General features: G+C 33.6%; 10 protein-coding genes, 1 long non-coding RNA gene and 1 pseudogene across 19 annotated transcripts in view; 6 read left to right on the top strand and 6 right to left on the bottom strand.

The window, feature by feature from the left end:
- Window positions 1-3,131: 3,131 nt before the first annotated feature.
- On the bottom strand, window positions 3,132-4,694 carry LOC122317168. Its single transcript, XR_006244383.1, has 3 exons — window positions 4,637-4,694; window positions 3,952-4,016; window positions 3,132-3,466 (listed from the first exon to the last, which is right to left on the bottom strand). It is a non-coding gene; the product is annotated as an uncharacterized LOC122317168 (long non-coding RNA).
- Window positions 4,695-11,406: 6,712 nt separating this feature from the next.
- On the top strand, window positions 11,407-19,683 carry LOC122316759. Of its 2 annotated transcripts, none has more exons than XM_043133530.1 (10): window positions 11,407-12,036; window positions 13,818-13,885; window positions 15,416-15,486; window positions 15,679-15,957; window positions 16,497-16,660; window positions 16,759-16,814; window positions 16,932-16,984; window positions 17,086-17,206; window positions 18,238-18,309; window positions 19,371-19,683. In XM_043133530.1, exons 1-9 carry the CDS (start codon window positions 11,684-11,686, stop codon window positions 18,261-18,263), a joined length of 1,191 nt encoding a protein of 396 aa, XP_042989464.1. In that variant the 5' UTR covers window positions 11,407-11,683; the 3' UTR covers window positions 18,264-18,309; window positions 19,371-19,683. The 2 variants fall into 2 exon arrangements, with proteins under 2 accessions (XP_042989464.1, XP_042989462.1); XM_043133528.1 differs by having other exon boundaries at window positions 11,410-12,036; window positions 18,212-18,309.
- A 3,617-nt stretch (window positions 19,684-23,300) lies between these two features.
- Window positions 23,301-26,900, bottom strand: LOC122317405 (CBL-interacting serine/threonine-protein kinase 21). Of its 2 annotated transcripts, XM_043134489.1 has the most exons (15): window positions 26,410-26,899; window positions 26,263-26,325; window positions 26,078-26,149; window positions 25,863-25,970; window positions 25,690-25,761; window positions 25,517-25,570; window positions 25,107-25,232; window positions 24,925-25,014; window positions 24,704-24,829; window positions 24,526-24,633; window positions 24,316-24,435; window positions 24,147-24,212; window positions 24,001-24,075; window positions 23,813-23,922; window positions 23,301-23,725 (listed from the first exon to the last, which is right to left on the bottom strand). In XM_043134489.1, exons 1-15 carry the CDS (start codon window positions 26,572-26,574, stop codon window positions 23,665-23,667), a joined length of 1,416 nt encoding a protein of 471 aa, XP_042990423.1. In that variant the 5' UTR covers window positions 26,575-26,899; the 3' UTR covers window positions 23,301-23,664. The 2 variants fall into 2 exon arrangements, with proteins under 2 accessions (XP_042990423.1, XP_042990424.1); XM_043134490.1 differs by lacking the exon at window positions 25,517-25,570 and having other exon boundaries at window positions 26,410-26,900.
- A 14,637-nt stretch (window positions 26,901-41,537) lies between these two features.
- Window positions 41,538-47,531, top strand: LOC122315293 (xylose isomerase-like). Of its 3 annotated transcripts, none has more exons than XM_043131123.1 (21): window positions 41,538-41,770; window positions 42,247-42,329; window positions 42,433-42,537; window positions 42,798-42,872; window positions 42,952-43,081; window positions 43,173-43,264; window positions 43,501-43,551; window positions 44,245-44,321; window positions 44,433-44,487; window positions 44,641-44,742; window positions 44,937-44,988; window positions 45,229-45,274; window positions 45,354-45,409; window positions 45,665-45,716; window positions 45,839-45,918; window positions 46,042-46,112; window positions 46,208-46,248; window positions 46,417-46,516; window positions 46,644-46,715; window positions 46,790-46,867; window positions 47,288-47,531. In XM_043131123.1, the coding sequence occupies exons 2-21, from the start codon at window positions 42,270-42,272 to the stop codon at window positions 47,321-47,323; spliced, it is 1,431 nt and encodes a 476-aa protein (XP_042987057.1). In that variant the 5' UTR covers window positions 41,538-41,770; window positions 42,247-42,269; the 3' UTR covers window positions 47,324-47,531. The 3 variants fall into 3 exon arrangements, with proteins under 3 accessions (XP_042987057.1, XP_042987060.1, XP_042987059.1); XM_043131126.1 differs by lacking the exon at window positions 41,538-41,770 and adding an exon at window positions 41,840-42,078; XM_043131125.1 differs by lacking the exon at window positions 41,538-41,770 and adding an exon at window positions 41,840-42,158.
- A 610-nt stretch (window positions 47,532-48,141) lies between these two features.
- LOC122315294 (uncharacterized protein At4g14100-like) lies at window positions 48,142-49,293 on the top strand. Its single transcript, XM_043131127.1, has 2 exons — window positions 48,142-48,772; window positions 48,968-49,293. Exons 1-2 carry the CDS (start codon window positions 48,310-48,312, stop codon window positions 49,087-49,089), a joined length of 585 nt encoding a protein of 194 aa, XP_042987061.1. The 5' UTR covers window positions 48,142-48,309; the 3' UTR covers window positions 49,090-49,293.
- An 819-nt stretch (window positions 49,294-50,112) lies between these two features.
- Window positions 50,113-56,415, top strand: LOC122315295 (ADP-ribosylation factor 1-like). The gene is made up of 8 exons (XM_043131128.1): window positions 50,113-50,522; window positions 50,632-50,670; window positions 50,763-50,825; window positions 51,986-52,004; window positions 53,160-53,271; window positions 53,737-53,784; window positions 54,116-54,246; window positions 56,055-56,415. The coding sequence occupies exons 1-8, from the start codon at window positions 50,420-50,422 to the stop codon at window positions 56,086-56,088; spliced, it is 549 nt and encodes a 182-aa protein (XP_042987062.1). The 5' UTR covers window positions 50,113-50,419; the 3' UTR covers window positions 56,089-56,415.
- A 7,322-nt stretch (window positions 56,416-63,737) lies between these two features.
- Window positions 63,738-69,910, top strand: LOC122315011 (probable 1-deoxy-D-xylulose-5-phosphate synthase 2, chloroplastic). Its single transcript, XM_043130686.1, has 10 exons — window positions 63,738-63,986; window positions 64,115-64,294; window positions 64,437-64,601; window positions 64,740-64,890; window positions 67,428-67,699; window positions 67,943-68,216; window positions 68,308-68,615; window positions 68,756-69,037; window positions 69,162-69,446; window positions 69,546-69,910. The coding sequence occupies exons 1-10, from the start codon at window positions 63,753-63,755 to the stop codon at window positions 69,699-69,701; spliced, it is 2,307 nt and encodes a 768-aa protein (XP_042986620.1). The 5' UTR covers window positions 63,738-63,752; the 3' UTR covers window positions 69,702-69,910.
- A 14,322-nt stretch (window positions 69,911-84,232) lies between these two features.
- On the top strand, window positions 84,233-86,110 carry LOC122316964 (zinc finger protein CONSTANS-LIKE 5-like). The gene is made up of 2 exons (XM_043133837.1): window positions 84,233-85,148; window positions 85,274-86,110. Exons 1-2 carry the CDS (start codon window positions 84,396-84,398, stop codon window positions 85,643-85,645), a joined length of 1,125 nt encoding a protein of 374 aa, XP_042989771.1. The 5' UTR covers window positions 84,233-84,395; the 3' UTR covers window positions 85,646-86,110.
- Window positions 86,111-92,375: 6,265 nt separating this feature from the next.
- On the bottom strand, window positions 92,376-93,878 carry LOC122317224 (annotated as a pseudogene).
- Window positions 93,879-103,114: 9,236 nt separating this feature from the next.
- Window positions 103,115-103,951, bottom strand: LOC122314811 (protein GLUTAMINE DUMPER 3-like). The gene has a single exon (XM_043130419.1). It carries the CDS (start codon window positions 103,846-103,848, stop codon window positions 103,360-103,362), a length of 489 nt encoding a protein of 162 aa, XP_042986353.1. The 5' UTR covers window positions 103,849-103,951; the 3' UTR covers window positions 103,115-103,359.
- Window positions 103,952-112,440: 8,489 nt separating this feature from the next.
- On the bottom strand, window positions 112,441-115,996 carry LOC122317526 (small nuclear ribonucleoprotein E-like). Of its 3 annotated transcripts, none has more exons than XM_043134653.1 (6): window positions 115,786-115,996; window positions 115,635-115,673; window positions 115,423-115,485; window positions 112,830-112,908; window positions 112,703-112,748; window positions 112,441-112,624 (listed from the first exon to the last, which is right to left on the bottom strand). In XM_043134653.1, the coding sequence occupies exons 1-6, from the start codon at window positions 115,825-115,827 to the stop codon at window positions 112,615-112,617; spliced, it is 279 nt and encodes a 92-aa protein (XP_042990587.1). In that variant the 5' UTR covers window positions 115,828-115,996; the 3' UTR covers window positions 112,441-112,614. The 3 variants fall into 3 exon arrangements, with proteins under 3 accessions (XP_042990587.1, XP_042990588.1, XP_042990589.1); XM_043134654.1 differs by having other exon boundaries at window positions 115,635-115,661; window positions 115,786-115,991; XM_043134655.1 differs by lacking the exon at window positions 115,635-115,673.
- A 3,704-nt stretch (window positions 115,997-119,700) lies between these two features.
- The window catches only part of LOC122315573 (conserved oligomeric Golgi complex subunit 3-like), an 11,550-nt gene continuing 9,339 nt past the window's right edge, over window positions 119,701-121,911 (bottom strand). For 2 of the 3 annotated variants that reach the window (XM_043131560.1, XM_043131561.1), the window contains exons 20-24: window positions 121,767-121,883; window positions 121,232-121,324; window positions 120,544-120,669; window positions 120,195-120,295; window positions 119,701-120,080 (exon numbers count right to left, since the gene is read on the bottom strand). In XM_043131560.1, the coding sequence (XP_042987494.1) occupies window positions 119,948-120,080; window positions 120,195-120,295; window positions 120,544-120,669; window positions 121,232-121,324; window positions 121,767-121,883 (570 nt within the window). In that variant the 3' untranslated portion in view covers window positions 119,701-119,947. Of the gene's footprint in view, window positions 120,081-120,194; window positions 120,296-120,543; window positions 120,670-121,231; window positions 121,327-121,766; window positions 121,884-121,911 lie in introns of those variants that run through there. The other variant, XM_043131562.1, reaches the window with a different exon arrangement.

The following is a 121,911-nucleotide window of genomic DNA, read 5'->3' as shown; positions in this document are numbered from 1 at the left end:
AAACATTCACCCAACAATCACATATATAAACATATCAACATTTCTTCTACTTAACTTTTATATTTCGAATTGTTTTCTCCCTCAACTTTCTCGAAGCGACAAAGACCATACAAAATTGACAAAGAAACATCTGATAAAGGAAACCGAAACAAGCTAAGTTGATCTTCCCATCCATCACCAACAGCACAAAAACATAACACACGGTTCTTCAAGACTTTCTTTTCTATCATAATTTTTGCCCCAATTAAACAATATTCAGAAGAAAATTCATACAAAAAACACACAAGGCTGAGCTGGGTTTCTCATACCTCAAAAGCCAAACCAAAACAACAACGAAGCCCATAACTTTCCTTTCTTTTTTTCTTTCATCGAACAAAAAACAAAACCTAATCTATAAACTTCATAGAAAACAAAACCAAACCAACTAAATAGGGAACATACCTTGAGTTTCTAGCAACTTCTTTACTTGATAATGAGGAACTAGAGCGACAGTATCTAACGCAATCGGCATAAAATGGACTTTCCCAGTCGAAATGAAGGGGACACTTGCGGGTTCCAATATCAAATGTGACAAAGAGAAGGGAATGAAGACAAAGAAGGGAGTTTCGAGAGAAAGAAAGAAAAGAAAAAGAAATATAGGATTTTCGATATGAAGACAACGAAAAATCAAGGAAAAGAGAGAGCAGTAGGTAGTGGAAAAATGATAAAATATTATTTGTTCCTTGTACAGTCCCTCGCTAGATTGAAGAGCTGCTAAGAAATACTGTAGCAGTTATGTCAAATTTCTCAACTTTAGCTAGGTTGTTGCAAATGATTTCTCTCAGATTTGTTTTTATTTTAGACTTGCATTGGCTCGCCATTGCCAATGCTCTTAGTAGCTTTTATGTAAAATATTTACCTTTGGTCACTTCTAATGTAGACACTTATGAAGCATTACTAGTCAAATTTTAGATTGCAAATGGCATTTATCTAAGTCAATACCATGCTCTAACTATAAAATATGTTGGTGTCCTGTGACGCCATAAGTTATAAGATAATAATAACCTTACACCTTATCGACAATCAATTTACAACCTAGATAATGATTTTGTTAATTAAAAAAAAAAAGAATAAAAATAAGTGACATGAATAGCAACTTATAATTTTGTAAGATATTTTTTATTGCCTTAGTTGTAAATTGGTTGCAAACCAGTTGGATCCCCATCGTCCATTGTTCAAAAGTGATTTTATAATTTTATGTATTGTATCAAATCATTTTAATTATTCTGTTTATTTGTATGAGATTTCTTAGTAGATATTTATCTTTTATAAATATAAGTAATTATTTTATCAATAATACTACGTTAGTTAATTTTTGTAAAAATGTTGAGATCACGGCTGGATAAAAAAAAATATAAATTTTTATTGAGAGTGATAGATAATTTAAATAATTTATTTTTTAATTGTTTGAGAAAACAACAGCCACCCCGTGGTGGCCGAAATCACCGAACCAACGATGAGATCCAGGCAAAATAATAAAAATAAAGCCCACGACCCACACCAGAAGCACCATGCGTACCCAAGGCCCAGGATTACCTGAGAAGGATGCCTTGGTTCTAACCCGAAGAAGTCCATGAATCATTTAAACATAAACAAACATTTTTCAAACATCATTTAAACATAAACAAACATTTTTTAATTTCAAATTATTATTTTTTATCTAATCATTATTTAATCATTACAACTTTGTTAAACTTCTAAACAAAATACAAAAAATAATTAAGTTTTTTCAAATCTCAAAACAAAATTATATCGTTAGAATATTTTTACTTTATAATATTTTTATTTAATTTTCTCTCTCTCATTTCCCAAAACCTTATAAAATATCTTAATTCAAATCATTTTATTATTATTCACAAATTTTCTATGATCCTATCTCATTTCATCTGTATAATCAAACAATGGGTAAATCTTTATTTGTCTCTCATATGCGAAACTTTGGTCTTAACATTTTAGATTTTTTTGGTTGTGTTATTTTCAATAAGGGTGCTGCTACTAGTACAATTGCAATTTTTTTCTTTTTCTTTTAAATATTTATTAAACATCTTTAAATATTTAAAAAAATATATCACTTTATTAATAGTCATTTTCTTAATTATTAAAAAATAAATGAAAAATAAAACAAAATACATGAATAGTAATTTTGAGAATGCATACTCGTGGGGTCAAGTATCACTTTCCTTTGGATAAATCAATGATAGAAATCAAAAAGGTAATTTCGTGTAACAGATACCTTTGTATGGCGAATATATGGTTCTTTGTGGTTACAAAAAGTCATTCTTCCTGTTGTAACATCAAAATCAAACCTTGAGAGTTTATTGTTCGGATCACAACCGCCAATTACCATCTCTTCCTGTCTACAACTTGTTCTCGATAAGTCATTTTATTAATAAGTCAATGTAAAAAATACATTATTAATATCATTAATAATTTAATATAGTACATTGTATTTATAATATTCAAATTTATAATTTTTTTACAAATAAAATATTGCCACATCAGCATCGTATGGTGTGTATAATCTACACCATAATTTTTCATACAGAGACTATGAGAAATTATATGTTTGAATATAAAAATGGTTTCAACTCATCTCATCTTATTAATAAAATTTTCTCAAATTTTTATATAAAATATAATAAACAATTTAATTCTTTCAAATCTTAAAATAATAATAATATTAAAAAATAATATTTTTATTCAACTTTTAACTTTTATATAAACTCATCTCACCTCATTTCAATATCAATTCTCACCTCTGTCTTTTAGCCTGCTATTGCACTAGAATATTGGGCTCATTTACAAAATTTACATTGGACTCAAGCCCGCTAACAATTGATTCAGTTGATTTTATTTCAATTCTAGCTTTAATTCTTCCTCTCCCAGCATGTATCCTAATCCATTTTAACAAACACGCCCGATTATCTTTTTCTTTCTTTTGGTAATCGTGAAAAATATGCTAAAGGGGCAAAACCGCAAAAGGGTCTCGGCTATCTTTCAAAATGAAAAGGTCCCCTAAATAGCAAGGCCACAAAAATTATAAATTCGCACATTTTTTAAAAATATATAAAATAAGATAAATGTTATAAATTTATGACAATAACAATCATAAAATTTCAATCCTTGTATTGATGAGTGAAAAAAAAAACCTACAATTTTATCAAAAGGAAAATGCTGCTTGATGGTCGGGCTATTTAACTGAGAATAGCAGCCCTTCAATCACAACCTGCCATGTCAATAATTCTACTTAAAGTACAATGAACCTCATCACATTAGATCTTCATGAATTGGAGACACATTCGTCCTCACCATTGTCTCTCGCCGTCGTCCTCGCTGTTGTCCATCGCCATCATCCTCACCGTTTGTCATCCTCATCATCGTCACCGTTGTTGGTCATGTGCAAAACAATCGGTTTGTAACAACCACCCTGTGATACGATCACTTTAACAACTTAAACAAAACCAGAAATCCAAACTGATTGGCCCGTCGCGTTTCTATCACCCATCTCTCTATCGTTTTTTTTCCTACTAAATCATAGCATTGCTGAATTCATCTACTAGTTCAGAGCCTAGTCTTCTGCAAGCAATTACATACTCTCAATTTCTCTTACTAAGCGGGGTAATTTTGAACAAAAGACATCCATATATAAATTTTAACCCTTTTTTTTGTGTGTTTACTGCAAATTCATATCCTTGGGTGCGCTAAGAGTACTCTGGGTACAACAAGTCTATCAACTACCAAGCAATACTGGGCTATTCTTCTTTGTGGATGGAGAACTACGACGGAAAGGGGGAGAGAAATGAAGAACATTAGCAAGTTCTTTTAAAAATAATCTCAAGTTTTTAATGGCATATAAAATAAACTGTGGAAATTACATATATCTGCTGGAATTGGAGTTTAGAAAAATCATACCTTCATATTTGAGTAGGATAGAAAGGTGGGAACTCATGAGTGTTGAGGACATCATCACTAGCAAGCTGACAATATTTATGCCATCAGAGTAAATCAAGTTTTTGGACTTCAACATGACACACAACACATTTGTGCTCATAATTGCGTTTAGAGGGGGGGGGGGGGCGCGACGCTGTGAGCTCCTGCAAAGGGGAGGGGGACAATTTTGCATAGGGGAAAGGGAGGGGTGGGTGGGTTCTGTTTCGCGCAGGGTAAGGGGAGGGGGCTGTCTAGTTGATGATTTCATGTAATGTGGTTCACACTAACTGGGATGAGAAGCCTATGTGTCTAAAGACTAATGATAGTGTGACGCCCCCAAATTCCGTTTGGGATCGGACGGACATTTGAAGCGTCGAGACATGTAACACAAGGTTACCTGCCCCCGTTCATGACATATAAGATGCAATAATCCTAACATGCATCTAACATTATGCAATATTCGCAGCGGATAATTTTTTTTTCTTTAGCAATACTATGCACCAAACTGAAAATATCCCAATACTTAAAACATACTTCATACATAAAGATCCATTGAATAACTAAGATCACAGCACTATTCCAAAATAGTTATAATCCAAAAGTACTGGAGATGCAACTCCATCGTACAAGTAGTAATTTAACTACTATATTAACATTAACGACGCACCGTCGTTCAGTCGATTGTGTCTAGTTGGTCAGCTCCTGATCCTCCTTCAGGTCCTGTAACAAGATCTACCATTCGGGGGAATGGTAGTTGGGACTACCATAGTGAGATTTGATTACAAATCTCAGCAAGTTAACAAAAAACTTCCATACAGACTAATGATGCATGTATGACAGTAAAAGCATAAATGCATAATCAAATTCATAAGTAATTAAAGCATAACTTAGCGTACAACATAGCATAATTGATATAGCTTAAATTGAATCATGAACTGAACTTGACTTGACATGAACTTGATCTGAAACTTGACTGAGCATGAACTTGCTCTGAAACTTGAATTAACATGAAAAATACATACTCCACAGTTGTTGTGGCCCCATGTATTCTACGTATAAATACATACTCCACAGTTGTTGTGGCCCCATGTATTCTACACAAACTTGACTTAACATTAAAAATACATACTCCACAGTTGTTGTGGCCCCATGTATTCTATGTGTAAATACATACTCCACAGTTGTTGTGGCTCCATGTATTCTACACATCACTATGTAGTTAAATACATACTCCACAGTTGTTGTGGCCCCATGTATTCTACATAAACTTGACTGAACATGAAAAATACATACTCCACAGTTGTTGTGGTCCCATGTATTCTATATGTAAATACATACTCCACAGTTGTTGTGGTCCCATGTATTCTATATGTAAATACATACTCCACAGTTGTTGTGACCCCATGTATTCTACATAAACTGAATGTGCTCAAGATGAAACGTGACTGGAATATGAAATGACTGAACCCCTGACGTAACATAACGTGACTTGAACATAATTTGAAATACATAACCAACTTGAGATAGTAACATTTTGTAACATGGCATAACATATAACAGACAACATATTTAACATGACATATTTGTAATGTATAGTAATACATGACAGAATATATTGTGTAACAGATAAAAATTGATGACAGAATAAATTCTGTATAATAGACAATTACATGATAACTTGACATGGCATGACATATATGATAACATACATACATACACTCTAATTCTTTTACTTAGCACACATACACAGTAGACTGCTAGTAAGTTAAAAGCTAACTTACCTCGATCTCCGCGTTTCTTATAAAACTTCAAGTGCGATCACGAGGAACTGTAATTAGTGATTCTAAAAGTTAGAACTAAATCACTAATAATTTGAAATATGGAAAATACTAACTTAAAGAGTAAAATTTTCATTTTACTCTCTACATGTGGGAAAATGACCGTTTTACCCATAATTTAAGGATTTTGCATACTAACTTCAAAAGTTTCCAAAATTTACATTCCTCATGTAAATTTTGTTCTAAACTTAAATATCAATTCAGAAAAATTTAAAACAAAACACAACTATAGAAAACACACTATGGCCGAAACATCCATAGGCCATTTCCCTTGATTTTTTGTTGCAATTCCTTCCAACTTCAAAACTCATGCTTAAACCAAAATTTTGCAACAAACATCTTCCAATTCTAAGTTCAAAACCATACTTAAAACATCCATTTAGAAAAAGCTAATAATTAACACCAAACTTTTTTGTAAAAAGATCCAAGCACATGAATCACAAGTTTTGACCTTAAATCAAAACATCTTCAAGAATTTCAAAAATCAAATCTTACTTCTAACATATTAATAATATCATCCTAACATCAACCATGCTTTAAATCATCGAACTAAAGTCACCAAAATCACAAAATAACATTTGGAGTTTTTGGTTTTACACTTAGTCCAAAAACATAAATTTTTTCCTCAACTAGTTTTGATAAATCTCTTGATCTATGACTTATATTTATATGATCTTCAAACCAAACCATCACATGGTTTAAAAAGATGTCCTAAAACATATATAAGCTTCTAATTCAAGATCACATGGTTAGAAATTAACCAAAACACAAATTTAGCTAAAAATATCCACACTTTGGCTTATTTGAATATCTCTTTGCATAAAATTTCATATCTTTGAAACTAACATCAAATATCTTCAAAATAATAATATAACATGTATATAAGATACTTAGTATCCTCCAATAAAATTATTAAAGTCATTAGAATAGGTTTAGACCACCAAAGAGTTAAACTTTCTCAAAACAGAGACTGTTTTTCCTCTTCTAGTTTCTAAGTTTCTAAATCTAAGAAAATCTTTCATCAAAACCTTTAATCATGCAAAACTCCTCAACCAATTGTCATATATACATGTTAAAAATACTCCATAAAAATTTCGGACCAATATCTATCCATTAGCTTGGTCAAAAACTCCAAACTATAACATACTCTCCAGATTCACGCCCAGAATGACATTTCCATGGTTAAAAATATTTTTGACTGACCAAATGACCATGGAATGATACGAAAAATACATCTACGGAAACTAGACTCAAAGAGGAACAACTTATATGAAGGAGACTTTATGATAAAATACTTACAAAAGCTTCGAAATGGGTGTGCAAAAGAACTCCTAAAAGCTGTCCGAGAGAGAGTGTTTGGTATTCTTTCAATGGAAAGCATAAATGAAGATAATTTCGTGGGGAGGGGTGGCTGGAGATACTTGTGGATAAGATATGGAAGAGATGAGGCTGGAGTGAGAGTTAAGTGTAGGACTCTCTTACCCGAAATGAGAGTTAAGTGTAGGACTCTCTTACCGGAGTGAGAGTGGAGTGTAGGACTCTCTTACCTAATAATATCTACAAAAATCAACTCAAAATATTTTTACCCAATAATATCCACAAAATTAGCTTAAAATATTTTCTAAATGTAGAGTAGATTTGGAAGAGTAAGGTGGTTAAAATCTTTCCATGTGTATTTTAAATCTATGTTCTTAAGATATTTTTCAAATGTGTATTTTGCTTAGGTGTCATGATCTCACACCTTGATTTCCTTCACAATTCCATCTAATGGTTTCTCTTTGTGCTAAGTATCTAATACTATTCATTATGTGTGGTTAAGATCTTGCCAAGTATCCAAATAAAATTTCGCTAACCTAATTTGGATATTTCACACTGTGATTTTGAAAATACTGCGTTTAGTACGTTTACCGATATTACTATTCACTCCAAAAATAAACGTAATAAACTTAGTACTGAAAAATCTTAAATATTCAATTAAGCCTAGTGGTGTAGACTATAATGTATTCTGACACTTCTAACTATCTCAAATAATTAAAATCGCATTTCTGGCACCATAGTGAGTGATAACACTAACTATGTTGACATGCTAAAACCTATGCGATTAGTCGATTCGTGTAAACTTACGGAATTTTCACGAGGTTCTTAAGGTCAAAAGAAATTCCACAATTGAATTTCTAGCGGGTTGTTACAGATAGACTATTATATGGAAAAAATTAGCGGACTAACTAGAAGGTATTCTCTTATCAAAATAATGATAGTGATGTAATATTAAAATCTAAAAGTTTTATTTTAAATTTTTGTAGAGTTTTAATTCGCATTGAGCCTCTATCAGTACAAAGGACGTACGTGCTAATTAATTTTGATGCACAACATTTATGGCACGAGTCCAATTAGCTACTTTCTGACGTGCATGAAATTAGATATAGTTTGTTAGGATGATAAATATAATTATTCTTAAAATTAATATGAACTGAAATGATTAAAATACTCTGCATTTTCATATAAAATAGTGTTAATATAGGTCACGCATGAAATATTGAACAAACTTTTAAGTATTTGGTCTTTAACACAAATAGACAATTAAGCACGTTGTGATCTAGTGATCAACTCAGAGCCTGTTTGGATAAAGAAAATATTTTATCTCATTTATCATTACAATTTTTTTAAATTTTCATATAAAATATAATAAACAATTCAATTTTTTCAAATTTTAAAATAATAATATTATAATAATATTTTTTTTAATTTTCAATTTTTATCTAAAACCATATCATATCATTTTTAAATCTAAATGAGCCCTTAATTAGCTCCCCTCTACTTAAGCATAATCAACCTCCAAAACACTCGTATCATCGATTTTTTAAAAAATGCACGCCCATAGTGGACACCTCATGGTCTTCATATGTCCGGTTGTTGTGCTTGACGTATTAAGTAGCTTTTAAAGTTTTAAGCCACTTTATTAGTGCATTGTGGCTGGATATTGAAGCTCGGGAGTTACAATTTGGAGGAGTTATATATTATTCCCTCCTCTTAGTGCAAATTACAGATTTTGGCTCTCTCTCTCTCTCTCTCTCTCAAAATTGTGTCTCTCTAGTAATGACATTTAGACCTTAGACACTAGCGAGGAGGATGAATTTGGACAACCAAGAATCATGAATACATGATTCTCTCCTAACTTTAAACCCGATTGCCATTCAAGAAATAATTTACGTTGTAACTTGCAATCCGGTTTTCTTTGGCTAGCCCACCATCTAGCGTACGTAAGTTTCTAGCTCCTACATCAGGGGTAGCTCCGCCCACTTGTATGTCCTAACCAAGTTGCGTGCAAATAAGAATTATAGTGACCCAGTAGTGCGATCCCAACATATGTAGGTGCCTAGTTTCAAACTTTGTAGACTGTATAATTTTCTGGCCTTTTCATGAAATTTTTGGGCGGTAGAGAAATTGGGAACCCATGACTAATGTGTTTGGATGTTAGAATGTATTGAGATCAACTCAATTTAATCTAATTTTAAGTTAAGTTTAACATCTATACACATAATTTTTTAATTATTAAATTTATCTCAATTCAAAATCTCTTTACATACGAGACTCACAATCTTTTTAACTCAACGCATATTTACATGTGAGACATGTAACTTTTTTTTAATTTTTTATAAATATATATAAACTTATAAACATATCTAAACTTATATTAGGTAAGTTTTACAAAACTTACTCTATCATTTTAACTTATTATTATTTATAAAAAATTTAACTCATTTTAATATCTAAACAAAATTAAAAGATCGTGGCTAGTAAAAGAGAAGGAAGAGGACAAAGAGAGAGAAGTTATAAAAAGGATCTTATATATTTGTTCTTGGACATGGAGGGTGCTAGACAATTAATTTGTCTCACTAATCAACTAGGCCTAGTTCTTATATTTTAATTCAAGCCGTCCCAATCGATGGAGTGAGGAAGGGGGGTTGGACCAAGTTTGGTATAATTGCTTGCATTCTGGGGTTTTCTTTGAAGCGTGATGATATTTGGGGGCACTAGTGGGCATTGTCTTGCATGGGATGTGAATTAAATCAATTAGCCAAGGTCTTCTCGTGAGCTGGCTAATGTTGCAACTTGCTTCCGCGAGCTCTTTGTTGTTTGTACTATATATGGGACATTAGGGCCCACCATCGTGCATTCTAGAATTCAATATGTGGTCCGAGAGATCCGTATATAGACTTGTGTTCCACGGCGGGAGTTTCTGATCTCACAATCCTGCAGCCACTAAAATTATTATATACACAAATCAAAGCGTTAATGGTTATTTTATTTAGTACCATATACTTACAACTCTTTTATATTTATTTAATAATCAATCAATACAATCAAGATATTTTATTATAAAGTAATTTCACTTTAACAAAATTTTCATCCATTTAATATATAATTATAAATAAAAGAGTTATAAGTTATTATTTTTCCTATTTTATCGGGTCAAAATCGTTGTGTGTCTTGAAAATTAAGCATGAGAAAATGGTAAAAAATACAATAGCAATCTAATTAAAATAAATAAATACCAATTTAATGGATTAATATCTCATATAAATTTATATATTATAAGGTGGTTTACTTATAGGTCTATTTTTCTATATCTTGAAACCTCAAATTTGGCAAGAACTTGAGAGATAAGATTTTTAATACTATTTATAATACATTTGAATAGATGGATTTAGGAGGGAAGATTTATATGCCGTTTGGATAATGAGTTGATATGAGTTAAAAATTAAAAATTGAATAAAATATTATTAAAATATTATTTTTTAATATTCTTAATCTTTTTAATTTTATAAAAATTGAATTATTTATTATATTTTATATAGAAATTTTAAAAAAATCATAATAATTAAATGAGATTAATGGAAATCATTTTTATATCCAAATCAGACCTTAGATTTAAGCATTTAAAATTCAAGTATCTTGTGTATAACATAAACTAAAATATTATTTATTTGGATTAGATGACCCAAGTATAGAAAATTTTAATTTTCGAGTTATATTTATTGAAACTAAATTTTAAATAATTCCAATAAATAGCTTATAATAAATTTTAAATCTATTTACTCTTAAAATTTATTCATACAAAAAGTTCTAAATTATTTGGATTTTTTAGATTTTAAGGTTCGGTTTGATAAGTAAAAATTTTGATATCAGAATTTTGAGTTTTAAGATGATTATATTTTAATATTATTATTATTTTAGAATTAAAAAAATTAAATTATTTATTATATTTTATTTAAAAATTTAAAAAAATTATATCGATAAAATGAAAATTTTAAATTTGAGATGAGAATTTTATGGTATCTAACCGAACTTAAATTTAAATATAAATCTAAGTTATTTTAGTCAAAATTTAGACCTGTTTGAATAGTAAAAATATTTCATTTTATTATTAATTTTTTTTTTAAATTTTACATAAAATATAAAAATATAATTTATTTTTTTAATTTTAATATAATAATAATATCAAATAATAATATTTTTCCATTTATTTAATTTTCAATCTTCAACGCCAATTCACCATCCATCGAAGGTGTAGAATAACCAAGTTCAGACACGTGTGCAGTGTGATGAAGGCCGCCCCTAATGTTTGGCTGAAAGTGAACTCCCCACGGGACCGGTTTAGAGGAAAACTAACCGTCGATGTCGAAAGCCGACGAAAGTAAAAGGTTGTCTTCTTCGGGTTCGCTTCCGCCTTCAATTACTGTAGCCTTTGCAACTCCCAAAGAAACTTCCTCCTGGCTTGCTTCTTCCTCCATTATCCACCATCTCTTCATTCATTCCTTCCTTCCTACTCATCCTTCTTCCCTTATAATTACATTCATTTCATTGTCTGTTCCATGATTGCCGCCGCTCCCCCGCTCCGAACCACGTCCTTTTCGTCATTCTCATCACGCTCGTCGTCATCCTCAGGACCCTCGTCGCATAACCCGATACGCCGTGAATTCGTTGCCTTCTTCAACTTAGGGTTCCGGTTTTCGACTCCGAGGCCGCTGGCGGAGCTGCACACGCTTCCCGCTAGCTCGATCAGGATGGAATGGTTGAGCAAGAAGGGTGGAGGATGCTTTAGGAGCAACCAGGGAAAGGAAGTGATTAAGTTTGAGGCCGATAGTGGCGGCGTGGATATTTTTGATGCCGCGCCGAGGGCAGTCCCGGACCACCTTGTCATCATGGTTAATGGCCTTGTTGGAAGGTATATGGATAAACGATTATTGATTGATAGCAAGGTTAAATTTTTGAAGCATTGAAGATCTGTATGTGAATTAGTGGGCTTTATTAGTTGTAAGATTGCTTGATCGGGCTAACAAAGCATATGAGACACGAATGTGTGTGTGAGTCTGTTCTTGTGTGTGACATGGAGGAGTTTCCCTGAGTACCAAAAAAATTTGGTGCTTTATTCAGTTCTAGTGATTGGAGGTTCATTTTAGAGCTTAATTGTGTGGCTCATGGTCAAAACTGGGAATTCCAAAAATCTGGAGCTTAAACTTAGTTATACGACACAATTTTATGGCGAAATCGAAATTAACTTGCATAGCACCTTGATGGCTGGTAGGAGAAGACCCTGGAAATCTTTTAAGGTATATGGAGCCCTAAAGCTGAAGCCACTCTATGAATTTGAGTCCCCAGAGGGGAAGGAGGGGGTGTAGTCAATAGAGAATTTGTACATTGCAATAATGGTTCTTGTATTCTTTCATCATAAAGGTGTGATGTCTTAGATTTCGAGTGCTGGCTCAAAGTTGCTTGTTAATAGTTATGAGTTGCATCCTGCTTTTATTCACTAATTATTCATGGGAGATAAATACTGAATATAGGAGGGAATTTTTTTTTTTTTAGTAGAAAAAAGCAGAAAGAAAAATTTAAGAAAATGACTATAGCCAAAGTACAACTCTGAATCAGTTAAGACTAAAAGAGAAGTAGACTTGCTACTCCCAAGCTAAAGCCTTTGGCCAGAAGAGGAACCTCTGCCACAAAAATATGTGTAGAACAATGTGAACTAATTGCCTCTCTGGTCTAAGCTCCAATGTGTGCAATATTGTCATTAGGCCACTTTCTTGGAGTCTGTAAAATTTCTTCAAAAAAATGTTGGAAAAACTTCATGTCTATTATATCTTCCTTTCATTAGTTGAAATGGGCCAGTTTGCTAAAACTATCTATGGCAAGACATCACCATTCATTGTCTTCTCGATAAAGTTTAGGAGAATTATACTCTAATGGATGAAGGCTAAAAGAATCATATGTGATGACTTAAGCTGAATCACTAAACTTTATCCAGTTGATTAAGCATAAATTCAGGTTGAGAGAACAATGAGTTCTAGCATAAATGAAACCTCATTCTCTCATAAGAATGCAATAGAGGGTTAGGATCAGATTCAACACGTAATCAGTGCGTTTATAAATTACCGAAGAAAAAGATATCAGCTTGAGAAAAAAAATTATTTTTGAAGTTTTTGGGACATACAATGTTGTTTTTCTTTAAAATTTTATTGTTGCTGTTCCAATGGGATAATTCTGTCGCTGATGCTGAAGATTTTCCATGTAGTAGGTGTGCAGTATATACCTAACATTGTCAAGGATCTGGTTATATAAGTTTTCAAAGTCAGTAAATCAGACAAACCCGACACATTTTTGCAAAATATAGAGATACATTACCAGACAGGTGTGCCTGCTAGACTTACTGATGCGAAGTTGTTGCATATCTCTCATCTGTAATGTCTTCTTTGAGTAAGTAGCTTCGGTTCATTGATGCACTTAAGCTGTCCTTAGTTCACTCTCAATAATTTTGTTTGCAATGGTACATACTTCTGGGTTAATCTTTTAGTCTAAGGCCTTCTATGTCTTCCTGATCCCACCAATCATCAACCTCAGATCTGATTTTCATATGAATGATTATTCTTTTTTCTATTAGGTAATGGTTACCTTGCAAAAAGAATTTCTGTTTGCCAATAGTTCAATACAGATTTTCTGTGTTCTCAGTGCTGCGGATTGGAGATATGCTGCAGAGCAGTTTGTGAAGAAGCTTCCTGATAAAGTAATTGTGCACCGTGAGTTCTCTCCTTCCCGAGTGGACCCTTCTTTACCTACACATTAAAGCCTTTTTCAAATCTAATAGGATGTTGAATAAATATCTGAGTTTTTATTCAACTCACCATATGTAGCTGATAGGATGCTGAAGAGAATAGCTTTTCATTTCAATATCATTCTGTGAAATGTTTACTTTTTTATCTGGCTACCTGTATGTGTATTGTTCCACGAGCAGACATGGCTCTGACCGTGGTGGTAAAGTTTTTTTAATTGTCCTATCAAAAAGAAGTTTTTGATTGTTAAACTGCAATGTGCTGAACACGAGTTCCAAATTCATGAAATATTTTTTTTGTCCATGATGTTTTATGCAACTTTGCTTTAGAATTTGTGTATCTCAGTTTGCACTTTGCGTATTGACTTGGCATGATCAAGGCTTCCGTGCTGCATTCTACTTGTGATACCCCATATGATAAGGATAGGTGATGAATGGGATCCCACATTGCTTGGGAAGGAGAAGTTCTTGCTCTTTATAAGGTTCCAATGGGGCTCCAATTGTATCATTGACTAGTCATTTGGAGTATAGGTCATGTGGTTTGAACCTTCTATTGGGGCGTTACATTACTACTGCACAAACTTTATGGTATGGAACAAGCATGCAATTTGAGGGGATGACATGATATGTTCTGTTGGAGTTTCTAGTTTTTGCTGATTTGTATATGAAGTATACTGACACAAATATATGTTGAACACACCAATTAAAGAGAAAGGGATATATGTTCAAGAAACCAAAGAGGAGAATGAACAAGTAATCCAAAAAGTAACAACCTTGGAGAATTATGTCAATCAGAATTTCTCTAAGTTTTCTCTTTTAAACCAAATGTCTTGTACGGAGCCTAGTTTGAATTGAATGGAGCCGAAATTAATAGGTAATAGGTTCAGTATTTGGTTGAATTCAACAAAATCCTGGAAAACTTGGTGTTGGAAAAAACTTAATTTTTTTTTTTTTTGTGATTGGTACCGGGTGTCCAGGAACAGTATCCTGACTAATCCCGGGGGTACATAGGCCCTCGGCAAGGAATTTTCTGCAAGTGCAACTCAGGCAATTCAAAAGGAAAACCCCCCAGTCCAATGGCCCTTAGAGAAAAATTTTTAATTTATAATAATTGTGTCAATGACAATTAACTTAAGATTCATGGACAAGCTAATGCAAATATTATAAAAAAAAAAAAAAAATGAAAAAAAAATTAGCCTATCCAAAGTCTTGAAAATTTAAATTAAGTTGGATATAGGATGAAGTCTAAGTGGCTAGTTACTTCATAAATGAAACAGACTCATCTAATTTTTTCTCATGATTGTTAAATTTAATTTAGATCCTTATGCTCTCCAGTTACTTTTTGGTTTCGCTTTCAAATTGTGCAAATTTGTTCATTTTAAAGCTTTCCAAAGTTTGCAAGTTATTGTCTTCTTTATTGCCTTCCAAGGGCTGTAGTTATGTACTTAATGCATTGACCTGAAACATAATTGGTTTCAATTTGATATCTGTCAAGCAGGCAGTGAATGCAATTCCTCGAAATTGACATTTGATGGAGTTGACCTGACGGGTGAGAGGCTAGCTGAAGAGGTATTTGGTAATAACATTATGACCTCATATTCAAGGCATAATTGATATACTGAACTTCCCTTACCTGAACTTTCCTGGGTTGTTTCTATTGCTGTTATTATTATTATTGCTGTTTGGCTATTTATAATAATTACTAAATTAGATATATCTTTACTACAAGAATCTTGAGTTATAGATAATCATCTGATGCAGGTGTTGGCTGTTGTGAGGCGTAGGCCTGAGGTGCAGAAAATCTCTTTTGTGGCACACTCTTTAGGGGGCCTTATTGCAAGGTATGCCATTGGGAGGCTGTATGATCATTCTATAAAACTGGAACCTGCGGGTCTTACTGGACATTCTTCAAATGAAGAGCACAAGAATTATATGGCGCAAGGCATCGAGCAACCTCATGAAGCTAAAATTGCTGGATTGAAACCCATGAACTTTATAACATTTGCAACGCCTCATCTTGGTTCCAGGGGACATAATCAGGCAGGTTCAGCACGCTTATAGACAGTTTGAGCACCCTTATATATCTACACATGCCTACACACACACATACATACATACATACATACCTGTTGGTCACGTAATGACGATTTGACTTACACGTGAGAATATGTACAAAAAATTAGGGTAAACTCCTCACAAGAAAAGTCATTGACGGTTGTGGATATATGGAGATTGTATTTGGTACAAATTCTTTAGAAGAAAATAAATAGATGCTTGTTGTGAACATTGATATGATGTAAGTGAATCCCATTGAGATTCCTATTTGGATTTCACCTTGATGACGTTTCAATTTGTTTATTTCCATGCTAGTCTGCTGTAACAATACTATCAATCTCAAATTGTTCTGGTTTATCTCTGTATTAAATAGTTCGTGGTGTGTACTCCTCGTGTACTTGGATTGTGCCTTTTTGCTCATGAATAAAGTTTATCTTACAAATAAAAAAGGGTATCAGATTTGTGTTGATTACAGGTGTCGGTACATTGATCCTCATCTTTTGTGCTCTTGTTTTTTTTTACAGCTTCCATTTCTCTGTGGTCTTCCTTTTCTCGAGAGAAGAGCATCTCAAACTGCACACTTGGTTGCTGGGAGGTCTGGGAAGCATCTCTTCCTTACTGACAATGATGACGGAAAACCTCCTCTTCTCCTTCGAATGGTTAATGACTCTGAGGACCTAAAGTTCATGTTAGTGTTATTTCATCCATAACACTGATACATTCCCCACATAACGTTATCTTCTAATTGTTACAAGTATGGTAATATATGACCAATGATCTGTGCAGATCAGCTTTGCGTGCTTTCAAACGTCGTGTGGCATATGCAAATGCAAATTATGACCGTATCCTCTTATATGATACTTTGATAGCATTTGGAGTTTGACTGTCTCGTTTAAACATAAGCTCATGTCTTTGCTGTTTGTACGATCCTATGTTTTTTCTCTTCACTTATCATGAAGATATGGTTGGCTGGAGAACATCATCGATCCGGCGTCAGCATGAACTTCCAAAGGTCAGGTTCCAGTTTTGTTCTTATATACGCATATAAAAAAGTACATGTCTTATATGATAAAAAAAAAAAAAACATTCATTGTAATGTTCTTTTCTTTCCAGTCAAATCTTCTTGGAACAGATGAGAGATATCCACATATCGTATATGTTGACCGAGAACCTATGAACAACATTCATAACAAAGATTCTTTAGCTGTTGGAGACCAAAAAACTGACTTGGAAGGTTTGTATAACTTCCCTCTTTCTCAATGCTTTCAGTTGTTGGCATAACATTCTACTTTTATGATGAGTAATGCTTAAAATTTGGAGCCTTTTCTGCTTTTCTTGGTTTCGTTCTCTTGGAGATGGAGATCATGGGATGTGAAACATTAAAACACATACACCCCCCGAGTAGATGTGAAAATGGTAGTGAAAAGAAAACTGTGGATTTGGGGAAAAAGAGAGTAAAACAACAGTAGAAAGAAGCGAAGTTTCATTTTTCTCTTATATTTTTTAAAACTATTTTCAAGGAAAGAGATTGTGCTGCAGTGCTAAGGTTGAGACCGTGTTGCTGTTCTGGAATGAGTTTAATTTAACTTTCTATCAGTTTTCGTCATAGCTTATAAAGATGCATTCATGAAGAAGGGTAAGCTTCTTTTTCTTATGAAGTGATTGTGTGGGGAAGAGAGGAGAAGAGAGTATCAATTGATTAGCCATTAGCAAGGGAAATAGACAGACAAAAGGGCTTAAATTCAGTTCTTGAATTAAGTTAATATATATTTCTTTCTCAGGAAACATTGACCAGGTAGGGGCTTTGGCTGTAAGTGGGACTTGAGGGACTGAAGTTTTAGCACGTATGATCTTAAATTTCCTGAAAAGAAGTGAGGATTGGACTTTTAACTCCCTGACTCTAGACGTCCAAAATCAAAAGATAGAACTTCATATAGTCCAAAAATTACATAAACTAGGATTACTTGAACTCAAAAGGCTCCACTAGAGAAGTGACTGATACACAAGGTACCTTGAATTTAATTGCTGCAGAAATACAGTATAAGATGATTCATTCGGAGTTAAAAGGACATATGTTCTTTGACGTTACACCTCAACTCTCTACGTGTCTCATTAGGGATTTCACTGTCATTGTGTTTGACTACATACACCTCTCAGATTTTTTGAGAACCATTTTTATTATTCATGTTTTCCCTTTCACTGCTGGTTCTTATAAGCATTCCTTCATTCCTGAATGTAGAGGAGATGATCAGAGGTCTTACTCAGGTACCTTGGGAACGTGTGGACGTTAGCTTTCATAAAAGTAGACAGCGATATATTGCTCATAATACCATTCAGGCAAGTGCTATATCTAGATGGGTTATTTAATCTGACAAGTTTTATCAGTTTCTTTAAATTGCTTTTTACATGTGTTCTAAAACGCCTTTTTTTCAAATGGTTGGGACATTCCTCTTTCCCTGTGATGTTACGAATCATTTAATAGGACATTTTGACTTCTATGTCATTGACTGAGGGGCTTTGGCCAGATGTTATTTTTAGCGTGCCTTATTATAATTTACTCTCTGTCAAATGTGCTCATTAACTGTAAATGTGTCCAGTCAAGCATAGTCATGTCCAGCTTACTGAGTAGATGTTCTAACTATCATCATAACAGGGGACAAGTATGCGTTGCATTTAGCTTAACCTGGTCAACTCAGCAAATAGCTTTCATAACTCTTCTCAAACTTCAGAAAGTGAAAGAAAGGAACACACTCCACTTTTCCTTTCACCATATGACGGACCTCATCTGATTTCTTCCACCAAAATCAGACTACCATCTTTCTGAACACAAAAAGCTTGATCCCTAGTTTAAAGACCCCCTTTTTTTCTCACTCAAGAAATTCCCTGTGTTGATCATTAGCACATCCAAGATCACAGTGGCCCAGCTCATCTGGAGTGGCCTGCCAGCCTGATTGGAGAAGTGCTAGTCCGGGCCGGATAGACTTCATTCAAGAATGCCGCCACCCTTGGATTGATGAGAAAACAAGTACTGAGATTTAGATGAGGGAATAAATCTAAATGGAAGAACAGATGTTTCTCACTCAGTGCCTAAAGCACACTATGCTTCACTTCATATTTTTTTCTACATACTAACAGAGCTAATCTCAACTATAGAAAAAATAATTCATGTCCATGGATAAATTAGTGGTTCTTTAGAGGCTTTGGTTGTAATTTTGTTCCATTTTCTTTCCACTCGCACCTTGGACCTGAGAACTTCATATTAAAACTTGAATAGGTCTGGTCGAGGTTTTGGGCTGCTGGAATATGATAAACTCTAGACGTAGTATCTAAATATGGCCGAGTATGATCAATAACAAATGCTTGGTTTTCTAATAGCAATTATCTACTTATGCTTTCAGGTGAAAAGCTATTGGTTAAATTCGGATGGTGCTGATGTGGTTTTCCATATGATCGACAACTTTCTTCTCTAGTCCCTCTACATGTTTGGGTCGATGATCTGATGATGGGTTATGTCGCATTTATATATTTTGAGTACCGAACATCGTCACACCTGGGAGATCTTATGGTGTATATTTCATTTCAATTTGCAGAGAATAGGAGATTTACATAATTTCTGCTTCCTATTTACTTGTAGGTCTGTTTTAGCTTTTCATTTGTAACCCCTGTACTTTATTTCTTAATCAATGGAATAGTGCATAATTTCTTGATAAAGGTTTAAGGGTTTGTATGAAAACCTTAGTGGTGGACGTAGGAGTCATGCATCGTAACTCCATGCTAAATGGCCCGAACCTATGCATCCGGTTTATGTAAGAATTTAGAAGATGGGGCTTAACTCTTCACACTGCTTGGCCACTGAGATTTTTTTAGATGAGAATTTTAAGTTTTAAGATTAAATATTAAAATATTATATTTTAATATTATTATTGTATTGAGATTTGAAAAAATTAAGAAAAAGTTAAATTGTTTATTATATTTTGTATGAAGATTTGAGAAAGTTGTAATGATAAGATGAGAATTTTATATTTGAAATGAAAATTTCTTGTGGCCAAACACTATAGTGTTCCAAGTGTTTTTGAACGTCCATATCAAAGAAACAAATGGTTGGTAATATTAGATGTTTATTCCAAAAAATTTGAGTTTTCCCTACCTTAAAGTGGTCAGTGTATGGTTTTTTTATGGGTGGTAATATGTTAGGCGATTCGTTAATTTAACACGAACACGACATGATAATAGTAAGTTTGGGTTTAGTCTTAATGGGTTTGAGTCAAAACGGGTTGACTCATTAAGACACGATTTCTTAATTGGTTAATAACGAGTCAATTTGTTATAACTTATTATGACACGTTAAGAAAGTTAAAATTACAATTATACTCTTATACTAAAAAGTAAAATTTTTAGAATTTCAATTTCAATATTTTTATTGTTTAGATTGTATTTTTTTACTTATAATTAGCTTTATAATTTTTATAAATATTGTGATTTTAAAATTTATATAAAATTATGTTACATTTAATCAAGTTAAACGGTTTAATTTTGGGCTTATTCAACTAATTTACATAAATAATTTGAAATAGATCGTATTGTGTCGTGTTAACCTATTTCGTAATATTCACTGATGGGTCAAAACAAGTTGACATGACATGACCCGTTATGTTCATGAGTTATTTTATGGTTCGAGATTTTGACACGATAAGCTTAACGGGTTGAGTTGGGGTTGAGTTATATAGTATAATATACAAGTTTTGACACGACACGAACACGACCCATTAACACGATTTGACATCCTTAGGGTTTTTACTTTTTTTTCTTCTGTTTTTTTGGTTTTGCTCTCACATGTCTTGCTTTTCTGCTGGCTACGGTTTAGGAGTTTTTTTTCCCCAAAAATCTACAAGCTTCGAGGACCAAGATCTGACCTTCCAAATTGCAGATCAAGGTACTATCCAGAAATAAAAAGAATAAAATAGAGAAATTTAAAGTTCATTACTGTCTTGATTTTCCTCTATTTTGCCAAATTTTGATGTTCAAGTGATTCTTATGGTTATAGACGTTGGGTAATGTTTAATCTCCTAAGTTGTAAAACAGCACGGATGGGTAACTATATGCACTATTTTTTTTTTTTTTTTAGTCTTTTGTTCTTTTCAAGCAAAAATTATAATATTATTGATAGCTTGTTTGTGACAGAAGAAAACCAATGTTACATTCAATCACCTTGGGGTTACACTTTAAGGTATGTAAAAGCCTTATGACAACCAAATCTATACAAAACTATATGCATTTTTATTTTATCTTTAGGTTGCAAATTCGTGGAATTGCTATAGAAATGGAATCATTTTTTTTAACTTTTGGGTGAAGAATCTTGTAAGTAACGGGAATAATTGTAATGTTTTGTTTTAGTTATATTATGCTTTAGCTTGTAGGTAGGTGTTCCTCATTTGTATTTGTATACATCTTGTGTACTCGGGTTATGTCTATTTACTTGGAATAAAATTTAATTATAAAAAAATTGGTCGAAAAACAAATATCCACGTAATTAACCTAGTTATTATTATTTTATTAATAGGTGATTCTTATTTAAAAAACAAAAAATATCTAAATTCTTGGCTCTCTTCCTCGGTTTTTTATTTTTCTCTCTTGCTGTTCATGCCCTTGGATATATTTAGGAGGCTTGTTTGTTTTCTTCGTTTCAACTCCGAACCATTTCTCCTCTCATCCCTCTTACTTTTACCCAGACTTTTGACGGTGACTCGAGCATCCAAACCAATCGTGATACCCTAAAGTATTATGCCAAGAAAGTTACAACTATCAAGTTTTCTCGACACCAGAAGCCTATAATCATTTAAGACAGTCGTAGACTGAATAATAAAACCCTGACCTACGCCGAACAGGCAGTGGCGAAAGTACGAATGTACAAAGGATGTTCATGGCTTGTTATTCCGCCTCTGTTTTAAGTCATTACCAGAATACGGTAAACAAGCAGTGCATATAAAGTCAGTGCTGGAGCTTTTGTTCAACTCAACTAAATAACCATAAGACTCATGCTCTTGTGATATGACAAAATTTAGGCTGGTTGTCGACCTACCACACTCCTTCCGCTGTTGCTGCAGTTCTACTCTGATAGAGCCGCAACAGCGGTTCCAATTCGCATTTTTTCAAGGTTAGAAACTTCCCCAATTAATGTTTAGGGAACAAAACGTGGAAAGACGAGGGGATAAACGTAAGAGTTCTGTAGCAATTGGGAAACACAGATTGTGGTCCGTCTTTGGCAATTAATGCAATGACTTTGTCATCCACGTTTTGGCTGGGCTATTTAATATGGCAGCAATTATCAAAGCAGCCAAAATTGGAATCTTTTAAAAAGGCTTAAAAGCGTGGGTCTTGTGGGCAATGCAATCTGTGCTCCATAGAGCTTCAGCTTGACTTTGACTCTTTTGAGTAAATGGTGCTGCCTGCGGCCCTGCAGTGAGATAGAGCAAGTTGGTAGGGCTTGGCTATTTCTAGAAATCCTCACGTATCTACTCCTTGACACTAGGTGACATGCTATGGATGTGGTTTAAAAGTTGTGTATTCCTTTCTAAAATCCGATTTCTTGTTAATTAAATCTATTGTAATTTGAAAAACTGGTATTATGTTATAGGAAACATTGTAATGTAATAACTTGTAGTTAATGTTCCCAGGAGTGTTGTGTTTAGATCCTAAGCAGAACTAAGAAAGAACATCTCTCCCCTCTCTTATCATTGTTTTCTTTATTTTTTATTTTATTTTATATCACTAGTTTCTCGTAGGTTTCTCTTCCAAGCTCTGATTGGGCTTATGTTGCGGTCCTATATAGGAAATCTGGATAGACAGGAGAGCTGATCTTTAACCTTGGTTGATATCTGCTATGGCTACCTGTCACTGGAGATTGTTCTAGTCCAATGACATATCAGATTAATCGTGGGAAGTCAAACATGGACAGCCTAAAGTCGATCTTGTAACTTGACGTATCTATGAATACTTTTAAGTTCGATGAATTTAAAGGATATCTGGTGGTGTTGGATTCAAAATAGTGTTAATGCCCATTTCAGCTTCAGAGTATCAAGTCAAGAGTCAAATATTGAGGATCGAGGCCTCGATATGCAATATATTGAGGATCAAGACTTGGTTCTTCCGCCAATGACTTGATTTCATCGAGTATTCAAAATTTTTAAATAGGATGTGTTAATATGATGCTTTTTCTTCCTGGATATCAATCGATGAAGACGTCTTCTGTAGAAAACTGTTGTAGAAATAACTGAGGATTACTGCTTTGATACCTTTTAATTGAGTACAAGTCTATGCAGTGGACAAAATGATCACCGCCCAGGGTGGGAAACCCAAAAATTTCCTTTTTTCTCTCATTTATCATTCAGTAAAGATGAAATGAAGAGTTCCAACCTGTTGTATACATTTTTGAACAAGATATGTTCATGATAGATGGAGATGGGAAAAGGAGCAAACGACAAACAACTTGAAACAAGAAAATAGCTCTGTGAGAATCTCAGTTTTGGCTTTCTGGTGGATAATCAAGTCTTAACCATGGGCAGTGCCGCATTATCTCCTTTGAGACCTTAACTACTTGTAGTTGTTGTCCTATATGAAGTGCTTTACATCTTTCTTTGAGAATCTGTCAGGAACCTGGGTTGAAGAACGTTGAAGACATAGACAAGCTAATCATCACGAGGATGAATAGCCACGGGGATCTTTTTTATGGTCTTTATAACTAGTGTCTTCAGAGCTGCATACAACAGTTAAAAGTGACAAATGAGACAACCTCTAATGCTAGAATGACAATTGCAAACTAGGTTTTACTTTAGTACTTTACCATCCACTCTCTTGGATGTTTTTGCAATTTAATGTGACTTCCTGCGGCTCTTTAATTTGTGATGAAATCTCTGATTTCTCTGTCAGCAGGCTTGATAAACTTCTGCAGAACTGATTATCAACATGGTATTAGCTCAGTAGGTAAACACTAATCTAGACATAACTATGTTAGGAGTATATTCTTCGTACCTCTTCGTACACTTGAAGCTGCCCTGAAGATTTTGATATGCTTATTACACAATCAGTGGGAGCAACCTCAATCACCTGGAATTTTCCAGAGTGGTGAGAGACCTTTATATCTTAACTTGCATGGAGAGTACATGAAAATTGCTTACCTCTGCCGATATGTCGAGATATGATTTAGAACATCTAGTCATCTTCTGTTTTGGATGCATCTTTATCTGTTTTAGTGCAGAGGAGTCATAAATGTCCCAAAAAAAAAGTGTTCCTTGTTTTGGTGGGGTGTTGTTTGGGTTGAAGAATCAGAGTATAAGGAGATTGTACCTTATGGTTTTTCATTCTTTCTACTGCCAAACTCACATCCATTGCTGCAGCTTCAATTTTCTTCATGGTTTCATGAATTGTATGCTTGGATCCAAGCCTTGTCACCTGCTTATTTTCATCCTGAATTGTTTGGAAAAAAAACACTTCAATCAAAAAAGCGAAGGAAGCAGTTTTTAGTATAATGACTGATGTTCTGACTTTTTGACTTGCCTTCTCTTCAAAGAGACCCGATAAATTGAGATCATGTGACATGGCTATCAACTGAAAGGCATTGATGAAACTTGAGGACTTGGGAATGTTTGCCTCAGTAGCAGTCTCCTGTTGAGAATTTCAGATCATTAGGTCCATTTATGACACTCTACATCTTGCTAATACAACAATGTTTTACCTCAATTGAATCAAAAGCTGCATTAACATCATCCACTTGAATTTTCTCATTGCATTCATATCCACAAGAAGGCACATAATCCTTTTGAAACCATTCATCTTCTACAATCTCTGGTATAGTCATTCGCTGTGGTGGTGAAATAAAAGGAAAAATACGTACATCATTTTGTTCGTGAGAATCTGAAAATCATAAATTACATTCAAAAGTTCTAAGGCTATTACCTTTTTAGGATTTGGATCAAGTATTCTGGAGAGCAGTTTCTTTTGGTCTTCGGTAAACCATTGTGGACATGTGTAGTCTGCTCTGCATATCTTCATGCGAACATTCTCATCAGATAAGTGTTTGAAACTGAATTTATACATAGACTTTTGCCTGAATTTATACATAGACATTTTGAAGCTACCTTCTTGTATAAGTTTATCAGGTTACTGTCGTCAAAGGGTAGGCGACCGGCAAGTAATTCAAACAGGATTACCCCACAAGACCAAATATCAGCAGCTGCTCCATCGTAACCTTTATTCATCAGCAGCTGTTCATGAAAAAAATGAAGCAGCCTGGTTCGGTTACCAAATACAAAACTATCTCATCTTCTCTAATTATTACAACTTCACTAAATTTTCACACAAAATATAGTAAACAATTCAACTTTTTCAAATTTCAAAACAAAATTAACATTAAAAAATTATATTATAATAATATTTTATTCAATTTTCATCAAAACATATCATCTGTGTAACCAAACGAGTCAGCAGGCAGGAGTTTTATCTTGCAATTGTTTTTCAGAGTTAAGGAAAAGTTGTATGGGATTCTAACCTCAGGTGCTACATAGCTTGGGGAGCCACAAGCTGTGGTTAGAATGTCACCGGGCTGTTGATTTATCACAACTCAAGTCAATAACCCAATGGACATGTCAAGTTCAGATAACTAGAGTGAGTATCAAAGAAAAAGAAAAGATGAAGAGCATTAGCAGCTCTCAAGGTTGCTACCTTCCGCAGTGCACTTAGTCCAAAATCAGATACTTTGAGATTTCCCCATTGATCCAGAAGCAAGTTATCTGGCTGTAGATGGGATGCCAAAATTCTAGTCAGGGTTCTGAGAACTCCCTTTCCTAACAGAGAAATTGGCTATAATAGAACAATGGTCGATTGTATTCACTGACCTTTAGATCTCTGTGAGATACCCCTTTATCATGGCAATAGTCCACCGCATCAATCAACTGCTGGAAAAGCTTTCTTGCCTCCCGTTCCTCTAACTTCTTGGCATAAGACTGAGTGAAAAGATAGGGAATATTAGTCAGAGTTTTCCCTAAAACAAGCTGCCCCAAATATCAGGTTTGGATCCCAGATGAAGGTAGATAATTCACACAAATCTCACCAACTTGTCTGTGAGCTGTCCTCCTGGTACGTATTCCATTACGATGCAAATTTTCGTCTTTGTGCCTAGAACCTGTGGTTGGTTGGGATATTTGGACGCAGAAACGGGAATAAATATTACTTTCCTGAGCCAATGAAAAGAATTAAATATGGAACTACTCTGCCTCCAGAAACTGTCAAACACACCTCATGTATTCGCACGACATTGGGGTGATGCAGAAGCTTCATTGTTCTTATTTCTCTTTGTACCTGAAACAAAAATTAATCTCAGACGATGTAGAGAAAAAAAGAAAGCAACGAATTCTTTACAGAGAAAAAGATATAGATATCTGCCTGGCACTTGAGATCGCTTTCCGTGACCATTTTCTTATCGATGATCTTGGCCGCAACATACTGCCCATTGGTGCTGTCAACAGCTAGCTTAACCTTGGCAAAAGTACCTTCTCCAATAGTCCGGCCAAGCTTGTATTTCCCTATGCTATTGGGAGCAAACCCCATTTTTTTATGGAACTTCTTTTTTTTTTTTCCCAAGAAAAAAAAAACAACAACAACAACAAAAACAAAACCGAAATTCAAATATATATCCTCGATGATCTTCTTCTTCCCTACCAGCAAGACTATATATACAGTCTTCTAAGACCCTTGCAAATGCTCCTTATATCCGCTCTGCTCTATAACTATGTCCTTGTCGAAATTGGATGATGATGTCCGGTTTATTTGGGGAGATACCTCGTGTTCCTTGGCTTCAACCTTCATACTCGATCTTGCGTCTCATGCGATGTCTTTTAAATGGGCGATTTGCTCTTAGAAAAATAAACTTGTATTTATTGTTTTAAATAGGCTTGGAAGTCTTCAATTTTGTGAGCCTTTGGTTTGGAAGGGACGATGACCGGTTGGTTAGTTGGAATGAGTAGCATGCATGTTTTGAATGGAAGGTAGCAGTTGATCATATCATCAACTCTCTTGCCAATTGCTTGTAGATATTTAAGTCGTCGCTGTTGTTTTTTTATTATTACTGTTTTTTGGGAGAAATTATCTAGCTCAGCCAATTGCTGAAAGCCACCACTTAACAAAATCAAATCTATTTTTTCAAAACGTTTACACACTTCAAGGATTTTTACGATTGTGTATAAAATTAACAAGTAATGCTACATACAGTCATTTTTGTATATTTTTTACGCACTCCACTGATATGATTGGCTGGATTAAATTTTTTTTAATACACAACTAATCATATCACTGGAGTGCACAAAGGAGTCTGTAAAAATGACTGCATATAAAATTTTCCAAAATTAATAAATCCTTTGCAATTTGTTGCCATCCCAGCTAGCTAGCCTATTTCATTCACTTAATTCACCGTCCAAAACAACCATGCTACACGCTTCTCTCACCACAAGTTATCCGTTTATTTTTAGTGGAGTATTATTTGGATTTTGGATAATATATTGACCCACCGATAAGAACAGGACTTTAAGATTTAATTCTTGTCAATTTGCTTTCAGATTACTAGTTATAAAACATGTAATGCTGTCCGTATCATGTCTTAAACTTGTAGACTAGTCGGTTCAAAGTCGGTTGCTGAAGTTTTTTATATGAGCTCAACTAAAGCAGTACTTGAGGATAAACGTGGGAATTAAACTAATTAATATTGGCAACATTTGAGGAAGGCTCCATGATCCATTCCTTGATAAAATTATTAATTTACCTGGTTTGTTAAGTTAGTTAAGATATTTCAAAATATAATTTTAAAAGTATCTATATTTCATACATTTCATTTGAAAATAATTAGCTGAATGCTTTTAATATGCAATACTGCAAGCTCAGCGTTCTCTAGTTGCATACCGGTTTATGAATTTTTATTATAAAAAATGTTACTTGTTATGTTCACACTATACACCTATGATTTATTATTTTTATTTTTTTATTTAAATATACACATATTGTCATTTGTCACGTCAATTTATATGTGTATATAAAAAATGAGAAGTAAAATTTTTATTCTATTATTATTATTATTCCTGAATGAATACACGTGAAAAATAAATAATTTGTTGGAGGTAGCAACAAATTAATATGGTGAAGTTATGTCATGTTCTTTATTTGTCAATGTGCAGCTATGAATGATCATGGGATCTGTGATGATCTCCTAACGTCTCTCTCTCTCTAAATGTGTATTATCTTTTTTTATTATTTAATTAATGAATTGACTAATTAATTTTTTGGTCTTCTGAATTGTTGGAGCTCTGGCAGATGTACCGTACGCACAGCTTCTTACCAGTTACCACAGGCCAAGTGTGAGCCGTGGTTGGTTCCCGAGAATTTTGGCTTTCGTTTCCTCGTTTCTTAGATGGGGTAGATAGGGGCGTGGAAGTAGCTAAGCTTGTGCTGTATAGGTTATTGAGATTATCACGTTTTATATGCTCCGAGGAAAAAAAATTACGATATATATATTTTATTATTCTCCCTGTTGTGATGGTAAAAAGTCCACGTTTACGAAAACAGACCAGGAGTGTGGACCATGTAAACATACAAAAAGCTATGCTTCCGGGGTTCTCGCTGAGAAATTTTTTTTTTTAATTTATTTTTACGTTGTGATTAAATAAATATTTTTTAATAATATTATAAATATTTTTTAAAGATGTTATAAAAATCATGTAAAAGAATAAAAATAAAAAACATAGAATACCAACCAGCTAGCTGTATTGTATTGATGGATCATTAGAGATATGAATCATGAATGGATCATATTGCTTGGTTGGTTTTTTGTTCGAATTTAAGCAAGACTACCATTGATGAGCAAAGAGGGAATTATGGGGAATGAAGCATGTGAGTTTCCCAGCTGTCCATGACTTAACAGATAATATTACATATCATACCCTTTTTTTTTTCTTTTACTAAATAGGTACCAACGGGAGACTACTTGTACACATGGGGCGGCCTTAATTAATTTATAAGCTACTATTTATTCTTATTACCTTATAATTGGATCAGTAACTTAAAAGAGAAGATATTAGATGGATGAAATCTATTAAAATAAACAATGATTATTAATTAATTAATTATGTTTTTAACAAACTTTCATATATTAATTAATCTTATTTAATTTTCTCCTGATTAACATCGCATGATGATCACGAGGATATAATAATATTGTTGGTTGTTTGAGCACATTGTCTAGTGGAACAATAATTGCTTGCGGTCTCGGAAATAATTGCTTGCATGCATGCATGAATGATCATTATCCTTACTTTTTCCTCAAATTAAATTAAGCTCGTGAGAGTAGTGGGGATTACCGGATTTTTGAGCAGCTTGGAAATAATCTCTCTCTCTCTCTCTCTCCAAATCTGCCAGCAAATCCAACGTCCCCAAAAACACCGACAATATATATTAATGGTCGGACTCATGGGTTAGAGATAAACGTGATAATATTTAGGGGTAGTTTGGAAATGGGTTAGAGATAAACGTGATAATATTTAGGGGTAGTTTGGAAATTACAACCATCACAACTTATTTTATATAATTATTATAATTTTTTAAAATTTTTAAATAAAATATAATAAATAATTTAATTTTTTATATTTTAAAATTAAATTAAATTAAAAATAATATTTTAATAATATTTTATTTAATTTTTAACTTTTATTTTAACAATTCACTGTCAAAACCACCCCCACACCATGTGTTGATGAGAAAGCAATAAAGACATAAACCCTCCGTGTGGCTAACGGTATTCTACGATTATATAGGAAAAAGCTAAAGTCATCTAGAGTTGGGTTCGATGATGGTCCCGACAATTTCTTTAAATTTAGTGATTAAAGAAATATATTTTAATGATGTTATAAAATTTTTTTAAATATTTAAATATATAAAAAATGAATGAAACAAAAAATTATTTAGCGTTATTAAAATCCATTCATGGTAGGTATAGCAGAATCCTATTACAAATTATAAATGAAAGTCAATAACACAATTTGTTAGGGCTGTACAATAACCAAAGAAACCGGTCGGAAACTGACCAAACCGGCCACCAGAATTGGGAATCGGTTGAAACTGGCAGAAAATCGATCGGCTGGCGGCAGGATTTAAGTCAAACTGACGTCGACTGGTTCGGTCCCTGTGAAAACCGCTGAACCGACCGACGTCTTTTCCTTATTTTTTTTTTCATATATATATATATATATATATATATGCTCAAAACGACGTCATTTCACTTATTTAAGGGAAATGGTGCATTTAGATCCCACAATTTTAAACAAACACTAAGGAAACTACGTCGCTTGGTGTGTTGATACCAAACGGTGTCGTTCTAGTTAGGATTATTTCAATCAACAACACCTTTCTTTCTTCTTCGACTCCAATATCCTCTCCGCCGTCACTCACCCAGGCGGCCATGTGCACACAGAGCTCTCTCTCGACTCTCACCTCTATGCTCTCTCACCATCGTCATGGACTCAAATCCTCCTCAACTCCTCCTCTTCGATGTCACTCACCACTGCCAGCCACCATCTCCTCCACTCTCGCCGACGAATATCACTTCTAACGTAAGCTTTCATAACGCCATCTCCTCCATGTGACGCCCCCAAATTCTGTTTGGGATCGGACGGATATTTGAAACGTCGAGACATACAACACAAGGTTACCTGCCATCGTTCATGACATATAAGATGCAATATTCCTAACATGCATCTAACAATATGTAATATTCGCAGCGGATAAATTTTTTCTTTAGCAATACTATGCACCAAATTGAAAATATCCCAAATGCTTAAAACATACTTAATACATAAAAATCCATTGAACAACTAAGATTACAACACTAGTCCAAAATGGTTATGATCCAAAAAGGACTAGAGATGCAACTCAATCATACAAGTAGTAATTTACGTTAATTACTATATTAACATTTATGTCGCACCGTCACTTAGTCAACTGTGTCTAGTTGATCAGCTCCTGATTCTCCTTCAGGTCCTGTAACAAGATGTACCATTCGGGAGAAATGGTACTTGGGACTACCAAAGTGAGATTTGATTACAAATCTCAGTAAGTTAACAAAAAACTTCCACACAAGTTAATAATGCATGGATGACAGTAAAAGCATAAATGCATAATCAAATTCATAAGTAATTAAAACATAACTCGGTGTACAACATAACATAATTGACATAACTTAAATTGAAACATGAACTAAACTTGAATTGACATGAACTTGCTTTGAAACTTGACTTAGCATGAACTTGTTTTGAAACTTGAATTAACATGAAAAATACATACTCCACAGTTGTTGTGGCCCCATGTATTCTACGTGTAAATACATACTCCACAGTTGTTGTGGCCTCATGTATTCTACACAAACTTGACTTAACATAAAAAATACATACTCCACAGTTGTTGTGGCCCCATGTATTCTACGTGTAAATACATACTCCACAGTTGTTGTGGCCCCATGTATTCTACGGAAACTTATTCTTTAAATGCTTAAATACATACTCCACAATTGTTGTGGCCCCATGTATTCTACGTGTCACAATTGCTGTGTCTCACTGGAATATGAAATGACTGAAACCCTGACGTAACATAACGTGACTTGAACATAACTTGAAATACATGACCAACTTGAGATCGAAATATTTCGTAACATGGCATAACATATAATAGACAACATATTTAACATGACATACTTGCAATAGTGAATATTATATGACTTGACATACATGTAATGGATGTCATACTTAGAATGATGTACTTGTAATGTACAGCAATATATGACAGAATATATTATATAACAGATAAAAACCGATGACAGAATAAATTCTGTATAACAAACAATTACGTGATGACTTGGAATGGCATGACATATATTATAACACACATACATACACTGTAGTTCCTTTACTTAGCACACATACACAGTAGACTGCTAGTAAGTTAAAAGCTAACTTACCTCGATCTTCGCGTTTCTTATAAAACTTCAAGTGCGACCATGAGGAACTGTAATTAGTGATTCTAGAAGTTAGAACTAAATCACTAATAATTTGAAATATGGAAAATACTAACTTAAAGAGTAAAATTTTCATTTTACTCTCTACATGTGAGAAAATGACTGTTTTACCCATAACTTAAAGATTTTGCATACTAATTCCAAAAGTTTCCAAAATTTACATTCCTTATGTAAATTTTGTTCTAAACTTAAATATCAACTTAGAAAAATTTAAAACAAAACACAACTATGAAGAACACACTATGGCCGAAACATCCATAGGCCATTTTCCTTGATTTTTGTTGCAATTCCTTCCAACTTCAAAACTCATGCTTAAACCAAAATTTTGCAACAAACATCTTCCAATCCTAAGTTCAAAACCATACTTAAAACATCCATTTAGAAAAAACTAATAATTAATACCAAACTTTTTTGTAAAAAGATCCAAGCACTTGAATCACAAGTTTTGACCTTAAATCAAAACATCTCCAAGAATTTCAAAAATCAAATCTTACTTCTAACATATTCATAATATCATCCTAACGTCAACCATGCTTTAAATCATCAAACTAAAGTCACCAAAATCACAAAATAACATTTGGAGTTTTTGGTTTTACACTTAGTCAAAAAACAGAAACTTTTTCCTCAACTAGTTTTGATAAATCTCTTGATCTATGACTTATAAATATATGATCTTCAAACCAAACCATCACATGGTTTAAAAAGATGTCCTAAAACATATATAAGCTTCTAATTCAAGATCACATGGTTAAAAATTAACCAAAACATAAATTTAGCCAAGAATATCCACACTTTGGCTTATTTGAATATCTCTTTGCATAAAATTTTATATCTTTGAAACTAACATAAAATATCTTCAAAATAATAATATAACATGTATATAAGATACTTAGGATCCTCAAATAAAATTATTAAAGTCATTAGAATATGTTTAGACCACCAAAGAGTTAAACTTTCTCAAAACAGAAACTGTTTTTCTTCTTCCAGTTTCTAAGTTTCTAAATCTAAGAAAATATTTCATCAAAACGTTTAATCATGCAAAACTCCTCAACCAATAGTCACATATACATGTTAACAATACTCCATAAAAATTTCGGACCAATATCTATCCATTAGCTTGGTCAAAAACTCCAAACTATAACATATTCTCCAGTTTATCTTCTAGAATGACCTTTTTATAGTTTACACAATATTTTACTGACCAAATGATCTTCAAATGGGGCAAATAAGATATCCATGTAAACTAGACTAAAAAAGGAACAATTTATATGAATGAGACTTTATGATAAAACACTTACAAAAGCTTCGAAATGGGTGTGCAAAAGACCTCATAAAAGCTGTCCGAGAGAGAGTGTTTGATATTCTTTCAATGGAAAGTATAAATGAAAATAATTTCGTGGGGAGAGGTGGCTGGAGATACTTATGGATGAGATATGGAAGAGATGAGGCTGGAGTTGAGAGTTGAGTGTAATTTTCTCCTACCCAAAATATCTATAAAAGATTATCTCATAATATTCTATCCAATAGTATCTACAAAAAAATCAACTTAAAATATTTTTATCTAATAATATCTATAAAAATCAACTCAAAATATTTTTACCCAATAATATTCATGAAAATTACCTCAAGATATTTCTTTTTATCCAATAATATCTACAGTTTTGAACAGACGTTTTGTCTGAAAATATGAAAAAATGTTATTGCGCCATAAGACTTTAAATAACCCTCCGAGTCTAATGGCACAAACCATAATACATTTTGACACTTCTAACTATCTCCAATAATCAAAAACACACTTCTGATACTATAGTAAATAATAACACTAACTATGTAGTTAGACAAAAAACCTATACGATTAATGGATTCATGAAAACTTATGGGGTTTTCACGAGATTCCTAAACTTAATAGAAATTTCACAATTGAATTTCTAGCAGGCTGTTACACTCCACCTTTCATAATGCCACACACAGACTCCTTCTCATCTCTCGATTGAAATTTTTTGTTCCGATTGAATTTTTTTTGTTAAATGTTGCGAACCGATGGAATGCCGATGAACCAACGGCAACCGGCCAAAACTACACCGGCCGATTTTCTCACTCTTTATCAATCGGTTTCGGTTGAGATTTTATCCTAAAAATCGTGTCGGTTAGATTTTAAACCATGGTGATCAGTTTTCACCCCTGCTGAATTTATAATGAAAATAAACTTCTGCATTGTTAACTGTTATTATCAACACACAAGATAAGTCAAAAAGTAACAGGTTGCAATTAAACTCTTAGATTGGGTAGACTTCCCCCGGCCTATATAATATTGCAATTTGTGGTAAATTATTACACTTCAAATTTAATTGCTTATATTCTTGGAGGGGTGGTTTTAATCATTAATTAAGGCTTCTTTCAAGCGTCAAGTCATTCATCTTTGCAATGGTACTTAATTAATTAATGCTGAACTCTAAGAATGATTAATAATGAACACCAGCAAAAAAACAACAAGAAGTAGTATCGAAATATAAAACATTTGTTACGTGAATGACTACGGTTAAAAAATTAATTTTATTACGTAAATTATATATTTTATTTATTTTTTTTAAAATAATTATACAATAGTAGTTACACGATTCACGGTTATAAATATATTTTCTCATGTATATATAATTCTTGCTAAAAAATCAACTTGGAAATCAAGAAAAACTACGTCATAACTAAAAGATAATTGAATACAAGAAAATTCTCTCATACAATGTGTAGGAAATATATGCTATATTTATTTATTTATAATAACAAGATATGTTATATTTATTGATTGTATACACTTGTGATAAGAATACAGAGGATAAGAATTCAAAATTTAAAAATCTCTCTCCAAGTATTTACAAAATTCAAAACTCTTATCTATTGGATGAACACTTTCTGTTATCACAGTTTCTATTTTCTTGGACTGAATCATATTGACTATATTTGAATTCTTGTTGAGAGTCATCTGCTTCTACAATAGCTAGTTAAGATGAGAAAACAAAACAATTTTTTTCTACGACGACTTTTATTCCCTTTAGTTAGTTTTATATTTCGATACTACTTCTTGTTGTTTTTTTGCTGGTGCTCATTATTAATCATTCTTAGAAACTTCTTGTTATCTATCGTTCGAAACCGTTTAACTTATTATAAAATGTTGAAGATTAGCTGCCCTCAATCAACCACTGTCGTTTGTTGTCGCAGGTTGTTGATGAAAAACGTTAGTTCTCATATTACTGGCAAAGCTTATGTCGTAACTAGAGATTTGTCGTAACTGGACAGTTTACATTCATGTTTTAAAGAACCACATCATCTTTAAAATAAAAATAAAAATGAGCATCGACTAGAGATACCGTACCAATTGCATGGATGGTCAAAATGTCAAATGGTGGTCTCAGCCCTCAGGTCTGATCCTTACAGGGAGAAAAGAGACAATCGTACATGTTTTTACCTTTAAAAAACAAAAAAATCTGTAATTTCCTTCAATAGCCGGTGGATGATGTGAAGACGTTGACGTTGATGACAACCTGACGTGGAAATTAAAATTTTAAATTGTTGAAATGACAGCGCTTGTCAATTTGTAGTTTGTGTCATCAATGACCTCAATTTTTTTAACCACGGTTGGTTTCTAATCCAAGTACGGTAACACGGAATCATGTGCATGCATGGTGGCCAATACATTGATGTCATCAAAAGTTTGTTCCAATTTTACTTCTTTTTAATCCTAGCGTTTTTAGGTTAAAAAAATTCTCAATAATTAGAATATTCAATCTCGATTTCCATAAAAGTAAAATAAGATAAATTTATAAATAAAAATAAAAATATATTTAAGAAATCTCGACCAATAAAAGAAAAAGTTAACATATTTTTATTGGCCCGTCTCACTGAATTACAAATTAATCTCATACAACCCATCATTTATTTTTTATTTCAGAAACTTTTTAATTGGTTGTGCATCTTAGGCTATTTGCCGTACTTCCTATATAAGACAGGTAGGAGTAATCCAAAAATGGCAAACCCGGCCTGCGGAGCACCTAACTTGATTAGCAAGTTATCACCTTTGAAACTATCGACCTTGAAAATGCTATCAATTAAAACTCCTATAAGAAAGAAGAAATATGATACATTGGACGTGCATGAATGTTGAGATATAAAATTAATAATTAAATTTATATATTTTTATTAGTTTAAATTTTTTAAATAAATAGTAATTTGACATAATATCAAAAAATTAATGCTCCTTATAGTTGTCTAATCTGTTTTTCCATCAATATCTAGAAGTATTCGAATTATCTACACATAGATAATTAGCATTAATATGTACTTGTGCGTGTTGTATACACTATACATACATAATTACATTCACATATATATATTCAAGATTTGAGATTTTTTATAGAAAATATGAGATATGAAAGGTACATTTTAATTAAAAACAATAAATGATTAGTAAAAGTTAAAAATATGTACGTAAATTATATTATACGTGTCAAATATATGGAACGATGTCAGAATGGATACCGCATGCAATGACTTTTTTACATTAGAGAGTTCGATCCATCCTTCCGTTGCACCTAATAGTATAATTACTATCCCACCGAAGTTTATATAGACATACAGCTAGCATCCACGTAATATCTACGTTACCCACCTTTCTCTAACGTACGTAGACTGATGGTCCGATGGTTATATATAGACATACAGCTAGCATGTAAGGTCATATATATCGCAATACTATTACATCGGCAAACCATATAACTGTGTAAGGTCATATATATCGTAATAATATTGCATCGGCAAACTATATATCTATAAATATATATATTTAATAAAAAACAAACTTCTTTTATTCATAAAAAAATTACAATAATGATCGATATATAGAAAAAAATTTATAGATTACAAGTCAATTGATGCATTTAAAATTAACTCTACTAGTAAATAAAATTCCTTTGTAAATGATATGATCTTAATTATTACTGTAGCTCTCTATAGATAAATTGTCTACGAGACAACACTGCATAAAACAAATCGAGACCCATACTCCACCTTCCAAAACAGGAAATGACTTAACCTTTAAGAACAAAACATCCAAGAGACGATTTAAAAAAAAAAAAAAAAAAAAAAAACTAAACAAAACAAAACAACGATAAAAGCTGAAAGATAGATGTAAAAATAATAAATTACAATCTAGATTTATTCTGATAGATTTCGAAATCAACTATAAAAGTCAGACCTAAATGATTTGATAGCGAGAGAAGTTGCAAGAATAAGTGATCAGCCATTATCTTCCTAACGATTGGCGTAGAAAGCATATTTTATTGCTCATGCTTCACAAAAAGGTATCGAAAAATTATAGATTTATCTTTTCAATTTTGAAAGAAACAAAATAAATTAAAAAAAAATGACGGAATGAAAAGGAGAAGAGAAGAAAGGACGGAGAGAGAAGGGAATGTGAGAGTTTGAGAGGGAGGGTGAGGGCGCTAGAATTTCTATATATATGCATATATATATATATATATATTAATCTTTGATGTTTGCAGAGTGATCTGTTGATGGGGTACTTATATATTACGTGCCTTCTAATTAATTAATTTGTACCTCTCGCGGGAGGGATTAGAACCTTTAATTATTTAGGCAGCAAAATAAAACGAACTCATGTTTTTAGGGTAATTTTGTTTTTTTCGAACAGTCTACGGCTTATAAAAAAAATTAAGTTTATAAAAATATTACAATCCCCAAAATCCGCTAAGCATGAATTTGTGTCTGCCCTGACCTTCTCAATTAATTAAGGGGATATATGTCACTCAATTATGCACGGCCAGTACTACATGAAGACTGAAATTTTGTAATCCTATTTCTTGTTGGTTGTGTCCGCTTGTCCACCAATCAATTCTCTTAATATAAATTTTCCATATACACAAAAAGAATATCATAAAAAATAAATTTATAAATTAATATAATTGTATATCATACGTTATATTTAATTTATAATAAAAATAACTTTATAATTAATTTGATGTATCTTTGTGATGAAATCATTTCTCTCTTTTAATTATATTATTCTAAACTATAAGTGGATGTCTTTACTCTCTCGTTTTTCTTTTTTTTTTCAAATATTAATTTGTGGTCTGCAATATTATTTCAACTGTCGGGTCCAAATATTGAAACTAGTTAATAGATCCAAGTCAGAGAATGAGACAGGAAACTGAAAGCTTCCCATAATTTTATTCAAGGTGTTTCCATTATTCATATAATTAGGAATGGGTCGGACTAAGATTAACCTCTAGCATTATTAAGGTTGGGCGAAGGTTAGATGTGGCTGAGGTGGCAATTCATGTAGGCCCAACTGTCCAAATTGGAAGTTCTATAATGCATCAGCATCTTTTTGTTTCCTAGACCGTTGGTTGGATTGTCATTTTGCCCTGTTGTGGTGTCTACGGTCTAGTCTTTCTCAACGGCAAAAGTTATCCGTAGATCCACGCCCCCACGGATATCGTCCAGTCTTTTCTTCCTCCACTTAACTGTAGATCAAGAAAGTTCTTTTTTTTTTTTAAAAAAAAATTATAAATGAAAGCATTATTCCTTAGACTCTCACTTAACCTGCATTTAGATGTTAAACTGAACTTAACTTAATTCTTTATAAATAATAACATGTTAAGTAAGTAAACTAAATTATATAAAATTTATCTAAAATGAGTTTAAATATATTTATATGTTAAGATTAATATTATTTATAAAAAGTTGAAAAAAGTTATAAGTCTCATATATAAAAATGTGTTGAATTGAAAAATTTATGAGTCTCGCGTGTAAGGAGGTTTTAAATTTATATAAATTTAATAATTTGAAAGTTAGGTATTTAGATGTTAGATCCAGTTTAAAATTAGGCTAAATTTAGTTAATCTCAGTTAAGTTCTACAATCAAACGGGATTTTAATCAATATGTGATTTATCATTTATATTATTTTATCTTAATGCTTAAATATGTGTATTTACATAAAAAAAAAAAAACCAAAATTAATAAATCAAATTTTTGTCAGGTAAATGTGTATAGTATGAGACTTTCTTATAGTATTTTTTTTTTTTTTTATCCATAAACTAACACCGTTTTTCTACTTTAATTAGCACTAAAAAATGCTAAAAGTTTCCAATCTGCATCCAAGTTCGCGTATAATTTTTCTATATATACACTCGATCAATTTAAATTTTAGATGATCATTAATTAAGTTTATAAGATAGTAAGGATATTGTTACCCTTAAAAAAACAAAAACAACACGATCAACTATAGTAAGATTAATGCATGACAGCTTTTACCATTAATATTAGCTGAACAAGTACTTTGTAGATAACTTTAGCTTGGAGTCGAAAGCCAAGTGGTACTTTATTGTGAGCTGCTCTTACCATGCATGCATCCTAAGTTTCAGTTTCTGGATGGATCAGTTTCTGTTCCTAGTTATTAATAACCTTGCGACTTGCGAGCACTGCATGCCTAGAAAAGCAAACACAGGTGTTCAAGAAGGTGCTACGGCGTACGTTTCAAATTCATGCATAAAAACCAAGTACCCCGTGACCATGATAATGATCGATCGTCCCGTTCGGCCACTACGGCCTTGAAATATATCATTGCCTTTTTTTTCCACTTTTAAAATAAAAAGGAAAACTATGTTGGAGGTCTTATTCAGTGCAATTGACGAGTACTCATGTCCAGATATTATACCCTGCATGAACAGATCAAATAGCTAGGCAGCATTAAAGGTTCTAGATCGAATTTTGTAATCATTTCAATAGAAATTCTAATGTTTTGCACCAATTTGATTAAGCTAATGGATGCGCTACGTACCGCTAGACCAATATATTTGACTCTCTACCAGTCAGCAACGGTACTCTTGTCCGCTCTGTCTTATCATTCGAATTTTGGATTTTTTTTGTCATCCACGACTAGGACCACGAGTACTTCCTATCACTATCAAAAAATGCAATAATCTATTAGAAAATATATATGATATTATTTCCCCCACCAATTTCCAATATATTACCTATGTAAAAACGTATTCTATTAACTGTAAATTATCACTTGTTTTGAAAATTTAAATTAATGAAAAAATTTAGATTTTATTGTTTAATTTATATTCTAACACTCTTCCTTAATAAGTAGATCCAATACTTGAAATAATTAATTAAATTTAGTAGAATGTAGAGTTAGGATTAAAACTCAATTACGCTGATTGATATTATGTAAAATCACCACTTGTCTAATTTTTTTTTTAATTTTTATACAAAGGTATGAGATTCAAACATGGTTCTCCTTTTTAGAGATTAGATCTTATGCTATATGATCCAAAAGACATTGACACTTACCTAAAAAATTTAACCTAATAGAAAAAGTAGATTTTATTATTTAAATTTATCTTAACATTAATTTTTTATGAAAATTCTTTTACGACTGATATCATCCCATAATAGTCCTACAACGAATGAGTTATAATTAATCTCTAAACGCTGACAAAAAAGACTTAAGCTTATAATTGGGCTTCGTTGAACTTTCAAATCCAATCTCTCTTCTCATTTTATTCTCAGCCAATTCTTCATTGGGTCAAAGTCTCTATGGGCCCAAGCTCCCAAAGAATTCATCTATCGATACAATTGCAACCAGCACATGACCCAAGTCCACTCTAGAAGTCCGCAGCAAGAGAACAATAGATCTGGTTTGGATAATCTCTCAATGCATTTCATTTTATCTCGTTTTTCTTTTTAAAAATATCTTTAAGTATAAATAATTTTAAATTTTAAATTTTTAATATTTTTTATTTAATTATTATAATTTTTTTCAAAATTTCAAACAAAATATAAAAAATCATTTAATTTTTTCAAATTTTAAAATAAAAATTATACTAAAAAAATTATATTTTAACAATATTTTAATTTTATAATATTTTTATTCAACTTTTTCTTTTTTTTTCTTTTCAAAATTTAATAAAAAAATTTTATTCAAATTATTTCACTACTATTTATAAATTATTTTATTATTATTTATATATTTTTCATCTCATTTCAACATCCACACAATACTTATTAAAAATAAGAAAATATTTTGATCACAAACGAATTATATATAAGTAAATTCATAAATTGATGTATCTTAATATGATACATCAGATTATAAAATTATTTTTATTATAAAATAAATCTAATAAATTTTATGAAATCATATAATTTATTTTATATAATTTTTTTATATATGTAATGGTTCTTGATAAATTAAAATGTCATAGCTGACAGCCTGACACGTACAGAACAAATCCAATCCATTATCATTCCACGTCATTAAAGACTGTTATGACTTATGAGTCCTAGTCAGCCTCACCAACGAATCGATGACAGAATAACGAAAGTAACGATACTGCCTCCTCACGAGCAAGTAACTCTATCGCCGCTTTTTAAATTTAGAAAATATCGATCATCGGAATGGCATTTTATCCAACAAATCAAACCCAGCCCGACACGTTTGCATGTTGATTAGAATTAATTAGTCAATTGAAATTGTCTCCAACATTTTGATTACTAATGTTGATATCGACCAGTATACTGTATAGTATATATACATGTAATTCTTAATAGTCGTGATTGTGAGAGGTTTCTTTGTTATGTTCGTATTGCAATCGCAGGAGGGCTAGTTTCAATCCGTAAGTCTTTCCCTCTTTCGTTTATTGCTTTTACAGTTTACTATCTACAGTAGGCTTTTTTGTTCCGTTGCGATGACTCTTTTGTGAGTTTGTTGCCGCGGAGGGGAGTCATCTATTGTCTTGTCACTGATAGGTTTTGTGCTCGAGGGGTCATTTTCTTTTTAATCTGCTGGTTTGGACATGAATATTTTACGAAATTGGTGTATTGTTGGTTACGGGTATTCTCCAAAATTGGTCAAATTTTGTTCGGTTGGGGTGTTAAAGATATCTGCTTGATACTATATGAATCACCCACACTTGTTCTAGAGGTAGATTTTATTATTTATTTTTATATTATATAATGGGTATTCTCCGAAGTTGGTCTATTGTGCGAGTCTAGAAATGCCGGGTGAGGTTCTTTGTTAATTTGACTTTGGGTAGTCTGTACCTGCGTTTATTGGCTGATGATGATTGGTTTTATGTTGCTTACATTGCAGAGGAGTTTGCATGAGACAAGAAAATGATGGTTCTGAAGACTTTGTTGCTTCTTCTTTTTTTGAATGTGATTTCGTTTGTGGTGGTAAAGGAGCTCTCTTTGCATTTTAGATTCCTTACATTCTGTGGTTATAACCTTTTAAATTATATTCTTCTCTTATTTTGGGTTTGGTTTATATCGCATGCAGATTGCAAATCCACCAACATGTCCAGCTGGTCTTGATAAGGACTGCGGTGATTCGAGTCAATGGAACGGCGAATTCTTTCCTGAGATTCCCAACATTAAGTATGAGGTAGGGAGAGTTATGACCTGTTTGTCTATCCCATGTTTATCTTAGAATTAGGAGGATACTTTCTTATCGTAATGAAAATCGCACTCTAAATCTTGGTTAAGTTTACGAGTCTCTTTGCAACTTCGTTAATCTTAAATTAACCATGCTTAGAATCTATTTATTATGGAGGTTTACATACAATACTATTTTCTGTAGTAAAATGGAGTCTTCATGACTGTGATAGCAGATGCTCGTATTTACCTTTTATTTTATCTTTTCAGGGCCCTTCTAGCAAGAATCCACTTGCGTATAAATGGTACAATGCAGAAGAAGAGATTCTTGGGAAGAAAATGAAGGTTAGCTTTTATTTCCAAATATCATCAAGGTTTGTTAGAGAGGCTAATGGTTTCTTACAGAAGGTTTTTATGGTGACAGGGTTGGCTGAGATTTAGTGTTGCATTTTGGCACACATTCCGTGGGACTGGTAGTGACCCATTTGGTGCATCTACAAAGTATTGGCCATGGGAAGATGGAACAAATTCAGTAGCCATGGCCAAGAGAAGAAGTAAGATTGATTTCTATGAGTTCATTTCTGTATATGGCATTGATAAGTGTGCAAGTGGAAGTAAAGCGAATCCTTTTAATGCTTAAAACAGTGAGAGCCAATTTTGAGTTCATAAACAAGCTTGGAGTTGATAGATGGTGCTTCCATGACAGGGATATAGCCCCTGATGGCAAAACCCTGGAGGTGAGTCATCTTTTAAGGTCAATTTGCTAATTGCATTTGTTTTATTCTTGCTCAAACTAGAGAGAAAGGAAGTATAGGAGTTGAAATTGCATTGTTTACTCAACCAGGCATGGCATCAAAAGAAGTTTCTCTGAAAATTTTGAAGTTTTATGTTGTTTCTACTTCTCGATAACATTCAACTGCTCTGACTATACTTTGACAAAAACAGTCATTTGGCAATGTTACCTCTGTCACAGGAAAGTAATGCAAACTTGGATGAAGTAGTGGCCCTTGCTAAGGAGCTTCAGGTAAGTTTATATGAATGAACAAGCCAATTGTCATGTCAATAACTGTGATGTAAGCCACATCATCATTTACGGCATCTTGCAATAATTAAGAGCCTCCTGACTTTCCGAGGCTTAAATCTCTAGGGAGATTACCGTTTCCTTTATTTTATCAATTTGAGTGCATGTACTCATAGACCAAGTGAAACCCTGGATAGTTAAATCATGTGCTTAAAGACATTACCTTCCCTTTTTTGCAAAGCACTAAAACCAATATAGAGGAGACTTTTATTATGACTGGATGATAATCTAGATGATGAAGTGTTTTTTGGGATGTTTTGTGCAATAATATTAATAGTCATTTTAAATTTTTAAGCCACACTGCTTTTTTATTGTACCCTTTGTAAAGGAGTCCAAGCATACCCAAGCTTCAAGGAACTGGATACTTTTAACCTATAATGGCTTCAAAGATGAAGAAGGGCAAGAAGAAAGATTAAAAGCTTATGACGAATACATTCATCTCTTAACATTTTGTTGTTTTCAAGGCTGTATGTTTGTGCACCTGTTTTGGCAGCAGCAAATTACTTTCTTTGATGTCAACTTAGACCTTTATTTATGTTTTACAGCAAAATCCCTTTTTTTTTTTTTTTTTTAAATGTTGCCATTGCTGATATGAAGTCTGCCTCATTTAAATGCTTCTATCATGCGACTGTTTAGGGAACCAAGATCCGCCCTCTGTGGGGTACAGCTCAGCTGTTCATGCATCCCCGCTACATGCATGGTGCCGCTACAAGGTAATTTATATATATGTATGCATGTGTTTATGTAAAAATACGCAGATATATCCTAAGTTAAGCGTGCTCTTTCATTCATGGACTTATATATCAGAGATACTTGGTTTACAGCTCTGAACTAGGTGTATATACATATGCTGCTGCACAAGTCAAGAAAGCCATAGAGGTGGGTATGTGTGTGTGCATGCAATGCTTATTGCAGAAATTTGGCTGTATGCTTTTCCGTCATGCTTACAATTTTGTTTTTCTTTTATTTTACTTATAAAAAAATTTGGTTTTTCTATGAAATTTTAAGCTGCCTTGTTGACTAATTCTGCAGGTCACACATTATTTAGGTGGAGAAAATTTCGTGTTTTGGGGTGGTCGTGAGGGTTATCAGACTCTTTTGAATACAGATATGGGACGAGAGCTTGATCATATGGTGCGTTCCTTTGGATCAATTCTACAATTATGTCCAATGATACATTTGACTTACCCTGTGTCTTGATCTTACTTTGTTTTGAGATTACAGTGCCACCAAGGGGACTTCTCCATTTTTTTTTTCATAATCTTCTTTTACATATCTTTACTCATGGGTGCTACTTCTCTTATTCTTTATTATTTATCCATTGACAGGCAAGTTTCTTTAAGGCAGCTGTTGCTTACAAGAAGAAGATTGGATTCAATGGTACTATTGTGTTTTATTTATTGCAATGCCGCATACTAGTTCAGTTGTGTTATATCATATACAAAATTAAAAAGCCAGTAAAGACAGTAATACATTTTTATCGTCTATTGGGACGGACAGTATGGATAATTTGTATCTTAATCAGTTATCTTTTTACTTTTTATTCAATATTTTTGTGTTTGTTGCCATGTAACAATTCTCTAAAAAGGGACTTGTTTTTCTTCTTCTTGTGCTTTTTAGGTACATTGCTCATTGAACCCAAGCCTCAGGAACCTACCAAACATCAGTATGTTTCTTAACTTTTCTGTTTAATTATTATATGGATTGCACTTTCCATTATGCTTACATATGGTAAATCTCCCCAGGTATGACTGGGATGCAGCAACAGCTGCTAATTTCCTACGAAAATATGGTCTTATAGGTAATTTAAAGTTTGTTATTCATGGTCCTTTTTTTGCCTTTAATCTAATGGTAACAAACTATTTTTAATATCAGAATTATCATTTCCATACTGTTATCATCTACATTAGTATTTTCATGAATTAAATGTTGTTGAATTGCATGCTTTGCAGCCCTTGACTAACATTTAATTGTGCGATGGAAGCCTTCCTACATATAATGTCAAATTCATGACCTTGACAAATTCATGATATTGTTGTCCTGTTTTCTTTTGTAGGAGAATTTAAACTTAACATCGAGTGCAATCATGCCACCCTATCTGGTCACAGGTATGCCCTATTTTGTATCTTAAGCACGTGGTGAACTCCCACCTGTAACTTTTCCATTGAATTAAACAAGCACGGAGGAAGGTGTGAACCTCTACAAATATGTAATGCTTTTGTACTTGCAGCTGTCATCATGAACTTGAAACCGCAAGACTTGGTGGTCTGCTGGGAAATATTGATGCAAACACGGGTGACCCACAGATTGGTATTGAATAGTTATAAACTAAAACTTTTCCTAGTTATGTATTTTAAAAAAAATCATGGACTTTATGTAAAACGTTTAGACCACTGCAATTTTCTTATCTGGAGCTGTTGTCGTTTGCTACAGGTTGGGATACTGATCAGTTTCTCACAGATATTGGAGAGGCAACTCTGGTTATGCTCAGTGTGGTGAAAAATGTAAGTGAAAAATGTGTCTTTCATTTGTAATTACAAGCATCAAATTGCTTTGAAGGATAATGCAATTTATGCAACTGTTGTTGTGCCTATCACAGGGTGGACTAGCACCAGGAGGATTCAACTTTGATGCAAAACTGTCAGGGCTTTCTTTCATTTTGTTTTTCTTAAATTTGTGCTTATGGCCACAAGCATCCTGTTTCCTTATATTTTTCATGATCGATTAATGAATACATTTGACTTTGTTTTGGTATGTTTCTTCACTTACTGACTGTTTTGGTATGTTTCTTCACTTACTGACATACAGGCGTAGAGAGAGTACGGATGTTGAAGATTTGTTCATTGCTCATATTACTGGAATGGATACCCTGGCCCGTGGACTTCGGAATGTGGCCAAGCTGATTGAGGTGATGAACTAATGTTTGTTCTATGTCTTTCATGGGCTGCTGCATGCGTTAATTTTAATCAAAAGTTTCTATTCTCTCTTCTAATTTCAAGACTAAATGGTTCTTTTTTATTTGTCATAAAACAAAGGATGGTTCTTTAGCTGAGCTTGTTCGCAAGAGATACCAGAGTTTTGACACGGAACTTGGAGCTCAAATAGAGGTAAAATGTTTTCATATCATCCCCCCCTTCTCCCCCAATGCCCGTGGCTAATGCATGGTCGCATCTTTCATCAGGCTGGTAAAGCAGATTTTGAAATGCTCGAGAAGAAAGCCTTGGAATGGGGAGAACCCAAAGTTGCTTCGGGCAAGCAGGTATTGGAAGGATAAATTTTTATTTATTTATTTCACGATATTTCAGAGCATCCTTCACCACCTCAGAACTGGCGCATGTAGAACTAGACATAGTAAAGACTAATAACTGATATAGATTAGCCAGTGAAAATGGGAGAGAAGAAGCATGAAAAAGAATTACAGAATGAAAATCTCCACTCTCGTAATAGCACGAGTGTAGTTAGTATATTTACTTCCCATTCAAAATCAACAGTACTATTTAGCATAAAGAAGCAGGAAACTGACTTTTGTTCTTTTGAGTTTCAAGTAATATTTTGATTTTCAGGTGGATATATCATTTAATTTTCAGGCTATTATTGCTTGGAGTAATTTGTTGTTTTTACCTATTTATTTAGTGACTAGCCATTTCCATTCGGCCTCAATCTGAATCTATTGTTGCAGGAGCTGGCAGAGATGATTTTCCAATCTGCACTGTAGAAAACAGCATGAGGGACTCTCTGGTGTATTAGTTCTTTCTTGTTAGAGAATAAGACAGGGAGATAGATGACTCTAGGATGGGATGATATATTGAGTAGGAAAATGATAAGAGTTACCACTCTACTAATACTCATCTACTACTATTTTTTATTTGATTTTTTTAATTTTTTTATTTTACTTAATGATTAAAGAAGTGGATATTAGTAAAGTTATATATTTTTTTAATTTTTTTTAATGATTAAGGATGTTAAAAAAATACTTAAAAGAAAAAAAAAAAAAAATTGAATTGCACTTGAGTAGAAAATGAGTAGTGATAAGGTAGTAATAGGATTGTAACCTATCACTACCCTATTGAGTATAAGACTCGCCAACTGTCACATATAGCGGAAAAGATTTATGATTATTGGAAGATTCGCGAAAATAAACATCCAGGCTCCAGCCCACAATATTGAATAGATAAATTCTATTTGTAATTCTTACTTGGGGATTGCATGTGCAGACTCTTTATTAAATAAAAAAAATATCATTTTAAGATAAATGTTTTAGTAATTTTAAAAAGCTTTAAAAATAAAATTGTCTATACCTGTATTGCAGTCTCTAAATAGGGATTGTATGTAGCACTGCTCGATTGAATATACTCTCTCCAATTCAATTATCTAGCATTTTTTTTTTGTTTGAAAATTTAAAAAATGTTAATAATTTGATGACAAAATTTAAAATTTAAAATTAAAAAATATTTTATGTTTAAATAATATTAAAAAAAATATTTAAAAATATCTAAAATCACTTGAAAATAGTTGTACACAACAAGAGAGGAAAAAAAATCGGAAAATACAAATTTCACCTCAGCTGATTTGAAATCATGGCTCCCCAAGTTTTATTCGTAGCCACTCGCCTCAGTCAAGCCAACGGCGTTATCTCCCCTCCTATACAGAACCTCACAAGAAAAGAAGGGACACAGGCGTAGCAGCAAGAAAGGAGAAGAAATGAAACCCAACCTGCTTTGCTTGGCCTCTCTGATCTTCCTTTTCGTGAGTTCTTCCGCTGAGTTGCCTCGTTCCACCCCAACTCCCTTGCCATGGCCCGAGCAATTTCGCGCAATTCTCATCTTGAACTTGAACTCCACTCGCCTCCAAATCAACGACCTCTGGTACGACTGGCCCAAAGGCCGGAACGTGAACATAATTCAGAGACAACTAGGTGAGCTGCAATATGATATTGAATGGAACAACGGCACTTCGTTTTATTATACGTTAGGTGCGGGCGGGACATGCGAGGTAATGCATTTCGAGGTGGGTATTCCTCGCCCAGATTTTCTTGATGGGGCTAATTACCTTGGAACTATGGCCACCGACGGGTTTCTGTGCAACGTTTGGGAGAAGGTGGAATTTATTGTCTACTACGAGGATGTCCTGACGAGGAGGCCAGTTCGGTGGGATTTCTACGATGGTATGTTTGTGAATTTTCATTTTTAACTATCAAAATCCATATTATTTATCAAGTCAAGTCATGAGTATGATCATTTATCAAGAGTCAATTAGGAAAAATTTACCTCTCCAAGCTAGTGATTACTAGTTTGTTTCTTCATTTAAGGAACTACTTAAATCTGAGTTTGAATCATGTGACCATCCATGCATTTTGTAGGGATATCCACACACGTGCTTACGTTCGAGGTCGGAGCGGTACTGCAAGATTCAGTGACCCAAGCACCTGCTTACTGTTTCGATCAGGAAACTAAGAGAGAAATCTTAGAAAGCAGGTTCTAATTTGTATATGAAGAACATCATCATGTAAATGTATGCATACCCGCTTTTTTATCCGATGATCTTTTACAGTACTGTGCTTCAACTCCATCTCCATCTCCATCCGTCGTCACCAATACTGGTTGATGCTTAGCTTTGGCCTTGTAGTAATTTGTATTTGCTTGGAAAAACCTCTTGTAAAGAAGCACTTTCAATGTTCTGGAAATACATCCGATAGATATCTACAACTCTTATACCATGATAAAAGTACTTTCGAGTACACTTCAATTCGCTTAAATGCACATACGCAAATGAGGATCCTCGCTGGCTTTAAACTTGAGAAATATAGCTATCGAGTTATCATATAAAAAGAAATCTATAAATTAAGATAATTTCACGTATCCGTTAAATTTATTTTATAATAAAAATAATTTTACAATCTTACGTATTATATCAAGTTATCTCAATTTATAAATTTATTTTTATTTAATTTAATTTTTTTTATAATTTTACTTTTATTTGATATTTTAATGGCTAAAACATTTATCTTAGAAAGTTGCAACGTCTAAAACCACGTTAGATTATTCGGACGAAGTTCCCAGGATCATAAGAATCTTGGTCGTTTTCGATCATCAAGAACTCTTTTAACTTGGGTTGGAACGCGAGCATTGCTCTTAGCATACGACTGCGATCCAAATTTAAAAGCCCATTAGGATAGATGGGCCTTGAGAGTGCATGGCTGAGAATTCAAAGGTTGTATTTTTTTTTTTTTTTTTTCTACAAAATGTAATCTGCAAAGCTTTGGAAAGAAAAAAAAAAGGACTACTAAATTATCGAAAATGATTTAATTTAAAAATCAATATATAATGCGCAGCCATGAATGGTTCAATATTACGAAGCCACAGGATTTAATTTTCATAATCCTAACGTTTAATTACAGAAATCTCTGATAGAAAACCAAAATCTATGAGAATGGGCTAGCGACAAGAGTAATTACCTTAGGTCTACAAGAGTAGGCCCTATAGATGTTACGAAAGAGCAAAAAAAGGGTAAGATACGGGACTGTATCTATTGCACCGGAGAGGAGCATGAGTATCACCCCAGTTCCCTCTTCTATTCTTGCGAGGCTTTGCTTCTGAGAAACTGAGGAGAGAGAGAGTGAGAGGGCTACTCTACTCATCCACAGTCCCTAATTCTCCAAAAAAGAAAAAAGATTCCCCAAGATCTCGAAATTCTTTTCAAGGGGACAGGACCAGAGGGTTCTGCTTCGAGATCTCAAAGAACTAAAACAAAACCGAATAAAATTCCGTCTGATCTGCTCTCAATTGCATGCACTGAGAGTGAATCTCTCAATATGGGTATACTGTTTACGAAAATGTTCTCGTCCCTCTTCGGCAATAGAGAAGCTCGGATTCTCGTTCTTGGCCTCGACAATGCCGGAAAGACCACAATCCTCTGTAAGTTTCTCTAATTCCACTCGTGCCCAGTTCTTAATTTCTCAGTTTCGAATAGTGGGTTTCTATTCAACTGCGGTAATTCAATGGTTTGGGTTTGGATTTTGTGCAGATCGGCTTCAGATGGGGGAGGTTGTGTCCACGATTCCAAGTTGGTATTCTTTCCCAGTTCAAACGTTTATGTTTCTTTACCAGTTCCATTCTTTTTCTCTCCAATATTATTCAATGTTTTTTTGGGTGCAGCAATTGGATTTAATGTCGAAACGGTGCAGTACAATAACATCAAATTCCAAGTATGGGATCTGGGTATGGAAATCTCGTCCCTTGATCTGTGTCTTCAATTTACGATCATCACATTTGTCAACTAGAACGCCAAAAGAGTATTCTGATATTTGCTTAATTTTAATTGCTTACCATTATAAAAAAAATGCGAGTTTGAAAAAAAAACGCTCATTCTGTGACTATCATTGACTACAGATTGACTTGATTTGGAGTTGTATGCATTTTTATTTATTTGATAGATTTTGTATTTTTGGTGGACATGGCAGTGGACTCTCTGTGTGGATCATGAATTGGGTTGTTGATATGAGTTATTTTATTTTCAAGTCAGTGTGTAGAGCACACCATCGACATTCACTTAAATGATAAGATTTGATTTGTAAGATTTAAATTTTAAAATTTATCTTCCAAATCAAATTATGCCATGTAAGTAGTGTGTAGTGTAGAGGTTTTAAAATAGCAGTACTCTGTTAATATATATAATGGAGCAGCTCATTTGAACTTGTTGGAGCCCCATTGCTTGAATTAAAGAACTTTGTGTTTGAAGTTATGTATACGAAAAATTCTTCTCATCATCCCACACATCACATACCACACATAATTTTTTATCTTTTTATTTCCTTAGCAAGTATATGGTATAGAGATTATGAGTAGAAAAACTCAATTAGTTTAGTGGGAATAAAATAAAAACAAAAATGTGTGGTGTGTGGGATAATGAGTAGCAAAACCCGAATAGTAGTGAGATGGTTTGAGTTAAAGATATTTTATTGGGTTTTGGGAAAGGAGAGAGAAAAAGTTGAATAATAATATTATAAAGTTAACATATTATTTGAATATAATTTTTTAATATATATATATATATTTGAAATTGAAAAATTTGTATTTTTTTGTGTTTTGTTTGAAACTTTGGGAAAGTTGTAATGAGTAGTTAATGATTAGATGAAAAAGTTGAAGATCTGAAATTGTAAAATATTTTGTGTTTGAGTGATGTTTGAGAATGAAATTATGAAAAATCTTGAGATGAGATTATCTCATCTAAGTGCCCAAACAACTGTTTTATAAGAAGTTAATGTATATGTACGTGCCATATTCGAAAAGTAGAATTTCATGATCTCATATTATTGAGATTTTTAGGTATTATAAATGATGTAAATTTTTGTTCTAATGGCATTTCTGCACTTGCACAGGTGGACAGACAAGTATCAGGTACATGATTTTCACTCTATTCTTTTGTTTTTTTAATAGTTTTGAAATGAAATAGTTTGCTGATTTTATTGTTGAGAGCTCTAAAGTGGACATCATTCTTAAGTTGTGTGTGGAGGTGGGCAATATATCTGAAACTTGTACCCCTACTGACCTGACTCGACTGGAAACTGTTTGATATTGCTTGGTTTACGATAATCAGCTGGTCAATACTGATTCAAGAATTAAAAGCAAAAAAAAAAGTAAGGTTTGGTTTTTGGAGGTTCAACCATCCAAATCTTTCTTTGGTTTTTCTCTGTATGTTAGAGTTAGGGTTTAGGTTTGGCTATGGAGGTCATTTGATAGTATTGTCCAGATACTATGGCTTTGCTGTCTGATGTGTAGGCTTGCTTTGATCTTAATGTTTTTAAAAATGTGTTGTATATTTGAAAGTTGAGTATATTAACCGGGTTTTATGATCAAATTTAGTTTATATTAGGTTGTGGCTGGAAAAAAAAAAGATTTCGAGTTATTGGTCTCCTCAAAAAGTGGTTTTATAAGAATTTCTCCTATAGCAGCTAGTTGTCATTAGCTTTTATTGATTGATGATATCTGATAGAAGGAGCCACGCTATTTATACTGGGGTTGAATTTGCAAACACCATGGAAGATCAATTAATCACTGCTTTTTGCATTGTCTTGGTGCCTTCGGAACCTTGGCACCTTGTATATTATTATTTGGGGTGTCTGGGTTATTTCCATTTTGGTCTTTGAATTGCTTCAAGGTTGGTTTGCCTGGTTTGGATAGCTTCTCCTCTACAAGTACTTTGGTTTATATGAACTTAAAAGAATGGCTTGACCCATCTTTAATACAAATGCTAAAATGGATTTTAAAATAACCTATTTTACAGTTCTTGAAGTATATAATAGATTTCTGCCATAAAATATATTGGCGAGAAGACAAAATATTTATGCCATAAAATATCCTTGATTTGATGTCACCTGCTCATCTTTTTGCACTCTTGAGACTATTCAGTTGTCCCTTTTTGAATTGTTGACTTGATCTTGTATCTTCTGTCACTTTAGTACATGGGGTTGTAATTTTCCTCTGATTTCAAGTCATTTATTTTTCATTAACATTACATGCTCGGCTAACTGTTAATTGGGTTTTACACCACAGACCATATTGGAGATGCTATTTTCCAAATACCCAAGCCATAATTTATGTTGTTGATTCAAGTGACACTGATAGGTTGGTCATAGCGAAAGATGAGTTTCACGCAATCTTGGAGGTATGCTTGTTCCATGTTAATGCTTAGAGGACTAAAGGATTAATTTGCAAAGTTGGTGGATATAATTTTCTTATTTTAGTGCTCTATGACCGCCTTTCATTAAATATCCTAAATCTTGGATTGGCTGCTTATTTGAAATGAACCTAGTCCTATTGAGAGTATTGATAAAAGTAATAAAATGGGCTCTTTTGGCAGCTTTAAAGTTTCATCATAAGCTTGTCGCATGATATGAGATATTGTAACCTTTTTAAAATTGAAATTTGGCACCAGAAGGTGGTGGTGCCATACGTGGATTCACCCCCTTCCTTTGATTGCATTCTCTAGACAAAAACATACATACACAAAAAAACTTCTCCCTTCACTTTCCACAATGATCAAATATTTTGGTTTTCTCACTTAGTTACGCATTTTTCTTGCATATGTTGGAAATCTTATGATGTAGGTTTACATCTTAATCTTTGTCAGGAAGAAGAATTAAGAGGTGCTGTTGTTCTCATTTTTGCAAACAAGCAGGTTAGTACTACTGCAGTATTATTAATTACTCAAGATCTTGTCTGTACAGGAAAAGATCTCATGCCTTATTGAGTTTCTAAATTAAGGTGAAAGAAAATTAATATGTTTTAGGCCCTTCACTATCCAAATATATATAGAACCTTATGGCATGTGTCAAAAGGAATGATAATGCCTTTTGTCATCCGTTGTACAAGGAGTTGAAGTCCGTATAGTATGTGTTCATGTCCCTGTATGCCTTCTGAATACAAGTTGCAAGCTGCTAGGTTTTTTCTTCCTTTCTTTTCTTTCTGTTTTGTTTTTGGTTTTTGATATGTCCTTTTGGTCCTTACAGGATCTTCCTGGCGCACTTGATGATGCTGCTGTTACTGAGGCTTTAGAGTTGCACAAGATAAAAAACCGCCAATGGGCTATTTTCAAAACTTCTGCTATAAAGGGTGAAGGTCTCTTTGAGGGCTTGGACTGGTAAGTTTAGTTACAGCCAGGTGGTATACGTTTTGGCATTGGTTTAGAGGTTACCACAATATTGCTTCTACACTTTCCATAGACTTCAAATTTACACATCGCATCGTATTAGACCTGCACTTCCAATACTCTAAGTACGAGAGGCAATCAGACATGTGGCCTCATGATCACCCTATGTTCTATGATATTGAGCAATGCAGTAGTTTATATTGGTTGAAAGGATGGATCCTTTCACCTTTTGGGATGAAGTTGCCTGAAGATTGGTAGGTGAGGATTATTTTATGTAGCAAGTGGTTGGTTAAATTATGTGCTTGGATGCGGTGATTGGGTTATAGAGGAAGTTAGACAACTACATAACCCTTAAAGGGTACAGCGCTGGTTCTCCACCTGAATTTGTGCTGTCTGTCTGAATTTCATCTCCAACCATAACAAGTGAGGGGTCAGACCAAATCACAGCAGGTGGTCTATTTGGGCGAAAGCTTGCATTTATTATGTGTATAGTTTGTTGTACTTGGCAGTGATTTGCCTGCAAATTGTTTTGGTTTATTGAGCCATCAATGGTTGCTAGGACAATATTGACAGTGGTTGTGGTAGGTGATCAGTGATAAATGTAGCGAAGATGACTTTAAAATGTGATCTGTTGTGATGGCGGTGGAGATACTTGGTGAAAATGGTTGGCTCAGATTGATTATATGAAGGCAGTGATTTTTAGGACTTGCGATCTAGAGTGAATTTAGACACTTGGTGAAGGCTGAAAGAGAGTTTTGGCCATGATGCAAGAAAGAGTGAGCAAGGGACTTCTCACACAGTAATACAGTGTAAAGGCTGGCTGGGACAAGATGTAAATCTGGTTGCCATTGCAACCATTTTCACATCATGAGGAAAGGAAGAGTGCGAGGGGCATTTCAACCTTTCAAAACTGGGACAGCACCGTCCTGAAGATGGGGAGGACACTGGTATATATATGCATACATGATGGTTTGTTTTTGGCTGTGAAGACTTGAAGGTCCAAAAAGTTTGACCGATGAAGACTCAACCCAACTACCTCAATTTCTAGCAGAAACAAATACAATGAAATGATTATACTATAAGGTACAGCCCTCATCTAAAGCTCTTTCCTCTTCTGTTACTGTATTACAGGCATGGATTGTGACTACAAGAATTGGGAAACACTTACAGAGATCGAATTTGAAAATGCAAACAAAATCATCCATATTGGCTGGTGGATCTCTTGTCACTCTGTTCTCAATTGGCTAGTAGATAGCTTCTATGGCTTCTCTTTCTTCCTATCAGGATTAGTTGCGTGTTGCCAAAATCAGTCCTGGATCTAACAGAGAGTGGATTTGGGTGCTATGTGGGGAATTTTGGGTTGGACAAGCACTATCATGTGTGATGTGGGCAGTTTGGATGGAGAGAATGTGATGCTTATTAAGTTCTTAAGAGTTGGTTTTTATCACTGGGAGTCTCTTATTGTTCCATTTCCGGGTTTTTGATAATTGCCTTGATTCATTTATGTTAGGTTAGGGGCTGCATGATTGCTCTTGTTCTTGGTCCGGCAAATCCCTTATTCTGTTTTTCCGTTTGCCTTTTTTTTTAATTTTTTTTAGTGCCTTTAATTTTGGGGTTTTTTTTTCCTGGAAGTTCATTTCTGCTTCAACACTTCTACTGTGACATAATTAATCCACAGAGTACCACAAGCTGTGAAAATAGTAAAATACATTATCAAAAACCATTCCGTTCTCTTTTCCCTTTTCGTTTCTGTGGTCTTTTAGCGAAAGCCTAGTGAAATGAACAATTTGTTGATGCAGGTTGAGTAACACGCTCAAGTCTGGAAGTGTCTAACTCATTCAGTTCCAGTAAAGGATATAAGCCTGCTGTTGTTTGGCCAGAACGGAACTAAAGGGTGAAGCGTTTAGTTTGGATTAACTCGGTAGACTACTCTAATTGATTTGGGAGTAAACCATTCATACATGTAAAATTTGTGATCATATACATGAACCATTGGGCTCTTATTTTTGTTGTGATACTTTTCTTTATTTTCTATCCTATTTTCTGATTTATTTTCCCCATGTTTGTGGATTATGAATCTTTTCAATTTTCTGGCCTAAACTTCCTACAATTTAATGAGATATGGATATAATATCTGGACTCAAATGTATTTAACATGAAGATTAACATTGTTCCGTGTGCAGAATTTAATGTTGTGGCCCTTGTGGGGTCCTTAGACTTTGTCTCTCTCTGGATTGTAAAAAGTTTTTTGAGTAATTGAGTCGGAAAATGATGTAGATCTTAATCTTGTTTTCTGTTCTATTCTTGAGTACTTTAATCTTATTTTATTCCCTCTACTAGTTCCTCCATCTAACATCCATAAATTCTGAATATTAGTTCTAAAAACCAGATCTGAAACCTTTATGAAACTCCTTATTTTGTTGGTGCTGGTGCACGTCTTCTCTCCTCTTCGTTTCACGGAGTTCTCAATAAACGTCAGCTTTGAACTTCTATAGATGCATTTGACCTGCATAATTGTCTCTCTTTCTTTCAATTGATCTCCATCCAACGCCATATCAGCTTTATATTCATCCATCTAAGGAGCAATGGGATTATCTCTCGACTGCCCAAAACTTCGAATTAGAATTCATGGTTAGATTTCACAGTTATCTCATTATATATATATATATATAACACAGACTGATTGATTGCGAAGAACAAATGAATAAATCTCATTTGTCTACTTTTTAACATAAAATATTTACGTATTTATTTTATTGATCAATGCAAGCTCAACTTTTATATATATAAGAAAAATGCAAGTCAGTTCAGAGAGTTTGTTTAGTAAAATGTTTATATGACATAATTTAATTTAGAAGATAAATTTTAAAATTAGAATATAACAAGTTAAATTTTACAATTTAAGTAATTTGAATTGTGTATTCTACTAGTATTGTTCATCTAGGTTAGCCCGGGCCAAAACTTGAATGAAACCGATTTTAAAATTTGGAACTTGACTTTCTGGGTTGTACCCAGAAATTTTTTTTTAATATTTATTATTAACATTATTATTTTTACATTAGAATTCACAAAAAATATCATAATTAGGTTTCTTAAATTCCAAACAAAAAATGATTACTCAATATTTGTATCATTAGTTATTTTGGATAAACCACAGTATGATCATGACATAAGAGTACCCATTGGGTCTCCATTTGTAAATCTGACCCAAAGTAGGCTTTGAACCTATATAGAAAATCCCTACCGGTGAATTTACATCAACCTATCAGATTCAGATGGCTGCTCCTTATAAAATCCAAGGAAGCCACCATTATAGGAGCGAGCAAGGTCATTCTGAATCAGGGGAGGTGGGGGCATTAGAAGATCGCTAGAATGAACTGGAGGGACTGAAAGAGACTTTGCTATGACACCTTTGTCTGTAAACTTGTCGTTATATAAATCGAAGCATTTCTGTTGCGGGTAACATCATTGCTGATGGGCTATGCAGAAATTTTCAGTTCCTTTTCTCCCTCTCGTTTTGCTACCACCATCATCCAATGAAACCTACAAGATAATGTTTAAATATTGAGCACTTGTAAATTATCATGACTCTGTCTCCCACGTATGAAAAGCATTGAGGTACATTCTCTCTCTAAAAATCTTCTCTCTCTTTTCTGTCTAAAAACTTAAGAGACCCTCCTCCCATATTCACTTGACTATACAGTTTTTCGCCCGCTTCAGAGTTTGTCTTTATGTCGCCAAACTACGACGAGAGTTTTGCTTTTTGAAGTGCCAGCCATGTAGGGCAATCAGGCCGGGCCGAGTTAGAAAGGCTTTCCAGTAGATCATATTTAGATACTAAAAATAAAATATAAAAACATAATTTAAAAAAAAAAAAAACCATAATTAAAAAAATTAAAATATCCAGAGCAGGTGTACCCCATTTTTCTGTATATAAAAATTTTTGTCACAAGTCTATAGTAAAAAAACTTTTTATTGAAATCATTATCTAAGCGTTTTATTATTTTATACCTACCGAAATCAACAAGAACAAGTAAAACGTGTTTGATGGTGCAGAGAGAAAAAAAAAAAAACATGTTTGATGGATACAGAAACAAGAAAAGATAATTGTCCACCGAGTATGAGGTGCTCTCTGACTCTAACGTTAACATTAACCAGTACTGTTACAATCGTAAGCTAAATCGTCTCATCTAATATAGATTCCTAATGTTTTGGCGAGGCACCTCCAACGTCCATTTGTGTACGCGTTAGTTGTATCTAACCTTATCATTTTTATCGTGATGGTACATGAGTTTTGTTATCGTGATGGTACAAAACTCTTAAGATTTTACAACAAAAAATTTTAAGAGTTTTGTTACATATAAGCAATGTCGTGTATTAATCTGCATATTAATATTGATTCTTTTATACTTAAAATTTAAATTAGTACTGTTTTTAATAAAATTTATTTTTTAACCAATCACAATAAATTGATACACATATTAATACATAATTATACTTGTAATTAGATTTTTTCAAATCTTAATACCCAAAAATTAGTTATTAATTCTTAATCATCGGGCCTCGTAATAAAATATCATATACATTCCTACGATATTTAAAATAAAATAATTGATAATATTCATTTAGTTATTTTAAAATCAATAAATGTCATAATTGTCACTTTATTTAAAATATTAAAACTTTCTATTTGAATTTAAAATTTTACTTAGCTGTAGTTTAGTTAAAATATAATTACAAAAGATTATTAATCGTACATCATTACTCCCATACAAAAATATAGGACAGTATTATTTAAATTAAAAGAAACTGTTAAATGTACGTAAGATAAATTTATAAAAATTTTAATACTTTTTTACATGTCAGTAATTAATATGTTAAAAGTTTGAATAAAAAAATTAATAAAATAAGTATTATAAATAAAAATTTAAGTATATATATCACTATTCTTATGTCAAAATATGCATTCCATCTATCATGTCGGTGGGGACATTTGCTCCTGATCATGTGGCCCGTGATCAATCAAGTGTTAATTAATTTGATACTAATCAATACAACATTTTTAGCATGCTTTGTGTGAAATTTAAAAGAAAAATATTTTAATAAATAAATAAATAAATCCTAATAACACTTCTCAGCCGGAAAGGATCCATCGACCAATATCCCGTTTTAATTAGGCTTTGACTCGGTTTAGAGGGTGAACCAGTAGCACTAGTCTCTGTTACACATGCAACGTCGATGAAACCATATGCCGTTCAATAATTTGTTGCCCTCCAACTGGGCCCAAATAGCCAATTCGACGTTTTCAATAAATGCGCATTGAATAAGACATCGATCAGACCGCCCAGCAAAAGACGAGACTTATTTTCTCAGAAATTGTTTCATTTGTCCGCTTCGGTTACCACGGCTTACACGAGGATCGATCATCCTGCTCCTGCTGCAGTTAAGAAAATATCTTCACAACTTCCCAATGTCCTATCTTTTTCTTAATTTTTATTATTTTATTTAATATATAAATAATAAATAAAATAATTAAATTAATTTAAAAAAAATAAATTAAAAAAATATTAAAAAATTTAAAAAAGATAGAATATTGAGATGTTGAAAAATTGTGTAACAAAACCCTGCAGTTAATGTTTGATGTGATGCTTGATTATACCATTAAAATGAGATTAACAAGAGATGAAATATTTTATTAAAAAGTAATGGTATAGATTATATTATCATTTTATATATATTTTTTATTATATATAATATAACGTATTTATTATTATTTAATATTAATAAAATATATATAATAAATAATTATTTAATGATAATAAATATGTCATTTCTTATTTAATAAGATATAAATAAAATAATAATATAGTATATATAATTTTTTTATTAAAAATTAAATAAATATTATTATAATATATTTTTTAATATTAATTTTATTTTAAAAATTAAATTATTATTATATTTTATATAAAATTTTAAAAAAATATATAATAATTAAATAAGATAAAATAGTTTGATATTCGATAATTAAAACAACCCCAGTTTTAAATTAATACAGTATTAATAGATTTGTCATTTACATGCATTTTTTGTTAATGTTTATTTGTGTTTACTACGTACGCACTGGACAACGGGATGAGGAGCTACCGTAACAGAATTACAGATAAAAGCAGCAATCAATATTCTTTTAGTTATTATTTGGCCATAAAAAATTTTTATTTTAAACATAAAATGTTTTATTTTATTATTATAATTTTTTTAAATTTTTATATAAAATATAATAAATAATTTAATTTTTTTCTTATTTTTTTAAATTTTAAAATAATAATAATATTAAAATATAATATTTAATCTTAATATTTAAAATTCTAATTTAAAAAATTTTAGTGATTAAGCAGAACTTATGCTTGAATTGAATTGTCTCTCAGTGAATAGTACAAGAGTCTCGGCTGCCTTTTATAGGCATATTGACAATATAAATATTAAGGATAAAAATGTAAAATAAATTGAAAGTTTGTTACAACATACTTTGTATAAGAGAAAAAGGTACAATCTTCTAAGCTTGCTAAGGTGGATCAGGAGGCTTGACACTTGTGCATATTTTATCTCCTGAGTAAGGTTGATATACCGTAGGATTAGATGAAATTATGCCAAATGAATTAGATTAGTTGAGATAAATATTAAAAATTAATCAAAATATTATTAAAATATTATTTTTTAATAATATTATTATTATTTTAAAATCAAAAAAAGTTAAATAATTTATTATATTTTATGTTAGAATTTAAAAAAAAATTATAATAATTATATGAGATAAATTGAAATGAGTTGAAACGATCTTTATATCCAAATTTATATATTGAACAAATGGACAAGACATATATGGATACACGCAATTAAAATTCTCGTTCTGGAGTTTTATTATTATCATCCTCACATTATATATTTAATAAGAAAAAAAATTATACAACATATAATGTGTGAAAATAACGAGTAAAAGCAACTTCCAATAATTTTCCTAGAACCTACGTTTAACACGTTGGGTGGTTTAATTATTTGTTTAACGTAACTCGGAGTTGTAATTACCATTTTATTTTTTTTAATATTAAAATATTTAGAAAAAAAATCAAATCCAAAACCTCACTTATAGAATTTGGATCTCATGCCATCTCACATGCTCTTTGCAAGAGTTGTTGCTATCATCGAGGACACAATAACTTTATAGAGAAATGTTACACATCATCCCACACCACACATTTTATATATTAAAATATTATTTTTTATTTTTTTTATTCTTATTAAACTAATTAAATTATTCTATTTATCATCCACACACTACATATTTATTATAGAAAAAATAAAAAAAATTAAAATAAATATAATATGTGAAGTGTGAGTATGATAAGAAGATTTTTCCAACTTGATATTGTACACGCGGATCTTGCCTTGGACCGGGCTTATTATCCCAGTCCCATCGCCACGCTTTGTTGTTGGCTTCCATTTTGTCGTTGGCTTCTATGTATTCAGGTAAGAGCACGTCTCTTTATATAGGAGACTAAACTGGCATAAGCAGTAACACAATTTTAATAATATTGTATTATTTAAAAATATATTTTATTAATATTATACTCTCAGTAATAAAAATAAAAATAAATGCTCATTAGAAATCTGAGAATTATGGTTTTTTTTTTTTTTATAATTTATTTATGAAAGGAAATAGCTTTTGGAAACTTGTAGAGTCTTGGCCTACTTAAGTATTAATTCTAACTATCCTTTTTATTATTTAATTTTTCTTCCAAATCTTACATGCACCAGATGGATTTACTTAATTCTATGGATAATTGCTCGGTAATGGATAACCATCATATGGGATTTAGGCGTGAAAGCTGTCAATTTGTGGGGTATGAAATATCCTAAAGTTGGAGGGTGAAGATAATTATTTAGATTTCCCATTCATATTTGTATATAAAATATATGAACTGTAGTTGGCAATCATAAAGTACCTACTCGATCATGATGATTTGTAGTATATAATATATCTATGAGCGGCGATAGAGTAATACCGCTCCATTTGAACATTAGTACATTTTGATATTTTTATTTTTTAATTTTTTAAAAAAATATTTTAATATACTAAAAATTACTTCATTAATCATCTAGGAGAAAGAAAAATGTCATGTATGCACTTTCATCAATATTTCATAGATAATATTAAATACTATAAAATCTTTGCAATATTTTTTAATTAAAAGGCAGTTGGAGAGTATAATTTATTAAGAGAAATGCTATTGTATTTATGAAAAATTTACTACTTGTCAGTTTTTTATACGTTAAAGATTATAAAATTTAAAATTTAAATTTGAATAAAAAAAAACAAACTGATAAAATAAAACAGACGATGGTGGACCGATCATTCAAAACGTGCACGATTTGAGCTCTCAATAAACTCGTTTTATGTGAGCCCAATTAAAAACATTTTTAAAAATGTAGTGGACTTCATTTTTAAAAACAAATCAAATCAAGCATTCCGTAACAAAGCCAAAATTTTGTCATTTTCAATATGTAAATGGATTCTTCTAGGTTTCGCTAGGTTTAATTTTTTTTTTTATATCATTTTTTAATATTTAAAAAAAATCATAATAATATTAAATAAAATTTTCTTAATCATTAAAAAAAAAAAAAAACACTGAAAGCAGTAAGTTAGTAACTCTTGGCGGAATTCCCCAGCGGGAATCTAGTCTTTTCCTATGTAAATTTGTCTTATTACTGTTTAACTCAGATATTTTATTTTGTGGAACGAGTGATAGTATGAGCAATGTTATTCAAACTTTCCAAATTCTATCTGTTATATTTTTTTAAAATTTTAAATTTATTTTTTTAAAATTAATTAAAATTTTTTATTCATTATTTATATTTTAAATATTTAATAAAATTAAAAATTAAAAAGAATGTAATGTGTAAAAGTTATGTGAATAGTAAAAAGTTGTGTAACGTTTTTTTAATTTTATTTTTTAAAAATGTTTTGATGAAAGTAATGATAACAAGTTAATTTACACTATATACGATGGTCTCATAATTTCTATATTCTAAATATAAATATATATATATATATAAACTCATGGTTTCTCCTGCATTCATGATATATTTTATAGGGATAAATTAATGAAAACGAAAAATTAGCAAAACGAAGTAATTTTCTTTTAGAGCAAAATAATACTCAGGAGTCAGGATCAAAGTCGTCATAAATAAGGTCTTTTTCAACCCACCCCGCCGCCGCCCCCCCCCCCCCCCCGGCGGGCGGGGCGGGAGAAAAAATCTTGAGTTAACATCTTCCTAACCAAAATAATGTTTTGCGTGAGAAACACATGCACGCACGTCTTTTTCTGTGTACGAGAGAAAATGACTATTCCACGTTTCCTGTCTCCTGGTTCCAACGCGAGACCCCACTTCCCAGTCCCACACTGTTTTGCATTTCCTATTAAAACCCGTTTAGCGGTATGCTCATGATCAAACTCTTGCCTTTGCCTACAGCCACCAAGTCTGTTCAGCAGATCCCCAACCATTTCTGCTTCTACTTCTTTAGCTCTTTAACAACATTTTTCTCAAAGACAGACATGAGTTCTTCGGTCCTTGGAACCAGTTTTGTTCCATGTTTCTGTCCTCAAGATGCGCATTCTTTTCCAATCTCGCAGTGTTCAAAGACTACTGGTCGTCTGCCCCGGGAACTGAAGGTCTTTCACTCTCTCTAGTTTATCAAAATACACTTTCGTAACTGCAAAATTAATAGATGGTATTATCTGTTTCTACAATATAATAGATAAAAGTGTGTTTTGACAGTATATTCTCTTTCATTTTTCAGTTCAATAGAACGATAGTTGCTCAGGAAAATAATGCAAGTGATGACCTGGTGAACAGAGGTCAGACGACAAAGCATAACAGACTGGCCACAAAGTTCCTCAATTTCTCAGAAGAGAAGCCCTCCACTCCAATTCTTGACACCATAAACTACCCTATGCACATGAAAAATCTTTCCATTGAGGTAATAAATCATGAAATGATGCTTCTGTACTTGGTTGCTAAGATCACACATTTTCAGAGTGCTTGTGAATTGATCATTCGTATATGTATATGGTTCTCTTACTAGGCTTAAATTGATGTTTGAGCAATATTTGTTGTTTCAGGAACTTGAGGTTTTAGCCAATGAACTCCGACAAGACATTGTTTATACAGTGTCAAAGACCGGAGGCCACCTAAGTTCAAGCCTGGGGGTGGCTGAGTTGACAGTAGCACTTCATCATGTATTCAACAGTCCTGAAGATAAGATTATATGGGATGTTGGGCATCAGGTGATCCATCAATCTTTTTCAATTTACATTTTTATGCAGGCTTTATCCAATTCTTCTGGTGCCTCTTATCTTCTTCCATTTTTTTTCCTTGTAGAATTAAAAGTAGTTTATTGGATCAATTTGGGTGCGTGTTTGCAGGCCTACCCTCATAAGATTTTAACCGGCAGGAGATCTAGAATGCATACAATTAGGCAAACATGTGGGCTTGCTGGCTTCCCCAAGAGGGAAGAGAGTGTACACGATGCCTTTGGAGCAGGACACAGTTCAACAAGCATTTCGGCTGGCTTGGGTATAGAAAATTCTTGAAAACTTGTTTCTTGTGCGTATTTTAGAGCCAAAAGTTCATTGACATCAACAAATAAAAACGTTCCACATCAAATAATTTTAATGCCATTAATCTACACTTTTACCAACTGAGATGGTGTGTCATGATAAATCAAACACCAAGAGGAGAAAAAAGCCCGAATTGAATCCCATAGCCTTGGCAAGTTTCATCGGCAATCAACACAGGATGTTAGTGTTGACTTTTGTGTCTTTTTATAGTTCCACACAAGTGGAAAATAAAGATGAGCAAAATATTTAGGTTATAAATAAGAGGTTTAGTTTTTTAGTTTAAGTGTACCAATTAAAAGTTTATTTAGTAACTTTTAACTTTAGTTAAATTCATCTGTTAGCCCTTTTGTAAAAAGAAAAAGAAGTGTAAAGTTAAAATTTTACTAGTGGGATAGTTTTGTGGGTGTGGTTGGGGTGAGGAGAAAAATAGTGTGATTGTAAAAAATTTTCACATAGTAAATTTTATTCTCTGGGTTTAGTGATTTTTCTCATGTTTTGAAGTTTTTACGTAAATTTCTTATGTTATTATTATTTCTCTATTTTTTCTTGTTATTTCTGCAAATGTTAGATCTTAGGGGGGTGAATTTGGGAGGTCTAAATTCTCAACAATTGGTATCAGAGCCACTAGGTTCTTTTGTGGGATGAAGTTTTGGTGTGGTAGTATAGATACATACAGTCTAAGGAGGTTCTGTTTAGGAGATTGAAAATTTTAAGTGTGTCCATTGTGACCCTCCAATCTTTCCTAGGAACTGACTTAGTGAGATACTATTTATTTATACAGTAAATTCATCAAAGTAATGTCAGGAAATAGGGTTTCAAATCTTATCAAATTTGAGATGGAAAAATTTGATGAGAGAATCAATTTTGGCTTGTGGCAAATACAAGTCAAGGATGTCTTGATTCAATCAAGATTACACAAGGCATTGAAGGGCAGACTAACACATGAAGTTAGCACTGGTACTTGTGTGACTGGTGAAATGAGCAGATTTAAAATGAGCGATGAAGATTGGGAGGATTTGGATTTAAGAACAGCAAGTGCGATACGTCTATACCTGGCTAAAAATATTCTTATGAATGTGCATGGAATATCTACGATAAAAGAACTCTGAAAAAAACTTGAAGAGTTGTATTAGACGAATGGCATCTCAAATCGTGTGTACCTGAATGAGCAGTTTCATACACTGCAGATGAGTGAAGGTACAACTATTTCAGATCATTTAAGCATTCTCAATGGCATTGTGGCTAAGCTAGAAGTTATTAGAGTTAAAATTGATAATGAGGATCAAGCCTTGAGACTCATCTGGTCTCTTCCGCCATCCTATGAGCACATTAAACCTATTTTGATATATGAGAATGAAAAAATAATTTTTTTAGAGGTTACCGGTAAAATCTTTTCTGAAGAGAGAAGACTAAGTAGTGGAAGTAATGTTCTACTTGAGAACTTAGTAATGGTAGCAGCTGAAAATGGGAAGATGAAGAACTCCATGAAAAAGAAAGTAGTCTACTGGGAGTGTGGACAATCTGGGCACGTCAAGAAAAATTGTTCAAGAGTTAGAGCAGATTTAGCAAGTGGCTCCAAGTCAGTAAATGGAAATACTGGAAATGATGCTAATATTATGTCTTTCTCCATAGAAGATTTTGATCTTTAAAAGAGACGTGTACATCCTCATGGCATGCTGCTAATTTCCAAAGTTGCCAGGATAGAGGATGTGTTAATGTTAGTAGGTCCACAAGTTTGCATATAGGCATTGGTTTGGAATTGATGCAGGATGTGTGGTGGAAATTCATGTCGAGGGCTAATGAACTTCCAGGAGAGCCAAGCGTAGAAGTTACACCATAATTTTCAACAAGGTTGTTTTCGACATGGGCCGAAGTAAAATACTTGGAATTGATTTATTCAAAGTGTGTATGCTTTTATGGTAAAACATGATAGCGGAAGTTACGAAGATCTTCATTGCGGTGAAACTTGGCTGTGGGACCAGTCAAAGTTACAAGATGGAGATTGTTGACTTTTGTGTCTTTTTATAGTCCCACACCAGTGGGAAATAAGGATGAGCAAAATATTTAGGTTATAAATAAGAGGTTTAGTTTAAGTGCACCAGTTGAAAGTTTATCTAGTAACTTTTAATTTTAGTTAAATTCATCTATTATATTTTTTGTAAAAATAGGAAGAGGTGTAAAGTTAAAGTTTTACTAGTAGGGTAGCTTTGTGGATGTGTTTGAGGTGAGGAGAAAAATTGTGTTATTGTAAAAAATTTTCATATAGTAAATTTTCTTCTCTGAATTTGGTGATTTTTTTCCTGTTTTGAAGTTTCCACTTAAATTTCTTATGTTGTTATTATTTCTCTATTTTTTTTTTTGTTATTCCTGTAAATGGTATATTCTAAGGGAGTGAATTTGAAAGGTCTAAATTCTTAACAGTTAGATGCGCTTTAATCATTGCTGATTGATTGGAACTCTTACTAAAAACTGTGTGTGTATAATGGCTTACAGGGATGGCAGTAGCCAGAGACTTGCTGGGGAAGAACAACCACGTGATTTCCGTAATCGGCGATGGGGCCATGACAGCCGGACAGGCATACGAGGCAATGAACAATGCGGGTTACCTTGACTCAAATCTTATCATCATTTTGAACGACAATGAACAAGTTTCCTTGCCAACTGCCACTGTGGACGGCCCTGCTCCTCCCGTTGGAGCTCTGAGTAGATCCCTGACGAGGCTACAATCCAGTAGAAAGTTCCGCAAGTTGCGTGAAGTTGCGAAGGTATTACCTCGACTCTCTTTGAGCAACAAAACAGTTTCGTACTTTGATGAAAAAGGCTAAAAAACAAAAAACAAAAAAAGAAGAAGAAGGGCCCGAGCAGGCCCAGATGCCTAATATATCCAGATTATGGGATGACAGCCCGTGTTGGAGAAGAATCTGGTTCAAGCCCAACCTCCTGTCAATTGTCGTATTAACTCGAGCATTGTCAACTGCAAGATAACAATTTATGAATTACTTGAACAGAGCGTTTCAAAGCAAATTGGAGGGAAAGCGCACCAGGTTGCTTCTAAGCTTGATTCCTATATGAAAGGGATTGTGAGTGGTGCTGAGGCATGTTTGTTTGAAGAACTAGGACTATACTATATTGGTCCCGTAGATGGCCATAATGTGGAAGACCTTGTCTATATTTTGAAGAATGTCAAAGCCATGCCAGCTCCAGGACCTGTTCTCATCCATGTTATCACTGAGAAAGGAAAAGGCTATGCTCCGGCTGAAGTAGCATCAGATAAAATGCATGGTGAATGTCATTCTTAAAACTCACCCGAAAGATTTTCTTTTTAGAATTTAATGTTAACATGTGGTTCAAGGGGTTTTGGTTTTACATTCAGGTGTCGTGAAATTTGACCCCAAGTCAGGAAAACAGCTGAAGTCCAAATCGAGTACTCGTTCATACACCCAATACTTTGCAGATTCATTGATTGCAGAAGCTGAAAGAGATGATAGGATTGTAGCCATTCACGCTGCTATGGGAGGGGGTACAGGACTTAATTTATTCCAGAAGCGATTTCCGGATAGATGTTTTGATGTTGGGATAGCTGAACAACATGCCGTTACCTTTGCTGCTGGCCTAGCTGCTGAAGGGCTTAAGCCATTTTGTGCAATCTATTCTTCTTTTCTACAAAGAGGATATGATCAGGTGAATAAAGTCCTCTCTCAAATAATGCTTCATTTTGATGTACTTTTTGACATTACCAGGTTGCTTTTCTCATGTTTTTCTTCTAAAAATGATATTTTTGGAAAGTCTCGAATTGCTTAGTGGTGTGGATGGTGATGCAGGTTGCTCATGATGTAGACCTACAAAAGCTTCCTGTGAGGTTTGCGATAGACAGGGCTGGCCTTGTTGGTGCAGATGGTCCAACCCATTGTGGGGCCTTTGACACAACTTTCTTGGCTTGCTTACCTAACATGGTGGTCATGGCTCCTTCAAATGAAACTGAACTCATGCACATGGTGGCCACAGCTGCTGCTATTGACGATCGGCCTAGCTGCTTTAGGTACCCTAGAGGAAGTGGCATTGGCTCGATTCTTCCACCAAATAACAAAGGGACACCCTTAGAGGTACTTAAACTATTATTAAGTATCATGATCACAGCTATTTGTATATATATCCCATTTGCCAAATATTGGTGGAAAAACTTTCTTTTGTGCATTGTCCTAACTTAAAACTTTTGAACGTACGTAGGTTGGTAAGGGAAGGGTGCTAAAGGAGGGAACTAGGGTGGCTATTTTGGGTTATGGGACAATAGTACAAAGTTGTGTGGCGGCAGCAGAGCTGCTTCAAGTGCTTGGCATTTCTGTAACTGTGGCTGATGCAAGATTCTGCAAGCCTCTTGATGGAGATTTGATCGGACGGCTAGCTCAGGAGCATGAGGTCCTCCTCACTATTGAAGAAGGCTCTATCGGAGGATTTAGCTCTCACGTTTCACACTACATGGGACTGAATGGATTGCTTGATGGAAACCTCAAGGTTTGATATTTTATGTTTTATGTTATGTTAATGCACATCTTTATATATGTTCAACTAGATCAGTGCTAATTAAATTTTGGGTCTTTTTTGTGGGTGTAGTGGAGGGCAATGATGCTTCCTGATAGATATATCGACCACGGTTCTCAAACCGGTCAGTTGGAAGAAGCAGGGCTTAGTTCAAAGCATATCGCCACCACTGTATTGTCATTGATAGGCGAACAGAGGGAGAGCCTTCATGATCTTCTCCAGATATAGATCATGAATTCGTTCCAGAAATTAATGTCACTGCACAAAATTTTACCTTATTGGACCAACCAGCTGATCTATTAGGAATGAGTCTACTCAATTATATATAAATGTAAAATGTAGTTGGAGAGTATTCTTCAATATTCACAGATAATGTAAATTAATTAATTTAATAAGCAGATTTGAGCTTCATTTTAGAGAAAAAATATGTTTACCCTCTTTACTCTTTATGCATTTAAGTACGCATCCTGCAGCAGCTTGTTTGAACGATGAGATCATAACAAATTCATATTCTTTAACATGATATATAGAAGCACGTATTCAGATTAATTGGGCTTAATTAAATTCCTTTCCTGCTCACCCGACAAGCTGGTCAAGTACTCCGAATCTCGATCGTTTCTATCAAGTTATTAATTCACTCGGAACGAAACATTATTTTCTTCGAATAGCTTCTCATTGAAGTATAAGGCATTTGAAGTACGTAGTTGAACTCCAACGAGTCATATATTACCCTGTTAATCTGATCTGTTGGTTTCACTTAATTTGCAGCCACAAATTAAAAGTTAGCTATGGAAATATTGCTCCTTGGTAAAACCATTTTAAGTGTTAATTAAATGATATTGAATATTCAATTAAATGGCCGTATTTTTGTAATTTTTTTTTAAATAAATTGATACTGTATAATATTGTAATACATCAGATCTAATTTATATTATATTAAATTATAATTTATAAATTTTCTTTTCTAAATTTTTTTATAGCAAAAAATAAAATAAAAAAACGCCCGTAGATAAGCTTTGCAGTTGTAGACAATATAACGAGGACTTGTGCTGGCTGGACTCCAGCTGGCCAGACTTCTGATTCTCCAACAGACTGTTCCGCAAATCATGTTGGCCCAAACATTTATGCTGACTCCTTTTTTTAAAAATTTATTTTCATCAATCTTGGACGTCAATATTCTTACCTCTCTTGTACATGTCTTTAATGGGGATGCTCTGCATAATTTACCGTATTCTCCTAAGCCTTTGTTTATTTTTTGAGAAAAGATATATTAATCATATATCACAACAAAGATTGAGTACACCGAGGAATATCCTCAGGCAGTATGCTCTCCTCAACAAACTCAAGAGCATTCTTTGCTAAAGTATGAGCCATGCATTGAAATACCTAGGGACATGTCTAGTAGACCAGTGATGCACTTTCCCCATCATCTGTCTAACATCTTTGAGAATCAAACCAACTGAGCTCCATTACTTTTCATTGTTGTTGATTTCATTAACCAATCATGAAGCATCAACGTCAAGGATCACATGTTGAAGAGCTAGTTCTAGACACAAGATATAAGCTTTAAAAACAGCAAAAGCCTCACCCAATTTGGCATCTAGAAATAAGCTTTTGGAAGATCTCGGTAGCTGTCACTTTACCATCCCAGTCCCTGACAATGACCCTACTTCCTACCCTATAGTGAATTTTATCAATGGCAGCATTTCAATTAATCTTATAGGTGTTATGAGGAGGTGGGATCCAATGAAATTTTGTAGCTATAATCTCACGAACTCTCACAGTAGGCATCTTCACCAACTCTCTATACTCCTCATTGACTTTGTAAAATTTCTGCACTAGCTTGCTAGGAGGCATGAACTGACCTTAAAAAACATAAGAATTTATTCTTTTCCAAATTAGATGAACAGTCACCACTAATATCTCGAATTCCTCATTGTTCAACCTATGCCAACTCTACCCAACAGATCTATAAAAGCTGTATCCTCCACCAAACCTTTATGCAGTTTTCTTAAGCTAAGGCCCCAAACATTTTGAGCTAACTTGCAACTCCATAAAGCATGAGTTGCGGTTTCGTAGCATTAGGTAACTGCAATTTCTAGAGCTTGGATTAAAAGTCTAGTGAAATGTTGTTGCTTGAGGTCTGACCCTTTCTTCCCTCTAGAGTTCCCCCTTGTGGTAAGCATTTTTGACAGAAAACTTACCATCTACAGGGCATCTCTAAACTAGCTTATCTGGACTATTACATGGGCTTATAGGAATTCTGCGAATGATATTTGATTTAGCCTCAGAAAAAGGATTATGAATCAAGGAGTAGTTCCATTGCTTTGTATCACCATCAATCAATTCCTTCACCAAAGCAAACTCCTCCAAAAGCCTTAAAGGGGACTGGATTTTGAATGTAATTGGCTTGGAGATCCATTTGTCATGCCAACTGATTCACAATTACCAAACTTTCACATCAAACCCTCCTTAACAATTTACTGGGCTGCCATGAAGCTTTTCCTTATGAAAAAAGCATATGGCATGACAAATGGCAAAGCAGACTACTCAGCTAAATTAGTCTAATTATTGATGTTGAATTATATGATTCAAATATTTTAAGAGCATTGGCAATGACCTAGCTATTGCCAAGTCTAAAATTTAGGTAGAATTTCACATTTTGATTATAACATCAATTTTTAGTTAAATAAGTCTACACTAGACTATTCATTTAAAATGTAAAATAATAATATAATATTATATATTTTAATAATATTTGATTAATTTTTTTTATATATTTTACAAATACACTTTATATGTTAATTAATAATTTTATTAAAAAATAAAATGTGGTAATTTATTTCAATGTAATAATTTATTTTAATGTGATAAAGAAAGAGGAAGAGATTGATGAAAAGAATAAAATAATTAGATAGAGATTGAATAGTAACTTTCGGAAAGTTTTCTTAATTTATTGTAACTCAAATATTAAGTTTTAAATTTTTAGCTAGTCTAATATAAAAACCTTTTCTTATATTTAATTAAAGTTTAAACAGGTATTGACATTCGCTGTAAGATACAACATTGCATTACTATTCTGAACAAATAGATAATCAATTATTTAAATAATAAAAAAGTTTTAAATGATATATTTTTTTGAAGGTCAACATAGTAAAGTGTAGTGGATATGACAGTTATTGTCTGGAATGGCCGAAAGCATTACCTATAAATTACTCAGTAGGGTTCCACCCTTAGATTTTTTAATGCTCACGACATGACCATTACATCCCTTTTCAACAACCATCACGCGGTGTGCCGTATGAGATACTCTACTCCTTTCCGACCTTTCACCTTGCGACCGCCCTATAAAGCCCGACTCAACTACTAACTTACAAGTTGTTTTCACGAAGATGAAAGCATCTTTTGCCCGTCCATGAGCAGCAGTGTTTACTTCTCGCTTAACATGCTGAACTGACCAATCCGAAGATTCTTGTCCCGCAATAATTGACCGATTGATACTTTTAGGTGTGACTGAGATTTTTTAAGATCAGAATTTTGAATTTTAATATTATTTTTATTATAAAATTTAAAAAGATAAGAAAAAAATTAAATTATTTATTATATTTTATATAAAAATTTAAAAAAATTATAACGATGATATGAAAATTTTATATTTGAGATAAAAATTATTTCTGCCCAAACAATACCTTTAACTTAGGAGTAATAGAACTTCTTTATTTTTGTTTGTTTTATTTTTTGTTATCCTAGTTTTTAGCATCGATTTTTCACTAACAACAAGAGCTAGCTTGAGATTTCATCTACACAATGCAAGTATCTTATCCGTTCATCCTCAACCACCTCAACTTCTACCCCATTTTTTAATGCTAGTCATTGCTAATAGTAATCGACCCTGTTATGGTTTCCTTATCATTTTTAAGTTTTCTTTCTTTTCTCCTTTGCGCCCGACAGGATCAGTCTTTTGGTGTCCGTCCGTGGAGACTCATTTTGATTGACTCGAGATGGATAATTCAAGTAAAGTATATGAACATGCATTCTAGTGTTGGTCAATCGTCCTTCAGCTGATCATGCATTTAAAGCACTAATAATAGACTCAACAAAATTAAAATTTGGATAAAATTTAACTAGATTGCATAAAAAAGAGTTATAATAGACTCGACACAACTATAATATCTTTAACTTTCACTGGTCAAATCTATTTAGCCTCAGCTACTGACCAAAAAAATTCCATCTCACGTGGTATTCCCTCTCTCTAGGTGTGTGCATATGGGCAAGAGATGCTTGTGCTTGAATATATTCATTTTTACTGTTAAATTGTCAGGATAAACTATTTGTTAGTACACCACATTCGTCGGTGGCCGGATCTGTTCGTCAAATCACATCATGGCTTGTTATTTATTGTTCATCGCTGAATTAGAAGTTCTTATAGAATGCTCATTGTTCGAAAAATAACCTATTTCGTATAAGAATTTTAAGCATTTTAATTTATTGGGATACAAAAGGGTGTGAACTATGAAGTTGGCATATGTTGAAGATATACAGCCGTTAAAAAAATATATCCATTAGATAAATATAGTTGTTAAAAATATAGCCATTGAAAAAAAAAAGACTAAAAAAATATCAATTTTAAAAATATTACAGTTGGAAAAACATGGCCATTGTTAAAAAAAAAAAAAAAAAAGGCCATTAGAAAATTTTATCAACGAAATAATATGAATGTTAAAAAATTAATGTATAATTTTTTAATAACAAATAAATATTCAAATTAAAATTAGTATTAAAATAAATAAAAATGTCAAAATTAATATTTTAATAAAATAATAATATATTTGTTGAGTACTCTTTTTTTTAATATTTATTGACTAACTAAATTTATAAAAGTAAATTTTTTAGTCAAATTTTAACCAAATAATATTGATCAGTCCACTACTAGTGCTTACTTTTGAAGCAACCTCTTTTTTAGACCACGAGCTGAAAAATCATAGAATCAGAACCATGCATTAGGTAATTTGATTTTCTTATTTTATTAAAATGCAACATTTTTATCCCTCCTCCTGTATTTTTAAGTTTTTATTATTTTATTTTGCCCATAATTTGTTTATTTTTTGGAAAAGAAAAAAAAAAGACTTCATACTATTATAAATTAGTTATAAATTTGATTTTTAATTTATTACTAAATATGCTTTCTATGCAATGCGTATGCATTCACTTTCATTATAACTATAATATTTTTCTATATATATTGGCGACTTGTTAACCGTTTTTTGAGTGCCTAATAATTCATTATATATATATATATATATATATATAAATGCGCTTACTGAAATAAATAATTCGGTTCATGATTAGTAATTGAGAGTATCATACCGATCAGAAGTGAGACCAACAAGATTAATTTTTATTAAACTATAAGTTTATATTGCGAAACCTATATAGTTGTTTAAAAGATTGTAAAAATGGACATTGTATGTCTCTTTTCATTTTTCAAAACTACTTACTATAATTCGGATGTTATTACAGCAGAAGTTTTACATGTCGGGATACATGTCATGAAGAGTTGTCTATATGACGAGAGCCTCTAAGCTTACATTGGCAGTATGACAGATTCTCTCAATATAAACCAGTTACAAGTACTTTTATAATTAGTTGATCATGGCTTGGCCCATAATTTATAAGACGTAACAAAATATGGTGGTCTTGCAATTCTTCTAGTACCCAAAAAAAAATTAATAATAATAATAATCGTTCTAATTAAATATAATTTTCTAGACATTTCATTGTACGAATATGTTATCAAGAACTCATGAACCCGACCATAGAATTTCGGTAAAATGTTTCGTTTGAGTTATTTTTCATAGCTCAACAAGAAAATTATATTTATAAGAGAGGTTTTGATAGTGAGATCATAAGATGATTTTAGATAAAAGTTAAAAATTAAATAAAATATTATTATTATTTTATAAATTCTCAAGCATCATTAATTAATGTTATATATAGAATCTAATTTATGGATATATATTAAGAAAATAAGTGTTTTAATTACAAAGCAATCTCATATATATGTAAACAAATTTATAAACTAACTTGACTTGATACGGTATATTAAATTGTAACATTATTTTTATTATAAAATGATTTAGCATATCATATGAAATTATATTAATTTTTAAATTTATTTTTATAAAAAAGCTTGTGACTAACTAAATCCTCTAACCAAGACCACTACTATTGGCTGCATGCCTAGGGGGTCAGATTCAATGTGTTTATCTATATATATATATATATATATAGCTAGATAGATGGTCCCATATTTAACTTTGCAAACTTATGTAGAAGGGAAAGATATATTGGTATGGGCCATTTAGCACGCAAGTGATTTAATTAAGCATGCACGAGGATAACGCATTGGACGGCAAAATAAACTCCCTCGCTCGGATGTGATATTATATGTTTTAGGCTATTTTGAGTAGTAATATCTCATACAATCTATAAATAATAAAAAAAATATGAAAAAATGATGATAAAGTAATAATAAATAATAATAAAATGTTATTACCCAACAGAACTTTAGAAGATTGGAAAGAGAGAAGATCAAGTCAAGCAACACCAGCGACACCGAAAGATGGGTATGGTTCGTCGACATCTATCGTTTATCAGAGAAAACAAACAAATAAACAGAAAAAAGAATTATATATATGACAAGTGACGCTAAAGACAAAAGAGATAAGGAAGAAAAGATACGTGCCTTCGGGGGACCCTTTTTCATTGACTCTTCAAAGCTGGTAAAGCCTTCCTTTGTCTGCGGGTACACAAAACTAAGCCCTCGTTTGAGAGACGACTCATTTAATTTTATTATTATAATTTTTTTAAAAATTTTATATAAACTATAATAAATAATTTAATTTTTTTTAATTTTAACATAAAAATAATATTATAATATTATTTTATTCAAAATTTTAAATTTTATTTCATCTTATTTTATTTGTGTAACTAAACAAGATCTAATATTTTGAACCATCCAGTTATTTAGGATTTGAATTAAAAAAATATGGTTAGATTTAATTCGTTGATTATGTATTGTATCTATTATAACGTAAATTTATAAATTGGCGTAATTAGATACGGTACGTCAGATTATATATAAAAGTAAACTTAATATATCACATCAAATTATATTTATTTATAAGTTATTTTTGTAAGATCTTTATATAAATGTAACAGAAATTTCCCCTAAATTAAGTTGTAGAAACTTTCTCTAGCTCATTTTTAAATAAGAAAAGTGTTTATATTTTAAGAAAATTTTAGAGAGAGAAGCTCTTCCATCTCTCTAGAAATACTAAGGTCGAGTTTTTCGTCTGAGGGAGGTGGGAGCCTAGGCTTCCCCTCCCTCCATCTCTTTGTTTCCCGTTTATTTTAAGATCCATTTTCGTTTCCATCTCTCTATTTTGCTTTTATTTTTTCTATTTACAATAAAGTGTCAGTTTGGAGGTAGTATGGTGGTCGAAAGCTCTACCTCCCGGTCAAGACGCCCGAAACCATCCTCCCTTTTATATCTCGCGGTGGGTGGAGTGATGCTTGCAAGGTGGTGAAGGAGGGCCTTGACTTTGTTTTTGGCCGTGGCATGGTGCGGTCAAAGCTAACCATTCGGGGATGCATGTAATAAAAGCTGTTTCTGACTTCTGTTTGGCTGAGTTTTACTCTATTGAAAGGCCATCACAAGGCCTGGTACTGAGTCCTTATCCATATCATTTCACCCAACTGGGCGGAGAGTCATTCCTTGCTGGAAATGGAGTTTTCGAATCCGTATGGCTAGAGTTCCTGACCGTGTGGTGTTGGTCTTCTGAGGGGATAACAGAGAGGGTTCACGGTGTGGCTCGGTTAGCTTGCTGTTTTGGAGACGGATTTTAGCTTACTGTTTTGGGGTGCTCCTCCATGGGGTATATGTACTCTGTTTTATCTATGGAAAACATGGATTTTTTTTTTTTTTGAGGATGCATGTCAAGCGGCATGGAGGGGATAAAGCATCTTTGGGGTAGAATCTGGCCGTAGTTCATGGTGGATGTTCTTGGGAATGATGGTCGGAGCTTCACTGAAGCAGAGTCCGACAGTTTTTTTCGATTTCTTCTTTTTATTTCTTGTGTTAAGTCTGGTTAGTCATGTTTGTTTTGTGATTGTCTGGAAAAAGCTCTCGGTGGCTCTGTGCATGGGGTTTGAACGAAGAGGAGGAGGTTGTTCGTCTCTGGGTTTTGGTGCATGAACGAAGATGAAGATGTGCATGTGCATGTGAGAGGTGATGGCGATGAGGCTGGTTTCCTGGGCATGGGAATGGAGACAAGCACATGCAACAGATGTTGTTCTGTTAGTGGAGAGCATGTCGCAGTTAGTGGGTTAGAGTAGCAGAGTATACGGTTCAGTTAGTGGGGTTGGGTAGTAGCGGACAATGCTATTTTATTTTTTCTATTCAGTTACGGTTGTTAGTGGCTTTTATTAGGGTAATGAAAATAAATTGAAATAGACAATTCCCTTTTCTCTTTTGGAGGAGTAGGGTAGTGAGTCTCTTTCATTTTTTGGAGGATGAGGGTGGAAATTCTCCTCCTCTTTTGGAGGGTGGGAGTAATATGGGTTGTTGTCTCACAAACAAGCCGAGATGGACACCTTTGTTGTTGAACTCAAGGTTTCAAGTTTCATGTGATTATAAATCTACACATGGATTTTGATGATAACAAATGAATTCAAAGAATAAAGAAGTCTCAAGCTTAAGTTGTCTACACAATGGAGTCAAGCACATCAAGGAAACAAGCATGAGCAAGAAGGGAACAAGTTCACATTAAAATTATAGAGTAATGTTGTAAATCTCTTCAAAATTCGAAATTAGGATTAATGCTCAAAATTAATATTTTATCATAAAGCATTAAAATACATTTTCCACATGTGCATGAATATTTTTGAAAATTAAATTTGAAAATTTTGAAAGATGATTGATTGTCATCTTTTGCATGTGCATGCTTTGATTAAAGGGTTGAACTTTGAAAATATTAAAGATGATTGATTGTCATCTTTCACATGTGCATATTTTATTTGAATATTTTCAAAAGTGATTGATGCTTTTTTAGACTTATACAAAAAGTAAAAGATTAGGTTTGAATTTTTTGAAAATGAAAGTGTGCTCATTTTGTCATATGCCAAAAGTAAAAGATTAGGTTTGATTTTTTTGAAAAAGTGAATGATGTTGTCTTTGACAATTGAAAAAGAAGAACCTTTTATTTGAATTCTTTGAAAAAGTGAATGATGTTGTCTTTGACAATTGAAAAAGAAGAACCTTTTATTTGAATTTTTTGAAAAAGTGAATGATGTTGTCTTTGACATGTGAATCTTTTTAAATTTGAATATGAAGTCTCATATGCCTATAAATAGATCAATTGAGAGCTTCACATTCACAACACCAAGAGCATACAACATTCATTCAAAGCTTTCATTCTCTCTTCTCTAAGCATTGAGCCTTAATCCTTGTTCATTTTGAGAGATATAGTTTGCACTGTATTGTTCTTATTTCACTCATTGAGGAGTGTTTTCTGATAACCTACCCACTATCAGCTCTTGTATCAGAAAAATGGTGTGTATAACCCTTGTGTGTGTAGAAAGTATTCTACACGGGGAATAGTTGAATCACCACGTGTAAGGTGATTGCAAGTGTAGAGGGTGTTCTACACGGATCCTTTGTAGCGGTATTGTTCAAAGGTGTAATAGGTTTCTATCTCCACCTGAAGGAGGTTGAATAGTGAAGTTGAGAATTCTCAAGGGGTAGCTTGAGGCGAGGACGTAGGCAGTGGGGCCGAACCTCGTTAACATACTGAGTTTGCTTCTCTCTTATCCTTACTCTTTATATTTATTGTTATTTTATATTTTGTTTATATTTTATATTATATATTTGATTTATAATTGTTATTTTTTTTATACAACTCAATTCACCCCCCCTCTTGTGTTAGTCATCTGGGCAACATCTGTTTATACAGAATCTCGCATCTCAGAAGGGCTGTGTCATTAGAAAGTTTCTAAAGTTTTTTTAGACAATGTCCGACACAATGAAAATTGTGTGCGGAGAAGCTTATAACAAATGAGTAGTTGGCTTGTAATCAGGATTGGTATCTGGACTTATTGGTCACAGTTGTAACTTTTTTCATTCATGAATTGAATTGAAGTCTATTTAAAACATAATAATAATAAGAAAAGTGTTTATTAAGCACCTCCGTGACATTTATATGTTTTTCTAGAAGTCCAACCCAAAAAATGGGCTTGTCTCTTTATTAAGAAAATATATATTTCTCACATGTTTAAAAGTAGGGTGGATAGTGGCCCCCTCCCCCTTGGGGTCCGCCCCCGCATGGGAGAGCAGGCGGGTTACCCTATATTGCCCTTGTGAGGGAGGGGCCCCCGCCCTGCATGGAAGACCCCTAGCGGGGTAGGGGCCGGCTGACCCTAGCAAGGCCCTGTCCCTCGTTCTGCACTCCTTATTACACCCAAAGAATAACGCGGTAGTTGTAGCACAGTGTTGGAGTATCGATTCCACAGGGAGACAAATTAAAAGAATAGCAAAAGAAACAAAGAAACTAAAGAAAACTATTAAATAAGTACTGGAGAACAAAGATAAATTTTAAATGTAAATTAAAGTGAAGCAAAGTGATTAACGGAAAAAGTACTCAAATTTGACGAACAGTAGAGCGTCGAAAATCCCTTGCACAAATCCGATATTTTAATTATTCTTAATTCATTGATTAACTTAATTAGAAACTCAATTTATGAAATTCCCCATCGGAAGGTATAGATTTATAAACCAAAATTAAATCAAATTTAACCATTTGAAAAATCATTTACCACTTTTAAAATACGTAAATTACTACCCTTATTGAGAAAATCCAATAGTGACAATATATTCAGGGAGCGATATTGCAGAAAAAAACTAAATCAATATAGATAAATAATTGATCCAAACATAATCAAAGAACTAATCCATTCAATAGAAAAAACATGACTGAATCCATAAACATAATAAATTATATGATTATTCGGAGAATAAAACATCAATGATAAATTGAGAATGATAAAACAAAAGAATTTTAGTACTTGAAGATCAAATACATAAATTAAAAATACCATCTAATATGCAAGTTTATCCCTAACCCTACTTAAAAATTTAGTTACCCATAAATATACTGGATAATAAAAATTTCCAGAAAAAACTGAAACGAACGGTGGCCATGGAAGTGATTTTCTCCTCTCTTCAGATCTACTTCTTGTGTCTCCTCTCTCCTCCTATTTCATGCTAATGATATGCTTATATAGGGTAAGAAATAAACCCTAATGTAATTTCCGCATAAAAAAATCGTCTAAATTTTAGAACTTATCTTGGTAGCCACGTACGACCTTCAGGAGTTTGAATTTGGAAATCTTTATTAGATATAAAGTTATAGCCCTTTAAGATAGCTTTCTAATGCATCAATAATCGCATCAATCAGATATGTGAGTAAAAAGATACAGTCAAAAGAATAAAGTATATCCAGACTGTCTCCTAGCGAATTTCAGATTTGGACTTCTTGTGGTTTCATTTTGTGATTTTTTTTCTTTTTCTTTTCTTCCAAATTGCTCTCAAACCCCATGAATATCCTCCTTTAAATTTGACTGGGCTTAACTTGCTCTTTTATAAACTCTAAAATTAAATATTAAAAAACTGCTTAGGAGTATCCCAACGTAAATAGAAATTCAATTTAAGAATACACATTAATTCCTATGATTTCTATTCACATTTTAGAATTTTAGTCCAATAATAAGACATTTAGAGTGCACTTTCACACACTCATCAACTCCTCCCCTATTTAATATAAAAAATTATATTTTTAATATTTACATAAATATAATGTATATAGATACATACAATTTTCCTTGACCTCCTAAATCAACCTTTATATAAGAGGTCAAAGTAATATAATAGTCATACTTAAATAATGTAAGACTTACTGTTAAATCCTGCAATCCCTCCCCGTGCGGGGCGGCGTGTTTAGAGGAGGCTACCTTGCACTGCATAGGGGAATATTCTATCCTATTTTCATCAATTGATTCTAATACCCCATTTAGATAGTGAAAATTTTTAATCTTATTTCATAATTATAATTTTTTGAAATTTTCACACATGGCCCCCTCCCCCTGGGGGTCCGCCCCCACATGGGCGGGCAGGCGGGTTATCCCATATTGCCTATGTGAGGGAGGGGCCCCCGCCCTGCATGGAAGACCCCTAGCGGGGCATGGGCGGGCTAACCCTAGTGAGGCCCCGCCCCTCGCTCTGCACTCCTCCCCTGTTTCCCTATTTAAAATAAAAAATTATATTTTTAATATTTACATAAATATAATGTATATAGATACATACAATTTTCTTTGACCTCCTAAATCAACCTTTATATAGGAGGCCAAAGTAATATAATAGTCATACTTAAATAATATAAGAGTTACTGTTAAATCCTGCAATCCCACCCCATGCGGGGCGGCGTGCGGAGAGGAGGCTATCCTGCACTATATAGGAAAATATTTTATCCTATTTTCATCAATTGATTCTAATACCCCATTTAGATAGTGAAAGTTTTTAATCTAATCTCATAATTATAATTTTTTTAAAATTTCATACAAATATAATAAATAATTTAATTTTTTTCAAATTCTATAAATAATGTAAATTCTATTTTATATGACTATATCCTCCTACTCTAAATCGGAATTAAAATATCTAATTAGGGGCCTCCGGCCCACACACTCTACATTATTTTACCACCTAATCGAAAGTGATTAACCTCAATACAATTAACGAATGCTTGACACGACCCATTTTGTTGGGCCTAGACTACATGAACGATTATATATGTTTGTCTGATTGAACCTAATTTTATCTTGAATTAAATCCTTTTGACGTCAGTGTGTTGTTCTAATCATGTTGATCACGATGGAGGACAGAGGCTCTTTTCAATAGAGTGCACCTCCACAAGCTTAAGCCGATACTCTTGCTTGACAAATAACCGATATTAGTTCGGGAGCTCTCATAAACCATAAAATACAAAATTAGGTTCAAGCAAATAATATTTGTAAGATACCACTAGTTATTATAAAAGTTATTTGCATTCAATATTTGAAAAAATGGTTCGACTAATTCAGGTTGAATCGACCGATGTAGACATATTCTACCAATTTTAGACCAGGTTGGGTTGATTCTAACCAATTTAAAAACTGATGTTAAGGGTGTGTTTTGTACACTTTAGGGCCTAGCCCTCGACAACTCGGGTCCTCTACTTGGGTCTTGCAAACATAAGACAACTCTTAAATCTAGCAGATGAGTTGGCAATCAGATGGAACCTCTAATACTTAAGTCAGCAGAAATAAGGAAGAGGAAGAAAGATTGCAGGTAGTTCAGGTAGATAGAATCTAGAGAGCCCCTATTTCAATACTTGTGGGCTGTTTTTATACCTGCGTCCGAGGTAAGAGGCCCATGACTTGCAGCTGAGTGGAGGAGTATCTCTTGGCAGACCTTAATTAATGCTGCATGATCTTCTTGTGAAATAATTAATGTGGCGTGGCTTATTAACGATGTCTAAGTGTGGAGTCCCATCAAGGTGGCATGTTCCCTCTCTCCCTATCTGAGGGGCTTTCTGTATTACTCAAATCGTGGTTTGTCCCGACTCGACACCCATGTCCATGTTATCTGGGTCAAGGGTTTTTGGGTGGGCCGTCGGGAGACCAAGCGAGCTCCTACCTCAAAGTGATGGGCTTGGCTTCTTGGGTTTGTCGTGTTTCGGGGGGAAACGTTTCTATCACTTGGGCTTGGTCTATGTTATTGAGCTTGAGATCCTGGGAAAAATCCCTCCAACTACTGTATTTATTTTTAATTTGTCTAACAATAATATTTTTTTTAAAAATTTTTTGTACAAAAATATAAAAGAACTAAATGTATATTAACTTTCTTATGATTGTATTTAATAAGAATCGTCGAATAATTGAAAAATAAGATATTTAGTGTTTTTATTTTTTAATTGAACAAACAAATTAAGAGATGACTGAATATTCGATATTAAATATGGGTGTGTATAAAATATTACATTTTTCATGTGCTTATAACCTAGTGGTCTCTAACTTCTCTATATTTGAGATAAAAAAAAATGTCGACAATTGAGGCTAAATACATAAATTATAAGTTTATTGAAATTATTTAGATTCATATTATATTTTTATTAAAACTAATTAATGAATTTATATTTTATAATTAAATTATATGATTAAACAGATTGATTGAATTTATTTATTTTATAACTTATTCAAAAAAGTCATGTTCTAAATTTTTAATTCAAATTTAAATAATAATAGGAAAATAAATTAAATAATAAACCAGTAGTAAAACAAGCTTAAAAATATCCTTACAAAAAATGAGATTTTATGCTCGATCGGACGTGGATGCTTTTAAGAAGGTAAGTATGGATGAAGTCGCATTGACTTGCAGAATTGCCAACTTGAGCTGGTGTTCTGAAATGCTACGAGACCCTCTGTTAATTAAACAACTCCCAGTTTAGTTGGTTGGGTCCCACGTCGGCACAGACACATGACAACAACTATACCATTTCAGCAAGTGTGGCCGAGAGTCTCCCACGTGTGCAGATGCTACTCGTCATTAGCCAGATTTCCTCTCGCTGACTAGATAGATACAGAGTATCTTAGCCGAAAAATCAAGGCCCCAAAACTCCAAATACACAAGCCCTCTCTCACTGATTCACGCATCATCAGTCTTTGCACAACACCATTAAAGCAGAGCATAGAGAGAGCGAGGGAGAGAGAAAAAATCTAGCAACAGTGCATTTTTTACTAAACTGGTGTTCGTTTTCTCCTTCCTTAGATATGGGAATCGAAGCGGAGAGCTTGAAGGGGTTCGGCAGAGGCTGGGGCGTTACGGCCAAGCCTTGCGATTCCTGCAAATCGGCCGCTGCAGCCACCTTCTGCCGAGCAGACTCCGCATTCTTGTGCCTGAGCTGCGATGCAAAGATCCACTGCGCCAACAAACTGGCGTCTCGCCACGAGCGCCTGTGGATGTGCGAGGTGTGCGAGCAGGCTCCCGCTGCCGTCACCTGCAAGGCCGACGCTGCCGCGCTCTGCGTCACCTGCGACGCCGACATCCACTCGGCTAACCCGCTTGCCCGCCGCCATGAGCGGGTCCCCGTCGAGCCCTTCTTCGACTCGGCCGAGTCCTTAATCAAATCATCTGCTCTCAATAATTTCCTTTTGGTCCCCACCGATCAGAACGTGGACGCCAGCAAGAACACCACCGCGAAATCCGAGACTGACACCAACCATCACGACGACGCCGAGGCGGCATCTTGGCTCTTTCCGAACCCTAATTTCGGTTCCAAGGTCATGGATGGTCTTGATGTGAAACCCGGCGACATTCTTTTCTCCGAAATGGATCCATTTCTTGAATTCGATTATCCAAACCCGTTGTTTTACAGTGCGGGAACGGATAGCGTAGTACCAGTTCAAACTAAACCCGTCTCCGCTGCAGTCACGAACCACTCCAGGGAGAGGTGCTTCGATATTGATTTCTGCAGATCCAAGCTCTCTGTATTCAGCTCTTCTACTCAGTCTCTCAGCCAAAGCGTAATTTCTTGACCCGTTCGATAACAACTTTATTTTTGTCCAGGAAATAAAAAATAAAAAATTAAAACCTTCCCTGGAGAACCACTATATATATAGTTTGTACTGATATGTATGTGATATCTCAGGTATCCTCTTCCGATGTCGGAGTGGTTCCGGACGGGAACTCCATGTCCGATATATCGTATCCTTTCGGGCGAAACATGAGTGCTGATCCGAACGTGCCGGTATCGGGGACTACAAACCAACCGGCAACTCAGCTGTGTGGAAGCGATCGTGAAGCCAGGGTTTTGAGGTACAGAGAGAAGAGAAAGAATCGGAAGTTCGAGAAGACCATTCGCTACGCTTCGAGAAAGGCGTACGCGGAAACCCGGCCGAGAATCAAAGGCCGGTTCGCGAAACGGACGGAGATTGAAACCGATGTGGACTGCCTGTACAACTCGGCATCTGCCGCGGCTTTCATGTCCGAAGCCCAGTACGGCGTCGTTCCTACCTTCTGATCAACGAACGAAGTTTCTCCGATGATCGTATTGCTCTCCCATATCACGGTTCTTAACTTTGCGCGCTAGCTAGAATAATTTGTGCGGTGCTCGCTCTTATAATTAATAATATGTAAAGTTGGTAGATTTGAATGTTTTGGTGTAAATTATTGGCATTAAGCAAGAGGGTTCAGTCAAATGGTGGAGTTTAGGGGGTTGAACTTGAACTGCAGGTGCAAGGAGGAAGAAGAGCAATTAATCAAGCTGAGCTTTCGCACCTAGATCTCCCTCTCGTCTTCAAAAAGCCCATATGCTTTTTCCTATTTGGGGCTTCTGTAACGCTCTTTTCCGTCCATGGAAAATCTTTTATTTTCCAATTTATTTTCTTGTCCTCTTTTTTCACGGATCTCTTTCTGAGTTCTTATTGGCTCGTTGCAACTTTTGTTTCCAAGCCTTGTTATATACTAATAAATTAGTTTGTTTGAATTTTGTCGCGATGATTGGTACTAATTAAGTAATTCAGCGGTGTTTGGTTTGTAACAGGTGGAAAAGGCGTGAGGTTTTGATAGAATATGCTAAAACGGAAAAAGTGGTTTTCTGCTTCTTCTGGAACTTTCGCCTTTGTACTGGCTATAAGCCAAACTTAAAACGGTTTAAAAGTACTGAATATTTTTAAGAAAATCATATAAAAATAATTTTATAAATTAATATGATTTTATCTTGTTATATTTATTTTATTATAAAAATAATTTATAATTTTATAAGCAACATTTATTTATAAAATTATTTTTATATACTTATTTTGTAATTAAAATATTTTACTTAAAACCTGAAGGTCAAGCTCTGTTTTCCAGCAATCTCTTTTAATAAATGAAAAATTTAGTTGCAAGCATAATTATATATTAATATGTGTATTAATATAATATGATTGATGTAAAAGTAAATTTTATTAAAAATAATATTAATTTAAATTTTAAATATAAAATAATCAGTATTGATATATAAATTAATACGAAATTTTGTTTGAATATAACAAAACTCTTCAACAAATACCTGCATATCCCAGTCAATGGCATATCCCATCCAACGGACCTGTACAAGTAGCAAGCAAATCCATGCCTTACCAAAATAATAATAATAATAATAGTTATAATTTTGAATATATAAATATTGTATAAAAAATTAAATAAATATAAAATTTATATAAAAAAAATATTAAATATTAAATAATATATATTTTAAATAATTATACAATATTTACACATTTCATAATTATACGTAATATTAATCTTTTTATTTATATAAAATTTATTGCACGGATGGTTAATCACGTACGTGTTGTACGCAGTTTATTAAAAAAATAAAATATAAACATAAAAACGATGAAAGGAAGTTATGATTTTAATATTTTTCTTTTTATGTTTTTAGATGTTCTTTTTATTTTAAATATGTTTTTTTTTTTTAAATAAATCGTGGTGCAACGTTAATGTGATCATTTAGGGAGTAAGTTTGAATGCCCAATGGTTGTCATCCATAAATACAATTAGCCCCAAGTCTCAATCCTTTCTCATTTGTTTATTTAATCCACTGACTAATATTTGTTTAAATTTAGAGTTAATCTTAATCAATCTCATCTTATCTAATTATTATAATTTTTTTAAATTTTCAAACAAAATATAATAAATAATTCAATTTTTTCAAATTTTAAAATAAAAATAATATTCTAATAATATTTTATTTAACTTTCAACTTTTATATAAATTTATCTCATCTTAACTCACTATCCAAAATCTCACCTTAAGCTGTCAACACTATGTCATTATATTGCAATGTTTTCATTACCTTTTCTTTTAATGATATATTGCAATGTTTGTAACTATTTTGAATGGAGTTAGTTTTGCAAGAAAATTTCTAATGTGGAACCAAATGTAGGCTCTATCTCACTTTCCTCTTTTTTTTTTTTTTTTTTTTTTTTTTTTTTTTTCCCTTCCCGACAGACAAATCTGCCTCAATTTCATTGCAATATTAACAATATCTAAATCCCATAACATTTTTGTACACCATAATATGATTCAAGTTGAGGTGTACACGTGTATTTTTTAAACAAAGGTATATTTTAGTTATTTGCACCAATTAAAATCTTTGACCGCATTTTATCCTCCATCTGAATCTTAGCTAAGCTAGTGGAAAAAGATCCACACCCAAATTAAAATCCATTTAATATGGAAAAAAAAAAAAAAAAAACGCTTTGGGTAATGATTAAAAGCTTGGGAGAGTGGAAGAAATGGAATCCAGTGAGTAAATAGTGCATTCAAGTGCGGTCAACAAATCTAAAATCACAGAGCACTGATGCCAAGCAGAGGGAGGAGTGAAAAATTGTCGGCTTGTAAAGTTGGAAATGCACGTGCAGTCCCAATCAAAGTGGAGACCACTAGTGGGCCAGGACATCACCCCCTTCACGTGCCCCATAAGCCCACACCATCACCCCCGTGGCCCTCCACCTGTCACTCAGGCCACTTTCCAAAGTGGTCCATCCCCACTTTAAAAACCTCCCCATTATCTCTATCCACTAACCCAGCCCGCGCGTGACTCGTCATATTTCATCGGTCAACGGCCCGATTTACGCGATGCTCATCGCAGCAAAATCTACCCTCATGCGTGAAACACGACCTTCGTCCAATTGGAATTTAATTCTTTATTTAAAATTGAGCTTAAATTCCAATTAATTATTTATTTGAAAAATAGTTATTTTTTATATATTTTATTGATATAATTAGTCAAATTAATTCTTTTATATTAAAAAAATAATACAATTAATCACATTAATAAAATGCATAAAAAATATTTAAAAATAACTGTATATTTAAAAAATGAGAAATTTATTTATATGGACTTTTATCCTTTTTTTCACATTAAATAGGTTCAACAAAAGGAATGTGGATAAATGTTTTATTGTGGCATTAAATTACTTGCCTTTTTTTTATTATGTTATTAAGAAGTTCATTTATTGTTCATGCTTAACCTTATTTTCTTTTTTGTCTCCTTCTGTTTATTGGGGGTGGATAGTTGCACCATCAATCTCTATTCACCTATCTTTTCAGTCAAAAGATATCATTTAAGTGTGTTTTTGTATAGGTTATTGGAATTGACATTTAGAAAATATTCTCTCTCAAAAAAAAAAAAAACATCTAGATAATATTCAATATAGAAAAACTGCCTATAAATCCAAACTATATTGACCTTGAAAGTTGTTAAATTGCAAGATACATACAAAACTTAACATCGTATTATTGGTTGGTCATAAAGATTTCAATGTTATTGCTATATAGGACAAAAGTAGCGTGTTCCTCAAATTAGTTACTATTGGTAGAAACTAATCCTTATTAACATTGGATGACAAAAGTTCCAATTTTTCGTCATTTTCCAAGTGAGTGGTGAAACAATTAATATATTTTGTTGAGTGTATATAATTACACCCATATCACATTTTCATCCCATTTTGCAAACGTGACGTTTTGATATAATTCATCCCAATGAGGTGAAAATATTATATTTAATATTTTTTAATTTTTTTATTAGCAAAAGAAAATCTGTCCATTTGATAAAGTATCTCATTATCATATTTATCTTTTCTAAATATTGACATCTATCTACCCCAAATTTTAAATATTGCCCTAAATTAAATCTATGCAGCCTTGATCTGTCTCACACTAAAAGAAAAATAAGTTTTTGTGATTAATTTATTACAACAAAAAGATTATTCACAATTAAAATTAATTATAAATAATTTTTTTATTATAATAAATTAATCACAAAAATTTATTTTTCTTACAATGGACCAGTATATACGTGCATGATAACCTTTATAGCTAGTTAGGATGTGGAATCAAGGAGTGATAGTAATAAGTAACGAAGAAGCCATATTTAATGTCGTACCCATAGAAAAAGCTGTTTTGCTTTGATGAATACACAGGTCTCCGGCCAGATATGATTTCCAACATCCCGAACGCAGAAACAGCGATCGGCCTTGTCATACACGATTCCATGCATGCATGAAGTAGTACTCAAGTGGTACTGCTCTGTATCCGAACGTACCCTGTCTTCATTGGAACGACTGCATGCATGGTGTGTCAGGCCATTTGTACTGAGGAAGGAGGAAGATTATCATTTCGAGAGAGAGAGAGATCCATGCACATTATAAATGCCTCATGCCCATGTTTATCTTGGACCATTACTCACATTCATTAATGATATAGTAAATCCCAGGGATGCATGCAATGACCCGAGCTTTTATCTACAACACGTTACAAAGTAGTTGTTGTCAGGAATATATACTGACTAGCTACTAGCTAGATTATTGATGCAGTGGTACTTGATTTGTAAGATAAATTTAAAATTAAATAATATTGAAAACCGAGAGTGGACCAGACCCAATCAGCTTATGAGCTGATAAGCTTAATTAGTGGGTAAGAGTCCATTTGCAGTAACTGCAGATTATCCTACATAGCTATCTAGACCCAATCGAATTATGAGATAAGTTTTATGTCGTAACATAATTTTGCTACAGGATCAAGTTCCATCCTCCAAGAAAAAAATCGTAAATTAGCGATTAAAGAAATTGATGTTTGACTTAATATTTTTTGGAATTTAAAAAAAAAAAAATCTCTCGTAGAGTATAGAATATAAATAAGAGTAGTGAGAATGCCTCGTTTGTTTTCATAAATTAGATGAGATGAATTGAAATTAAAGTTAAAAATTAAATAAAATATTGTTAGAATATATATTGTTAATATTATTTTTATTTTGAGATTTAATTTTTATTTTATTTTATATGAAAATTTGAAAAAATTATAATAATGAGATGAATTTTTTTTTTGAAAGAAAATAATGAAATGAATTGAATTGAGAACAAACCATATTTCCAAACTACATCCATGAATTAAGATAGAACATCCTCATTGGATTAGTTAAAATTAAAGGACACTTTTGATTAATATGAGATGAATTTAATTTTTGGATATTCCATTCACACAAGTCCGCACATTGAATTATCTATTTATTCTTTATATAATAAAATAATATTAATTTAATATAATTATTTATATAATATTTTAACATTATATTAATTATATGTTAATTAGTAATTATATTCTAATTAAATTATTGGTTAAAAATTATATTTTTAATAGTCATTTAATATTAAAAACTACAAATGTCTAATTAAATTTATCTAAAATTCAATATAAATGCCAAAGAATAAATTTAATATAATGCTAATAACCCTTGTTGACATTAATTGCTGCAATAAAAGCTAATTAACTTAGAATTTTCTGACAAAATATTGAGGGAAGGGAGAGAATGTTATAAAAAAATAATAAATTAAACATTTAGTCATTAAATAGTTTATATTAAATTTGACTTTACTTTTATAAAGACTATAACTAAAAGTCAAATTTTTTAATTTTACATAATTCATTACAGCTAACTTTTGATCCGCAATAACTAAACAGAACTTTTTTTATTTTTATTTTATTTATTTATTTTTTTTATATATGCATATTTCACTTAGAGTGCTCATACAACTTCGCATGGTGGAAGAATGGTCAAATATTCAATAAAATGAAATAAAAGCCTTGGCTCATGACCTTTTGGAAGCAGTAGGGGCAGGGCGCTCTTCAGTCTTCATTTAGGAAACGTGGGTGTCACTGTCCTGCGTTGTTAGGTGACAGGTGGCTAAATTGTCGTCCAACGTGTTGAATGTTTGGGCGTCATTTTGTCTACTTTTCCATCCGATGATGCGTGGGAGTAATTAAAAAGAGCAAAGTTACAATTCAACTATATTTTATTTACAATTTATTAATACAATAATATATATATATATATTTTTAAATTCAACCACATCAAATCAAAATCAGAGTTAAAATAAATAATTTAAAATATATTATTTTATTGAAGATTGTAGAAAAATTGTCAAGGGGTGTGGATGTTTTATCATTTTTCTAATTAAAAAGAAGAAGGAAGAGGAGAGGAATTGATCGAAGATAGATTTTTTTCAAGTTTGAGTTAAATATATTAGATGAATCTTATAATATATATATATATATTTTTTAATACTATCTGAAATATTTTTATTAACAATAATAAATATTGCTTATAAAAATAAAGATTAAAAAGATTTGAAAAAATAGACTGAATAAAACCTAGAAAAAGAAGAAGAAAAATGAAGCTAGATGGATAGATTTTCACATCAATAATCGTCTAGACTACTCAAATGAGTTTTGAAGAATATTGTCATTCTGCTTTCTATATAAAGCAAAACATTCAATTACGTGATGTGTTTCACATTTACATCTTCAAGGAAATATATATCACACAATATTAATTACTTCTGATTTTTTGTGCTATTAATTTTGGATAGATAGCCTGCCATGAGAAAAATGTGTGCAAACTTTTTAGAGCGTTAGTAATGATTTATTTATTTTTATTTTTATTCTTAAATTTAAATAAATTTGCCTTAAAATTACCTACATTATTTTATCTATTTTTATAATTTTAAATAACTATGAACTGTTATTATTCATTTTTAAAGATATCATTTTCCTTTTTTAAATATTATTTTATTATTTTTTCTCTCTCCTCCCAACTCTCTCTTTTTCTCTCTTTTTTTTTTCTCTTCTCTCTCTTTAATATTATATTATTATTTTATCAAAAAATATATAATTCAATATAAAAAAATTTTTTTTATATTTAAAATTAATTTTCAAAACATATAATTTTACATACGAAGATAAAATATCTATTGCCAGTACTCTTCCGCGATTCTGGTCAATCTCCCGTCGTCTCCATAATTCTTGTAAGGACCGCCTTCCAAAGCACTAAAAACTCCGTGGTCATCGGGACCGCCACCCTCATCATCACTAGGTTGATCAAGTGCTAGCAATTCTTCCCTGTATTTGGCACTTGTAATTCTCATAGGCATAACCTTTACTTTTGGCTCAAACCCTTTCAGAAGGCTAACCACTTCGTTGGGTCTCTTTTCAGGCTCACTTTGCACACACAGGGCAGCAACAGTGATGGCTTGTGCAAGCTGGTTTTCGTCGAAGTTCCCCCTAAGTTTTGGATCAACAAGATCCTTAAACCTTCCCTTGGTTATGAGCGGCTCGGCCCATTCTGTTATTGTCCTCTTAATTCCTCCCCGGAGCTTTTCAATCGGTTTTCTTCCGGGACGATCTCGAACAGAAGAATTCCAAAACTGTACACATCACAGCTCTCGGAAACCTTTCCCCACATGGCATATTCGGGTGCTAGGTATCCCAAAGTGCCCTTAATACGGGTAGTCATATGGCTAACACCCTCTGGAATAAGCTTGGCAAATCCAAAATCAGCCACTCATGGTTCAAAATCCGAGTCCAAAAGCACATTACTTGCCTTTATGTCTCGATGAATAATGTGGGGTGTTACTTCTTGGTGCAAATACCTTACAACAAAAGAAGACCATTATAAAAAGATCAAATATTTTCAAGTGGGTTTTATCATTTATGTCTCTTTGTGCGTATCAACAATAAAGAAAACGGCCCACTTACATTAGGCCTTCTGCAGAGCCCATTGCAATCTTCATTCTCCTCTTCCAATCCAGTAGCACTTGGCCAGCAAGTTGGCCGTGCAAATAAGATAGCAAGGTGAGGTTAGGCATGTAGTCATAGACTATGAGCCGTTGATCAGTCCCAGCGCAGTACCCACTGAGACCCAACAAATTCTTGTGCCGAACCCTTCCAAGAACTTCCACTTCCACTGCAAATTCCATCTCCGCTTTAGAACTCAATGCCTTCAATTTTTTCACAGCTATCTGCACGAAAATAGCCACCAAATAAAATTAAAAAAAAAAAAAAAAGGATAATTGTTCTCTGAACATTATTGAACAGTACCGGCGACCAGAAACTGAAATTTGACGGACATGATAGTTAAGCTTATGTGGCCATTACCTGAAGGCCATCGGAGGTTTTTCCCAAATAAACACTTCCAAACCACCCCTCGCCAAGCTTCTTCTCCTCGCTGAATCCGTTAGTTGCTGCATGCAACTCTTTGTAAGTGAATATCCTCCATGTAGCGTTGCTTCCAACGACTGCGTTGACACAAAAAAAGTCCCGTTCCAACCACAAACAAAGAAAAAAGAAAAACAACAAACGTTTCAGGCTGAATTCGAGTACTTCCATTCAGAGTTGAAATATGCATGGAAAAACGTTGGCTTTTACATACCGGCCTTCATCATCGGCCTTCTGTGGACAAATGCAACTCAGGACGGATCCCATGTGGTATGAACTACGTACGGGATCGAATGTCTTGGAAATACAGTTGAGCTTCTTAATTCATTGGAGTTTCCCCTTTTAAACCAGAGTAGTGCTTATTTGAGTCATATCCCCTGTTGTTGGAATGTCAGCCGTCAAATGTAGAAATTTGATTAAATTCAACTAATTAAATTAAACCAAGAAGCAATAATTAATTATGAAATTAACGCATGATGCGATTGGATGTGTTAGATTTAATTAATTTATTGGTTAACTCCATAAAATTACGAAAATATGATGCCATTTAGGTAGTTAATTTATGAGTTTGTTGGATGGTCCGTCATCATAAAAGTCGTAATATCTCCACATCCAGCATTTGGTCAAGCACAATCCAGCTAGCTGCATGTCATGTATCATGTTGACAAACACCACGCGCGTGATCATCGACAGTTAGTTTGCTTCATCTTAAATTAATTATAGTTCATTTGATTTTAGCTATTCCCAAACAACTTGCTAGCTACATAAAAAGGTGGAATATTTCAGACCACCTTATAATATTTTTCTCATGAATCCATGATCAGGTCGATGTTACTTACTGGATACATCGTCTCAAGTCTCACTGTCTCAATATAAACCGCAATGAGCTGCAAGACAGACCACACACACACACACATGTATGTGTGTATGTATATACTCGTATATTCATAATTGATGATGTATCATGATCAAGATCATCTTGATCATGATATCCAAAACTTTTAATCCATGATCTCCAATGATCAGCTGCATGCATGCATGATGCCTAATATTTAAGTCATGATTTAATTGAGTCGAACTCATGGATTAAATAATGATTAATCAAGTCACGACTAATTCATTCGATTCTCTGAAAAGTTTAATAATCGGGAATTTTGATGTTGCTCCAGGTGGACGAATTGCAAGAACGGGTTGACGCAGCTGAATTAATAATTAGTGGGACAAGACAGTAGTAGTACTATTCCAACTGAAGGGATGGAGATGTTTACATGTTTTGGGTCGGTTAATTAGACGGTCTAGCAGCATGCGTTGAATCTTTAGACAATCTGATAGAGTTTTTAAAACTTCGAAATGCACAACAATGTAATATTAATCACACCAAACTCCTCAACCTTTTTTTGTTTTTTTAATGTGCATATGGGGGGCATTCTCTCTGTCTGCTTTCCAAACTTATATATTAAATGCGTTATCTTTTGTACGCTTGTCCCATGGATCTTGTTAATTCGTGGTTCCACAAGTTTCTTTTCGCTTCTATTTTTTCCCCTTTCCTGTCGTATATCGATCCTTCGCTTTGCCATGGTATTGACAGAGAGAAAGACAGAGAGCCTTCCAATCTTCCATAGCCCAATGTGTGTGTGTGTGTGAGAGAGAGAGAGAAGAGATCCTGGGCTTTTCCATAGCCCAATCTTGGAAATAGACCCAAGACCTGAGACTTTGTAGGCCTTGTACTGAGAGAGCCTTCAAATCTTCCGTAGCCCAATATATTTGTCGAATGGATTCATTTTATATATACCTCCGTAGTCCATACCATTATCTTCTTTTTCTTTTCACAATGTCTATCCCCTTAACGACAAGGACCCAACATCTCATAAAGTGGGGTTTGATAAGAAAAGAAGCTATTGACATCATCAAAAGATAGAAAATCCAAAGGTAGACCTCAGCCAGCTCTTTGAAGAAAAGATCAGTAGCAAGGTCCAGAACCCACCCCACCTTATTTTAAACTTCCTTCTCTTTTACCTTTCTATTTTCCAAACAACTTTTTTTTTATGGACATGGAAAAATTGATCAACTAGGCTGAAGCACTTTCATGGGAGGATTTATGTCTTTTTCCAAAAAATAAACCTGTAAATGAAAACAAAGATTTAGCACTCATTGGCAGAATAGTTGCAACTCGACCTCTCAACAAGATTTCACTACATGCTTCCTCTAGGGCAGTTTGGAACTTTGTCCTTAAGTTACATATTGAAGATCTAGATGTTAATCTATTTCTCTTCACACTTCAAAATGCAAGTGATATACAAAGAATAATGAACTAAATCCCCTGAAACTTCAAAAGGGACCTCCTCATTCTTAAAAGTTGCCGTTCTTCATGGCAAGAAATTAGCCTCAATATATCCATTTTCTATGTCCAAATACATGGCCTGACTAGAAAACACATGATAGAAAAAACTGCTTCCATGATCAAGAGGGCTCTTGGTAAGTATCTAGGAGTGGATGTAGATCCTTTATTTGGATTGGCTTGTAAGAAATTTATTCGAATAAAGCTTGAGTTAGACATTAGCCATTGGAAAGAGATATGGAAACTCATAATCTATAATCGTCACAAGCTTCTTTTATGAAAAATCCTTTGGGATATACTTCCAACTATAGAGAGATTAAAAAGATTAATTTATCCCAAGCATCCCCTTATTAAATTGTCCTCTTTGTGATGAAAAAGAAGAAATTCTTCTACATCTCTTTATTGAATGTCTCATTACTAGAATCCTATGGAGAGTAGATAGCCATTAAATTTCTCTTCCTTGGCGATAAACTCTATGAATGATTAGTTCCACTTCATCTTAAATCCCAAACAAAAGCTTGGACTCAATTCACAAGAAGAGCAACCACTCAAACTCTTTGTAATACTGATTTTTGATTTCATTTGACGGCTTAGGAATGATATAGTTCATAATCATATGGATCTTTCTCTTCACCAAGCATCATAGCAGCTGAACTATTCATACCAAGAAAATCTACATGCATGGAAAGAAAAGCAAAACGTTTCGGTTGAGAAATTATGGCAAAAAACACTCCAAAACAATATTTGTATCTCCTTTGATATAGCTATTAGAAACTCTTTCTCTTCAATTTCAGCAATAAGCAGGAATGCCAAATGGGAGGTTATTGAAATATGGATTGAGAAAAATCTTACTACTAGTCTGGTGATAGCAGAAGCTTTAGCAGCAAAGCTCAAAATGGCGGAACACATCAATTACCCATCCATCCAATTAGTGATAGACTCCCAATTGGTCATTTCTTCCATCTATGGAGAGGATGTTGTTTGGCAAATTACCCCGATTTCAAACGACATTGCAAACTCACTAAGATCACACAAAGATGGGAGGTTGAAAAAAATCGATCAATCCTAGTATCAGTCCCGCACTTCGTGGTGCAATGGGCCACTACAAACTCTATATTTGATAGCATTTATTTAGATATTATTTCTACTAGTATTCTATATATTGATAGTGGGAAAGACCCTCTTTCATAACCATTAACTTGAATTATTTTCTTTAATGATATGCAAGCTTGCTTAAAAAAATAAAAGGATTCATTTTATATATGATGCATGTACACCTACTGCACAGCTAGCACAAGTCCAAGTAATTCCATCATGCCAACTCTACAAATCGTGGCCCGCCAACAATTAAACCATTAGTACTTTTCTATAAGCCCCTCGTGTTGACAGCAAAAACGCGATGAGTCGATGGCTCTGATCGGATAACTTTTTGCGTTGATTGGTTAGCAACACTTGCCGTGCTTTGTTATTAATTTAGAGAAATGCTTGTGATGGTAATGATAGAAAAAAATGATCAATGAATATTAAAAAATCATCATCGATCACTTCTCCCGGTCATAATTAACCATCGCATCGGGCGCAACAGCACCATCCATTAATTTAACTTTTGGTAAGACTTTTTGTAAAGCATTTGTACAGCTTTATGCCTCGAATTTTCTCTATCAAGTTCAACTTAATTAACCAGGGAAAAAAAAAATTAAACCAGTTTTTGTATTATTTATATACATATATACATATATATATAATCTCAGGAGTACTTCCATGGCTTAATTTGTGCGTAGTCTCAGTCTACACTAGATTCAAGTGATTAAAGAGTATCAGATCACATGAACTTCAAATGCTCGATCGTCTTACCGGCCGATCTCGAGTACTTGGTCGTGCCACATTGATGAAGAAATATATAATTATTTCCGTCACCGAATATATATATTTTTTTCTCATCATTGCCTAATTACTAGAAAACAACACGTACGGATCAAGCTTCCTTCTACCCGAATTTGAGGTTGGCAATATAATAATACCTATGCGATATTTCACCTACGCGTTCAACATTATGGGTTGTGAAGTGGCCGGCCACTCAGCCTCTAAGCTTCAAAGGCCAATCTTTGTCCCGAAAATTGAACGAAGACCTCTAGCTGATCATCCACATGGTCCATTTCTAGCCAGATACACATAAAAATCCTAAGAATAGTAGTTTTCCAAACTTTATATGGAGAAAAAATAAAAGTACGTACAAATCAAACGGCTATAGTTATTTGGAATTATATATAATATTCAGAATGTGTTGATTTGACACGAAGCATGGAATGAAGGTCTCAATTATAATTATTGGCACCTCATCCCGATCTTTGAATAGACAGATATACATATATATATATTTGTTCTCTGTTTCTTTACTTACAATCTTCAACCACAAAACCCTAAGAAATGGATTTTGCAGAGATCTCCATTAATTTAGTATATATACAAGCAGGCAAGGCAACTTTCAAGTTAGTCAAATAAGTTTCAGATCAGAGATTCATGAGGTATACAAACAGCCTTTAATCTATTCCGAATTGATCTGAGTGGGCCAATCAAAGCTGGGTACATGAATTGTAGCACTCAAGCCAACATTATGGGGGAATATGTGATGCAGACCCTAATGGATGTCGTCGTAATGGCACTGTCGATCATCACGCTTTGTGCTATTTAGGCTTACTCGTGATCATGATTTCTTAACACGTACAATGTGACGTTTGCTTCATTCAGAATATCGATCGCCATCTATATTGGGTCAAGTTACAAACGGCAGCATATATATTCACGAGCAAGGCTACAAGAAATTAATCAATGGTGCTTCTCACTCACCAAACTATATATGTCTTATGATCTCAGGAAAATAATAATAATAATAATAATAACAATTTTTTTTTTTTTTCTAACAATATGTCTTTTTTAATGACAGATAAGGAAAGTTCATGATCTGACTATATATGCATGGGAGGATTTTTTTTGTACAATTTTGAGTCGGATGGTATCCAGTTTTCAAGGTGGCGCTGCGTGGATAATAGGAATGATAAGGACCATACTTAGGTGCCATTATAAAAGTTTTTTTTTTTTTCCTTCTTTAATTTGTTTCTGCTAATGCTAGTGAAGTTGATAGTTGCCTTCTTCCTCTTCTTTTTTCCATCTTTTTCAACGTCTTATTAGCAATCAATCGAAAATTTTTAGGAACAATAAATTTACTTTTGCGTATTCTTTTATATATTCTACTGATACAATTTGTTATATATTAAAAAAAAATTAATGCAGCCAATCACATCAGAAGTTACATAAAAAATAACTGTATATTATATTAGTTAAATAATAATGTATTATATATGCACGTTTATTCTATTGTAACTCAATTATTTGAGTTTCCCAGAATCAATTGGGGGACAGAATAAACTTTTGCAACTTGATGGATGGTTAAAATGGAAAAGAAAAATTAGTGATGAGTTGATTATATATGTTAAGATATTATTATGATAAAGATATTATTATTTTATCTTAGTAAATAATAAGTAAGAGACATGAGTTTTCGATTATGAACTGATCATCGATTTAGGCCGAAAAAGTGGATCTATTAATCAAGTAGAAGGTACCACCTAGATATAGAATCGATGGAAGTACACACGAATTATGCCTATGAGAAGAAAGAAAGAGCATCAGTACTTCACTTGCCTTTGGTAAAAAAAAAAAAAAACTGCTTGGAAAGTCGAAAAGCAGTTGGAATATTGGGGGAGATTGCACATGCAAGGAAAGAAGTCACAGACACCTGGCATTCATTAATTTGCCACAAAAGGGAAATGATACAATGGGCTCGTAGTTTCCAGAGTTCGTACGAGGTCTTCATTTTTTTGGCTGCTTTTAACCCCATGCTCGTACAAATCTTATCATTTCTATGTGCAGTACTATGTATAATAAAAAGAAAACATTAGTGGAGTTACTCAAATTTATCGTTATATTTATTTTAGTTTATTTATTTAATAATTAAGAATGTGATTATTAATAAAGTTATTTATTTTTTTAAAAAGATTTCTTAATAATTAAGAAGGTTAAAAAAATATTAAAAGAAAATAGAAAAAAGAGAGAGGAAAACACCTAGTGGTTTTGTTTCTCAGATCTCTCCCGCTCTTTCGTCTCTCTCAAAGCTCAATTTAATCATGTTTTGTTGCAACAGACTCTAATTCCTTGCTCTAGCATTGCGGAGTGAAACCTCTTAGCAGACACGTCGAAGATCGCTGAGAAGAACAACAAAATTCACAAACAAAAAGACGATCTCAAAATTATCATCACTGTCTATCTCTCATCGAGAAGCTACGACTCCTCAATTTGCAAAACCAAATGGGAAAAATGATCCTCTTACCCAATCGTGTTGGAGGCAATGAGGTACAGTTTGAAGAAGAAGCTAGGAAATTAATTCCTCAGAAATGGAGAAGGGGCAGTACCAAGGGGGTTAGAAAATTTTCTGCTTCCTTCTCATTCAAATAAAAATATGTGTTCCCAAACTCAGGTTCCACGGTTTCCTTCACTTCACATTTTTTCCATGCAACGTTTTTTTTATCAGAAACGCTTCTGAGCGGTCCGGCTGGTTTTCCTAGAAAAGCAGCCCTCCTATTATTAGTTGCCACGTTAGACATCACACAAAATAGAGAGTAGATGCACCCACACACAATCACGTCACACCTCACCCACGGACCACCATTCCTCCTTCAATCTGCGATTCTGCACTATCATTCTCCTCGTCTCTACCCCAGATTGATGCATTAATCCCTGATACCACCGTCAATGCCTCAAATCAACATTCTATGAAGTTGGATTTTTACAAAAGCAAATCAAATCACAAATCCAAACATGCAAACCAATTTGAATCACCTTTTGTTTTGAACAAAAAATCAGAACATCAAACCGATGACGATTGTGAACCATTCCATTGAAAAATCTTCGAATCCCTAGTTCATCCCATTTACAAAATGTTCTTGGAAGCCGACATAGATACATCCCAGAAAAAATAACTACGAAGTTAGGGTTTCTCAAGCTGAAAATTACCTCTCAAAACTTTTCCAACTACTCATCTTGTCTACCAGGGCAGAGTCGAGACTGAGGGGAAACCCATTGACTCAGCCATAGCAACCCCAAGGGAACTCTTTCCCTCTTTTCATCTTCGTCAATTATCATCAACCCCATCTCTTTGCACTACTACCCAAGACCAAGATGTTGCCTACCTCCAGTTGCCGCACTCAGACAATATGAAGAAAAATCGAAGTAAGCAAACTCTGACGTTTTGAAGAAAATATTTTCTGCAATCTCAGTTTTTTTATACTAAAAAAAAAAAAATAGTCACCAATTATGCAGAAATACAAGATAAATTACTGGAAGAAAAAAAATAGGTGGAAAGAAAGTAGAAAGACGAAAAGAAACTAAGATTGGCAACAACAGGGAGTTGAAGCTCAAGAAGGGGAAGATCACTTCTGGGTCATCTTCTTCAACATCTTGGACTTTTGGTGACCCTAAATTTCAGAGGAAGAAGAGGGCGTTTCGTGCGAGAAGGGAGGGGGAGTGAATAGTTGAGAGATTGTGTATAGTGCGGTCATATAGAAAGTTGGGTGTGCAGTGTACGTGGCAATCCACTATTGGGGGGCTATTTTTTTGGGGTTATAAGCTCAACCGGTCCTAAGGTTTTCTCTTTTTTTATACCAAAAGGTGTCGACTCCACGAAGGAGGTCGTCCTGAAATAAATCTAAACTATTATATTATTATAAAATGACATTAGTTTATATTCTTAGTAATTATAATACTTTTATTTTTTCTTTTGATATATATATATATATATTGTACGCTATTGCATTCCTATTTTTATTTTTTCGAATTTTTATTTATTTATTTTTGTTTGGCCGTGAATACGTACGCGCGTACCTTGTTGCTCACATTTCAAAAGTGTAGTTGTACTCTTGTACGTTCGGCCTCCGTTCAGATTTGAGTCTTTGATTTTTCAGCCTGGAATTTAAAGACCCCAGAGTACTATATCTGGAATTTAAAGACTCCAGACTCTAGATTTGAGTCTTTTTTCTTGGCCCAAAGCGCCAACAGCAATTTCGATTTTTCTTTCGATGTCTCGCGGAAATAAAAATAATTATGTGTTTAAATTTCAGTACCCATCCTGCATGCATCCATCCAGACAGTAATCCAACTTTATCACAGACACCGAGAACTTCTGACGTGAATTTATTCTTCTTGAGCATTAACTGTTAAAGTGTATAGAGCCAGCCTGATTTCGCTACAATTAACCACTTTCTCGGGTTGCTAACTATTTGAAGCATAACGAGACGCTGTTTCCAATCATTGTCGTATGCAGTCATTTTCAACATAAATGAAGGTCCAACTATATATCCTCTATACCTAGGTAGCAATGGCCTCTATTTGTCATAACGGTGTGTGTGCAGCTATGCAACTCAAACCCATAAATATTTCGCTTTGCGGTGTACCACTCTCAAAATATTTGTGACGTAATGAAACCGTTCTTATTTATAAATAATTTATTATTATTATATACAAATGATCTCAGATTATTACATCTAAACGTAACTTATTATTCTTTTGTTACTTTGAAAAAAGATCAATGTATTTTCTTTAGTTTCTTCCTAAAGAAAGGACACAGCAATGGACCAAGCGAAACATGGCAAGGGTGACGTCGTTTAATGTAATTTGATCATACTACTCTATCTCGATACCGTTGAGTCTCATGGTGGACTGCAACAGAGAATGGCATTAAATCACGGTAGTCACGACAGAACAAACCCAAATATTTAATAAATGTACACAGATAACAAAATTTGAGTACATTAAAGCCTCACCAACAGTTGTGATCAGCAACCTGGGTGCAGCTTCACCTCGCCGCATCAGGCACACCTACAGAGTCTATGCCTGCATAGCCTTACACGTGCTCTCCTTTACTATGACCCTCAATCCCAGCTCCCCACGTTACTCTTCCTTCTACCTTATCACCAGAATTTTCCGAAACCACCAGTCTCTCAGAAATGAAAATCCCCGGAAACAACTAATCTTATAAAAGCTGAAAAAAGAAAGTAATAAGGTGAAGAATTGGTGCTTCTTCCATTCCATCTCAAATCAATTTACATTTCCCGAAGAGAAAAAAGATTGGGAAGAAAAAGGAAGTACATCCCAGAATAACCCACACCAATATTCTAGCATGCAAGCTCATTCACAGACGCTCCCAAAATGAACCAGAATAAAAAAAGTAAACATCTAGTATGTGCTCGCACGAGTACTAAACCATCTAGAGCCAAGGACCACAAGAGCCAAAAAGATGGAAATTAATGGGCCTGATCTGCTGAGGTCTCAGGGGTCTCCCTGTTTTCATTCTCATGTGGTACCTGGGCATGATCACCAACACCTTGCTTCTTTGCTGTCTCTGCCATTTCCACCGCCTTTTCGTTACCACAACTGCTACAACTATCCGTGAAAGAAGAAGACCGACTCGACATGGGTGTAGCCAAGAATGTTGGCTTCACTTCACCAGCCATAATCACCAAAATTTTATCTTCAAACACCGTTGGCGGCTTCTGGGTGTCATCACTCTTCCCCTCGGCCGCCTCGAGGTCTCTCTCTGCGGCGCCGTCTCCCTCGAGATACCCGGAAAGCCTCCAATAGGAGCATGCAAGGATTAGCAGAGCAAAAGCAATGAGGCCCAACATGGCTGCCAAGCCACCAAACAAGTAAGGAATCGGGGAATGCCACGGCGAGTGAGGCTGCGCCGCCAAGGGAGACTTGGCGGTTACGTTGAAAGGCTCTCTGGCTGCCATTGAAGACTGGATTCTGAGCTAGTGAGTTGAGAGGAAGTGGCGGCCGGAGGAGGAGGAGGAGGAAAAGGTGGTGCGGGGTGAGAAGTGGAAGAAGAGAGAGAGGTATTTATAGAAGGGAAAGGAAAGTGGAGTTAATGGTTTTCGTTGGTTTGAGAGGTGGATTTGTTTTTGCTGGTGATTAATGTCGTCATTTTGCATGAAGTGGGGCCCGGTACGGGACCCGATGAATGGGACATCTAAAAGAACAGTGAAACGCACTTAGGGGTAGATTGGTAATGATGACAGAGGGAATGGATTCCTGGGACGTTTGGCAAATAGAAAAGCAAAACAGGAAAAAGAAAAAAATAAATAAAAAATGCCATGGAAACATCAGATTCTTGGCTCTAGGACATCTGACATTTTCCTACCATACAAATAGAAATGCGATAGGGCATATAAGCGAAATCACAAGTCCTAAAAACCTGGGGTCCCACTCCTAGAAGATCAAATAATAAATTTAAGAGTGCTTTAGGTTTTATAAGGTATAAATGAATATTAGTGAGAGATGGTGCGTCACTATACATGTTTGAGTAGTTTTGAGTTTTATGTACAAAACTCAACTTAATTGGATAAGAGAATATAATAGGAAGGGAGAATAGAATAAAGGTGGAGGCCATAGGAAAGATTTCTCTCGTGCCATCATTACTCAGATCACAGCTTGTATATATGATGTGATCTAAATTGGGCTTATTCTAAATGACTATATATGAAATAATTAGGAATGTTTCTGTCTATATATCTCAGCAATAATAATGAGGTGGGTCCATTTGAGTTTATTAATAGGATAAACATTAAATGCATTCAGCTACACTAGCGATCTATCTATCTATATGCAGCATCCTGTAGCTGTCAAGCTGAATTTGATACGCTAGCTAGCTTAGCTATGGTAGAAGCTGCTGGTAATTTAGGTTTAAACTTTTAAAATCTCAGTCAAAAGCTTTGTGCGTGTAAGTACTCATGTCGACGTTGGGTACATAATTTCAAAGTACATCACCATCCTGTACTTAATTAGGTTTCTTGGGAACACGTTTGACTCGATTCGTATGGAACTCAAGAAACTTGTGTCGTCAATATTACAGAACTTCGACTTTTTTCTCTCTCTCTCTTTTATAGGCAAAAAGTGGCACGAAATTTCGCCTACTCGTATTACTTAATTATATATCTCTAAAGAGCTTTGGAGCAAGCAACAATAGTTGTAACGGAAAACCGAAACAACATGGGAAATTGTGTGAACTTACGACGTAAAGAAGAAGAAGGCGTGGTCATGGATATATCAACCTGGCCGGCCTGATATCGGTTTATAAATTCGAAGTTCGATCCGGGCCGTTAAAAGATAGCCTGCGCTGCATCTGATAATCACTCTTAGAAAGAAACCGTGGGCCATAATCAGCGGTTCCATACTGTTGGAGGAACATGACAAGCTGTGGTGGCGCGTTGTAAGGTAACTAGCTGTTAAAAAGACGAGAGCAGGAAACCACCTTTTCTGTTCACTTGTCTAGTTAGCTAGCTAGCTTGTTCTCTGTTCTGTTTCGTTTTAATTTTGTTCTTTTATCACCATGTGTATACGTTATGACTAAGCATACAACATCAGACATTACTGCATAATAAATATATGTCGGGCTGCAAAACTCTATTACATCTTTTATATAGATATATAAATATATGCGTGTACGTACAAAAAGGTCACAGGGACTGCTGAGTACGTATATGATCATGTTCATGTCCATAACTTAATTAAAGGGATAATTATTAATGAAATATCCCACGTTACGTAATTGAAAATCAAACTACTTCAATGATTAGTGTCAGTACATTCGAAGACCAATAAACGTAAACCACTACAGTTTGAAAGGTGTTATTTATTTACCTATATAGCTAGGAATTAAGGGCGATCGATATTCCGTCCATTAATAATCATGACTTGGTATTTACCTTAGGAAGATCATGATGATATTCAAACAGAAGGGTTACTAATTATAAGGAGATTTTGATGGAATTAAGAAAGCTTAATTCAGTTTCAGTACTCTTGGTAAAGAAAAATATATAATCAATCAACAACAAGAGGTGAACCATGGGAACCATGCATGGCCCTACCACTAGAATATGCTAGCTTTGCCAGCCGGTACTTTAAGTAGTGTTGGAAACTGGGCAAATATTACATTTTAAGCCTCAGTGATTACCAGTGTAGTACGTATTGGATTCAAGATATATAATGACCAATTAATTACAAACACATGCAGCGAAATTCGCCAATAATACGTGTATATATCTTTTCGATCGTCTCAATTAAGCTTTTGAATTAAGTTTTAACAAGTCTAGTTAACGGAGGTCGTGAGAAGGTCCCATGCATTTCTCAACCCCCTGAGTGTTCCCAAAATGACTGGTGAGGGGCCCATGCATGCCAGAGGAAGGCGCAGTCATCGTCAGCTTCCACCACCCGACGTACACGCCAAGGACAATTGGATATTCCTAATAATTCCCACACGACACTTCCAAATTCCCCACCCCCCACTCAATACTCGAGGTTGCGCACTCACGGTACATGAACACCACTACGATGTTAACTGGTCAAGTCAGTCTTTAAATTCAGACAGATTTCGATCGTTATCAGTTTTAGATTCAGTCATCTAAATTTAATCATATTTTAAATGATTTATTATTAATTTAGAGATATATAAATTTATTTAAAATATATCACATAACAAGATTTAAAATAAATAAGAATAGATATTATTACATAAATTAGTCTCAATCAAAATAAAGCGAGACTGCAGGGTGGTATGCTCCAATCAAACTAAACAGTTTTGGCCGGAGAGATCAGATACTGATAATAATATTACAATAAAAATACATATTTGTAATAAGTTATTTTTTATAAAAATAATAATTTTTTTATTAAAATGAGTCTATTATCATTATAAATAATCTTTATAAATACTCGTTTTTAATACGATTCATGTGTACATGGTTTGATCCATTTTGATTAAGGGCTCACGGGAGCTCATTCTCATAATAACTATGCATGGCCAATATTATATTATCTACCTTTATGTAATTATTTTCCCCACTAAGATCTTAATGATCGTATAACTTGGTTGGAGTACTATTTTAAGGACTTAAAAAAATGAAAAGAATAATTGTGACAAAATTATAATCCATACCAAATCCCACTCTCTAATTCATTAATTAATAAATGGTGATTAATTTAATAATTAATTAAACGCATCTCATGACTTTTTCTTAATAGGTTAGAACTTCTTAATAATTTACTTTAATTAATTTGCTCAATTATTGTTCTGTCGTACTTAATCACATATTTTAAGTCATTATATATAACAAATAATGTTGGGTCATAAGTGGCCTATAGAAACCAAAAACTATATCCCGATCGAGCTAGCTAGGCTCCATGTTGTTATATTAATTAATTTCTTCTTCAATTCCCCACCAAGCTCGTTCTTCTCGATCTATTTCTTCAGGCTTTTTGTAACAAAATGATGGATCCAACGAACTGATGCTTTATGATTGGGAAAGATGGGGGACCTCCAGTTATTATATATTTTGCTCAGAATAGACCCAAAAAGGAAAAGAACAGCTAACTGTTTCGCCAAAAAATATGATTATATCTAGTCAATATATATGACATTTGAGGCCTATAAAATATATAATAAATTAAGATGCTTTCATTTCATTGAGAAAGAGGCTAAGATTTAAGAAAAATTAGAGATGTTAGCTAGATCTATATAAGATCAAATTATCTTACAACCTAATACAATTTGATGTGGGATGTGATCTGTCCGTCCTTATCTATTTTACAGTAAAAATAAAATATTTTCAATGTAATGTACGTAAGTATCACATAATAAAGTTATTATGACAGTTTGTAACGTCGTTTTTTTATAATTCTTTCTCGTGAATATTCAACCAAAAGTACTAGTCTTCAGTTTCGTTGCAAAGACGTAACACAATAAATCAACACATATGGTACTCATCATGATATTTTGTTGCACTGCTTAAAAGAAAAAGGTGCACAATTTAAAGGGGACATGCATATGCATTTATTTTATTGGCTACCCTACCTTGGCCATGCTTTCAAATTGATCAGATTCAAAAACTGAAAGAAGGTGCAACTCGCAAGTGAGATTGATTAGGCAAGCACATACGTACGTACGTACCCATGCCACTTTATCTTGCCCCCATCAAGTTGCATGAGTAGTGACGTTTCTTCTAATTAATTTGCTAAGTATATATACATGTTACACAAAAGATAAGCTACTCGATCGTCCTGGTATGGATAAGCTAATTATAAATAATCGGGAATCCATTTGTTCTGAAAACAGCCAACAATATGGAGGATCTTATAACAGTCCGAACAAAAAAATAATGCACATGGCCCAAATTAAGAATAAATATTTAAAAAGTAAGCATTAAAATTCAACTAATTATGTACCGGAAGTCGGAAGATGGAACCTAGCTAGCTAGCTAGCTAGATACTTTTTAGAGGTGGGATAATAACCACCACCTTTTCTTTTGTTTTTTATGCTTGATTAAGCGATATATATAAAATAATTGGGGGTTACAGCCACCCTGATTGCTTTTAGGCGCCTGTTAATCTTATTTGCTAAGAATGCAGCTAGCTAGAGTACTGTCTTTTGCTTTTGAAAACCATTGTCCTCAAAACAATATTGTATTTTTCCAAGTTTAATTTGTGTGATGAATGATCTGATCACGATCTCATATTATATATATATATAATCATCGATCTTAATCAATAAAGTTTGTGCTGATAGAAGATGCGTGGATAAGAGGCACTTGAGTGATCGATGTTTATAAACTGAAGTACCACTGTTCACTTTATTGATGATATCGAGGGCCATATATAGTAGAAAAACCAACCAATGACTAGGGGCCATCTAGCTACAAGCTTGAATGCCAGATGGAAGAGGCTGGGAGAGCCAATCGATATATATATATATATATAAGATGTCAAGAAAACTAATATGCATGGGATACTCACCAAATGAAAATTAGCATGAAAAGATTCTATCTTTTTCCAACTTCAACTCTATAAAGTCCAGGTATCTTGAATTTACAAGGAGCTAGCAAAAGTTTCACATAGCTTTTGTAGGAAATTCTCAAAGAAAAATTTGCTGAATTTAGGAACTTTTTTTTTTCTTTTTTTAGTTTGATGATGAGGTAGCTTAAGCTCTGCAAATGCATGATTAACTTCCTATGTTGAAAATAATAGTCTCAACGTTTTAATATTTGGCTTGATTTGACTCAGCTCAGTTACATGATCAGTACGTACGTACTAATCCAAAGAAAAAACACTTCGCAAAGTTACTATCATTCTTAAGAAAGAGAGGAGTTGGTTTCACCTCTCAATCACTTGACCCCTTCTGGTGAGGTGAAATTGTATTAATGTGGCCCACACGACTACAAGTTTCCATGTGCATTGTCCTGAAAAAAAGAAAAAGAAAAAGAAAAAAAAAACTAGCAAACAAATTAAAGTACTCATTTTGGCTCAAATGCGTACACAAACTACTCATGACTAACCAGTAATGAGCTAGCTAGGGAGGGTCCAGCATGCAATCATGTTGCCAAAACAAATTATATATGACTTAGGTTCTTTGGTTAGCGATGGAAAAATGTGTGTTTGTTTGTTTTTTTTTTTTTTTTTTGTTCGATGGAATCATAGTACACAAGATGAGTTTATGAATTCTTTTAAATGCATAATTTGAGACGGGTTCGAACCAACTTTTGAAAGATCTGAATTAATTTGGAAGAGGCGACAAAGCTCAGTGGTGAGATTTCTGTCAAGCCAAACAACCATCAAATCAAGTAAGGGCATTTTCTCATCCTGGCTGTGGGCTCCCTTTTCGTTATAATTTCGTCGTCGAATATCTTTTTAAGCATATTTTGTCAATCTAATGGCTTGTCGGCATGCCCGAGAGAATGTTCTTGCTTCACATGGGAATAAGCTAGCGAGGCTCGATGATCTCTTCTTTTACTTAATGACGATGGAGGTCCAACTTTAATTTGTAGTACTCTTTTGTCCGTAAGTAAAGTCTCACCAGTTTTGAATATGGTTTGAAAAACAAAGCTTTCGATTACCTTAAAATTGAAAAGGATAATCCAGCTCTAGCCTCTAGATGTGGCAAACGATTTGAAAAACAAAGGGTTTTCAAAGAAAAATAACGCACGACCTGAATCATGTCTAAAAGAAGACTTGCATGATCTATATGAATTATTGTGGATACAGTTCGTCGAGACTAGCTTAGCTTGCAGACAAGGTAGATGTCGTAACAATATATTTCCCATGCATCGAACGTTCATAAATTCTTCTCGGTACTGATACCATTTTTCATGTTGGCTAGCTAATATGATTTAATTCCAAACCAAGGTACCACTACTGATTAAAGTTAATTTGGTTTTCTATACTCTTCGAGTGTCCTATCACTTTTTTTTTTTTTTTAATGTTCCGTGAGAATATTTGCCTTCAAATACACAGAAATTCATCAACAAACGCCACCCCTGTTTATCTGTCATGACTCATAATCGGACCCACCGACGACAAGAAAGGATAAGAACCCTTAAAATCTGCATGAGGTGATAGCACAATATTAGTCTTGTAGTGGAGTTGGTTGAATCCAAATCTCAAAATTTGCAAGCCGCTGTGCTTTTAAGTAAACCACAGCCACGACGGATTGCAGGAATTATCCTTCGTTGTCATGTTGAGTCGAGGTTTTGTTCCAGGTGCATGAGTGGTCAGTTAAATAATTTGCACCAGAACTAAGAGTTCATCACAAGGAGCAAGTGAATGCGTGTGTGTGTGTGTGCACTGTAAAAAGTATATCTTATGGAAATATTTTTGGCAAAGTAATAAAAATAAAGTCTTATGTTATCTTCAATGTTATCCTGTACTTCATATATAGTCAATGATGACAACGTTGTCGCGTAGTATACCTCATGATCCTAAAATCTACTCTCCTTAGACAAAAAGCCAGAAAGTATATGGAGTTTTATGTTGAAATCGCCGTTCAAATGATTGAGATTCGATGTGTTCTGTATGTTGGTTTATAACAGCACTGTTAATCCTACGCATGAGTACGAAGGAAAATCTCATTCCATTAAAAATGTCTGAAGGTTTAAAACTGCTTGTCGGTGTGGTGGTGCCCTACTAGGAAGTGGGTGATGGATTATCTTAAAATTTGGGTTCTCCCATAGCAAGTTCTTCAGTTTCTTAGAACACAGAAAAAAATTCAAACGACTTACAGACATATTGACAATGATAACAACCAATGACTTTGTGAATACCAGTGCTGCTATCGGCAGTGTTTCACTTCCAAATCTTCGTCCATTCTAAAACTTCACTCATCAGTACTACTCATCCAAGGCATCCGCCAACAAGATTTACCTTAAACCTCTCACCATCGCACAGAATTTTAGGCCAGATGGTTGATTTCTCTCCAACCAAAACAAAGAAAAAAAGAAGTGCTCAAAAGGCTATGGAATAAGGCAGAGAGCACCAAAACAAGCTACAAGAAAAGGAAAGGGAAAAAAAAAAAAAATACAATCAAAGCATATATATTATGTCGTATTACGTTGGATGATAGAAGGGGAAGTATATGATATGTGTGGAGGATGAGTCAGTAATTCGTAGTAGTAATAATGACTCAGAAAAAGAAAGCAAAAGGGGTCAGAGCACTTGCTTCCCCTTTGCCGGACAGATGGTATACAAAAATATAGGAGAGGACAAGGGTGCACCATAACCAGATTCTTGACCCCGCCGCACCAGTCTACCCTCATTTATTTTCTCCCACTGGCCACTCTCTTTCCTACACCCTGACCGACTGCCTCGTTTCAATTACAACAACGCTCTCGAGCCCTGCCAGTAGATACTTTTCTTTCGCTTTTTTGACCTTTTTCAATCATTCACTCAGTGGTGGGAAATAATTCCATGTGAGAATTTGAACCCAGTTAATCAATTTTCAGTTTCCAAGCCCAACATTTTAACAAACCTTTGTAGACCAAACAACAGAACCCGTTAAAAAAAGGGAAAAAAGAAGAAGGCTCTTTTAAACATAACATCACAAACAAAGAGGAATCAATATATTTTTCTCTTCATCGCGTATCACTGACATCAAAAAATTGCCAGCAAGCTGGGAATAAAAATTGAAGCGTTGCGTTAGAAACACCTTTGTATAAATAACCAAATTGAATCATCAATTGGTAGTAAGCATAGGGCAAAATTATCTCCATGGACTTCATTATTTCTTGTTAGATGATCTCGTTGTTCAAACAAACGGTGTCCTTTAAAGCAATATGAATATATCAATTGATCTCCCCAGAAAAAAAGAAAATAGTTAGTAGCAGGGTGGACCAATAACATGATGAAAGCAAGGCAGCCCCATTCAGTCGATTTTTCTTGTCCCATTTTAACTTTTCATAGGAATCCTGATTAAACCTGCATAGGTTTTCTGTCCATGGACCAATCTAGATTCTCAAAATGCAAATACAAGTATGCCAACCGTGCAGAAGGCAGCACAAACCATGTAAAAGAGCAACAGTTGCATCTAGCTAGTCCATAGATGTAGGCAAAGATAAGTTAGTTAATCATACATGACGTCCAATAGTTCCATCTAACATAGCAGTAAACCAGAGGGTGATAGACCTCCATGTAATTGAAAAGGCAACATAACCCGATTTATACATTTGCTGGAATCACCATCATTTTCCCCTGTAAATTGAGATGAAAAGCATAAAGATAGATAGATAGTGAGATGCAGGGGCTGCTTTGGTTAAACTTTAAACTTACGTATTCATCATCAGAGTTATGTTGTCTCCCTTGAGAAGAATCCGCCCTGAACAAGAGACAAACCACTTCGGAACGTGCACATTTTGGAGATGAATAGAAAAGTTAAAGAGTGACAAAGATAACTCACCTAAAGATTTTCTGCTCTTCTTCTTAACGTTGACTTCTTCAGCATCATCCAGAACCAAATTCATGTACTCATCAAAGCCCTGTAGGACACAACAACACACACATGGACGTTTATTAGGTTACAATTACCAAAAGTTGCCAGAAATCTTACTATCTCTCTCTCTTAATGAATTTGCATCTATTAGATGTAAGTCATACTAAGTTGACAATTATCACTTCTGCAGAAAATTAAGGTCAGCAACCAAAGAAAAATAAATCCACGAGATTAACTGATCGGGAGTTGCAAACAAACAAAAAAAGATTTAAAACATGATACTGCTTTCTTCTCTGTTCCACTGGTTGCCTATGTGCATGCTTTACACCAGAAGCATGTAAGGTGTGGGACAATTCACATAAATAAAAACTCATTTTGATCTCTCGTAATCTCTCCGAACGGAATGGCTTAGAAGAGCTGGTATTTGGAGTGTATTAAGCAAATAAGATACATGGTTGACATGGCGCTTTCCTTTTTAAACAAGTAAACAGAGAATTTATTGAAAACACAAAAGGCATAGTACAAGTACACAGGAAGTATACAAGAACAGCAGACCAGAAAAAAACAAAAAGGAAGAACTCAACGCATTAAAACCTGAATCTATGGTTATAACGGTGATACACAATCCCAAACAATGGGACTGATAGACCAAGAAGCTCAATCAAAGCCGTGTGTAACCTAGGGCTAGGAATGTCACATACGTAACTAAAGCCAGGCAAGAGACTTGCATAATTAAATGTAAACATTGTCTATCCCATAAAAAGACTTAAGAATAAACCATGTCTAAAATCACAATCATTTTTTTTTTTTTATAAGTAAACGGTACTATCAATAAGAATAGGCATAGCCCAAGTACACAAGATGGTATACAAGATATCTATAATCACAATCGTATCTAAGTTCCCAAACCAACTAAATGAAAAACTAATCATTCATGAGATCTAAGATTCATCAGTCCGCTCCTTCCAAACTTGGCCCACTAAGATTATCTATATTCCGACCTTAGAAATATTGGGCTGGGTCCTTACACCGTGTCTAAAAAGCTTAGGCAGAACTAACCAATAGCATGACTGACTGTCAACCTAGAAGTATAATCAAGGAGGTTACCAGCTTTTGTTCTAGCAAGGTCAGGTTTTGGAAAATGGTACCGTTATGTCTAATGTAGTGCACTTGGAACGAAAGAAACAGCCACTGTTTTGAGGATAAGGAACGCTCCCCGGCTGGTTTTAGGGACTTTTTCTTTCATACGTTATTATTGTGGGCCTCCTCTATTGTATTGAATGGAATGAGTGTTAATGACTTTTATGCTACTATACGTAGTACGTAGTTTGTAACTAGGCTTTTTCTTGTATACTCCCTTTATACTCGGGCTTTGCCTTTTTACGTGGATCAATAAAATTTCTTTTACCTATCAAAAAAAAAAAAGGTTCTTAATTGCAACAATGGAGGTGCCATTTAAATATGAATTGGGGTTACCATCATGCGAGCTACCCTAGCATGAGAGACTGTCAAGGCAGTAAATGAAGGCAACTACTTGAATAAGAAGTTAACGTACAAAGAAAACACCAAGGTGAAAATATTAAGGCATTGTAAGCATTAATTGTGAAGGGATGGCTGCATGGAGATCTTAACATATACACTGATTAGTAACCATTCATAGAGCTTATGTTGCTACACATTCCACATCAGACATCTGTGATAACAAATCCTGTTTATGTTATGAAAATAACAGAATAGTGATGAATAAGATAACTCTAAAGACACAAGGCACCAGCAAGCTCAGAAATGTCACCAAGGGATCATGACTCCCATATACATCATACTTGAGCTGTTACATAAAAGGCCTCAGCCCCTTATGTTATGCAAGGGCACACACAAACACAAAGAAAGAGGGGAGAGAGAGAGGGGTGGGGTTGGAAGATGTAAGAAATGACCACCAGACTAATATGAGATAAGGCTACAGAAAATAGCTCTAGAACATAATCCAATCATAGACCACAGTGAACATCTCTCAATGATTAAAATGAACGAACTATCAGTATGTGTTTGAGTTGCTCGGCAAAACTTCTTTGGGGAAAACCTAAATTACTGAAATTTTTAGCTAAAACAATATATTTTCTGATAGGTAATCGAAGTTATATAATATAATATTATATGATAAATACAACAAAAGAAAAAAAACAATACCAAATTACCAATAACAGGTGAATTGTGAAGTGTCAAATATAAACCGTAAGTTGCCAAATCAACTGATCGAAAACTAATTCTCATTTTTTTTTTTTTTTTTATAAGTAAAAGATAGATATTATTGATATGAATGAGATAGGCCAAAGCCGTGTACACCGGAAGTATACAGAAAACTGAAAAAGACCTAAATACATTCTAACTATGCCTAATTCTCATTTGTGCGTTAAGTAGAGCTATAGATAAATAAATAAAAAATCCAGAAGTATGGAACAGAAAAGAGAGACCAAGATATCTCCACCTAATAGAGATAAAGTGGGTCAAGAGAGAACCGGGGGAAAAAAGACAGACATATAAGCTTAAATATAACACTTACAATGATCCGGCCCTCAATCCTCAGGTCTCGCTGCTCAAAAAGCCAAATTTGAATGCGCGCTTTCTGAACCAATTCCAATCCCCCCCACCCCCCCCCCAAAAAAAAAAAAACAAAAAAAGGGAGCTAAAATTAGCCAACACTCGAACCATCCATCATGAAAAACCCATAAGACAAAAATAATACTCGTAAAAAGAACAAAAATTAGGGCTTACACTCTGAAGGAACCTGAAAATCAGGTTCTGGCGCCGCACCCGGAAACCAACAGGAAAATCAATTAAAAAGAGATAGTCATTGAAAATAGAAAGCGTAAGCAAGCCCTAGAAAGATATTACGAAGGGAACGTGAGCGGATAAAAGAGCGTACAATGGGCTGGGTCATGATCCTCTGAACTTTTGTGCTTGCCATGGCTGCGGGATTTGGCGGTTCTTCCGGTTACACGGAGTTCGATTTGAAGAAGTGCAAAACCCTAATGCGGAAAGCGTTTTCTATCCGACGAGACGAGGTTTAAGAGAAATTGCACTTAAAAGAGTACCCTAGTTATGGCTATTTTCCTAAGGACAATACTCACCACGTGAAAACTCTATTCATCGTCTCCATATATTATATAATTTTATTATTTTTATTTTATCAAATGGGTGATGTATATATAATGAGAAAAACAAATTAATTAATTTAAAAAAATAAAACAAAAAAATTTAAAAATAAATACGATGTGTGGTGTGTAGAAATAATGAATAGCAAATTTCGTATCAAATTTGCATTCCAAATATGCACAACAATGCAAATGATTTTTTATTTTCTTTTTCTTTTAATTATTTTTTAAACATCCTTGATTATTAAAAAAATAAAAATATATACATAAATTAACTAATAATCACTTTCTTAACCATTCAGAAAATATATATATACTAGGTCAAAGTAACTTGTAATTGGATCAAACAGTTATTTTATAAAAATAATATATCTTTTTACAAAACTTATAAAAATAGTTGATGACATATATAGCTTTGAAGACATTACTTTAACTTTTATACAAGTATTATAATTAATATAATATTATAAATGAACTTTAACAAACAAATTAACTACTACGATGAGTACTTTAATTATTGTCAGTACAAGTGCAGTGAAAATTTGTTGGGAAACTATTAGGGGAAATATACAGTTTCTAACTTGCCTAGAGGACCATTCATAGACTATTAGTTACTTGTCAGATAAAACCCTACGGCTGACATGGTCGCCCATCCCTGTCCCAGTATAGTACGGTCCAAGAAAAACTGTACTAAAGGGTTGGACTAATGCTTAATTAAATAATTATTTTAGTTATTAGTAATATTGGTTCTTTTATTTAAATTTAACGTGGTTTTCATTGTATTATTTTACGATTACTAAGTTGTGAAATTTATTTTAATGTGTTTTCTTGATATTAATTATTGTTTAGTATTTAAATTTCTCTCTATTTTAATTTCGTTCATTGTTGGGCTTTATTGTTTTATTTTATTAATTTTTAGTTGTAGTGTTTTATTTACATTTTTCTATTTTTTATTTTATTGGACCTGTATTTTTTGGATAGGGCTTGTTTTTAATGGATTTTCTCTGTTTTGGGCTCAGCCTGTTTGGCTTTGTGAAGCCCAGCCCATGGGCTTGTTTTCAGCCTAGCCCTCTCTTCCTCAAACGGTGTCGTTTTGGCCAGCCACTAGGGTTTTCTTCTTCTTCTGTGTGCAGCTACCTTCCTTCTCCTTCCTCTTCTCGATTTCATATATTTTCTTTTGTAAATCAGAGTTGCCATAGCTCATTTGCTTCATTTTCGTCTAGTTTTGTTCCTTTCATTTTTCTCTGTCTGATCTTCTTTTTTCCCCTGTTGAACCCGTGTATTTCCCTTATCTCTATTGTATTTTATTTTCTCTATTTTTCTACATTGCAGGCCTTATCTGTGAGCCTCCTCTCTCTCTCTCTCTCTCTCTCTCTCTCTCTCTCTCTCTCTCTCTCTCTCTCTCTCTCTCTCTCTCTCTCTCTCTCTCTCTCTCTCTCTCTCTATGCCATTTCTCCTCCATACAACACATTCTACAGTGAGGACCATCATCTGCCCTCACCTCCATTTCTCCCACATCCCGTGCTCTTTTTTTTGCCCCAACCCGTGCCCTGTTTTAACTCCAAACCGTGAGCATAGCTGAGCCTCTATGCTCGCCACTCTCTCCGTCGTTTCCTTAGTATTTCGGATTCAAGCTTGTGAAAAACCTCCTTGCATTTCCATTTATTTTTCCCTCTACACATGCTTTTGTGAAGATATGTTGGTTTCATCTTTCTTCATATTCTGCTTGTGCTGCAACTCTCTTCCTCATTTTTCGTCTGGTGCTTGCATTTTAATCTCTATGATCTTGTTATTGTTTTGCTGCAAATCTGAGCCTTCTATTCTCCTCTCTTGTATTATTTTTCATCTGTTTTACTCCACTATAGGTTTGTCCTTGAGTCTCAATGCTTGCCACTCTCTTTGTCGTTCTCTTATCTATTCTTCAATTATGGTTGAGCAATTGGGCGGCAGGGTTGTGGCTCAAAGTGGAGAACGCATGGAAGATGGGGTGGAGTTGCCGCTTGAAGGAACTCATTTGTGGTGGCTTTGGTTACAATAGGCACTATAGCTAGACAACACTTATTATATAATAATATATATTTATATATGATTGAGCACATTTAAAAGACACATTATCATTCTCTATTTTCAATTTTCCAACGAGAGTCTAATGCCTATGTAGATAAAAGGTACTTTTTTTTATACATAATTAAATATTTTTAAAAATACTAATTCATTATTAACCATCATTTTATCTATTCAGATAATAATAATAAAAAAATCGATTACTTTTGTCGATAAGCTTTATCAATTCAAATAGCTCTTGTCAATATTTTTCTCCTGATATCTAGGACTGTAAGACTATTAGTTTGGATTAAAAAAATTGACCGGACCAAAGTCTTATTAATCAATCTCGGAGTATGATTTTTTTGAACTAGACCAAGACTGAGACCTACTGAACATGTATACATATTTTAATAAAAATGATATTTACAATAATAAAGTGGGCAAACAACGCACACTCATTTGAAAAATAGAGTAAATATGAAATTTATATGAAAAAATAAATTTTTTAATAATAAACTCTATTCTTTTTCAAAAAGAATACGCAACAATTGTGCAACTTATAATTGTACTTAGAATTACTCATATTTTAAATATTATTTTATATAGTAATTATATAAATTAATTATATAATTTCTATCAAAAAAATATCATTGACCATATATATAATGAAGTTACTTAATATTCATTAACCATATCTAAAATGTTAAAGACCATTTAATTTTAATTTTCATAATTTAATTAATTTTTCTGTTAAAAAAAGAAAAAAATATTCATGGACCGACCGGCCGCAAAAATAAAACATCCATTTAAAATAATAAGTATTTTAGTCACAAAAAAATTATAAATATAGAAAGAAGAAATGATATTTGTAATCATAGAGCGTGCAAAAATTAAGCACTCTTTTTGAAAAAACTGAAGAAATATAAGACACATGAAAAATCAATTGATGACTTCATGTAATCCATAAAATTATAAAATTACTTTTATCGTTAAATAGATTTAATAGATTGTATAAAAGTGCACCAATAATATTTTCATTTATCATTTTAATATTTTTTATTTATGCCAATTAATATGACATATTTGAAGTGATTTAGAAATTTAATCTTCGTTTTTTTCTCATTTTCTTTTAGACTTTTAAAAACTCCACGCAACGAGTAAAACATATTTCATTCCATCTCACCTAATTATAACTTTATTAAATTTCTTTACAAAATATAATAAACAATTCAACTTTTTTAAATCATAAAACGGTAATAATATTAAAAAAATAATATTCTGACAATATTTTATTCAACTTTTATCTCAACTCATTATCTAAACGACAAATTTCTTAATAATTACAAAATCAAATTTATTGGTTGTATAATAATCAAGGAGAACATACACTTTTAAAATTTAAATTTTATAAATTAAATATTATAATTTTAAAAATTAAGTACATAGATTATACGATCTACGTACAGACTTGGGTGAGTACTACTGAGTCAGTAGCTATTTCTCCATCAAGTTGGAGCAGAGAGAAAAAATTGGACTGCTTGTTCCGATCACGGATGCGTATACAATCTATCATCACGGATGTACATAATTTTGTCTGTTAAAAAGGACTCTTTTTTTCCCCTCAGCTTAAAAAAAGCATCAGACAAAAAAGCATTATTGTCAATTATCCCAAGCAATATTAGTATATGAAGTGATTGTTTATGGAGATAATTAACAGCATAGAATGTTCAGCTCGGAACCAAATAATATGACTTGATATGGATTCTACCAAACAAAAACTACCAGCAACCTCAAGGTTCCACAGCAAAAATAACGATCAAGATTATCTTACTGATGGAAAGATTTGGCATTAGGAAATTCGATGGTCTTCACAAAGAGACAAACACCTTATAAGAGATTATCAAGTTGTGTTTGCAGATCCTGTATCGACACCATGTTGATGACGCTTTCTATCTCTTCAGTGGAATATTCAGCTTTTAGCATGGACTGTACCTGTACGTGGGCTTCCACAATGTTTGTTCTGCAATACCCAAATACAAAAACAAAAATCATCAAAGTGCACTTGATTAATAAATTAACAGTCTCACAGTGACGCCCTGATCTCACGGACACAAGATTGGACTAATTAACTCACTTTATTGGTTTGAAAAGTATTGTTCGTGTTGATGGGTTCTGCAGATAAAGCTTCATCTTTGCCATCACTGTTGGCAACTCTTGCTGAATGGCAGTACTTACCTGTTCGGGAAATACAAAATCAACGCAAACAAACCTCAAGCATTTCAAGATAATCCTTTCATTTGAGATATATCATGTGCACGTGCATGTTGGAAAAGAGTTTATCATGCACCAACCACCCACATGTTTAATATAACTTCCATTTTCAAAGCAAAAATTAGAACTTTTTGGAGAATGCTCCATAAACATAATTGCGTGATAACTATTTATTGAATTTCTTTAAAATCAACAAAGATTACACGATGTACCTTCTGAACAAGTTCAGCCACCTTATCTGGAGTAGCAAAAGCTTGATCCTTAAGTGGTTTGGCCATAACTGACTCAAGCTTTTGATTTTGATTGCCGGATGATAGGGCAAATTTCACAGCCGTCACCTGCAAAAACAAATTTGAAACTTATTACTCTAGTTCTTCTAAAACAACAAAGTAATTGACTCTGATTGAAACTCCATGAAAACTAAAATTGACACAAATATGAGAAAATTTTAATCTCTAATGATTACTGGCAATCGTGGTTCGACTCATTAGGTTTAGGGAGTGAAATGAGAATTTTTGGTTTTAGGTAAAAATTTAAAATATTATATTTTAATATTATTATTGTTTTGGGATTTGAAAAAGTTGAATTGTTTATTATATTTTGTATGAGAATTTGGGAAAGTCGTAATGATGAGATGATAATTTTGTGTTTAAGATGAGAATTTTGTAGTGGCCAAACCTAAGTGAGATGCTCTATTCTCCAAGAATGTACATTTTTCACTCTTTCCCAGGAATGAAGTCACATCAGTTTTTTTTTTTTTGGGTACTTTTCAACAAGTGCACATCCGATGGACTGACTCCACACTTGAAATCCAGGGCCCGGTGTCTTATTAGCTAGCTAGAAGTTTCCAGCATTATATTCTGAAGTCTAACTACTTAAATACTGAGGAAAAAGACAAACCTTGGTAACAAATGAAAGCATAGGATCCACAACTAGCTTAGTGACTGACATAATGAACTCCTCACAAGTGACTTTTAGGCTTTTTTCAAGTTCCTGCAGACAAATGAACTACCAAAGTAAGGGAAATGGGATTACAAAGAAATAGTTGATAAATTATCAATAATAGTTCCGACAAGCATCATGGTATTGACAATCTTTATTGGTAAGTGCAAAAGGTACAACTCTGGTACATGGAGCATGACCATGAATTCTAACAGCATGGTAATTGAATGCAATGCATTGTGGCGAAAGATGCAGAGAAAATTGCACATACAACTTAAATTCCAGAATGACTTCATAAGAACACAAGTTACAAGTCTTCATTTGAGGCACACTTGTTCATTCCAATAACCTCTTTTATCAGCAAACATTTTTTTTTTCTCATGCCTTCCAAACATACCATAGGAGTGGAAGTAGTAGATGCTGCCAAAATGTCAACAAATGAACGTGCTGTACAACTCATGTAAAGATTGTGTTGCAAGGCAAACTCACGAACCTTTTTTGCATCTACTTGACTTTCCAAAACTCTGGGAGACAAGGTCCTTGCCAAAGAAGTTGATCTCGACCAGTCAAATAGTGAAGCCTGACCTCTAAGAATACGTCTTAAATGTTCCTGACAGTGGAATCGACAAGGTAAAAAT

The sequence above is a fragment of the Carya illinoinensis genome, chromosome 7, assembly GCF_018687715.1.
Source record: "Carya illinoinensis cultivar Pawnee chromosome 7, C.illinoinensisPawnee_v1, whole genome shotgun sequence".
Lineage (NCBI taxonomy): Eukaryota > Viridiplantae > Streptophyta > Magnoliopsida > Fagales > Juglandaceae > Carya > Carya illinoinensis.
The sequence above is the reverse complement of the archived record's forward strand: the minus strand, read 5'-3'. Positions and strand labels throughout refer to the sequence as shown.

Bases quoted from the DNA above. Each gene is read 5' to 3' on its own strand.
- LOC122316964 (XM_043133837.1), top strand. From the start codon at position 84,396: ATGGGAATCGAAGCGGAGAGCTTGAAGGGGTTCGGCAGAGGCTGGGGC. The intron at 85,149-85,273 runs GTAATTTCTTGA...GTGATATCTCAG, and splicing joins CTCAGTCTCTCAGCCAAAGC to GTATCCTCTTCCGATGTCGG.
- LOC122315295 (XM_043131128.1), top strand. From the start codon at position 50,420: ATGGGTATACTGTTTACGAAAATGTTCTCGTCCCTCTTCGGCAATAGA. The intron at 50,523-50,631 runs GTAAGTTTCTCT...GATTTTGTGCAG, and splicing joins CGGAAAGACCACAATCCTCT to ATCGGCTTCAGATGGGGGAG. The intron at 53,272-53,736 runs GTATGCTTGTTC...AATCTTTGTCAG, and splicing joins AGTTTCACGCAATCTTGGAG to GAAGAAGAATTAAGAGGTGC.
- LOC122317405 (XM_043134489.1), bottom strand. From the start codon at position 26,574: ATGGGGTTTGCTCCCAATAGCATAGGGAAATACAAGCTTGGCCGGACT. The intron at 24,830-24,924 runs GTAATAGCCTTA...TCACCACCACAG, and splicing joins TTGATCCAAATCCTAAAAAG to CGAATGACTATACCAGAGAT. The intron at 24,076-24,146 runs GTAAGCAATTTT...GGAAAATTCCAG, and splicing joins ATCTCGACATATCGGCAGAG to GTGATTGAGGTTGCTCCCAC.
- LOC122314811 (XM_043130419.1), bottom strand. From the start codon at position 103,848: ATGGCAGCCAGAGAGCCTTTCAACGTAACCGCCAAGTCTCCCTTGGCG.
- LOC122315293 (XM_043131123.1), top strand. From the start codon at position 42,270: ATGATGGTTCTGAAGACTTTGTTGCTTCTTCTTTTTTTGAATGTGATT. The intron at 44,322-44,432 runs GTAATTTATATA...CTTGGTTTACAG, and splicing joins ATGCATGGTGCCGCTACAAG to CTCTGAACTAGGTGTATATA. The intron at 44,989-45,228 runs GTACTATTGTGT...TGTGCTTTTTAG, and splicing joins GAAGAAGATTGGATTCAATG to GTACATTGCTCATTGAACCC.
- LOC122315294 (XM_043131127.1), top strand. From the start codon at position 48,310: ATGAAACCCAACCTGCTTTGCTTGGCCTCTCTGATCTTCCTTTTCGTG. The intron at 48,773-48,967 runs GTATGTTTGTGA...TGCATTTTGTAG, and splicing joins TCGGTGGGATTTCTACGATG to GGATATCCACACACGTGCTT.
- LOC122317526 (XM_043134653.1), bottom strand. From the start codon at position 115,827: ATGGCAAGCACAAAAGTTCAGAGGATCATGACCCAGCCCATT. The intron at 115,486-115,634 runs GTAAGCCCTAAT...GAATTGGTTCAG, and splicing joins TTTTCAGGTTCCTTCAGAGT to AAAGCGCGCATTCAAATTTG. The intron at 112,749-112,829 runs GTGAGTTATCTT...TCTCTTGTTCAG, and splicing joins GAAGAGCAGAAAATCTTTAG to GGCGGATTCTTCTCAAGGGA.
- LOC122316759 (XM_043133528.1), top strand. From the start codon at position 11,684: ATGATTGCCGCCGCTCCCCCGCTCCGAACCACGTCCTTTTCGTCATTC. The intron at 15,487-15,678 runs GTATTTGGTAAT...CATCTGATGCAG, and splicing joins GTGAGAGGCTAGCTGAAGAG to GTGTTGGCTGTTGTGAGGCG. The intron at 18,310-19,370 runs GCAAGTGCTATA...TTATGCTTTCAG, and splicing joins TTGCTCATAATACCATTCAG to GTGAAAAGCTATTGGTTAAA.
- LOC122315011 (XM_043130686.1), top strand. From the start codon at position 63,753: ATGCTCATGATCAAACTCTTGCCTTTGCCTACAGCCACCAAGTCTGTT. The intron at 64,891-67,427 runs GTATAGAAAATT...AATGGCTTACAG, and splicing joins AAGCATTTCGGCTGGCTTGG to GGATGGCAGTAGCCAGAGAC. The intron at 68,217-68,307 runs GTGAATGTCATT...TTTTACATTCAG, and splicing joins AGCATCAGATAAAATGCATG to GTGTCGTGAAATTTGACCCC.